This window comes from Zootoca vivipara, chromosome 7, assembly GCF_965207765.1.
Source record: "Zootoca vivipara chromosome 7, rZooViv2.hap1.1, whole genome shotgun sequence".
Lineage (NCBI taxonomy): Eukaryota > Metazoa > Chordata > Lepidosauria > Squamata > Lacertidae > Zootoca > Zootoca vivipara.
This window is the reverse complement of record NC_142590.1, coordinates 75,786,739-75,930,917: the sequence shown is the minus strand read 5'-3', so window position 1 is coordinate 75,930,917 and position 144,179 is coordinate 75,786,739. Positions and strand designations below refer to the sequence as shown.

Genomic DNA, 144,179 nt, shown 5'->3' with positions numbered 1-144,179 from the left:
AGAGTAGTCTGCTTGGCAACAAGAAAGGATTGTTGACTTCAGAGGAAAGAGTGTGGGGTCTTGCAAACACAGAATACAGCCAGGTGGCAGGGCAGCTGTGTCCCTTTCTCTGCTCAACACAATATGAAATAAAATTACTTAGCCCAGCTCATGGGAGCATCATAGGGTTTAATTAATTGATATTCACAACGCAAGCAGATATAAGGCCGAGCCAACCTGTCTGTATAAATTCCACTTCTCTTATTGAAGCTTTGTGCCTCCCACAGATTCTGTAGACATTTCACCAGCTAACAGGAAGGAGATGTTATAGAAAAGCTTTTCAGGGCTGGCATCAGTCACAGTAGAGAGGGGTGGAACAAGGCAAAGAGGACATAAAGTTACAGGCCCAAGAAGGGCTATGATTTCTCATAAGGCTTCACTGGCAGAAAGAGCAGTATATTCTCTGGTTTGCACCTACCCATGACTGATAACTTTCACCAAGGCCAACCCAATACATTGTATTGCCTGAGATGAAGGCCAAGATGGCGCCCCCCCACCACCACCATTCAATATACAGAAGCCACCTGGATGAATGACTGAATCTTATTTCAGAGGCTGTCTTGTCCCCAGTGCTGAAGGATAATTCACCTACTTGTAGAATTCCACTATGCTTGAGGGCAACAAGATAGCTTATGTGCCATGCATCCCTCTGTTCTTCAACAATGGAAAAAACAAGGGGTTGGGGAAGGATAGCCAAGAAGACAGTCACTGATACACCACTCTCTTTCTTCTTAAAGGGCCTGTTGGATCAGGCTAATGGTCCACCTAGTCCAGCATTCTGTTCCCTCCATTGCCAACCAGATTCCTCTGGGAAAACCTTCAGCAGGACATAAGCACAAGAGCCCTCTCCCCCCATATGGTTTCCAGCAACTGGTCTTGTCTTCTGTGCATTTGTCTAATTCTCTTTTAATACCAACCATGTTGGTGGTCATCACTGCCTTCTGTACAAGGAAATCCCATAGTTTAACTAGTTGCTGCATGAAGAAATGCAGTCTTTTAATCTTTCCTGAATTCTCCAATATTCAGCTTCATTGAATGTCCATGAGTTCTAGTGCTATGAGAGAGTGAAGAAAACTTCTCACCACCCACTATCTCCATGCCATGCCACTCTTCTCCATGCTGCCGTTTTATGGAGAGCTCATGAACTGCCCAGAGTCTAGACCAGGCATCCCCAAACTTCAGCCCTCCAGATGTTTTGGACTACAATTCCCATCATCCCTGACCACTGGTCCTGTTAGCTAGGAATCATGGGAGTTGTAGGCCAAAACATCTGGAGGGCCGCAGTTTGGGGATGCCTGGTCTAGAATTAGCTGTAAACTGACTGATTCTGCACAAAAGCTTTCCTGCATTTTCCCTCTCTAATAGCTGCTAATTCCATTCCATTTGGGTCTCACTGTTGCATGCCATTCTGTCTGATTCCATCCCATGGTTTGCATGTTGTGTGTAATTTTTTAAAGTAAAATACACCCTTTTAATATAAAATACTCCTGTTTCAATGCTTTTCAATGCATTCACCCATAAAGCACATATTGTGTATAGATCATATTTGTGTGTGTGTGTATGTGTTTGTGTGTTGTGCACACATTTTACACATGGGTGTAAACCACTGAGCCTCTTGGGCTTGCCAATCAGAACGTTGGCAGTTCAAATCCCTGCAATGGGGTGAGCTCCTGTTGCTCTGTCCCATCTCCTGCCAACCTAGCAGTTCGAAAGCTTCCCAGTGCAAGTAGATAAATAGGTACTGCTACTACTGAGGAGGAATTAAAGAACCTTTTAATGAGGGTGAAAGAGGAGAGCTCAAAATATGGTCTGAAGCTCAACATCAAAAAAACCAAGATCATAGCCACTGGTCCCATCACCTCCTGGCAAATAGAAGGGGAAGAAATGGAGGCAGTGAGAGATTTTACTTTATTGGGCTCCTTGATCACTGCACATGGTGACAGCAGTCACGAAATTAAAAGACGCCTGCTTCTTGGGAGAAAAGCAATGACAATATGACACTGAATATGCCAGCAAGTTTGGAAAACTCAGCAGTGGCCAGAGGATTGGAGAAGATCAGTCTACATCCCAATCCCAAATAAGGGCAGTGCCAAAGAATGCTCCAACTACGGCACAGTTGTGCTCATTTCACACGCTAGCAAGGTTATGCTTAAAATTCTACAAGGCAGGCTTAAGCAGTATGTGGACCGAGAACTCCCAGAAGTGCAAGCTGGATTTTGAAGGGGCAGAGGAACCAGAGACCAAATTGCAAACATGCGCTGGATAATGGAGAAAGCTAGAGAGTTCCAGAAAAACGTCTACTTCTGCTTCATTGACTACGCAAAAGCATTTGACTGTGTCGACCATAGCAAACTATGACAAGTTCTTAAAGAAATGGGAGTGCCTGATCACCTGATCTGTCTCCTGAGAAATCTCTATGTGGCACAAGAAGCTACAGCACTGTCTTAAGCGCCCCTGTCGCCATGGTGCGCCGGATCTGTCCGGCGCCCTTCCGCCCCGTTTCCCAATGCGGTGGGCGGGGCGCTGCTACGCGGCGGGCGGGCGGGCAGACACAGCGCGATCTCTCCGGCGCCCTCCCGCCTCGTTTCCCAGCACGGTGGGCAGGTGGGCGCCGCGGCGCAGCGGACCGGCGGACCGGCCGGCCAGCGGGCGGGCGCAGCTCGCGGCGCCCTCCTGGCGGGCCGGCGCCATAGTGCCCTGCGCCACCGGGGGTCTACGATGAGCCGGCCCTGAGAAGCTACAGTTAGAACTGGATATGGAACAACTGATTGGTTCAAAATTGGGAAAGGAGTACGACAACGCTGTATTGTCTCCCTGCTTATTTAACTTATATGCAGAATTCAGCATGCGAAAGGCTGGACTGGATGAATCCCAAAACGGAATTAAGATTGCTGGAAGAAATATCAACAACCTCAGATATGCTGATGACAAAACCTTGATGGCAGAAAGTGAGGAGGAATTAAAGAACCTTTTAATGAGGGTGAAAGAGGAGAGCGCAAAATATGGTCTGAAGCTCTACATTAAAAAAACCAAGATCATGGCCACTGGTCCCATCACCTCCTGGCAAATAGAAGGGGAAGAAATGGAGGCAGTGAGAGATTTTACTTTCTTGGGTTGCATGATCACTGCAGATGGTGACAGCAGTCACGAAATTAAAAGACGCCTGCTTCTTGGGAGAAAAGCAATGACAAACCTAGACAGCATCTTAAAAAGCAGAGAAATTACCTTGCCGACAAAGGTCCGTATAGTTAAAGCTATGGTTTTCCCAGTAGTGATGTATGGAAGTGAGAGCTGGACCATAAAGAAGGCTGATCGCTGAAGAATTGATGCTTTTGAATTATGGTGCTGGAGGAGACTCTTGAGAGAGCCATGGACTGCAAGAAGATCAAACCTATCGATTCTGAAGGAAATCGGCCCTGAGTGCTCACTAGAAGGACAGATCCTGAAGCTGAGGCTCCAATACTTTGGCCACCTCATGAGAAGAGAAGACCCCCTGGAAAAGACCCTGATGTTGGGAAAGAGAAGGAGAAGGGGACGACAGAGGACGAGATGGTTGGACAGTGTTCTCGAAGCTAAAATGTGGGAGTCAGTGGAAGACAGGAGTGCCTGGCGTGCTCTGGTCCATGGGGTCATGAAGAGTCGGGCACGACTAAACGACTAAACAACAACAACAACACGGACGGAAGGTAAACAACATTTCCGTGCATTCTGGTTTCTGTCACGGTGTTCCGTTGTGATGCTGGCCACCTGACCTGGAAAGCTATCTGTGGACAAACGCCGGCTCCCTCAGCCTGAAAGCAAGATGAGCACCGCAACTCCATAGTCGCCTTTGACTGGACTTAACTGTCAAGGGGTCCTTTACCTTTACCTTTACACTCTGAAAATACATTGCAAAATCTGGAGAACTGTGTAACCTAACTGGGAGTTGTGTTCTGTTCAACAAACACGTTCAAGAATGTTAGATCAGTCCACTACGAAAAATGGACCAAATTTCTCCCTCATCCCTACACTGTATTCTCTAACCAGTTTCAATGCCTGAAGCTGAAGTTGCTTTTCTCTCTCTTCAAAATGCTTCTTCAAGGCATTGAAATTTGATCATCATGATTACAAAACAGAGTATTTTTAAGCCTACTTAACTGTTATCATTTAATTGTTTACACCACTCAATTTATGCTAGCTATTCATAAATTGAATATGCATTCAGTTGATCGATTGCCTTCCTTCCAGTGAGGAGTCATATCTATATGCTCACTTAAGTGCCTCATTCATTTCCTTGCAGGATGTTGGAATAGATGGTTGTGTAACCATGAACCTTCTCTATAGAAATAACTCCCTTTAAGAAGCTCTCCCTTATGTAATTGCTGCATCCCACACTATGAACAAGTGACCTGTTATGCTTTGCAAAGAATGAATGATCCACTTGAGGAGCTGGTATGCCAATCATATATCACACTATTGTTGTTTGTTGTTGTTTAGTCGTTTAGTCATGTCCGACTCTTCGTGACCACATGGACCAGAGCAATCCTGTCTTTCACTGCCTCCTGCAGTTTGGTCAAACTCATGTTGGTACAGATGTTTCCAAATGCACATATATATTACATTATTTGCAATTATTTATCAGTTAAGCTGGGCCTTACACCATGTGTAATATTGTTCAGTCATTAAGAACTGCTAGACCATGCAGGCAACTTGAGGTTCTGTGGGACTATGATTCGATTACTGGAGGCTATAATGTGATATGAAGTCAATTACAATTTGTATATCAATGCTACATCTTCTTTTTTTCTCAATCTAAGGGCTGGTTCACACGTTCAGGTACATGTCTGAAAAAGTTAGTCATTAACACTGTGAAGAACATGTGCTTATGCTTCTAATATAATGAAGTATCTCTGTTGGTCAGATCTTACACCTGGTTTTGATCTATGGTTCAAAGTTCAGACCACTTTTGAAACTGTATTTTGCACCCAAGAATAATCTACATATGCTCTCATTACTGCTGCATGGAACAATGCATGAAGCAAACAATTGGATTTAGTAAATAAAGCTTTTAAACTTACTTAAGATTGTGTAAGATCATGAGAAGAGAAGACTCCCTGGAAAAGACCCTGATGTTGGGAAAGATTGAGGGCACAAGGAGAAGGGGATGGCAGAGGACGAGAGGGTTGGACAGTGTTCTCAAAGCTACCAACATGAGTCTGAGCAAACTGCGGGAGGCAGTGGAAGACAGGGGTGCCTGGCGTGCTCTGGTCCATGGGGTCACGAAGAGTCAGTCATGACTAAACGACTAAACAACAACAAGATTGTGTGGTCTGTTCATTGCTAGAGGGGTAGAGAGAGGGCACAAGCGTTTTAAGGCAGACTAAATGGGATATGCAAAAGGGTTTAACAACCTATATTCCACACTATACAGCTTGATAATTTTGAGAGTGTTTTTAACTCTCCGGGGGGCTCTCTCCAACTCGTGTGTGTAAAGTGTGTAAAGCCCCACACTTTGAATCTAGGCGCCCAGCTGATTCTTTTGTTAATTACCCAAGCGTGGGTCAGCTCTATTTTCCACCTCCACAAAATCTCCCTGCTCCAGAAAAATGATGCATGAAGAAGATTCAGACACTGACACCACCCATGCAAACCATAGTCCCAGTCGTGGAGCAGGGTTCCCATGGCCGCCATTTCTTTAACAGAAAAGAACAGAAAAACAAGTCCAGGACAGATGATCATATGGCAAACATATTATCTTTTCCAGATCTAACTCAAGAATAGTGTTTGTGTGCTGGGGGCGGCAGCGGGGTGTGTGCATAAAACCAATTTGCAATGCTAGTTTTGGAATTTCTTTATGCAAGGTAACATCTGTTTACTATAGTGCAATTTTGCGTAGTCAGAATAGCAATGTTTGGTATTTCCTTTTCTAAACCAATGTTCCTGTTCTTTTGGTATTGTAATGGAATCCTTTAGCTATTGACTCTTTGAATGCTGACCCCACCATGGTTGCCTTGGGATTGCTTACTCAAGTTCTACAACTATCCTATATAAATGTAGAGGTTGGGAATGTCTTTTTAGTTCAAGAGCTGCATTCCAGGGGCCAGGGGCCAGGGGCCAGGGGCCAGGGGCGGGAGTAACCAGAGGCAGAATGAGGAGAGCAACACATATACATTTTACCTTTGTGCAGTAGGCTAGTTTCTACGTGCACTCACATGCACATTTGTCCAAGTACCTCTATTATTGCTCTTTTAATGGGGGAGAACCTGATAAGCTCCCATGGAAGTCCAGAGTTCCATGGAACACTGTTGAAAAACCACTGCTCTGGATAGACCTTCTTGAGCCATCTGACCAGTGTTGCCTACAACACACAAAACTGGTATACAGAGAAACACCATATTTATGGTTGCCAAGGGACCCTGGTATCCAGTCCTCTGTTTCAAGGCATCGTTTGTTTGAAGGGCTGTTTGATGCTGAGTCTGGTTTAAAGATCTGGAACCCTAAGGAAAGGTTGCCCATCAAGAGCTGGAACCTGCACAGCAAACTGAGCAGGCATGTGTGCGCCGCCTGGTCAGAGTTCGTCCTTGCTGTGGTGAGATGTACTATATTTGTACAGGCAACTCCCTGTTTGTGTGGTGGTTGTGTTCTGGGTCATTGCGCATGCTGGCAGAATGCGTGGAAGTCCACCCCGTTCTCCCTCTCTGCCCACTTCCAGGGCTAAAAATGGTGCACGTTCGCCAATCGAATGCGTGCAAAATGGTCGCCACCTGTATTTATTAATAAATTTTATTAAAGTTGGGGAAAAGGGGTGCAAATATTATTGTCCATTATCTTTTTTTAAAAAAATCAAAACTAAAATATTAGCCTTCTCCCCTTTTTTAAATAAAATAAACTTTATTAGATTGCAAATTAAAATACACACACAATCACACAAAGAAAAAGAATCATCAAAATCATAACAAACATAACAGAGCATCAAAAAAGGACAAAGAGCAAAAACAAAACAAAACAAAATAATAATAATATACAAAATCATAATCAAAACTTTTCTGTTCCAGATCCAAACTTATCAGTTCCAAATCCCATTCACCCTAAATAATAATAACAACAACAACAACAACAACAACAACAACAACAACATATACAAACAATAGTAGTTGTTATAAACATAATCATAAAGAAAATCTTAAGGAAAAAAAATTTGTACAGAATTTTGCATTCATTCTTTCTTTCAAACCCCAAATCTAAATACAATCTTTTCCTTTAAACTTAAAGTCCCCTACCCCTATCCTTCCCACCCTTCCCTACTTCCAGCCTTTCCTATATATTGATTTATTTCCCTTTTTGTTTTGGTGCATACTAATTTCCAATTTCTCTTTTTCTTTAATTTCCTAACCCTTCATAAATCTGCCACAAGATTCGCTTTTTCTACCTTAGTTTTTAAATATGTCTCAAAAGAATCCCAAACTTTCCCTGCTTTCTCCTTCCCCATTCCTTCTGAGATCCCGTATTTTATGGCCAATCTTTATATCCCATTAATTTCATCTGCCAATCTTATATGCCTGTATTTAAATTATTGCAATGATTTCTAAGTTTGCAGCTATACATATATATTACCCTATGCAAGTTTTATGGAAGCTTGTGTCCCTTTCTGTCCTCTTTTTCGATGACAGGTGAATCCTCCACCCTACCTTATTGCTTTTGGAAAAACATACTCATAAACTGGTTGGCTTACAAGGAGCTTTCCAAAGCAAAACTTGACCCCACAATTTACTGGAGTAGTGGAAAGTATCCTTAATCTGCTTGGGTTTTTATGCTTCATGAAGGACAAAGCTAATCTAAATTCAGCATAAACGTGCCCCTGAGGACTTGGCTAATGGCCAGCACAAATCACTTGATATTTAACTCCACCCCCACCGAGGGGTCTTTCCCCTCTTTCCCCCCTCTTTCTTTTGGCCTTTTTTAAACAACACACTGACAATATAATCCTCATGACAGTTTGTGTCTGTCTAGGATCCTTTCTTTTGCTGGAAACTACCAAACATATAATTGTATTTTGGTGAGTTATGAGGAGGAAAGAGACACAAAGGAGAGCAAGCAGGAAATAAGTTAAAATACCTTCACTGTAAGAATTAAAGCAGAATATCTGGAGTGATGTTCCAGTTAAATTGCTGTAGCTCTGATGCCCTTGGAAACAAGACAAACCCCAAACTGATGAGATGAAATGTGTTCTAAAGGCCAAAGTGGTTTTTAAAACAACAACAAGAAGAAGAAATGCAAGATATTCCATAAACAAAAAATGGGAATTCTTCCATTTCTTTTTTCTTTTTGTACAGTACCAATAAAAAAGACTCGACCATAAAACTTAAGGGAACTGATTTATAGCAAACAAGTGACACCCAGGAAAGAAAGAAAGTAAGTTAACAGTACTTTGGCCATATTATATTGACTGTAACATTTTGAAAATGTCACGAGAAGTTCTTTTCACATTCTCAGATAAATCAGAAATACATAACTTGCTCCAAAACTCTCCACAAGTTGGCCTCAGAATGCATGGTTAAATGAGCTAGATGATAAGTTAAATACATGCTTGTTTTTAGCATGACTGGAATCAAGGTGTCCAAAACATATTCTCAGGAGAAGTAATAATAATAATAATAATAATAATAATAATAATAATAATAATAATAATAATAAATGTTACATTTCTATACTGGAATTTTCTCTGTGTTAAATGTCAATATCAAGGTTGATAACCTGCAAGAGAATCTCCTCACAGACTCCTATTAAGCCTATTCCAATGTTGTTCACAAAAGCCACACAAACTAGGCTGAATCATAACGAGGATTCACAAAATGTGCACCTGCTTGTGGAGGGAGCAGCAATACTGTGAAGGGTAAAAGTGATTGCTTATTCAGAGCAAGGCCATGAAACATTGGCCAGTCTCTGAACTGGCTTAATGACATCATCAACAACCAAATCTGATTGCCTGTGTGATCACTAACAGGTCATGATTACATGAACAGAAATACTGAAAGGGAAAAAAAATGACACCAAAGTAGCAGGTGAGAGAAACTGCCATAAAAATTTGCTCCACAAATGATATGCACAAAGAGAAAAGGAAGTTTTCAGGAAACATTCCCCCCGCCCCCTAAAACCCTAGTTTGGCACAGAAAAATGTTTGCAACATTAACATTCAATATAACTCTAATGAAAATACACCTTTTAAATGAGATCTCCCAATGCATTTAGTAAACTGCCATAATAGCTCACAGTTTTCTTATTAGTTGTCAGCTTTAAACGAGATGAAATTGCCGGAGTATTTCTGTCATTCAGTGTCATTTAAATGAACAATGCTTCGTTGATAATATACAAGAAACATTGGAAGAAAAGATATTGGTGTGGAAATTTAACAAACTGTGCTATCCGTGAGAACAAGCTCTTAATTAAAGTCCTGGCTGCGTGCAGCTTCATTCTTTGAGCACAGTGAGTGAATCTGCTAGGCACTTAAAAATCTATTTCAACTTGATTTAACTGTTTTCAAGGGGAGTAGTGGAGTGTGAATTCCAAAATGTTAATTTGGTTAAACAATTGACTCAGACCTGAAAAGTATTCTAGTGTTGTGAGTTTTTTGGATAGGCTGTATGCCTCAATCCCCTTCTAATTCCTGGTTCCAGCATGGATTCAATTCCTGGAATAGCCAGGTTATTTTCCTGGTGAGGTAATGGCCATTAAGACAACAAACGTAATGGCTCTGTGCCAGAAAACAAATGGGTGGGCCTCCTCCCTCAACTCCCTCGTCAGATATAGGTCAGAGTTGTAAGTTGATTTATGTGAGCTAGAGGCTAGAAGCTGGCAGGCTGCAGGCTGGGCAGTGGAGAGACAGAGCTATGCCTAATTTTTGTTGGCATCCAAGGCTGTAGGCAGGGGAGAAACAAGACCCTCTTGCAGTCTTAATGCTGTGAATCCCTCCATCATAGACTCAGGTTGTATACATGTGTAAATAAACAATATATCACAAAGATCCCATAGTCTCTGCTATACCCAAGGAAACATGGGTAAGCGCCTGGAATAGGGTTGCCATGCGACACATGGGATTTTCCCAGACACATCCGGAATACTGCAGTCGACAGCAGTGTCTGGGCAGAAAATGATCAAATGTCCGGGAAAATCGTAGCCCATGTCAGCAGTGCCGTTTTTGATGTTTACCCATAAAAAAGCTCAAAAATGACATTTTTCTGTCCAGGTTTTCACTGTTTGAAATATGGCAACCCTGGAACCCCTGGAATCCCACACCATTCAGTGATTTTTTTGGCGGGGTGGGGCAACACCAGGTTTCGATGGAATAGCAAGCCTGTATGAGTTCACAGTGTGGTGGTTCAGAAATTGAGGGACGCAGGTGGTGCTGTGGGTTAAACCACAGAGCCTAGGGCTTGCTGATCAGAAGGTCGGCAGTTCGAATCCCTGCGACGGGGTGAGCTCCCGTTGCTCGGTCCCAGCTCCTGCCAACCTAGCAGTTCGAAAGCACCTCAAAGTGCAAGTAGATAAATAGGGACCGCTACAGCGGGAAGGTAAACGGCGTTTCCGTGTGTTGCTCTGGTTCGCCAGAAGCGGCTTTGTCATGCTGGCCACATGACCTGGAAGATGTACACCGGCTCCCTCGGCCTATAGAGCGAGATGAGCGCCGCAACCCCAGAGTCGGTCACGACTGGACCTAATGGTCAGGGGTCCCTTTACCTTTACCTTATGAGTTCACGGTGTGGTGGTTGAGAAATTCTGGCCAAACTTTGGGGAAGTAATCAGTAGAGGGAAGGAAACTTAAGAATAGCAAGTGATGGTTGGTCATATTGTGCATGGAAATGCATGTGATAGTGAAAATAGTGTATAGAATTCATTATATAAAGGGAAATTGCCTTTCAAAATTATGTCTATTAGGGAAAAAAATCACATATAAATATGTGATGAGGAAATGTTGAGGACCAAACTTAGGACTGGGAAAATGAGAATCTGAAACAAACAAACAAACACCCAACACATTCTTCTATCCCTAACCAGAAGTCAGTTTGGGGTTTGCTTATTTTTAAAAAGCTGGCCACTTTGCGTAAGTGGAAATAATGGGCGGCATCCAATACTAGTTATACTCAAAGTAGACTCATTAAAATGAATGAACATGGCCAACTTGGGGTCATAAATTCCAATGGGTCTACTTGGGGGGGGGGGACTTCATTGGATACAACCCAGTGTATGGTTCTTTCATACTTAACCCCAATGTCGTAGTCTGTTGGTTTTCTTGAAACTGATACACCACACATTCCTGACACCAGAGCAACATCTGATTCTTTTCCATAGGGTCTGTAAGACCACAGCAATAAGATGATATTATCAGCAGAAGTTAAGTGCTTTGTTCTGTTAGTCACTTGAGATGCACACACATCACATTTCTTGGACAGCCTGAGCATACCATGGGTGAAAGCAAGGTGAAGGCCACAATGAATTCCATGAATAGTTGTTGTGGTTCCTACAGCAGACTAGAAGACTTGTTTGCTTGAATTTCTTATTCCAACAACACCAGTGGCTTACATACTGTGTTGTACTGTTTTTGGTCATGATGGGCAAGCTTGCCTGCCTTTATTAACTTTTCCCTGCAGTCTGGATCTGCATGAAACTGTTGGATGTCCTTAGGGTACACTCTCATTTCACATAGAACAGAGACAGCTAACATGGAGCTGTCCAAAGGCCATTGGACTACAATTCCCATCAGCCCCAGCCAGCATAACCAATGGCAAGGGATGGTGGTAGTTGTATTCCTACATCTGGAGTGTACTACTCCTGGCATAGTCTGACAATGAGACCCAGACAATCTGATCAGTGCTCCAATGAATAGAGCAGGCACACCCCCCCCCCCAAAAAAAAAACCACGAACCACCTGCAACATATGTGGGTTATTTAGCAGGTGAACTCATGCCAGAAGTGTTCACTAAAGGTAGAAAGTTTGAAAAACATTATTCCATACTGCCAGGCACAATATGCTGTGCTGAATAAAAGAATAAAATTTTGATAACCTGAAAAACAGTGTCGCAAGGCACCAGAAAGTCATCTTTTGACATTAGCCAGTGGCAAAGTGGATAGTTAATGGGTAGTTGTGACACCAGGGGAAGCAATTAATGTACTAATAAAGATGCCATTAGTGGGCATAATTTTCTGTGTCATGAGTATTATAACAGCAATATTTCACATCCATTGGGATTTTATAGGACCAATAATAGATTAGAAAGGTAAGCAGTATGGTTATAGAATACTGTGCTGCACAATGTTTCAGCCAAGATACAGGTAATGACCTATTCCCCCCCCCCCCATCCATAAGAATGTGTTATTCTAGCTTTAATAATTCATACACAAGGGGGTTTAAGTTTTATTTTACCATATTTCTGCAATTAAACTCTTCACATTCCAGCAGAGCTTAGCTGAGAAACGCACATTTAATATTTTTTAAGAGCACATTTGAATAGGAGTCTAATTCTGCTGCTGAAGGACTTTCAACTAATAACTAGTTATTGATAATTCATTCAATGTGGTGCAGTAAATTGAGCAATTTATAATGCTAGTTCCTGCGCCAATGCATGGCAGAAATAACCACTAAAGGAAGAAGCAGTCTGCTTCCCTACAAGGTAGCTCCTGGTTCTGTGTAATCATTGCTTTTCCTTTGCAGGCTGCAAGCAGAATTTCAGGAGTTTTGCATTTTCCCGTGTGTACATCCTACTTTGTTCCATCCACACCAGGGTGCATGGCATAATTCTATGTGGGGTTGCCCCTCAGGTTGGCCAGGAAGCAATAGCTAGTGCAAAAAAACAACAACAACACAGTGGCCTGACTGTTTACTGGAGTAGAATATCTCCACCATGTTGCACCATTGCTGAAAGACTTGCAATAGCTGCCAACTAGTTACTGGGCTAAGTTCAAAGCCTTATACAGTTCAAGTTCAGGATACCTAAAAGATTGATGGCTCCAATAAAAAGCCCTTCCACCTACTTTAATGCCACATCTATACTATACATTTAAAGCTATATTATAGTACAGTGGTACCTTGGGTTACAAACTTAATTCGTTCCGGAGGTCCGTTCATAACCCGAAACCGTTCTTAACCTGAGGTGCGCGTTCGCTAATGGGGCCTCCCGCTGCCGCCGCACCTCCAGAATATGATTTCCGTTCTCATCCTGGGGCAAAGTTTGCAACCCGAGGTACTACTTCCGGGTTAGCAGAGTTTGTAACCCAAAGTGTTTGTAACCCGAAGCGTTTGTATCCCGAGGTACCACTGTACTTCAGCCACCATGGCTTTCCCAAAAGAATCCTGGGAACTGTAGTTTGTTAAGGGTGCTTAGAGTTGCTTAGAGAGAACCTTGTTACCATGACAGAGCTACAATTCTTTGGGTACAGCGATAGATTGCTCAACCACTAGGAGCTGTCTTTTCTGTGAGGAGAATACATGTCTTCAAAACCCTCAACACTGACAACAAAAAACAGTTCCTGGGATTCTTTTATCTTTTTTTTGGGGGGGGGGACTATGACTGTTGAAAGTTCCATCAAATTACTTTAAATGTAGCAAGAGCCTCTGCACCCGCCCTGTGGAACGCCCTTCCAACAGATGTCAAGGAAATAAGCAGCTATCCTATTTTTAAAAGACATCTGAAGGCAGCCCTGTTTAGGGAGGTTTTAATATTTAATGCTGTATTGTTTTAATATTCGATTGGGAGCCGCCCAGAGTGGCTGGGGAGACTCAGCCAGATGGGCGGGGTACAAATAAATTATTATTATTATTATCATTATTATTATTAATCATTATACACCTATTGGTACCTTTTAATCTTCGCACAATGCAAACATTGCAAACATTTGCTTTTTTTCTTGAAGTCAATATTAATTCGGCAGGGCAGCACAGTAAGCAGAGACATGAGTGCATCACCTAAGTATCAAGACGTAACAAAATAAATTACCCATATCAATTTAAACTAACTGGTTATGGACCCTCCAAATTACACACACGACAGCTGTTCGATTTGACTTGAGCTAGCAAACTTGCATAATAGCAGGGAAGAACTGGGCTTGCTCTCAGTCTCTGGAGCTTTTGTCCTGACACTGTGACATCTGTAATGACCTTTTGCAAACCAACTTGAGGATACAGAAATGTCACATAACTGATATCAAGGGCTGTGTGCAGAGAAGCAAAATGTAGTAACTGTGCAACTTGGATGGTGCCAGGTGACCACATGATGCTACAAATAAATTATATGCTCTTTGAGTTTAAAATTTACTTTCCCCCTCAGGAGCAGTTCTCACGGGGCATTTGCCAACACAAAAAGGGCTGCAATATTTAACCCAGTTAAAGATTAAGCAACTGAAACTTTAGTTGAATAGTTTGGTGGTAGGCAATTTTAAAAAATTTTTTTGGGGGGGATTAAAGGCACACTCGTTTATAAGCGTTCCTTGAGTGAGTGGTGTGTGGCTGTGATATTAGGTAGGTATCACAAAAATCTTAGTTCAGGGAATAGGCAGTCAGACATATTGTGGAAATGCAAATGATGCCCCTCTCCTCCTAATTAATGGGGCATAAACCATGAGGGAGTTCTTCCTATATAATCTCAATTGAAAGCAGCACCACACCCATTCATTCAGTGGGGCTGTCACAGGATAATTTCCTGATGGATTTTGCCCCATATGTTAGAGCTCACCATCTCTCTCTTGGCCACCTCACTTTGCCTGAAGGTAGACTTTCCTAAAGGGTGTCAGGCAAATGTCTTGTCTACATACATTTTCCACAATCTGTTCAGGTCCTCTAAGGGTGATTGGGTTAAAACTCCTTGGACAAGTTGCAACAATGGGGCAGTTTGCTCTGTAACTGCCTGCTCCTGGAAATAAGGTTTAATTTATGCTGACACAGGCCAAAAGGTCACCCATCAGACAATGGCAACCAAAGAACAGCACAGCCTTCACACCCCTCAAATGCTTTGGGTGGGGGGATTTCACCCCAAAGTGGGAGGAATATTTTGCTGGACATTCTCAGAACAGCCATTCCCCGGAGTGCTAACCAAAAGGGGGGGGGAAGGGTGAAAGCTCAGATGGAGGGAAGCAGGCCCCTAATTTATTTTCTCTTCTTAAGTAAATACATAAGTCTGCCAGCTCCTACATGGCCTTGAATGTCTCAAACAATAACATAGGAGATCTAAAAGCAGCATTACAAAATTAAAATTAGGAGATGACCTGATTACAGCCTCTCCTCCTTGCTTGTAATAAACTGGCCTCACTCATAGAGGAAGTGGACTGAGAGTCCCTTTTCTCCCCCTACAACCCAATAAAGTCATCCAATGAAGACGAATAGCAGAAGATTCAGGAGGGACAAGAGGAAGTATTTTTTGCACATAGTTGAACTGTGGGATTTGCTATCACACAAAGCGGTGCTGGCTATCAAGGGAGACAGCTTTTAAAAAAAGGTTAGAGGAAATGTCTATCAGTGATCACGATGGCTGCATGCTACATCCAAGATCAGAGGCAGCATCCTGGACTAGACAGGCCTTGCTCTGGTCTAGAAGGGATCTTATTATGGAAGGAGAAAGTGTTTGTAGGATTTGGGAGGGCTGTTGGGCCAGGCTGGACAGAAGACAGGTATACTGCTTAGAATTTAATCTGAGATGGAAAAAGATTTTAGGGAATAATAATAATAATAATAATAACCCACCCATCTGTCTGGGTTCTGCACAACTCCCAACAGAATATTAAAAACATGATAAAACATCAAACATTAAAAACTTCCCTAAACAGGGCTGCCTTCATATGTCTTCTGGAAATCAGAGTACAGTGGTATCTCGACTTACGAAGGCGATCCGTTCCGCGGCGCTCTTTGTAAGCCGAATCCTTCGGTTCCGAAGCGTCCATTTTGCGCATGCGCGGAACGTGATTTTGCGCTTCTGCGCATGCGCCAACCGCACACACCGCTTCTGTGCAGACTTCCAGGTCAAGTCATTCGGATGTCGAGGTACCACTGTATTGTTTATTTTCATGACATCTGTGTTAGTATTTCATGCCTCCGATGCTGCAGATGAGATTGTTGTAAATCACATGCCTGTATGAGAAGAGTGTGAGAAACAGAAGACAGTCTTATTTCTTCCCCCGTAATGTACTTTCACTTTTACTTGTTCTGTTTTGTTCTCTCGGAGCTGGAGAGAATGGACGCCATTATGCCTTTGTCTGTACATAGTGTGTAAAAAAATAGATTAGATCTACGACGTCTCACTCTTCTTGCTGTGTTTTGCCAGAAGATTAGTGTGCATATACCAGCTGGTATGTGTCACTGAGTGCACTGGAGAAGAAGGGAAATGCCTTTTCCAGGGCTGTGCGTATCGGAGGACACTCAGAGTTTCAGGGGCTTGCAGGCACCCCTAGGGCATTTTCCCAACAATCTGCTGGGAGGGCATTCCACAGGGCGGGTGCCACCGCTGAGAAGGCCCTCTGCTTGGTTCCCTGTAACCTCACTTCTTGCAGTGAGGGAGCCGCCAGAAGGCCCTCAGAGCTGGACCTCAGTATCTGGGGTGAATGATGGGGGTGGAGATGCTCCTTCAGGTATACTTACAAATATTGTCTTGTTCTTAAACTTCATTGTATGCTGACACAATCACCACACCGGATAATAATGATAGCAAATTTGAGATTGGTTTTCCCCACCCCCAATATTGCTTTAAGTTCTCTTACGTTGGTCCTCAAGGAAGATTGTCTTATCAATGGCTATTAACCATAGCAGCCAAATGGAATCAGGTAGTACACTCTAGTACCAGACAAACAGAATGGATTGGGCTTTCATTCTTTGATTGTAAGCATAAGAGCATAAGAAAAGAGCCATGCAGGACCAGACCAAAGGCTTATCCAGTCCAGTATCCTGTCACCCACAACGACCTATGGGTAACTCAACCGTATGTCATAGTGCCCCCCCTGTTGTTCCACAGAAACACCTTGTGGCGCAGAGGAGTGTATCCAATGCAGCACTAAGCTCCCCATCAGTACAAGGATTCCAGTTTACATAACAGGACTTTTCTCCATCCTCTGATTGTGTGCATCTCCCTAAATCTGCTTCTCAGAACTGATTTGGGTGGGAGAGATGGAAAGGAGACTTGTGCCGACGGGAGTCTCACATTTGATACAAGCCTTAGTTTGCAACTATTGGAAACAATAAGCTTGCTGAGGATGATCTTGATATGACCCAGCCGAAAAGTTGTTATGTTCTCATGATGCTACATGGCAATTCACAGGATGAGAGGGCAAATGATTAAGACATCAATGTCCCATTAATGCCTCCATTAATATTACCATTTTCTGCTTTTTGTTGTCGACATTGAATGGCCATCATCAGGTATTTCTGAGCACAACATCTATTCTCTGGTAATGATATTGTGTTAGGACCATGCTTTGATTCAACATGAAATATTAGTGCTTCAGCCAGTTCCATCAGACACATTTATCTGAAGTGAGACCATGACAGGTGTGATAATTAACAAATTAATAACGCCAAGTTATTTATCCTATTGCGAAATGAGAGTAAAGAGGTAACATTCATGGAGTGCACCCAATTAATGCAAATTTTCCCATTGGCTCCAATAAGAATGGGACTGTATCTTTTGATTATGTTTCAATACAGATATATTAAGATACAGAAATTTAAACATATCTTCATAAAAAATACAAAAATAATTGTTGTGATATCTCAGGGCGGCTCACAACATAAAAATGCAAGATAAAAACACATAATAAAAACACGAACAAGAATGCCCTCCCACTAGAGGTCAAAGAGAACAACAATTACGAGACCTTTAGAAGGCATCTCAAGGCAGCCCTGTTTTGGGAAGCTTTTAATGTTTGATGGATTTCTGTATTTTAATGTTTGATGGATTTCTGTATTTTAGAATTTCTGTTTTGTTGGAAGCCGCCCAGAGTGGCTGGGGGAACCCGGCCAGATGGGTGGGGTATAAATAATAAATTATTATTATTATTATTATTATTATTATTATTATTAACAACAACAAAACACAAATCCATAATTCCCCCCAGCCCCTCCCAAAAAAGACATTTAAAAGGGTATAGACCAGTATCTTGTTATTTACACTGAAAAGATGCCTTCCCAAGGTGAGAAGAGTGCTGGAGGGTCTTCTTCCTCATTCCAGTGCTGTTATTAGGGATGCTGCAGGGCTGGACAGCTATATTTTGGCCCGTAAGATGAACTACAAAATAGTACCTCCCTTCCCACCAGTGAAGAAAGGGTTAGTGAAGATCTGCATCAGAAACAAGTGGGGCAATAGAGATGAACATTGGGATCTGCTGCCCCTGTGGACCCTGCTACCCAAGGCAGTTGCCTCACCTGGCCTCATGGGTGGGCTGGTTCGGAGAATTCAGATGGAAACAGGGATGGGGGCTGAAATTGCTGATGATCCTGTCTGGAATGGAAATCAATTGAGCAAATACAATTGGTATTCATTGCTGTTGTTGCTTTCAGTCTGCAAACAATACCTAACTATTATTTTCCCTGCATTTGCATTGTGTTTCCTTTGCATCGAACTGAACAGAGTGGAATAATATAATGACAATGTGATTTAGTTAATTAATCACATAAATTGCATAAGATATGTAATTTTGCCACAGCAAACAGTGAATTGAATAATGTAGGGTGTTTTTTGTTTTTTGGTGAAGATAAACTGCAGTGGAAGAGAAACAGTGCTGCACACAATGGTGGAACAGAAAATGATGCCTTCTTACATTCCTAGCTGTGATGGGTAGGAAATTTGCTAACTCTCCTCTCCTCTCCTCTCCTCTCCTCTCCTCTCCTCTCCTCTCCTCTCCTCTCCTCTCCTCTCCTCTCCTCTCCTCTCCTCTCCGCCAAGCTCTGTGATGGTAGGGAAGGGAAGCTGGAATGTGTGTGGAGGAGGAAGACCAAGAAGAACAAGGGTCTGGAAATCAAGCCTTATGAGGACAAATTGAGGGAGTTGAGTATGTTCAGTCTGGAGAACAGCAGGCTGAGAAGTGATATGAAAGCCATCTTCAAATATCTAAAGGGCTGTCACATTGAAGATGGAGCAAGCTTGTTTTTGGCTGCTCCAGAAGGTAGCAATGGATCCAATGGATTCAAGATATAAGAAAGGAGATTCTGACTAAACATCAGGAAGAGCTTTCTGATGGCCAGAACTGTTTGACAGTGGAATAGTCTCCCTTGGAAGGCGGTGGACCTTAATTGAAGGTTTTTTAACAGAGGTCGGCCGGTCAACTGTCAGGTATTCTTTAGCTGTGATTCCTGCATTACAGGGGGTTGGATCACTTGCAATTGATTCTAAGACACTTCAGACCTCTTTGCCCTCTTGTGCACTAACAGTGCTAGCAGAATGGAGTACTGTACTCCATAAACAGAAAGAATGCTGCAAAAGAAGAAGAGATGTTTTCCCAATGTGAACAAGATAATATCAGTCTAGGGAGCTGTCATGCCACTGAGAACAGCTTGGTGAGGAGCCTGGTCCAGACTGCAGGCTTGCCACCCTGTATTTGCTTGTATTCTGTTAGACTATTCCATAGAATCCTTGAATTTCACAGGTGGAAGGGACCTTGGAGGCCACCTGGTCTAACTACAGCATCCCTGACAGGTGGCTATCCAGACTCTGCTTAAATAGATCCATCAAAGGAGACCCACCAAGGAACCCTGGTCTAGTGTCGAACATCTCCTTCCTCTAGGATGCGCCCCCCCCCCCATTTCGCTAAAGCCTCCTTCCTCTTCTAACCCTGCTCTACAGAGAAAGAGGCAGCAAGTCTGCTCTGTTTTCTATGTGGCACCCTTTCTATTTCTTTTTTGTGAGAATTCTGTAAAAGATCCTTATTCCACCCCTCATAGAATTGCAATTCCCAAGATGCGAAGAGGAAAATAGCATGAATATCACTTCATCTCAATAGACATTTGAGATGTGCAGAATTAATAGAATTCTGGAAACAAACTGCTCAGGTTATTGAGGTTGATAAAATGTACTTCAACATCTTGTTTTCATGATTTCCAATACATCTAAGGCATTATTATTATTTTTTAGAAAAAGATGCCTTTCAATGGCTGAAGATATTTGGCATATCTCCATTGCAAGAACTATTTGCATATGAAATTAATGGTTGGATGGGCCAACCATGTAGAGCATAAATGTCATCTCTTGTAAATTTTCCCTGATGTGATACTCATTAACTTTCACTTTCATGTGGGTTGAGTGGTTTGGTGATTAGAGATGGAGCTAAGGGTTGGCACCCAGAGAACTTTAAACTTTGAGCTTATATGGAAAATTATTACTCTCTCCACAGGGAAAAAAGAACAAACAGCTCATGTTTTTAATTGGTTTCACATTTCTGAAAAGCAAACCACTGAGACGATTCAGAAACAATGTGGCTACATAGTTGGACAGTGGAAAATCTCACCAGAGAAGTAATAATAATCCATGTGGGTTTCTTGTTCCTATCTACCTCCTATATAGAAAATGCACAATGGGAGGATGCTCCATTAAAAATTAAAAAGAGGTGGTACAAATACCACTCTAACCATACAAGGTTCTGAGTAGACATACATTCATAGTATCTGCTAATGGGCCTCCTTAAGAATCTACATCGATTGTTTGCTACTGTGCCCAATTTAAGGTCCTGATTTGGGTCTATAAATTTCTATGCAACTTTGCATCCCAGTGCCTGAAGGACTTCCTTCCCTGATACCAGCCTAACTGTGCCTTAAGATCTCTGACAGAGGTCTTGCTAGTAGGGTAGCAGCACTATTATTCCCCCCGCCAATCATGTTCAGTACTAGTGTTTCCCGGACTGCTTCTTTTTACTCCTCCTTAGATAAATCACATGGGTGATTTCACCCATTCAGCAGTCAAACATGCTATCACGGTGCCTCATAGCCAGCCAGATATGGTTATGTGATCACAAGTCCCTGAAGGCAAGTGAAGGCAATGAAAAGTGAGGGCAAGTGAACACAAAGTAAATGAATGTGTGGGATTTACATAAGGAGCACCAAAAAAGTGGTACAAAGAGAAGGTGTTGGTTGACACTGCCAAAAATGTTCATAGAAAACTGGTTTTGGCTCAGCTCTAGCCAGAGCAGAATGGGTTGTAAGCAGGGTTTTTTTCCCCAGCCAGAACTCACCAGAGTTCAGTTAAGGCACCTTTCAGGTGGGTTCTCAGAGAACAAGGGAAGTATTCATGGTGAACTCCCGCACCCCTTTTTCTAACAAAATAGCACTGGTGGTAAGCAACGGTGTAAACAAAAAACCATTTGACCACACACACATGCAAAATTCCAGCCCAATTTCATTTGTTCCATTGATCTCATATCCACTATACTGTATTGGGATGATACAATAAATCATTGATGGATATGTAGAACATAATTCTGATTCTGCATTAAGTATGCGTAGCATGTTCTGCTTTGCAGAGTTCTTACTTGGAGGCCTGAGGTTACACTGAAAATCATCAGGGCAAATTAAGTCCACGTAGGGGCTCTAGATCACAAGCCCTTACCACATTAAACGTTTGACAACAGAAGATAAATCAAGCAAGGGGTCAGGCTGTAATAGCAGCTCAAAGAGCGGACAGGTCTTTATTGCTTTGAAATCCAATACTTATAAATTTTCATTCCCCCAAACATACGCCTTTGGAAGATTTTATATAGATCCCTTTTAACAACAACAACAAAACTCAAAGCGGAACTGCTCAAAGGTCAAACTGCACAAAGTATTCACAAATGAACAATATTTTCTATGCAAGTATATTGGGGAAACAGAGCCCTCTGGAATCAAAAGAAAGAACAGACACCCACTGAACTGAGTTGGGGTTGCAAAAGAGTTCTGGCTGATGTCACAGCTTGCTTATTCATTTTAATGTCAATTTCCATTCTGCCATTTCCAAACACAGAGCAGCTATAAATCCACTTTATATAATCTCTTCACATAATGCGACTCCTGGCCTCTCGCATGCGTTGATCACTTCGGCAAGCCGCTCTCACTAGAATGTTTGCAATCGGGAATAAAGGAGACAAGGCTCTGCACGCAGAGCTGCATTTACCTCAGTCCTCCAAGGGGCTTGGCCTCCCTGCTTTTCATGCCCCAAGGCCAGGAAACCTAGATTGCGGTAGCAGCAAGCATTCAAAGGCTGGCGGAGCATCTTCTACCACCAGGAACTGGGATTAGGACTACAAGTGCCAGCTTCACAAGCTAAAAACTGATAACTGTTGTTTCCACCAAGGAGAAGGCCCTCAAGATACTGGGAGTGTTTGACTGGAATCTTCATAAAGGCCTTTTAGGGTGAACAGCTGGTTGCATGTATGTCCCCAGTGTCTGTACCCATTCTATCTTTGGCAGATCTCTTTGCATCTCTAGTCATAGTATCAGGAGCTGCAAGAGCTGGAACCAGGAAGCCTTGATCTTGGGAATTTGATGCAGGAGATCCAGAGATAGACCAGCCCTAACAAATGGGCTGCCTAGCCTCTGCTTGAAGACCTCCAATGAGGGAGAGCCCATCACCCCTCTAGGCAATTGGTTGCATTGTTGAGCTTTTACCATGAAGAGGTTTCCTCAAAGGTTCAGCTGAAATCTACTTCAAGCATGTTAGATCCAGTCCTGACCATACCTGCCAAGTTGCTGTCAGAGAAATAAGGGACCGGGCCGGAAATAGCAGACCGGAAGTAGCGCTACCGCCATTTTGGAACTGGGCGGAGCATGCTCAGAAGTGACTTTTGATGCTGCTTTGCCCAGTTCCAAAATGGCCGCCACACCAGAAGTCGCACTGCAGCCATTTTGGAACCGGGCAGAGCAGCATCAAAAGTCGCTTCTGAGCATGCTCCACCCAGTTCTAAAATGGCCACCGTGCCAGAATAAACTGGGGAAAAACAAAAAAATCCGTTTTTTTAGCTAGGAACAGCTGGGGAAATGGGAATTCCCGGGGAAAACGGGAGACTTGGCAGCTATGGTCCTGACTCTGGGGCAGAAGAAAACAAGACTCTGCCTTCTTCCATGGGCCAGCCAGGGATGGGCGAATCTGTCAACTTTGATTTCTCTCATTCCGACCCCTAACCCCTTGCACATATCCACCACATCAGTTTGCAACATTATTATTTTTTAAATGTTGACATCAGGATTTTAGTGTGAATTCTCCCTAATGCTGGCAAATGCATTTTCCTGTACATAGAGTTGTCCAGTTCTTGAGTTCTTCCTCAGCCTGGAGATAGTGTAGCAAAAAAAGAAAATAGGAAGCTGCCCCCCCCACCTCTGTCTTGGGTTGGCACAAACTGGCAGGGGCCTTAGATATGGTGGTGGGTGAATGCCACTCCCATCCTTTGATGACCCAGGTAAGAATTTCTCTGACAGTCCTTTGTCTCTAATGGATAAATTATATGTAGCGTAGCAACATTTAAAGCAGTCAAGAAATTTCTGGAAAATAATAATAATAATAATAATTCTGAATCATAAAACGCCCTTTGGCATTTATAGAAAGACTAAATATAATGTTAAAAGATGGAAAAGATAATGCAACACCCCTAATAATTTGCTTGAAGCTCTTCAGCGGGGCTCTGCCGTGAACCATTTTTCATTCGTTGCATTAATTCTCATTCCCATAACTATTTTTTTACCCGCTGCCAAACCTGCACTGCTCCTTACGGCTGCAAATTATCCGCTCAGAGGTGAAGAATGCAGGCCTTGTGTATATAACCCACAATGAAATTGACAGATTTCATGTATGTTTCCAAAGGGAAGTCATGTCCCTTGGCTCCTTCTGGGAGTCTTGAGTAATTGACATGAAAAGCAGTCTTTGGGTTAAGGCTCTGAGCAGACTGTGAAGCAGCCTCTGGTTGTTTTCAGGATGTCAGCCAGCTTTCTGAACACTTACCTCATGTTGTCCAGCTTTTATCACCTATCCCTGACACAGTAGGTATACTAAGAGATATGAATCACAGTAGGGGGGGATGCTTTAATGTCTGAATGCCTCCTCACATCCTCTTCTCCGTTTGCACCAACAATATAAATTCCTAATTAATTTAAGAACAGATTGACCCTGCTGAGAAAACATATGGAAGGGGAAAAGGTATTCCTTATATTTATTTAGTTTTATTTATTTATTTATATAAAGCGCGGGTCATCCCTCTATTTAAAACAACCCCCTGAAGCTGATGTGCAATCTATAAAATATAGATGCCATAACTGCATTCATTAAAACAACATAATAATATGGGAGCAACAGCAGCAGAATATGCACGTGTATAAATTCAGTTACATTTCTATCAGGCTCCCATACCCTTTAAAGGACAGCATGATACATCATTTTGCGAGGGGCTAGAGGCTCACAGGGATTTTAAAAAAACTATCTATGGTCTTGATCTCATTTTGAAGATGATAATGATGGCCATGATACATGGAGTGCCTCGAAATCTAGGCACTGTAGAATTGCAGGATTTTTTTTAAACTGCCCGCAGGCTTGCAATCTACGAAAAGCAAGACCATGAAGAAAAGGGAAGGATTATGAAAGGAAGTGAGAAGACGAGGCAGAGATCAGAGGATCAGAAGGCGATGCATTTTGGATGCCGTTTAAACTGCTGCAAGGAGCGAAGGAGAAAAGTAAGGATGCTGAGAAGTCCAGAGATGAGGTCTAGAGCCAAGGGGCTAGAGAGACAAAGCACGAGGTGTAACCAGGGAGGTTTAATATATATATAAAAAGGCGGCATTTGGCAGTTTGAAGATGATGAGAGGGGAAATGATATGAAGCAAAAGGGGCCAAACAAGAAATATATTTGAAGTGGGGTTGAAAATGGCGGCATAGTCCTCAATGCCATTGGATGCATGTGGACAAACGTAAGCAGTGAGCAACTCACATCAGGGGATTTAGAACAAGAGAAATATTTGGTACGAGAGGGGCTATTTTTTTTATCAGGATGCAGGGAGGAGATTTTAACCCTTCTCTTCCCAGACACAATCCCTGTGAAATTGCCCACCCGCACGTAGCAATTAATCCTCGAAAGAATGCTCTCATTGGCTCCAACAGGAGCTCCCCCTCCCCCAAACAGAAGGCTAATTGTTGCACAAGGAATTCTTTGTTAGGAGTTTGCCTGCCCTTGTACTCATGTCCTGATGTAAAAATGGGGGGGGGGCTAGTATTAAAGCCCTAAACGGCCTCGGTCCAGTATACCTGAAGGAGCATCTCCGCCTCCACCATTCAGCCCGGACACTGAGATCTAGCACCGAGGGCCTTCTGGCAGTTCCCTCATTGCGAGAAGTGAGGTTACAGGGAACCAGACAGAGGGCCTTCTCGGTAGTGGCACCCGTCCTGTGGAATGCTCTCCCAGCAGATGTCAAGGCAATAAGTAACTATTTTACCTTTAGAAGACAACTGAAGGCGGCCCTGTTTAGGGAAGTTTTTAATGTTTAATGCTGTACTGTTTTAATATTCGGTTGGAAGCCGCCCAGAGTGGCTGGGGAAACCCAGCCAGATGGGCGGGGTATAAATAATAAATTATTATTATTATTATTATTATTATTATTATTATTAAAACAACAAACAACAACAACAACAACAACAACAACAACAACACAGCATCTGATGCAGTTGTGCCAGCTACACAATTAAAGTAACTTCTACTTTGACCCTGAGGTCTAGAGGCTACAGAACCTGTTCCAGTGCCTATCAGTCCGGACTCCAGACGAAACACAGCTTAAACTTTTGCCATTTGCATTTGAGCATGGTAATGCCCCTGCCTGGGGGAAAAAACCCTTCCCTAACCCTGCTTGACGTGCCACATCTGTCGGAAATTAGTTTCCCTGGCCCATGCTAAAGCACATTGTTTTCCTTTCCTCTGAGTTGCACAACTCACTTGTTTATTATATTCATGCATTGATTTATAGATAGATTTATGAGTCATCCTTGTACAATGTATTCAGTAAAATGTGAATAAAAAAACATTACAATGGCACACAGCAGGCTTTAAAGGAGGTTAGCTCAGGTACAGCCACAACTCTTCTGCCAAACCCTTTGGGGGAATATCTAGCTGATACCGGCTTTCGATGGATTTGCTGCCGCTATTATCGTGCTACTGTGTATTATAGTATCTGTTTTTATTGCTGTGTTTTATTATTTTTATGGTTTCTATTTTGTATTTTTATTGTCCACTGCTTTGGGTATTCCTAAATAGAAAAGTGATTTATTAAACAAATAGTTAAGTAGATAAATAAATAGCTTGCTGTGGTGGTGGTGGGAAGTACTGTGAAAATGGCCTGCTATGCTGTTTTAGTGAGGAGATGCGTTCAAAGTTCATCCGTACAATGAACCTACAAGCCGAACTCATGCAAGGCGTCACAAGCAGCATTACTTCTCTGCCACATCTCTGAAGAAACATGGTCAGAGTAAGGTAAAAGGCAGCTTTCTATTCTTTCTCCCTCATTCCCGGAAACAAAACATGGACCTTTGATCTGTTGAGCTAGATCAGTGTTTTCCAAACTTGGGTTGCCAGCTGTTTTTGGACTACAACTCCTATCATCCCTAGCTAGGAGGACCAGTGGTCAGGGATGATGGGAACTGTAGTCCAAAAACAGCTGGCAACCCAAGTTTGGGAAACACTGGGTTAGAGAGCAAAGGTTCTTCTAGTCTAGCCCCCACCCAGCCTCCCCCAGTAGCCAACCAGTTGCCTCCAGGAAGTTTACAATCAGGGTGTGGAGGAAATAGATTGCCCCTACTACTATACTGGCCCATGATAACTGGGATTCAGTAGCATGAAGAAGGAGAGTCCATAAAGTGATATACTAGCCCTTAGGAATGGGAGAGAAAGTCACTTGCTTTGCGATACCAAATTTGCACTTCTGCTTTCTCAAAGCTTTGTTTTCTTTCGTGTTCTGTTAGGGGGGAATTGCACATACAGTATTGGGGAAGAATGCATATGTTAGGAGAAATGCATGAGATGTGTGTATATTTCATACAGACTTTTTAAAAACAACAGCACACACACATTTATGCAGAAATGGGGGGAACGGAACATAAGATTGGAAGAAAAATGAGAAATGAGTGCTATCAATGGTTATGAGCTTTACTCTGCCTCCACAACCGGAGGCAGCGATGCTTCTGAATACCAGCTGGATGGGAAAGTGTTCTTTGTCCTCCAATTCTGCTCGCTGGTTTCCCATAAGCAACTGTTCAGCCACTGTGAGAACAGGATCCTGGACTAGATGGGTCATTGGCCTGATCCAGCAGGCTCTTCTTCTGTTCTTATGAGAGAACATCTCTCTCTCTCTCTCTTTCTCCTTCTCCCCCCCCCCATGTCTTTGTGCAATTGATGGTAGTTGCTGTGGCTCTTTTTTCTGCTGTGAGCCAGTCTGGGGCCATCCACATAGGGAGAAGTGTCGGCAGACTCAGGGGAAAGCCAAAGTATTACAATGCCTGCAAAGAAATAATAGAATCATCAAATTGTAGAGTTAAAAGGGACCCAGAGGGTCATTCAGTCCAATCCTCTGCAGTGCAGGAATCTCAAAATAATAATAATAATAATAATAATAATAATAATAATAATAATAATAATAATTTATTATTTATACCCCACCCATCTGACTGGGTTTCCCCAGCCTCTCTGGGTGGCTTGATCATCCATCCAAACACAGTCGAATGGGGACTGAATGTACTCAGTGGTTATGGAGTGTTGAGTGTGTGTTTGGGGCAGGAGGTAGAAAACCAGAGAAGGGAAATGGAATGGAGTATCCTGGAAGAGGTCCAGTGTCTGGCTGGATCCTGAACTGGAGCACTCCATTCTTCACCCACTTGTAATGACTAATAGTCACCCACATTAGAAGAACACAGCCACTTTGGACCATTGCTGAGCATTCGGGAGGGATCCTGTCACTTAACCAGGCACAGCAGTTGACAATGAGTCATAGCATAGAAGCCCTAGTTGGCATGATCCAGAGCTTCTTGCTTCTGCCGCCTGTTAGAGGACCACAATTAGGACACTGGGGATGGAGAGAAAGCAAAGAGATACAACAAATTCTTGCCAGGTAGCATTTAGACATGAACAACAGGGAAGAAGAAGACAGCAGGCTCTGCACTGTGCACAGGAAGGGAAAGATGAAGCAGGAGTGCATTTTCTTTTCATTTAAAACTACAGAACCAAACCACACCCCTTAATGAACAACAGGAACATACATATGTAATAATAGCAAAACAAATCAGACAAAACAAACCAGGAAATCGGGGCGGTTGGATGATACAACGCACAACACATACCAAAGGAAGCAATATTTTTAAATGTGCTTTTTAATTATATCAAGGGGTGAGTGTTGCTTTTAGCTGTTTAGTTAAAGTATCATCTTGTCCCTGGTAAGTGCTTCACATATGCTGCAGCCTGAAATTAAAAGTGAATTCTTGCTTTTCCATTTGCGTGCTATCTGATTTGTGGGTGCTATTATTTGTGGGTGCAAGTAATAAGCACCTTGAACTGGGCTCAGGGGCTGGGAGACTGCTTGTCTGTCTAGAGCAGGGGTTCCCAAACTAAGGCCCGGGGCCCAGATGCGGCCCAATTGCCTTCTAAATCCGGCCCGCAGACGATCTGGGAATCAGCATGTTTTTACATGCGTAGAATGTGTTCTTTTATTTAAAATGCACCTCTGGGTTATTTGTGAGACCTGCCTGGTGTTTTTACATGTGTAGAATGTGTCCTTTTATTTAAAATGCATCTCTGGGTTATTTCTGGGGCATAGGAATTCATTCATAATTTTTTTCAAAATATAGTCTGGCCCCCCACAAGGTATGAGGGACAGTGGACCGGCCCCCTACTGAAAAAGTCTGCTGACCCCTGGTCTAGAGACTTAGGAGCTTGCCATGCAGCTCTCATCACAGGCTAGATCCTCTTTGCAAGCATAACAAGCTCAGGTTGCTCTTTATAACACATTTCCATGACATAAAGAACTCAGTTTTAAATTGCACACCAGGGACATCCTGGTTACTTGGGTAAACTCTTTCCCCCCACACTGATAACAAAGTGAGTGTGGAGATCATAGGCAGTTGTCACATTGTGGAGACATGTGTGTATATTCATACACATATATTCATACACATATGCATAAAAACATATGAAGAGTTCTGGATCAGACCAAAGGCCCATCTAGTCCACCATATTGTTCTCACAGTGGCCAACCAGATGCCTAAGGGAAGCTTGTGAGTGGGACCTGAACACAGCCCTACACTACACTTGTGACTTCCTGCAAGTGGTATTCAGAGGCATACTGCCACTGAAAGTGTGGTGCAACACCGTCATCATGGAGAACATCCACTGGTGAGTTTGTCAAAACCTCTTTTAAAAGCATCTAGCTAGTGGCCACCACTATATATATTCAGAGCCTGTATAGTCCATAAAGTAAAATGCAATTGTGTGTACCCATGGTTACCCACACACAAAAGTTTGATGCAATTCTACTAACACTGAAATATGTTTTACGATTAGTTTTAACAGGAGTAATATTGTACCCGTGAAGTATTTGAGACTTGGTGTACTAGGGAATGTTTTCCCAGGAGCCTTAGTGCAATGATCCAGTATTATTATATTGCTGTCTCTGTGCTCTCTAGAATATGGACAGTTCATTTCTTAATGTCTGCAGCCTGTACTTCTGCAACAAAGGTAGACGTCATTGCACATGCCTGGCAGTTCTTAACAACAGATGAAATCACAAACACGGCAGACTATCATCTATTGCAAAACCTATTTCGAGCCATTTGATTGCACTGGAACCCAATCTTCCAAAGATCTGCCAGAGCAATGATCTTATATGTATGGCAATATTAAACGCACATACGCATGCAGAGGCAACAATGTCTGCTCAGAGTTTAATATCCAGAATGCATTGCTGGCATGAGCTATAACTTAACCTTGCATTATGAAGTCCTGCTTTCCCTTTCCCCCCCTAACACCACTCTTTCTGGTGTAAATAAATTGAGTTATCCCTGTGGAACAGGAGTCAAATATTTTAGAAAAGCTCTTTGGATGCCAATGGCATTTTGATTGTTTGGAATTTGTATTGATTTTCGAGACTAAAGGAGGAGAGAGAATGTGAGAGCTGCACAGCAAGTAGATACCTGGTTTGGGGTGCTTTTTTTCAAAGGGTAATGGAAATATTGCTGCATTGGGGTTTCTTTTTGCTCATTCTGCAGGCAGGGATTTAGTTATTGGTTTTGTATTTCTATGCAAGACAGGAAACAACATGTTCTCCCGCAATCAATGGATCAGGGAGGTCACTTGCCCCTGGCTTCTACATTCCAATTCTGGGGAGAGAAAAACCCAGTGGCCTCTAAATAAAAACGGGAAAGTACTCTATTTCTGACCTTGTGGATAACCATTGCTACATAAAAGAAAGAGCTGGGGGCTTCCATCAAAGGTCAGAAACAGAATGCATATATTTAATGGAGCCATTATCCACAGTGTAGCCAAATAGATCCTAAGTTTAGCCACTGCAGCAAAATCATGAAGTTTATTTTTCCATTGGCTGCAAAATGGCGCTTTTTGACATTTCCCAATACATTGTCCAACAAAGATGAGCAGCTGTTGAGGATGAAATTAATTCCAGTTTCTGTGGAAAGGCTGCTATGAGTTTGTGGGGTGTCATTCCTGGGTCTAATAAAAGAAGAGTTAGAATTAATCAATGTTTGGAGGGTTAAACGGAAAGCTTTCAGTGTCCAGGAAACCGCCTGGCAGTGGATCCATCAAGGGGAACCACCAAGAGATAATAATAACCGGAATGGCTGAATCATTGACCTAACAAGAGACAGGGGAAGAAGCCACCAGTCAGACTAAGACTGTGTGCCCTGCCATGTGCTCTGGGTTGTTAGCAAAAGACAATGCCAGGAAGTGGTTTGGCAAGCTGGAAGAAAGGGGGTCAGAGCACCATGTGGGTTGACTGTGACTGGTTGGAGCAAAGAGACAGAGAGCATGGCTGATTTCTGTATTTCTGTGACCCAAGACTGCTGCAGTTTTGAGAGAAGCAAGAGATCCTCTTGGAATGTGAACGGAACTCTTTCCATCTATACCCAGGTCATATATATATATTGTACATATGTGCACGTAAACCAGATATCATAGAGACACTACAGACTCCACTGTGCCTCATTGTCCAAAGGGAAACACAGACCATGGATAAAATGTGCCTGCATCCAGGAGCCAGTGTGGTGTAGTGGTTAAGAGCGGTAGACTCGTAATCTGGGGAACCGGGTTCGCGTCTCTGCTCCTCCACATGCAGCTGCTGGGTGACCTTGGGCTAGTCACACTTCTCTCTGAAGTCTCTCAGCCCCACTCACCTCACAGAGTGTTTGTTGTGGGGGAGGAAGGGAAAGGAGAATGTTAGCCGCTTTGAGACTCCTTAGGGTAGTGATAAAGCGGGATATCAAATCCAAACTCTTCTTCTTCTTCTGCATCCCTTGGAATCTCACACCACTCCTGGAGTGGCATGTAACAATACATTTCATGGATTGGCATCCAAATGTCCTCTCAGAGATGTCCTCATGTAGTCAAATCTGAGTCAGTATATTTCTGGGATGTTATCCACTGGATTCATTCGTTAGAGTCAACCGTGTAGCTAAGCCATCAGCAGTGGGGTTAGGGGGCAGGGGGAGGAATTGATGGCAAAGTAGTAGCAGTCAAGAGTAGCAACTAGGATAAAAAGTTGAATATCCACTTTTGAGCAGAATTCCAATCACACCAACATTACCAGATTCTACCTGGGAATCAAAACAGGAGAGTATTCACTGCAGCTCTTACTTTTCGCAATCTTATTCAGACTCTGTCCCACCCTGCCATTTGCTCTGGAATTCTAGAGAATCCACCAAATTTGGAGCTGATTCATATAATCAGCTGGAGAAATTTTGGTTGCGTAAGTCTGCATGAACATTCACAAGCATTTTAGTGCAAATTTCCTCTAATATGCACAAGTTTGTGTGCAACTTTAACAGATTTACACACTTTTGCAAAGCAATTTCTCCTAATATGGTGCATTTTTGCGTGTGCTATCTTTAGTAGTGTATGCATTCCAGTGCCCATGTTACCCTTGCATATGGATTTTTGTACACATTACTCAAGTGGAGAACTGTGTTGCAGAATCTGGAGGAGTATGAATTTTGAAGGTTGCCTGTATTTCAGTTTGTGTATCATTTCAGAAAGTGAAAATTAGGTAGGTGCACTTCTAAACGCAAACTGAATTGGATTTCTTCTTCATCCCTATCACCACAGGTGGCAATGAAGGGGGGCACCTGTTTCCCTGCAGTTTTGGCACTAGAAGTTTGAGCCATAAAGTGATTTGGGGGGAAGGGAGTGGCCTTAAAATTGTGTCGGGGGGCTTCTTAACCCTTTTCTCTCTTTTCCTGATTTTTCAATAAATAAATAAAAATTAAACTGCTAGTGGCAGAGCAGCAACGATGGAGCTCTGCTACCACCACAACAACCATTCTCTATCCCTCTGATCTCCTCTGGAAAGAGTGTTCAGAAAAGGAACAATGCTAGTGGTGGCAGCAGTCAAAAGAGCTTTACGTTCTTAGTATATTGTGTTAGTTTTATTATATTAGCTGCCCTGAGTCCGGCTCCGGCAGGGTACAAATAAAAATTTATTATTATTTATTAAAAAGCCAGCGGCTTTAAAAAGTGTTTTAAAGAGAAAAATAAAACAGTAAAGGAAAGGTAGGAAGCATTTCCGCAATAAGTAACTCCTTTTGCACTGCCACTGGTTCTCTCCTTTGGTTTTGAGTTTGTCCTCAAATGCCCCACAAATTGGGCAACAGCCCCTCCCCCCCTCCCCAGCTGAGGAACACCTTGTTGCCCAGGCAAAACCCCATCCCGAACAGGAAGCCTTTTAGTAAGCATTTCAGTCTGAATGGGCGGAGCCAGACCAGAGCCTACCTGGGAAATGTCTCACATTAATACTGATTGTAACCATGCAGGGCAGCTGCCTAGAGCAGTGTTTCTCAACCAGTGTGCCTCCAGATGTTTTGGGACTACAACTCCCACCATCCCTAGCTAGCATGACCAGTGGTCAGGAATGATGGGAGTTGTAGTCCCAAAACATCTGGAGGCACACTGGTTGAGAAACACTGGCCTAGCGAGCCAGAGTCTCTTGCTTCTAGTCAACAGCATCTGAAGGGCCAAATCCCTGCATTAGTACAACACTGCTGGTTCATATTTCAGGTGCTGCTGCTTCATAAGAGCCAGTTCACTTGCCCCTAGCCAGCTCACAACAGAAAGGGGACTAATGCATGCAGGAACTTCAGGTAGATTCTAAGAGCTGTCATGTGTCAACTGGACCTTAGTGATTTCTCTACGAAGGCTTCTATAGGCCATGTACCAGATTGTTTTAAATATCTAAGTCCACCCGCCATCTAACACCGCAAACAATACAGAGAGCTCACTCCTTGCAACCGCTCATCGTGGCTGTATTGTGTCATACACAAAGCCAGATAACACCCCATGTTTCCAAGATCATATTTATTTGGAGTGCAAGGCTGAAGCAAATACTTTTTATTCCCCGCCCCCCCCTTCAAAAATAGACTGTGCAAGTTTGCAGGGAAATAAAATCACATACCAACCCCCTTTTGTGCAACCATTTGAAACTTGTATGAAGAAACAGTGGGAGAGCTATTGAAAACCTGATGGGAAATAACTGTGAGATGATAGAAAGGCTTTCTAAATCACAGCCTTTCCTTGTGTAAGGGCCCTTAGTCTCCACTCTGATTAGAGATTGCACCAGAACAGAGAAGACAACTTCAAGCTAAACTCTCCCTCTCTTTCTTCTTGGAGTGAGTATGAAGCACAGAAAGTCAATCTGTTATATAAGGGAAACTTGCCAAGCATGTGATTTATTCTTGCCATAGTCCCTAATTTCCAAAAGTGGGGGGGGGGAGAGAGAGAGAGAGAGAGAGAAAAGTAGAGATAACATTCCAGCCAATGGCCTGAACAGAAATGCCAAAACACAGACATGGCGATGCTAGGAGATGGCAGAAGAATTACAATCAGCATAACTGCAGATTGAATACACACATACGGCCATTTCGCACATTCTGCAGTGACACTTGTGCTTTACATCCCAGTATATGTTTCATAGGAAACCATAGCCAAGCTTAGCTCTGTGACAAGCCTGGTGCACTTGCACTCAAAGTATGCCCAATTGTCGTGCTCACACTTTGCACTTAAAGAAATACAATTTTAAAAGCATGTGTGGTGTCCAATTGTCAGAGAAGACCTATTGAAATTAATTGGCACGTCTAACTTAGCTCCATTAATTTCAGTGCATCAACTCTGGGTGGATGTTTGCTGGACAAAATCCCATAATTGCATATCTAGTAAAAACGCAATGAGTTGTACCCAATGAGTTGCACTTGCACAAGGGCACTTGAAATTCCCCACCCACTCTGCCTGGCTGCAGCCCACTGTGCTGCCCCCACCCCATGCAATTTCAGCAATTTCCCTCTCCTCCTGCAGCCTACATCCTAGGGTTTTCTTGGAGGCCACTCAATCTTCATGAGAAGCTTTGGAGGAGGGGTGAGCGTGCAAGGGACTGCAGTGAGGAGGAATTCCTCTTGCACTAGCACAATGCGAGATGCAACCCAAAGCATGAAGAGACCTTTGGAGCACGAGCAAATCTAGCCTGCTTTTTGCTATTACATTTGTTTCATGTAACATTAATAAATCACCCTGTCGTGCTCTAGTAATATTACCCATTTAGAATTCATCCATATGTTACGTACAGGACGGGGGAAAGAAACTGCAAGTGTCTCTCATTTTGTCTGAAGTCTAAAGATTCACAGATGACATCCATAGTAATATCACTGACCGACCACCCTCCTCCAAAAGGCCTGGGACTTGGAATTGTCATTGTCAGTGAGATAATGGGCAAGAATGGTCATTGCATGTTCCTCCCAGCATGGTGGGGAGGGAGACTGCACCAAGCCTGGTGTCAGCACACACTCTGAATTTTGTAATGTGTACAAAAAATGAATATACTAGAGTCCAGTGTACATATAGGTGCATATATTAGTGAAAATAGCATATAAAGGTGTGTTGGGTTATAGGAAACTGCTTTACAAAAATGTGTCTATTAGGATAAATTCACACTAGGTGTTTTTTTTTATTAAAAAAAATCATGAGGACTTGAAAAATATAGATATTCTCCAAACAGTGTAGAGAGTCGAAGTTAAGATTAGAAAAATGACAAACCAAGAGAAACTGAAATTGACAGATTTGCCCATCTCTGGAGGGAGGTAATAAAAAGGCTAGCGTAACTGGCGCATATGTTTTCTGAGGATAGCTGGAAGACAGTTTTCAGGCAGGGAGTGCATCAAGGGGATTATTCCACACTTGATGAAAGATGTAAGCTGTTTGAGAATCTCTTTTGAGATCATAAGTACAGGATATATTTCCCCTCCTAAATAAACAAAGAACATTCTTCAGATTAAAACAGGTTAGCTTAACAATAGATGCAATCATACATGTTTGCAAAAACACAGGTATATCATGTAGCTTCAGTGGATCGGAACCGGCTGCTCCTTCTTGCTAAGCAGTGAGCATACACTAAATGCAATAAGTCGTTGAATTCCCACAGAGGTGTGCCTGGCTTCTTCACTATATACTGGTAAAGGAGAGGCCATTGCATTGCAAATAATAATAATAATAATAATAATAATAATAATAATAATAATAATTTAACTTGCATATACAGTACGATGATGGTAGTAGTATACACATTTGCATGAACTGGCCTGTAAGCTTGACAACTTAAAAAGCCCTCAAGAGCTTTGATAATGAATTGGTAAGCACAACTCTCAGACATCTACACCTAAGTTCTTCACAAAGTATCCCCTCAGTGAAAAGAAAATGAGGATGGCAAATCTCTGAAATATGCTGCCTAGTTTCTTTTCAACATCCTTTCTCCTATCATCTCTCCTCTCTCCCCTCCCCTTTGGAAGAGAGGGGGATCTTAGTGTGAAATACACTCTTTGCTTTGTGTCTCCATGGAGACAGTATAAACACATCTGCTTTCTCTTGGGCTGTGATGAAAGCACCCTGCGCAGAATTTATAATCGAAGGGAATGAAAAACATTATTTCATGCTAGAACATTTTGGTGACAGAAGTCAGACATGGAGAGAATTCAGCTGTGCACTGAATGGGCTGGTTGCAATGCATCTCCTTTCAACCATCGGTTTTTTTATTATCAGAGAGTGAGGAAGGGACTCAAATACCCAAGCTGCAATGTCCAAATATTGTTACTTCAAGGGAGGCTACACAGAATGTACACAATATTAAGGAGAAAACAGGGTCCAAGTCTCATTAGCCTACTTTTTACCCTTTGTTGACACACCTTTAATTTCCAATGAATGTTTCAACGATCTCCTTTTTCTTTCTCTGAGGATAAATGAGATGATCATAATTATATTCATATCAGTGTCTAAATAACCCTTTTAAAATGTACATCTCCATGTTACCATTGAAAATGCTCTCTCTCTCTCTCTCTCTCTCTCTCGCACACACACACATTTTTCAGGACTATACTGAGTGCTTGGACTCTTTCTGAATTCAGAGTCTGTGAAGTTGCAGCATGACCCTGCTCTCAAAGTAAATATATATATAGTGGTACCTCTGGTTACGAACTTAATTTGTTCCAGAGGTCCGTTCTTAACCTGAAACCATTCTTAATCTGAGCTAATGGGGATAATGGGGCCTCCCGGGCCGCTGGCGCCACGCCGCTGCTGCGTGATTTCCGTTCTCATCCCGAGGTACTACCGGTACTTCCAGGTTAGTGGAGTCTGTAACCCAAAGTGTTTGTAACCTGAGGTGTTTGTAACCCGAGGTACCACTGTACTGTAGGAATCTCTTGCTTTGACAAAGGTGAAGCCATTGCATTGACTCCTGCTCTTTCCTCCCTTGCGTCACTACTCTCATATTAAGTATTGGATCCAAAAGTAAAACACCATTCATTTCTCTGTGTGTGGGTATTCATTAGATGCTAGCTTCATCCAGAGAACTGGGGGGAGATGTTGCAGGAAGCTCCTTAGATCAGAGTGGAGCATTGAATGCAGCAGATTCCTGACATATCCAGTTGGAGCACAGAGGTAGCAGATTTTCCAATCAGTTGGAGCACAGAGGTAGCAGATTGCCAATCAAAATAGGCAATAGTAGGCTAGATGGACAATTAGGCAGCTTCCGATCCGATCCACACTTTCCTCATCTCTTCTCGTGCTGGAATGAACCATGTTTCCATTTGTAAAGATTACCTATTCATACTGTCATAGAACTGTAGAGTTGGAAGGGACCCCAAGGGACCCCTGCCATTTTTGTGTGATGCATTTCTTCCTATATTTCAAGCTATACAAGCCCTCCATGCAGGTGCATTTTACTGAGACGTGGGTGGCATTATGTACAGTAGATCAGAAAGTCCATTTTGTAACCCTGCTGTGAGTGAAGTGGGCAGGTGTGATAACACCTGGGTCTTCCGTAGGAATAACATTAGGAAGGGGTGGCAGCAAACATGGGAATAGGCAGGATCTGCAAGAGGAATGCAGATATGTAGGTCTGTTGTCCTGTATTCTGGCATACAGTTCAGCTCAATTCCATTTGGGTGGAATTCAGTGGCAATTCAACTGATACAAGCAAAACATGCTTTCCAGCATGTAGATTCACCAGCTTTCGAATAGGCACCAGGTAGCTTCAACCAGCAGCAGACATCAATTCACCTTTATAAATAAATAAAATACATAAATAAAACACTTGAACTTTCCTCCACACAGAGCTTTGAGCCACAAGATCAGAGACCTGCTGGACTCATGTGGGGGGGGGGGAACATGCAAAGAAATAATCCACAATTTTGTTTCTTTTAGCCTGAATGAGAGGAGGAAGAATCAATATGCTCTCTTTCTACTCCTAGAGCTGGGCTTACATTTGCAAAAACAACCCATGTATTAAGAAATCTCCCCAGTGCTTTTAAAAGGGGGGGGGCATAAACCTTATTTTAAAAAATCAATTAATGAAGCTATAAATAAATAAATAGATTTTTTTTAAAAAAAAACCCAAAATGCTAAGGTGTATCTTTATATCCAGAATTGCAAAAATCATTAATTTTTAGATCTCTGGCACAAGAACATAAGGAGAGCCCTTCTGGGTCCATTTAAAGGCCCATCTAGTCCTTAGTCTGTTCTCACTGTGGCCAACCAGATGCCCACAGGGAGCCCGCAAGCAGAATCTGAGCACAACAGCATTCTGCCTGCTTGTGATTCCCAGCAAATGACATTCAAAGGAGAGGCAGCCATTGTAGTTAGTAGCCATTGATAGCTACGAGTGTGTATATTTCCTCATCCACACGCAGACTTCCTAAGAGCAATTTTGACTTAGTTCCTTGTAAAGTTCTGTTCAGGGCATTGCGCAATTATATTTACAGAACTCTTGGCTTCACTGGTAAGAATGAAATGCTGGAAAGTCAGGCAGGCTAAGGAACGTAATATATCACTCCAATGTGAAGCACACTTCCTTCTTCACTGGGAGCTGCTTTCTAGGCTGTGTCATATAATTAAGATAATAAAACTTGTCGTCCAACATAGCTGAGAAAGTGATAAACAATATTGAAGCCATGACTCTGGACAGCAATAATAGACAGCAAGGGTTGATAGTAATAAACTGTTTCTGTAGATAACTTCAAGCATGAGAAGCAAGGCAAGTGTGGGAATCGCTTGCATGCCTTGAGCTGGATTTCCATATATTTTGAGTGATGGCCTCTCACTCCCATCAGGGAAGATAAGATTATATTGAGTGGTAAAATAATATATTTGAATACCAAAGGGATGAGAAACTCGTGCCACCTGAAATCAGGGTTGGATTGGAGACAAAAAGAGAAGCTTGTGTTGGGTTTTGTGAGATGTTTCTGCTGTACCTGAGCACAAGCTAGGATCAGTAAAGATCTTTTAATATCAGTGAGATACAGGCCACTTGATTAGTCCAAATAAACCATCTCGATGCCCTACTCTAAATTACTTGGAGTTTCAAAATAATATTCAAAGGCAGTCTCCCATACAACACAGCCTGGCTGTTACCAAAGCCTGCTAGGGGAGAAAGCCACCTCTTATAAAACTCCTTCCTTCTCTCTTCCCAGCTACCCTTGCTAACCGACAATCTCCCTGGACCGTAAGACAATGCCACCTGGACCTTCTGTCCCACAGGAGGAGCCTCCCTCCAGCTGCTGCCGGCCCAGAGGGAAATGTGGGGGTGGGGTGGGGGCCGGGGGTGCTGGAGGGATCCATGCACCACAGCGCAATATGAGCTTAAGACGGCCCTGTTGGTGCCAGAACTCGCACTGCATTTCACCATTAAAATAAAGCAAGTGCTGCATTTAAAAAAGAAAGAAAGAGGAAAACCCAGCGGACTAGGAAAATGCATTCAGCTTGAGTGAAGAGGAGGTGGAGAGGTGGAGAGGATTTTTCGTTTTGACCGGCAGGTCTGGGCTTTAATCACACGGAATTATTTCCCCAGGGCACTCCAATCACAGTGATTTAGGGGACGGATGTTTGCAAACTTTTAGGAAAGCTCAATGGGGTCATTCCATTTTCCCTCTCCCTCAGTTCAATTGTATGGCTTTTCGGGTGATTTATTTGTTCCTTTTTATTCTAACCCCTCCTGTTTTCCAACAAGCAAGACTAATTTAATTATATGTCTTTTGTTCTCATAGTTTTCTCTTATTTTTCCTTAGGTTTGTGCAAACTTCTCTTAGAGTTCTCCCCCTTGTTGCTGTGTGTGGATTTTTGCTCTTTTGTTGATTTCCAATTGTTCCCCCTCCCCAATTTTAGTTTGCTGGGTCAAAGTTTTGCCCCTCAACTCCATGAAGTCTGCTTGTTCCTTAAGCAAGTTCCCAGTTGTGCTGCTCTGTTGCCCGCCTGTTGTTATCCACGAACACAGGGGCACCTCCCTCATGTCATCAGTATTCAGACTGTCCACGAAATCCGAGGGGTGGTTAAGTGGTTTCTATTACCTACCTCAAATTGGTGAAATTTGCCCTTGTGGGGAGACCGCTGCACCCGGTCTCCTGAAAATTGGCAAGCTTCATCCTCTCAGAAGTGTCAAGCATGCCTACAAATTGCATTTGAATCTAGGCAAAAATAAAGACATTAGATTTTTGTGTTTCTTCAGAAAGGAAACGTTGAAAGTTCCCCTCATGAAAATGTCCAGCTGGATCTGCCTGCAATTTAGCAGAGCTTTGAACAGATGTTCAGATTTTGCAGATCTGATGCAAACCCGCATAACCAGTCAAATATGAAAGACACAGCATGGCACTAAAAAAGATTGAATTGTTTTCCAAGGCTACAGATATAAGGTGAATCTTGTGGGTGGTGAATGTAGCCTCTGATCTTACGTTGTCCTCTACTAATTTCTCTGTTTAACAAGATGCACATTTAGTTTTCCCCAAACAAGCTGGCAATTACTACTGCCACATCATGTTGAGAAATTAAAATATATTTAAATATATTCCAGGTAAAAAAAGGGGAAAGAGTTTCTGGTAAGGAAAATTCATCTCACATTTTGCTTCTAGGGTGGGATTCAACATAGCACTAAGTGGGCAATGTGTCTGAGGAATGAGGTCCAATTGCCCAACAGGACTCCCCTACCCAAGCCCCAATCCTCCAGAATAGATTTGGGGGGGGGGTTGAGAGATGTGGGTGGGAAAAATCCCAACAAACAATCCAATCTTGTTCTACGTTCTCAACAACTTAGTTGAATCCCACCTGTTATTTTTAAGTGCCTGGAAACTTAAGGCATAATCCATTTCTTATACCTACATGTGCACAGATGCACATGAGAATCAAGAGAAAGACTCCCCTGCCATTGTCCCCAGCAGTGCGCACAGAATGGGATTCCTATGTGCTTATCCAGTCATCTCTGTCCCCTGCAAGGCCCAAGCTGCAAGTTACCATTGCTTGGAGCATGGATATATTTCTTATTGTGGCTCTGAGAAGGACACATGTGCCTAGTTAAGCATATGGGACACACACAGCCTCCTGTTGCATTTGATCACCAGGATATTGTAGGAACATAGGAATTGGGGGGGGCAGGGCGAGGAAGAAGGCTAGTCCTTCTTGCACACTATTTGGTGACCATGAGAAAAATCGTTCTGTGGCTGATGTGGCAATAGATTTGGGCCATTTATTTTACGGCAGGGGTTAGCAACCTATGGCCCATGGGCCGGAAGCGGCCCGCTGAGGTCGTTTGACTGGCCCACGAGCCGTCCCTGAACCGAGCTGCCTGCTCGTTCACTGCGCTAAACCAGCACAGTGTGGCGCAGGGACTCGCTTCCGCGGTGCCGGAAATTGCATCTGCGCATGCTCAGATGTTGAAAATCACGGGTGCGTGCACTCACGTCCGTGCACAATCCGGCCCACAAGATAAACCTTGCTGAACCCTGTTTTAAGGCATTTGGGTAAGACAGAGAAGATGCAGTGCAAGTAACGGCATGAAGTAGCTGGCTGAGCTTTGAAGGCCTTACACTCATCTCTAGCTCTGTCAGTGGTATTTTGGCCACAGATATTTGATGATCCACATTTTTTCATTCCTCTTGCCTTGCACAAGCCTCCAAAGTCTGGATCCGATGACACACCCTGAAATATTTCACTGTCCTCATTTACCCTTGGAAGCTGCTTTGTTAGTGGATTGTTGTTTATTTCTTATTCCAAGCTGATCATGACATTTCCCCCTGCCATACACTAAATTAGACTGCTACCATTACAGTAGCACCTCTGTTTGCATAACCCTCTGGTTACGCAAACTTCACATTACAAAAGCGGCAAACCTGGATGTTTTGGACTGCATTTCGCCATACACACATGTGCAGAAGCGGTCTACCGCCCTGTATGCGTGCGCAGAAGCGGTTTACCACCATGTGCATGCGCAGAACAGTGATCCTCGGGTTGCAGAAACCTCGGGATCCGACAGGACCTCAGGAACAGATCCCGTTCGCAACCAGAGGTACCACTGTACTTGCAATGTCACACTTTCATCATTTTACTGTTTAAAGACTTCTATTGCTTATTTGCAGCCTAAGCTTTGCTGGAGTCTCTTTCAGATATTGTTGGTTTCAACATGAGATAGGAAACCTGTGGTTTTCTAGATATATTTGGACTATGAATCCCATCATCCCTTGATCATGCTGGTTGCGCTGATGAGAGCTGGAATCCAACCACAGCTACGCTTGTCATGACTTCAAATCACCAGGCAGAGCCAATCCCCAGGCTTTGGCTAAACCATTCATCAGCTAATGGGTAGTGGAGCCAAAGTCTTATGAATCAGGTACACAAGAGAGTTCACTGCATGCCCGATGCTTGCAGAAAGCAGACTTCTCTTCTACCACCCATCAGTTTAGTGTTTCCCTCTAAGGGAGGACAAGAATATCACAGGTTTAGTCACTGGCATCTATCATTAAAAGGATGAGGAAGCAGGTAATAGGGAACATCTCTGCTGCAGAGCCACTACTAGTTACATCAGAGAAAATTAAGGAAATGAGTAAATAGTCTCACCTGGTATATGGTTGCTTCCTATGTTTCTAAGTAGACTGAAAATGTGACGGCAATGTGCTGAAATGCTTGTGTGTATGTTGAAGTTGAAAAGCACCCATTCATTCAAATGGAACCAGGTCTTGACTTGCATTAAACCAGGCATCCCCAAACTGCGGCCCTCCAGATGTTTTGGCCTACAACTCCCATGATCCCTAGCTAACAGGACCAGTGGTCAGGGATGATGGGAATTGTAGTCCAAAACATCTGGAGGGCCGAAGTTTGGGGGTGCCTGCATTAAACTGATGCAATGAACAGCCGCTATGTATGAATTCAACCTCAACTGAAGGTTTAAACTACAACCCCATTGCACGAATAATCCATTGAAGACATTTTCACATTTATGCACACATGGGAACCATTTCAGAATCCATTATGTAGTTGCAAAATGTTATATTACAACTGGTCCAGGTAATTCAGAAATACATTAGGCTTCTTTTTTTTTCCTTTTGCCTTTTTTGCTTGCTCTTGGGGGTGAGGGGTGAGACTGCTAGCCCTCCATTTTTATTTTCATATCTTTTAAAGCCATGAGTCTAGAGCAAAGATAATGAGACACCTCAGTATATCTTGTGCATCTTGAGACAAACAGACAATGAGATGTCCAGGCTCAGACAGGCAGCAAGTCAAGAAATGTGTACAAGAAGAAAACTAATAAGAAGAACCCCTTCAGTAAAGATAAGAAAGGTATCAAATTTGCTATTTACCTTTTTTCAGCTACTCAGTTCTTGAAAAGAGGTTTGTACAGCTTTTTTAAAAAAAACTGTCCTTACTAAAGACTGCAAATGATTGTGTGTATAGGCTGAAAAAAATTCAGTCTCATTCTTATCAGCATTTAAAAAAAGAAAAGAGTGGATCTTCTTCCCACCTCCCCGCTTCATCTTCTGTACTTAAAGTACATTATTTTTCCAAGAGCACAAAGGGAGCCTTGTGAGGAATGTATATGCTTGTGCAAATGCTCGTTTTAGCCTAAGTGGGAATTCAAACACAGGTCTCCTGGCTCCTAGTGGGATGCTCTGAATGATCTCACTTGTCATGCAAGTGAAGTACACTAGTGATGTAAGAAAACTGCTTTTAATTTGCAAAAGCAATGCAAGTGCTCAGACATAATATGAAGGTGAAGAGAGGTGCATCTAGGAATGAACAAATCTGTCAGTTTTGTTTTCTCTCATTTGTGAGGGAAACACAAATCTTTCGGTTTTCCAAACTTCAGTTCTCCACATTTCCACATCTTTTTGCAATTATTATTATTTTAAAATCCTAATGAAAATTCATCTGTGAAGTTCTCCTAATGTACACATTTGTATATGGAATTCTGCCTAATATATACATTTTTGCAAAGCAATTTCCCCTCATATAATGTGTATTTGTATGCTGTTTTTGCTAACGTGTGTGTTTTAATGTACACATTACCCTAGTATATATTGGCTATTCATTGCTGGGGAACTGTACTGCAAAATTCAGAGAAGTGCAAATTTTGAAGTTTCAGTTTGCACATTGCTTTGGAAACTACAAAATAAATGGGAACTGAATTAAATTTCTCCCCCATCCCTACATGCACCAAACCTTTATACATTCAGGATAATGTTTGCAAACATGCACATACAAAAGTACAACTGCAAAACAGAATAGGTATCTGATGAAGTGTGCATGCACACGAAAGCTCATACCAAAATAAAAACTTAGTTGGTCTTTAAGGTGCTACTGAAGGAATTTTTTAAATTTTGCTTTGACTCAGACCAACATGGCTACCTACCTGTAACTGCAAAAACAGAGTTCCTGATTATGTAGAAGTACATGACTTCAGTTGTACATGTGGGGATCTTGCTGACATTATGCTGAACATGTGAAGGTTAGGCATGAACTATACCATTATACTCTGTATGTTCAGCTAGCAGTATGGATTGCAATTGCTGGATAATGCAAGGAAATAGTAAAAACGGGGGGGATCAGGGTGAAGGAAGTGTTTGCTTAAATATATCTTTATTTATTTTTTAACAGGAACTGAGGAAGGTGCCTTCCTTACACTGAGTTACACCAATGGTCCATCTAGTTCATTATTGTCTGCACTGACTGGCATCTGCTCTCCAGCGTTTCAGAATAGATTATTTGTGGAATACAGTAAGCGTGCATCTTACATGTGGGTTACGTTATGGGCATCACACCGAAAGCCAAAATTGGGTTCAATGGGTTCAGAGGTGGGTGGGATTGCCAAAGCCATTTTTTCCCATCCCTTTCCCACCTTTTTAATTTTATATAAAAAGTTGCCCAACATGTAAGACTGAATGTGCACAAGTTAAATGTGTGTAAACTGTGGGCTTGCTGTATTGGGTTCCTGGCTAAATTATATCATCTAGAACAACTCCCAAGAGACTGTGAGCTATCCTATTTTTAAAAGACATCCAAAGGCAGCCCTGTTTAGGGAAGTTTTTAATATTTAATGCTGTATTGGTTTTAACACTCAATTGGGAGCCGCCCAGAGTGGCTGGGGAAACTAAGCCAGATGGGCAGGGTATTAATAATAATAATAATAATAATAATAATAATAATAATAATAATAATATTAGCTCCCGGAATAAAAAAGTGGCAGTGATCTACCCACTTTTTTAGGGGGCCAGGCCAAAACTGTTGAGCTTTTTTTAGGGGGGCAGGCCAAAGTTGTTGAGCTTTGTTTACAGGGGCGACGCTCCCGCTCTGTGCTCACCTTCGGTAGCGCCAAAAGCCTTTTGCTGGAGTGACACACCAAAGTAGCAGGGCACCAGCACCAGCGGCAGAGTGACGAGAGACTCTCGCCACATCAGGACGGCCTGTGGGCGGATGCTCTTTTTTCCCTGTGGAGGAAAATGAACCCACGATCTACTGGTATCACCCAGGGATCGACCTGTCAATTGCGATCGACTGGTTGAACATCCCTGATCTAGAATATCTCCTTATCCTAGCAGCAGCATTCTATGTGTGCTTATTCAGAGCCCAGGAAAATGTGTAAAGGTAATTAGCTTAAAGCTAATTTAAAATAGATATTGTATGCATATTAACATGATTATTGATGAGGAACTCATTTTTTTTGGGGGGGTCCATTCATCTCTATGGTTGTTGTTTTTATGTTGCAGGTCCTAGATATCTCAAGTGGGTCAGATTTTCTCTCTGATGTGTCACCAAGCTGCAGCGACAGGGCTGCTCCCTGGGAGACAGGGCAAGTGATTAAAGCCAAAGATGTTAGTCATTTCACAGCTTGCTTGGGTCACCCAGTGCCATGTGATGTCTTTCAGAATATCGAGCAGAGGAATTTCATGACAGGCCAATACTTTACGTGAAAAGGGCACCATAATTAGTTCAAGTCTTGGAAGGAGTCCAATTTCTTAATGTTGACATATTTTAACATACATTATTTTAAAAGGGCCAGTATGCTTTGGTTTAATAAAACTGCAGTTGTGATGTTAGACAACATTGTAACTGGGAAGCGGGGAGAGCCCAAGAGTTGCTTATTTTAGAAAAACAATTCTGTGTAGACTAAATGTACAAGCAACAATTAGGAATCAGAGAGAAGGAACAGTAAGCTTGTATTTTATAATGCTTGCAAATCAAGCTGTCCTAAATGTGGGTAACCAACGTCATATAACCAACATGCTTAAGTCTAATTAAAGCATGAATGGGTTAATATCATGGAGTAAGCTGTCCTGCCAGACTTAGCTATATTCACTTTCCTTACTTTGGGAGGAATCTTTGTTCCTCCACCACCCCTTTTTCCTGAGGAGCTCAGCTTGTGAAGAGGTTTGAGCTGGTTGCTCCAGCTCAACCGCATGGCTCTCACAAGCCATTCCTGTGTTCCTATACCAATATCAATGCTTTCTGGTTCCTTCTGTATTTCTGCTTGATATGACCCTTCTCTTTCCAACCTCCTTGTTCTTGGGGGTGAGACCTTAGGAGCATAGGAAATGAGTTCTACAAAACAAGTCAATGTATGCTTTTATTGGATCAAGTTATGTTGTTTGCTTTTGAGTTCAATTAGGTTCAATATAGGGACGTGGGTGGTGCTGTGGTCTAAAGCACAGAGCCTAGGGCTTGCCGATCAGAAGGTTGGCAGTTTGAATCCCCACGATGGGGTAAGCTTCCATTGTTCGGTCCCAGCTCCTGCCCACCTAGCAGTTCAAAAGCATGCAGTACAAGTAGATAAATAGGTACTGCTCCGGCAGGAAGGTAAACAGTGTTTCTTTGTGCTGCTCTGGTTCGCCAGAAGTGGCTCAGTCATGCTGGCCACATGACCCGGAAGCTGTCTGCGGACAAACGCCGGCTCCCTCAGCCTATAAAGCGAGATGAGCGCCGCAACCCCAGAGTCGTCTGCGACTGGACCTAACGATCAGGGGTACCTTTACCTTTAGGTTCAATATACACTTGCTAAAAATTAGGACTTTTTGAGGAATTCAGTATATTGTGAATTCTGGTATAAACTAACTTGATCACTTCCCAGATTCATGTGTGAACTGGAACATAATTACCCACCAGCTGTCACACTTCACAAATGTTCCAATACAATTTTTACCTCTTTTTAAATTAAAAAAAAACCATCAACATAAATAGCAATTGCTGTTGAAAGCAAAGGCATGCTTTGAGAGAAAAATACATTTAAACATATTTATTTAAATGCAAAATTGCAGACACAGGACAAAACAGACTCATGAGTGAACACATGCAAAAAATAACTGGGATCAGAGACAGACTAATTCACCCATTCACGCTGAAAACTGTGTAGGTACCTGAAAGTGTGCCTCTCCCAATATCAACTACATCAGGCTTTATGGTAGGCAGGGAAGGGCTCATTGGTGGTGGTGCTGGGTGCTGCTTGATGCATGTTGACAGGACCTTCTTGGCAACAGTTTCCCACTTATGGAATGCCCTCTCTAGAGGTGTTTTTTATTTCCTCCATCACTAACATTTACGGTAGCAGGAATTTGAAAATTCACCAAGGCATTTAATAGCTGAAAGATACTGTACCTGGAATTCCTGAAATTATTAACTGTGACGATACGTGATTTAAATTTTAAAAAAGAATGGTACTGGGTTGCAGCAGTTCTACTCAGAGTAGAACCGTTGAAATTAATAGGCACATCACTAATTTGGGTTTATTAATTTCAGCGAGTCTATTCTGAATTTGATTGTTTTGCCACTTCATTGTTTGGTGCCCTTGACTCCTTTAGGAGGAGGGGTATGATATAATTTTAATAAGCAAGCAAATGCATAACACTAATGTACAGTGAGTGCTGCACCAGATTCTTGAAAATTTCAAACACATACACCCCATTTTACAATCCCAATCAGGTAGCAAAGTCATCACTGGCAAGTCACCACTGGTATAAAGGGCTGATGAGATGAGATTGGCTTGATTGGTCACAAGTTAGGCATGCCTGCCTTCCGAGGTGGCACAGCAAGTTTTAGGGTCAGCTTAGTACCCACCAGTGCAATATCTTACAGCAAGAAGTGAAGTCTGCATTGTATGAGCCAAACATTTCTTCCCTGCTTTGGTTCTAAAATTGTTGCGTCCAATTTTGTTTATGTCCCTCAGTTCTTTCGTATATATGCTTTGACTCCCTTTTCAATTTAGACACACCACTCTTGAAAAGTGATGAGCTTTTGCCACGCGGTGCTCATTTTCTAAAATATTGCTTTAAAAGTTATTGCAGCTTTAGCCTCATAGCACAGGGCTGCACTTGGCAACATGAAAACACAGGAGGCAGCAGGAACTTGGTACAGTGGTGCCTCACAAGACGAATTCAATTTGTTCCGCGAGTCAATTCGTTTTGCGAAAAATTAGTCTTGCGAATCGCGGTTTCCCATAGGAATGCATTGAAATTTCTTTTTTTGCCCATAGGAACGCATTAATTAAATTTCAATGCATTACTATGGGAAACAGCGATTTGCAAGACGAATTTTTCGCAAGATGAATTCGTCTTGCGAGTCACCATCAGATCGCAAGACGCATTCATTTTGCGAAAAATTCGTCTTGCAGGGCATTCGTCTTGCGAGGTACCACTGTAAAGCAGAAATATACTGGTACAAATACTGATGCAGAGAAAGCACTGCTTTGCCTTTGCCCTTCTCCAGAGGTGATTCCACAGCTGCAAGTTGCCAGATGCTGTCTACATGAATCCTCCCTAATGCAGCTTTTAAGCAAGTGTGATCCATCTGGCAGCTTCCACTATATTATTATAATTCCATTCTTGTTAAGACAGGGAGTTCCTGTTCAGAATTCAGAGCTGCAACAGCAATGGCAATTTCAAAGCACAAGGGGGTGGGGTGGTGAGCTGATTTTGCTCTTCTCTATGCTGTGTACCCAGAACCCGAAGACACACCTGCCTGGTGAGATTTCCAGCAGAGATAAATGTGCATCCATCATATATCCAGTCCCCAAAGTCCATAGGCACAACGGCATCCCATGCTAGGGACAGATCCACACTATGGACTTAAAGCACATGCAACACACATTTAAAGCACATGGTGGCTCCCAAAGAATCCTGGGAGCTGTAGTTCATTAAAGGAGCTGAGAGTTGTATCTATGTGTGGGGAAACTATACTCCCCAGGATTCGTTGGGGGGAAATCATGTGCTTCAAATGTATGGTGCGTATCTGCTTACTGAAACAGTACCGACCTGTCCACACCACAGATGGTGACAGCAGGACAGGAGTGGGGAACCGCAGACCCCAGGGGCCAAATGTGTCCCTCTAGACCAGGGGTAGGCAACCTAAGGCCCATGGGCCAGATGAGGCCCAATCGCCTTCTCAATCCGGCCAGCGGACGGTCCAGGAATCAGCGTGTTTTAGATAAGTAGAATGTGTGATTTTATTTAAAATGCATCTCTGGGTTATTTGTGGGGCATAGGAATTCATTCATTTCCCCCCCTCCCCAAAAAATAAATTCCGGCCCACCACGTGGTCTTAGGGATGGTGGACCGGCCCACAGCTGAAAAAGGTTGCTGATCCCTGCTCTAGACAACTCTGTCTGGCCTTTGAATCTACCCCAATCCCACACTCCCTCCACAAACACACTCCTCTCCCCAGACCACATTCCTTGATGGACCTGATTTACACCCTCCTTGTGTGTCTCTCCTTGGCTGCAGTGTGATCATACCTTGCCTTGGCGGAGGGTTTAGAAGGGACAGTAGTGTGTGTAGAAACTAGCCTATGTTTTTTGCATCTGGCCCCATCTACCACTGGCAGGGGGCCCTTGAAAGGGAATCCAGAAAAGAATGTGGCTTTGAACCAATCAGGGCTTCCCCTCTCACTGTGTAGGAGAAGTGAGGACTGCGTGGTCTTGCTTTCTCAGATGGCTGCTCTTCTGTTTTAGCATGCAAAGCTGTTGTTGTCAGCCCATCCTCAAGGGGATGACAAAATAGAAAGGGGTAATAAGAAGAAGAACAATTCGTATTAATATTTATCAATATGCATTATTTATAAAGTGCTTAAGCACCACACAAAGCATATTACAGAACATATAAAACTGTGAGCTGTCTGGAGAGAATACGCAGAGATATCTTCTTTCCCCCTTCTCATAATACTAGAAGTCAGGATTTGCCAAATGAAATTGACCAACAGTAAGTTCTTGAATAAGAAAAGAAAATATATAATTAGTATGGAAACTGCTGTCATAAGGTGTGTGGGGAATGCCCTACGGTTTCCAGGATTCTTGGACGGGGTGAGTTGGTAAATGTGCTTCCACAGAATCACAGACTTGCAAGGGATTCTGAGGGTCATCTAGTCCAACCCCCTGCAATGCAAGAATCTCAGCTAAAGCTTCGATGACAGATGACCATCCAACCTCTGATTTAAAAATCTCCAATGAAGGAGAGTCCACAACCTCTGAGGGAGTCCATTCCACTGTCAAACAGCTTTTACTGTCCAATTTCCCCCCCCGTATGTTTTGTTGGAATCTCCTTTCTTGCAACTTGAAGCCATTGGTTCTAGTCCTAGGAGAATACAAGCTTGTTCCATCTTCCATGTGGCAGCCCTTAAGTTATTTGAAGATGGCTATCATATCTCTTCTTAGTCTCCTCTTTTCCAGGCTAAACATTGTTGTTGTTTAGTCGTTTAGTCGTGTCCAACTCTTCGTGACCCCATGGACCAGAGCACGCCAGGCACTTCTGTCTTCCACTGCCTCCCGCAGTTTGGTTAGACTCATGTTGGTAGCTTCGAGAACACTGTCCAACCATCTCATCCTAAACATAGCCAGCTCCTTCAACCGTTCCTCATGAGGCTTGGTTTCCAGACTCTTTATCATATTGGTTGCCCTCCTCTGCACACGTCCCAGCTTGTCAACATCTTTCTTAAATTGTGGCTTTAAGTATATTGTGTGCCTGCAGCCCCAGTTGCTGGTGATGATGAGAAGAAAAACTGTGATCATACCCTGCTTGTGAGTTTTTCATGGATGGTTGGCCACCATTAGAACCAAATGCTAGATTGCTTAGGTCTGGGCCTTTGGTCTAATCCAACTTGGCTCTTCTTGTGATATTATGGAAGTGAGTGTCATATGAAGGACTGGGGAGGGCTGATGGAGAGATTTGTAGAGAAACCAAGAATGCTTCGAATTTAATTGAAGCAAAAAGGGAATTTAGAGGGATTTGCAAAGCTTGTTTGGTCTTAGAGGAAATTTTTACAAGCACCCAGAACTCAAACCTGAAACCAAGCTTGGGACGTTTTGCTAGTATCTCCACACCAGCTGCTAGTTTCCAAAGAGGTCAGGGGCTTCTCCTCACCTGGGCAAACATCACCATACTTATGGTGACTGGCTGCTGTTGGAAACAGATTTCTGAACTTTCATAGAATCATAGAATCATAGAGTTGGAAGATACCACGAGGGGCATCCAGTCCAAACCCCTGTCAAGCAGGAAACACCATCAAAGCATTCTTGACATATGCCTGTCAAGCCTCTGCTTAAAGACCTCCAAAGAAGGAGACTCCACCACACTCCTTGGTAGCAAATTCCACTGCCGAACAGCTCTTACTGTCAGGAAGTTCTTCCTAATGTTTAGGTGGAATCTTCTTTCTTGTAGTTTGAATCCATTGCTCCGTGTCCGCTTCTCTGGAGCAGCAGAAAACAATCTTTCTCCCTCCTCCATATGACATCCTTTCATATATTTGAACATGGCTATCATATCACCCCTTAACCTTCTCTTCTCCAGGCTAAACATACCCAGCTCCCTAAGCTGTTCTTCATAAGGCATCATTTTCAGGCCTTTGACCATTTTGGTTGCCCTCTTCTGGACACGTTCCAGCTTGTCTGTATCCTTCTTGAACTGTGGTGCTCAGAACTGGACACAGTACTCCACTTGATCTAGATGCTATACTCGTATTGATGCAGCCCAGAATTGCATTGGCTTTTTTAGCTGCTGCATCACACTGTTGACTCATGTCAAGTTTGTGGTCTACCAAGACTCCTAGATCCTTTTCACATGTACTGCTCTCAAGCCTGGTGTGAGCTTCCAATCCAGCAGGGGTCTACTTTCCCCTGCAATTTTAATGCAGTTTTAACATTTTGTAACGGTGCAAGCACAGCTGCTGTTACACCCCATTCCTAAACTCTTCCATATCAGTTCAGCAAACCTCAGGGTTGGACATTAATATGATTCTGCACTTAGTTACAGGTAGTTACAGGTACCGTAGGTAGCCGTGTTGGTCTGACGTAGTCAAAACAAAATAAAAAAATTCCTTCCAATAGCACCTTAGAGACCAACTAAGTTTGTCATTGGTATGTGCTTTCATTTGCATGCACACTTCTTCAGATTGGAGTCGCAACAAAATGTAGCTTCTAAAAATATTTGTAAAGTAACTGTACAATAAGGTGCTATTAAGGATCATTATCTCTTGTCATGCTCCACTGAGGATGGGCTTGAACCCACTCAGTGTTATTAAAGAACCAGATAATGAAAGATGATTATAAAAGTTGTAAGCATGCACCAATGGCCAATGACAGGAGGGAGCACCCTGTAGCTGAGACATTCCTTCTTTTTTCCCTTTAATGGATTTTACTTAAATTATGTTTAACCAGTAAATTACATTTAAAAACTAGAGTGCATGGAAACAATGCCTTAAATTGCATTCATCTCCTTTCATTCGAAAGAAACAAATGCAACATTTGATGGGAAAGAATATTTAGCAGCACGGAGCTATATTTAATGCAATGGAACAGTATGTCTCCAACCTGATCAAAGGAAGCTTCATTTTATTATGCTGTTAATGTGTCATTTAGGTAAACTCATAAAGAAATTGGCATGAAAATTACTTATGCCAAGAAAAAACATGAATCAGTCCTCTCTTGCTAATTTACATTCCCATCGAGAAAATCAGCGGTACTTGAGATCGCATCTGGGCTATTGGTCTAGAGGGAAGAAGCTAAGGTAGGGGTTGGAGAAGTCTCAGTCTGGGCCAAAGTAGTGAGTTGTTTGGGTGAAGAACCCACAACAACATTAGCAGCTTAATAGGAGCAAATGAAACCTGTGTCACCTGCCCTTGTGTCACCTGTTCTTGGTTGAGTTAGTAGCTTCAATGCCACCTATAGCCATTTATACTGGTGCTGCAGAGCAGCAGAAGGTACACAAGCTACATACCCTCCAACATTTCTCCAATGAAAACAGAGGTGTCCCCTCTAATATCTCTCCAATGAAAATAGGGGTGTCCTACCATACCCTCCACCGTTTCTCCAATGAAGATGTTGTTGTTGTTGTTTAGTCGTTTAGTCGTGTCCGACTCTTCGTGACCCCATGGACCATAGCACGCCAGGCACTCCTGTCTTGCACTGCCTCCCGTAGTTTGGTCAAACTCATGTTCGTAGCTTCGAGAACACTGTCCAACCATCTTGTCCTCTGTCGTCCCCTTCTCCTTGTGTCCTCCATCTTTCCCAACATCAAGGTCTTTTCCAAGGATTCTTCTCTTCTCGTGAGGTGGCCAAAGTATTGGAGCCTCAGCTTCACGATCTGTCCTTCCAGGGAGCACTCAGGGCTGATTTCCTTAAGAATGGATAGGTTTGATCTTCTAGCAGTCCATGGGACTCTCAAGAGTCTCCTCCAGCACCATAATTCAAAAGCATCAATTCTTCGGCGATCAGCCTTCTTTATGGTCCAGCTCTCACTTCCATACATCACTACTGGGAAAACCATAGCTTTAACTATACGGACCTTTGTCGGCAAGGTGATGTCTCTGCTTTTTAAGATGCTGTCTAGGTTTGTCATTGCTTTTCTCCCAAGAAGCAGGCGTCTTTTAATTTCGTGACTGCTGTCACCATCTGCAGTGATCAAGGAGCCCAAGAAAGTAAAATCTCTCAATGAAGATAGGGACGCCCTAAGGAAAAGCGGGATATTCTGGGATCAAATCAGAAATTGACACCGCTTCTGTAAATCCGGGACTGTCCCTGGAAAATAGGGGCACTGGAGGGTCAGAGAACCTACCATGGAAATAGAGGAAGTAAAACAAAACATTGGTGGTTTGGGCCCATTGGACTGGAAGGGCAGAAGGCAGGGAGACCAACAGTAGGTGGGGCTAGAGCCAACAACAGGCAGAGCCAACTAATGCTAGTGTTCTTTCCATCCTCCTCCCTTCTGAGTCAAGAACAAGAAGAGTCCTGCTGAGTCAGGCCAGTGATCCATCTTGTCCAGCATCTTGTTCTCACAGCAATCAACCAGATGCCTATGGGAAGCCCAAAGCAGGACCTGAGCCCAACAGCCCTCTCCCCACTTGTGATTCCCAACAATAGGTATTCAGGTGCATGCTCCTCTGACAGTGGAGGTAGAACATAGCTATCACATCATAGGTAAAGGTAAAGGGACCCCTGACCATTAGGTCCAGTCGTGGACAACTCTGGGGTTGCAGCGCTCATCTCACTTTACTGGCTGAGGGAACTGCCGTACAGCTTCTGGGTCATGTGGCCAGCATGACTAGGCCGCTTCTTGTGAACCAGAGCAGCACACGGAAACACTGTTTACCTTCCCACCGGAGTGGTACCTATTTGTCTACTTGCACTTTGATGTGCTTTTGAACTGCTAGATGGGCAGGAGCTGGGACCGAACAATGGGAGCTCACCCCGTCACGGGGATTCAAACCGCCGACCTTCTGATCAGCAAGCCCTAGGCTCTGTGGGTTAGACCACAGCACCACCCGCGCCTATCACATCATGGATAGTAGTTTTACAGAGGCAACACTGGGATTAAGGAAGAGGAAACTGACAGCCAGTGCTAGCCCCTGGACTGTTTGTAAGAAGGCAGGCAGGCAGGCAGGGGCTACCCAGTGCTGGCCCACCCATAAGGCAGGGTGAGGTGATTGCCTCAGACAGCAGGATTCACAGGGGCAGCAGATCCAGCCTTCAAGGAATGCATTGCCTGCTGCCACAGTGGCAGCAAGAACTTCAGCATGCTCCTTGCAGGCCAGAACTGTCACTTCCTTGGCAGGCCCCCACCAACACCACTTCTACAGCAGCATCTTGGAAAATAGGAGGCAATGCTAGTCTTCTCATACCCTTGTTCCTGATGCAGAACTTCACACCCTCCTTCTTCCTTGGCAGGAAGCAGCACCAGTTTGTGGTTCACCTCAGGTGCCAAAATGTTTTGGGCCAGCCTGGGGCTACCTCTCTCAAGATTCTTGGATGCTAACATTGCCTAACATCCGATCTGGTCCCAAAGCTCTCCTTGCCAGCTTGCCTGCCTTTTTTAAATGATTCCAATAATAGTTACCCTAGCAACTTGCTGCACAACTGAGTAACATGTTTTGTGTGCTCCTACTTGAAGGGGGGAAATGACACAATTTTCTCCATGCATATTAAACAAAATGGTTCTGGAAGACAATGGGGAAGAGGAAGGGAATGAGAGCAGTGTCTTTAACAGTCAGATGATTGGCAAGCCCCTCAACCCCCACAACATGTTTAAAATAGAGATGGTGGTGGAATTTGCTGCAAGTGGAACAAGCATCAAACTGGCCCCTCTCTTTGCAAAGTGGTCACATTTGCAGGGACCTCTGGCAGATTTCCCCAATAATTATTATAGATATAGATAATTTTTAAAAAAATATGATGACATTTCGTCCAATACAATTTGGTCAGCTACCATTACCATCAAACATTTTATCTTAAGTGTCTGCAAACTGGGTACGGCTGAAATGTGTATTCACTTTAACTTCTGTCTCACTGATTCATTATTGAGGTGATTGTGTTAGCCATTAGCCACCATTAATATTCATTGTTTTATTGCTAACCTTTCTCTCGCTTTTTGGCCTCCTGTGACTTAGCCAAATGCACAAAAAAGTCTTACGTCTTAATGTACATTCAATTGTAAATTATATATTATATTTTTAATAAATTATATCTATTAATGTAACTAAAATGGGCTTTACTTGTGAGTGTTAAAATTTATGCATGATACATATATCTTTGTAATAAGATTATTCCATTATTTATTACAACATTATAACACCACTTAATTTTTCTATCATCCTGATTGTTCCTATTACTTCTCGTTATTAACCCCTGCAAAGAATACAAACTCTCTATTTTTTTCTGGGTGGGTTAGGGGGTGGAATCACAAGCACACATCCGCACTTGAACCTTGAGGCAAGATACCGTACATACTTCAATGGGCAATTACTGGCTCTTTTAGTTTTTATCGAGCTCTGAAATTGCCATTAAAAATGTTAACACAATGACATTGTTTTCCAAAAGCCAAAAGACCGAATCATAATAACAAAACGAGAACTGAAGTGATGAACGCGTCAAATCATAATCTGAACTACTAGTACCAAAAATCAGTTTACATCCCTAGTTTATAATCCTCTACATCACAGCAAGAAACAGAGACAGTTCAAGTCTCTCCTTTGATGAACTTTTCGTATTTTCAGGATCTGCATCAGCATTCTTAAAGCTTCTCTGCTAACAAGTGGTTGCATTTCCTGCCAAAGAAGTAAGAGAGGAAAAGTAATCCAAGAACAACGTCTAGGAATGCAGGCTTCAACCTTGAAATGTGTGGTGTCTAAACTGCTAAACTCCCACAGCAGAGCTACCCTGGAAAATAGACACAGGAAACAGATGGAGCTCTAGACTGATTGAGTAGCAGCTTCCAAAGACTACCAGCTGCAATGCATGTAATACGAGCCAGCATCTGCCCAGTGTGCTTTGGAGGTTGGTTAAATTGGGCATGTTAAGATAGAGAGGGCGGGGGGGGGGAGGCTCTCTCTCTTGCTTCATTGTGATTGGCTAGTGCCTAAATTAACAATCCTGATCAGAGCAGCAGGTTGCTACTAGGATACAGCAAAGCAATGTATTGTTCCTGCAGCAGGTGAGGTCCTGAAGCAATGAAAAGTATTATTTAGTCCCCCAGTAGACATGGTGTTTGTGACACAGCAAGCCCTTGTGTAACTGGTTTGTTTGTTTGTTTGCTGTTTGTTTGTTTGTTTGTTTTAAGCCACTGCCTGAGCTTCAGAGTTCAAGGACACTTTCTAACCAGGCAAAAATATGCAAGGAGGGTGTGAAGTGGGTGTGAAGTGAGGCTGGTGGCTTGGGCAAAGAGAGCATGGTTGAGAATGGTGTGTGGCTGGAGGAGAGTTTCAAGGGCCAGACAGAGAGCTCTGAAGGGCCTGAGGTTCCCCACTTTGGTCCTAGAGGCTCTGTGACACTGACCTCTTCATGTTGAGTTTGGAAAGAGGGAATGTAATAAGGAACCACATGGGGAGGGCAGATTTTCCTCTAGGTATGTGAAGGTTTATTTATAAGCAGTTATAAACCGCTTGGTATTTTGTACATCTCTAAGCGGTGCCATAGCTGTCAAGTTTTCCCTTTTCTCGCGAGGAAGCCTATTCAGCGTAAGGGAATTTCCCTTTAAAAAAGGGAGAACTTGACAGTTATGAGCGGTGCACAATCTTGCAGTGCTACTATATTCAGCTCAAAAGCATGCCAGTGCAAGTAGATAAATAGGTACCGCTGCGGCAGGAAGGTAAATGGCATTTTGGTGTGCTCTGGTTTCCATCACGGTGTCCCGTTGCGCCAGAAGCAGTTTAGTCATGCTGGCCACATGACCCAGAAATCTGTCTGTGGGCAAACGCCAGCTCCCTTGGCCTGAAAACGAGTTGAGCGCCACAACCCATAGTTGACTTTGACTGGACTTAACCATCCAGGGGTCCTTTACCTTTACCTGAATTGACCTGGTATCTTCCCCAGATCTGCATTAGACAAAAACCTGAATGGTGGGTTGTTCCAGTCCTTAACCTCCTGGAATCAATGCAGTCTCAAGGCTTCAGCCCTTTTTTGCTTCTTTCCTTGCCTGTTAGCCTTCTCTCCCTTTGGCACCAAATTAAGAACTGGGGTACAAAAATAGACGTTTGGGGTTGCTGATACAGCATTGCTGGCGACGTTAGTAAAACTTAATGTGCCTGATTCGAGATAACAACTATGCCATCTAGGCTTTAACACTTCATTTCACTTTATTCGTAATACAAGGCAGGCTCCAGGCTTCCAAAATGGTTTCGCATTTTCTCTTCTCACTCCGTGCCTGAAGAACTGCTATTCCTGGAAGAATTCAGCTCTATAAGATAAGGGATAATACTTTTTACCCCCCTTTCTTTTTCGCCGGTCTCCAAGGCCTGGCGTTTGAATTTAATGTGAATGGAATAAAATCATTTGCTTTTTATCAGCATGGTCCATGAACCATGGTTCGAGGCCAATATGCGACTCCGAGGGAAATGAGTTCAGCTCCAAACCCCTAATCCCCGCGCAGGATCATAAAATTGCTGCACATCACTCAGCACTGCTTAGCGAAAAATGACTGCCTCTGTGGTGGTGCTAAAAGGAAAAGATGAATTATAGCCAGTCTCCTCCTGACTGTTCCTGCAGCTTCAGGTGAACTATTTGTAATCACACCTAGATGGACTGGAGCAGAGGTGGGCAACCTTGTTGACCTGGGGCCCACATACCTGAGGTTGGATGGCTGTCTGTCATGGATGCTTAAGTTGAGATTCCAGCATTGCAGGGGGGTTGGACTAGATGACCCTTGGTTTCCCTTCCAACTCTACTGTTCTATGATTCCGGAGGCCTTGTGCCAGTGGTGGGTGGGGCCAGAGGCAAAAATAAGCAGAGGATTGAATGCAAATTTTACCTTTGTACAGTAAGCTAGTTTCTACATTGTTGTTGGTTAGTCGATTAGTCGTGTCCGACTCTTCGTGACCCCATGGACCAGAGCATGCCAGGCACTCCTGTCTTCCACTGCCTCCCGGAGTTTCGTCAAATTCATGTTGGTCGCTTCTATAACACTGTCCAACCATCTTGTCCCCTGTTGTTGTTATTATACATAGCGTTTTCTCAGCAGGGATACTGGAGTGGCTTGCCAGTTCCTGCTCCAGTTGGACCATGATAGTCAAAACTCTCCACTATGACCTGTCCATCTTGGTTGGCCCTGCACAGCATAGCTCATAGCTTCTCTGAGTTATTCAAGCCCCTTTGTCACGACAAGGCAGTGATCCATGAAGGGGTTTCTACATACACTTGCACAAACCTCTCTCTATCCTCTCTGTCTCTAAGCAAGAAGCAGGATCAGAGTTCAAGGACCAATTCCAGCCAAGTAAAATCACTCTCAGGCAGGGCTTTTAAGGAGTAGACAATTTTACGGAGGAGGAGGAGGCTATTGGTGGCTCCCAGCCATTATGGCTATGCTCTGCCTTCACAGCTGGAGGCAGTGATGGTTCTGAACATCAACCATAGGAGGGGGAAATGCTTGAGGGTTTCCCATAGACATGGGGAACAGGATGCTGAACTCAATGGGCCATTGGCCAGATCCAGCAAGCTCTTAAGTTCCTTATGGCAGATCCTTCCATTTTGAGGTGATGCTGCCTATTTTTTTCAGAGGGAGAAGAAATGGGTAGAGGGGAGTAAGTATCTCACCGGTGTAGAGAAGACTGGGAGATTCCTCCCCTCCCCCCCCCACCCCAAATCCTGCTTCCCCTCTGTATGAATGGTGTTGATGTGATAAAGGTGTTAAGTGGCAGAGTCTGTTCTTCCTCTGCTCTTTGCCTTCCCCAGACTAAGCTGATCTTCACAACCTCCCTGTCAGGAGGACTACACCAAGGCATACAAAAGACATTCATTTCAGCACAATAATTCATTTCTGGCAGGTGGAAAATTCCACCACGCTTTAGAAAAATAAAGATGACAATACCTGATAACAATCTTGGCGAAAGAAAGGGCTTCCCCTCCTCCCTCCCCTCCTTTTCAAATGCAAATTCAAAAGCAGGTAGGATTTCAGATTATGTTTTCCCTGTTCCATTCAGAGCACGTTGCATATAACAAATAGGTAATCTTTCTCCATTCCCTTTTGGGACAATTTGATTTTGTATTAGTAAACATAAGGAGAGAATGTGCCGTTGCTGCTTCTTTCAACAAAGCTACTTTGCCCTGTGATTTTAAACTGTATGCAAGCACAAAGAAAAGGGAAATTCAGAAATGGTTTATCCATGTACCTCACTAATACATAGGAGCATCATTTTATGGCTGCTCATATGCAGGAGCTGGAGGTTAAGAACCAAAGGGTCAAAGTGGTAAGGAATCATATTGGGCAGGGAGGAAGACAAAAAGAGCATCTAGGAAAGCATAGGTTGTTATAGCACTCAATATGCCATATTTTTCTAGAGCACTATTACAGTACAATCTGATACAGAAGCAAGTCTGGCAGAGTTCAGTGGGGCTTTCTCTCAGGTAAGTGGGTATAGTACAGATGCTTTAAACTAGCTTGTTTCACTCTTATTTTTCCATGACATTCAGTATATGGTCTGGTACACCTAGACAGGTTAGGCTAAGAAAGAGTAGCAGGCCCAAGGTCACCTAAAGAGGGGTTTGAGCCCAGGTTTTGTCAGTCCTAATCTAGCATTCTGTTTTCCACACTTTGGGTGGATCTACGCACAGGAAAAAACCCCGCTATAAATGAGGCAGAAATTAGATTGTTAGAACAGCAACAACCCTATGGGAAAACGTGTATAAAAATTTCATGCTCTCTGGCGCCATCTGGTGTTGCATGTTTATAGCGCATTCAAATCGTTGTTTCTTTACTAATGTACGTAACCAAGTCCTCACTGTGCTAAAAGGTTATGCTGAACTAGCTCAGTAGTGCCTTCTTGCTTATTTTTTCCCCCTTTTGGGGAGATTAAGAATGCGAGTTATACGTTTAGTCTGCTGTACCACCATATTGCGCTTCAAGGCAATTAAAATATAAAATATAAAAACGAACTCAAAATATACAATGCAGAAACAATTAAAAAAAAACAACCAGTCACACCGAACAGATAAAAACCAATAGTGATCAATAATTAAAACCTGCCAAAGGCTTTGTTAAGCAAATAGCTTTCACATGGTATCTAAAAGAAATAAAACAAGGTACCAGAGAAATGTGTTTTGGGAGAGCGTTCCATAGGGACCCATCACAGAAAAGACCCTGTTCTAGGTAGCTCCTTCCTTAACTTTTGCAGACACAAGTATCAGCACCTCAGCAAATAATCTCAGTAGCCCCTTTCATGTGTTCAACTAGGATCAATTGAATGTACATTTCTGGTCTAGAGCACCTTACTGCTTCCAAGCCAACCTTCTAGGGGAGCTCAGGCCAGCAGTGGGTGTGGGACCCCACAGTCTCATACTCTCACAAACATGCATGCAGGGCACACAACATGTACACCTCTTCCCACCCCAACAATGTATATACTTTGGGGTCCTTTTCCCCACCAGTGTCCAAATCACTGTGGTTCTCAGGCCACAGTCCTGGCTTGGGGAGAAGGGCAGATGAAGCCATTGGACTAGGGCAGTGATGGGTAACCTTTTGAGTTTGGTGTGTCAAAATTCGCCAAAAAACTGAGCATAACTCTGGTGGTGTGTCTCTTCGTGACCCCATGGACCAGAGCACGCCAGGCACTCCTGTCTTCCACTGCCTCCCGCAGTTTGGTCAAACTTATGTTGGTAGCTTCGAGAACACTGTCCAACCATCTCATCCTCTGTCGTCCCCTTCTCCTTGTGCCCTCCATCTTTCCCAACATCAGGGTCTTTTCCAGGGAGTCTTCTCTTCTCATGAGGTGGCCCAAGTATTGGAGCCTCAGCTTCAGGATCTGTCCTTCCAGTGAGCACTCAGGGCTGATTTCCTTCAGAATGGATAGGCTTGATCTTCTTGCAGTCCATGGGACTCTCAAGAGTCTCCTCCAGCACCATAATTCAAAAGCATCATTTTAGCTCCCAATTTTGTTTTCCCACAGATTTTTAGAAGTCGTATTGACCATCTTAGAGTGCCTGCTTCATCTTAACCCTTGCTTATGTGATCCTCAGCACCCAAAGGAGAAAGTCACACAGTGGATTTCTGCTTTTTTGTGCTGTTATGGACAGGAGAGGCCTGTTGAAGAAAACAATGGCTACAACTGGGTTTGGGTTAGAATGGGCTAAGCATCGGGACACATAAAGCTCCCTTGCTACTGCCCTCCTATGCAGAACTGACTTTAAAATGGTGTTTCCAAATGTGCAGCTTCGCAAATGTTCATTGCAAGAGCTTGCTTGTGCATTTACCACAATGCCATGCTCAGATCACACAAATCATCCATGCAAATGCGCTCAATTAGCTGTTTGCACATGCAGTTAACCAATTTGCACACAGAAACGTAGAAATCCTGAGTAGATAAATGAAGTGCATCATTGTGATTATAGTCACAGCGCAATTGTCTTGATTACCCTTGCTTGATGTAAAGATTACAGATTTACGGTGTGAACAGAAGAGAATAACTGCCTTGGGCTCTTTATAAGCAAACCATGATCTACAAGGAGAACTAAGCTGCTCAGTAAGAAGATATGGATTCACTGGTATTCACTTCCTTTGGAATTTCCGCAGGAAATCCAGTTTTTAAAACCATGGAAATTATAAATCTGGATTAAACAGGGGGAAGGAATATGGCCTGGTATTTTGATGAGATTGTCATCATGTGGGTGCTGTGAAAAACTTGCATGCAGGAGGAGCACAATAAACTGCCATGTGGAAATGCCCTTTATAAAGGAAGCTAAAGTACTCTGAAGCCACCTAGTGTGAGTGTACCCCTAGAGTATCATACGCTGTGGCAGCCAAGGGCAGATTAACCACAACACTCATGGTTATAGCCTTAGGTGCTCATGAATTTTTTTTTGGGGGGGGGGAGCTCAATTTTCTAGCTTAGTCATGAAGCTCACTGGGTGAATCTGGTGTTGGACGTGCAGCAGCAGAGACCATTCAGTGTACAACTTAAGGGTTTCATTCTGTTAGTGTTAAAGTCAGCTAGCCAAGAAGGGAACCAGTAGAGGTGTTGCTTACAACCAAGCAGAGCAGCATGATATTCACAGGGGTAGCACATACTTTGATTGGCTGCGTAGATCTGAAGGAGTTTTCCTATGTACGTTTGGTTGAATGTCTCCCTGATATTTACAAGGTCTGAACTAAGAAAGGCAAAACCTCTCTGAACCTTTCTTTTCAAATTATACATTGTTTGTTTTCAGTTTCCTCAGTAAAGTGTTATTGGGATTTCTCTCTCTTTCTCTCCTCTGTTACTTAAGTGGCTTTCCTGAACACCTAGACAGTTTGGAACCAGGATAATTAAGAAACTGCTTGTTCCCATATGATATTGACCAGTCACAATATTCTACCATCAGAGGCATGGCTGGTGGAACATATGAGAGAGGTAGTTAAAAAACAACAACAGCCCTGTCTTAGGAGAGCCATATGACACCCTCTCTCATGGCATTTCACCACCTCCTGAAAACTTTTTTTGTTAAGTCTTTTGCTTGCATGTTGGTTCATGCTTTTCCGTTCTCTTTGTTTTATAATCTCTGTGGTTTTGTCTGATATTTTATCTGTCTGTCATCTGTTGCTTTGAAATATTTTATATGGTTGTGATATTCTTTTTTATTTAATTAATTTTATTTGGGGTTTATGTTAGCTGCCTTGAACAGTTCAGCTTCGAAGTAGAAAGGTAGGGTAAAATATGCTTAATAAATAATATGTGCATAAAGACAGGAGCCTAGCAATCCACATGAAGATGAACATATACACAATAAATCAATATGAAAATGGTTTCTGGGTTGTAAAATGATTGTGTATACATAATCATTTAGCAAGAGCTAGATAGACAGACAGACAGACAGACAGACAGACAGATGATAGATAGAGTGTTTTTTCTATTTAGGGGTACTCTCATTTTCCTACTCTTATTGAAATACCGCCCCTCAAACTTAGATTCACAAAAAAGCACTAGTAGATAGATGATAAGATAAGATAAGATAAGATAAGATAAGATAAGATAAGATAAGATAAGATAGATGATGGAAGGAAGGAAGGAAGGAAGGAAGGAAGGTAGGTAGGTACGGGACTCCTGGACTGTAAAGTCCACTCAAATTTGACTATGGGGTGCAGCGCTCATCTCCACTTTTGGGTTGAGGGAGCCGGCGTTTGTCGACTGACAGCTTTCTGGGTCATGTGGCCAGCATGACTAAACAGCTTCTGGCACAATGGGACACCGTGACAGAAACCAGAATGCATGGAAATGTTATTTACCTTCCTGCCACAGCGGTACCTATTTATCTACTCACACTGGTATACTGTACTTTCAAACTGCTAGGTTGGCAGGAGCTGGGACAAAGCAACGGGAATGGGAACTCAACCCATTGATATCTTTCTGGGGCAGTTTGTCTGCCTTTGGTCCCCACCCTGCTCTCAGCTCTCACCTGTGGCTCCTAGAAGCTGTCAGCATTCAACAGCGACCACACCCAGGAAATGGCTTCAACTGGCTGGCTAAACCAGATGAGGGTTCCCCTGTATGAAAAGACTGGTTCCAGTGGATGGAGCAGACGAGAGCCATAGGGGGTCCAACAGTCAAGAAGCCAGTTTCTGCACATGCTATAGATGGGCAGATGGGTCTCTTCAACCTGGGAAGGTAGCCCATCTAAGAGGAGGAACACTCTGATCCTAAACCTCTGTTGCTTTGCAGAATATCTTTGGGAGAAGAAAAGGCACACTCCAGACCTATTGTGGGGGAGGAACATGAAGAAGGCCCTCTGATGGTGATCGCAGACTAACAGATTTTATAATGCTGAGTATGAAGTCCACAAAAGTTTTATGTCAGTCTTTTTAAAGTGCTGCAAGACTTTCCATTGGTTTTGCTGCAACAGATGGCTATTTCTCTGGAAATGAGCAGAGTTGTGGCATTTTGGTTCCTAAAACCAAGAGAATTGAGCTTGCCAAATAGGTCCAATTAGCAGCTCAGTACCAACATAGTGTCAACGCTCATTTTTATCAGCAACCAATAATGAGGCCGTAGATACTGGAGCAGAATTCCCAAAGCAGGTTGCTCTCCAGATGTTGTGGACTACCACTCCCATCACCTGCAGCCAGCAAGGCCATTAGTCTGAAATGATGGGAGTTACAGTCCAGACCATATGGAGGGTACCCAGCTGGGGAAGGCTGCACTAGGGGATATGCAGTCTGCCAAGAAAGGAATCAAGAGCAGGCAACATAGGCTAGAATTAAAGAGTAAAGCTTCAGTGGCCAAGTACAACACGTGAAGTTTCATCAACTGCTTGAAAAGAGTCAATATATTTGCAAACCGGGAAAATTCCATCAGGTCTGATATTTTAAACCCCAATGAATATTTATTTCCTAAAGGGATGATAATCTCCACAGCCTGGACACCACAAACACCCATCTGACCATATAAGCAGATCAATATTTTGCTTGGGCTAGAGAGGGTGCAAATGTCTCTCCCTCCTTTTCGCTACAAATAGGCTGTAAAAGCAATAAGGAGTTGAGTGCCGAATGTTTTCCTGGTAATTAATGACTGGTTCGGCTTAATGACAGTTGCCTGTACTTTGGATCATCAACTCTCCTAGCTGGTGGTCATCAATTGCGGGGAAATGCCTTGCGACTCTGTCATTATTACCTAATTGATAGGAGAGCCTTAGCATAAAGCAGAGCAGCGAATCCACTTTATAAATTAGTAACAGAAACTGGCGCATCCGCCCTGGAGGCTCAGAGAGTGGCCTCGAAGCACCTGATGCAACGCTTTTGTTGAAGCTAAGCAAGTCAGTGTCTACGTGAGAGGCCACTGGGACCTTCACATAAGCGGCTCTCAGCTTTCTAGAGGAGGGACGAAATAGAATCATAGAATCATAGAATCATAGAGTTGGAAGAGACCACAAGGGCCATCCAGTCCAACCCCCTGCCAAGCAGGAAACACCATCAAAGCATTCCTGACAGATGGCTGTCAAGCCTCTGCTTAAAGACCTCCAAAGAAGGAGACTCCACCACACTCCTTGGCAGCAAATTCCACTGCCGAACAGCTCTTACTGTCAGGAAGTTCTTCCTCATGTTTAGGTGGAATTTTCTTTCTTGTAGTTTGAATCCATTGCTCCGTGTCCGCTTCTCTGGAGCAGCAGAAAACAACCTTTCTCCCTCCTCTATATGACATCCTTTTATATATTTGAACATGGTTATCATATCCCCCCTTAACCTTCTCTTCTCCAGGCTAAACATACCCAGCTCCCTAAGCCGTTCCTCATAAGGCATCGTTTCCAGGCCTTTGACCATTTTGGTTGCCCTCTTCTGGACACGTTCCAGCTTATCAGTATCCTTCTTGAACTGTGGTGCCCAGAACTGGACACAGTACTCCAGGTGAGGTCTGACCAGAGCAGAATACAGTGGTACTATTACTTCCCTTGATCTAGATGCTATACTCCTATTGATGCAGCCCAGAATTGCATTGGCTTTTTTAGCTGCTGCATCACACTGCTGACTCATGTCAAGTTTGTGGTCTACCAAGACTCCTAGATCCTTTTCACATGTACTGCTCTCAAGCCAGGTGTCTCCCATCCTGTATTTGTGCCTTTCATTTTTTTTGCCCAAGTGTAGTACTTTACATTTCTCCTTGTTAAAATTCATCTTGTTTGCTTTGGCCCAGTTGTCTAATCTGTTAATTGTCTAATCTGTTAAATAAATATATTTGCATAATCAATCTAATATGCAATAGTTCCTAAGAACTATTCTCTGCCTTATTTTTTTAAGACCAAAGCCATTCTTGCCATGCAGATCTCTGACTGCCATCCTTCCTCATTTTGGGCCATTTGTAAATTTTCATTGTTTTCAGGAGCAGCCAAAATAAGTCAGGAGAGACCAAACAAAAAACAAAAAAACCTTCCAGTGTCAAGCCAGCAGGTCCTAAGTAAACAGCCCTCTCCACCCCCTTTCCCTCCCTCCGTGCCAAGCACTTCTGTTTCAGCTCTTTAAAAAGGAAAAAAAGAAACCATTACTCAGCCTAACATGAATCCTAATTAAAATTTTACACAGTATGTCTTTTAATTAGCCATGGCTGGAGTGGTGAAAGCTATCAATATGTACCAGGATAATTGTATGAAATGACTTTTCAAAAATGAACAGCAGGCATGAATCCACTTGACAGCAGGGGGTTATTGGAGAGACACACAGCGCAAGACGGGGTGCCTCAGATAATGTGGGCGAGATAATAATGCACGCAGCAAAACGACACACGCCACCATCTTTTACGCTCTGCTGGCTCCCCTGCAAACAAAAGTTGGCTCTGGTTGCACCCTGGACATCAGGAGGCACACGAGTGCATTTCCACACAAGAGCTGTGATTTCTAGTTTCCCTAGCTGTTGATTTATTTCGGCTTAAATACAGGGGTATGTTTAATAACAGCAGTCACGCAGAGCCGTGCACAAAAGCTGAGATAATGGCTACGCGCATAGAGAGAACAATGAGCCATTCAGTCCCATAGGGGTGGCGAGAGGGCGTTTGCTACTTTCAGATTCCTTACACGTAGAAATCAAAGCTGGAACATCAGGAACAAATGTTTGACCACAGACTACCTTCTGACTTCATTTCAGATCTGCCCAATAAATGCCAATTTCATGCACATCCTCCTCATGTTGAGTTTATCTTTTCTCGAGAGACACAACAGGTTCAGATGATTTAAAAGAAAATATCTAAGAGGTAGTTCATATGGGCATGCTCATCACACGATAACTACAGCAATTTCTTTTTTTATTTACTATTTAATTTTTATTCTACCTTTCCTCCAAGGAGCTCAATGTGGTGAACATAGTTCTCCTCCTCCCCATTTCTTTCTATTCTCACAACAACCCTGTGACATAGCCTTGGCTGAGAGATTATGACTGGCCCAAGGTCGCCCAGTGAGCTTAATGGGTGGGACAGGATTTGGACCTAGTCAGCACTCTAACCACTACACCTCACTGATCCTCAGTAAATGTATGCATTTCTCCCTTCTTCCATGTTGTACAGTTCTCAGTTGTTTTTCCCCCCAATTTCAAAATCCATGGGTTGCTCTCTGTCAAACTTCTGACACCATGTGTTGTCTGTTCACATAGAAACTCACTGCAAGTGGAGTTAGTCATTAAATAAACTTTAACTCATTCCAGACAAGTCCTGGGAACCTGCATAGAGTAGTAACCAACCTCTCTGGCTAGGCCACATTTCTTCCACAGCTCTCTGGGTGCCAGGTCCCCGTCTCTTAAAGGGGAAATTTAGTTGCTGCATCACACTCTTCCCATATAAAAACATCACTAAGAGAGGCTTAATACATAAAACAATTCATAAAATTATATAAAACAATCAAAAAGTCTTTTTCCCCACAGGCAGAAAGATGGTAAAATAATCAGCTAGGGGGACCCCATTCAGTGTGAGAGACCCCAGACAAAGTGCCTTCTGGTGGGACCAATCTTGCATTGACCCATCAGGCAAAACCAGCGATGGCAGTAGCAGTGCTGTACAGTTGGTTGAGTACCTGCATTTTAATTTCTCGCACTGCCCAAGTGAACCCAATGTAGAGTCTCTCCAGGACATTTAATAACATCTATAGGGTGCGGGTGGCGCTGTGGGTTAAACCACAGAGCCTAGGGCTTGCCGATCAGAAGGTCGGTAATTCGAATCCCCGCAATGGGGTGAGTTCCTGTTGCTTAGTTCCTGCTCCTGCAGTTCGAAAGCACGTCAAAGTGCAAGTAGATAAATAGGTACCGCTACAGCGGGAAGGTAAGTGGCGTTTCTATGTGCTGCTCTGGTTCGCCAGAAGCGGCTTTGTCATGCTGGCCACATGACCTGGAAGCTGTAGGCCGGCTCCCTCGGCCAATAACGCGAGATGAGTGCCGCAAACCCAGAGTTGGTCATGACTGGACCTAATGGTCAGGGGTCCCTTTACCTTTATAGGATGTAAGGTCAAGCTAGTCATTCACAAACTATGCATGTAGTATGCAGCTATGTATATTATTTTTCTTGTTTAGTATTTGGTTTTAGCATCAAAGGGGTTTCTCTATCCCCACCCCTGCCCCAGTCTCCAAGCAGTGGAATGGAGTAGGGAAATCTTTTTTCCAATCACAGTAGGGGAGTGAAGAGATAAGTCGCTGACTTCCCAGTAAGAAAAGATCCCTTCTGCATGTAATTATCTGGAGTGGGGGGGGGAGCAAGATAAATAGCTGCATGCCACATATTAAGTAAACATCTAGTTTGGCCCTTATCCCTTGCCCTTTCAACACAGTGGGAATTTATTCTGAACAAACATGTAGAGGATTGCATTTCACATTGGTTAATCCCTGGAATCAGAAAACCACAATTTAACCTTAGTGATTCAGTTAAACAGCATGTAGAGAGACTCCTGGTTTTGGGATTGAAAGTGCTCTGTAAACTCAGGGCTAAAACATTTGAATTTCGGGGCAGCCTCACCACATCTAGACAAACATCTTGAATGCCACATCCTTCCAACATTTAAAGTAGTCTAGTGACATGCACCACACAGTCCCGATGCTGATGCTACTATGGAGTTCATTGGTGTCATCAACACCACCTCAGATTGCCATACAATATTGCGCAGCTTTCCTATGTTTCCTGGAAATGAAAGAGAACGGATATTTGCTTTATTCTGCTCCATGTGTTCACTGCTACCCATGCATTCATAGTTAGCTCTTGATGTACCAGAAAATAATATTCTCAGCAAAAATGAATTGAGTGTGTGCCCCAATATTATTTCCTGATGGAGATGTTGATTAGCTCCACAAAATACATTGGTTTGTCTTGTTTCTTTGAGAGATATTTTTTTCTTTTCATTCCCAGCTGGAATAACTGGACATGTATCGCGGCTTGTAAACCATTGCAGCTGCATTTCATTTTTCTGTTGAAAACTAGTAAGTGTTCACAGTGGAAGGGAATAAGCAGCAGTGGTGGGCAAAAGACAAACATCAGCAGCCAACATATATATATATATATATATATATATATATATATATATATATATAAGCTGCAGTGTTACAATCAAATTGAACTGGTACGGTGTTCTGCCCAGGCCAACCGCCCCATGGTTTCCCCATGCTATGCCACTGGCATTTTCTGCTCTCCAGTTTACCTTTACAATTGTTGCTGCCTGCAGAGCTGTCATGCATGGAGAGTCTGCCTCCCCTTTCCGTAACTTCACAGATAAGAATTAATGAGCAGTTTATATTTTATAGTCCTTTTTTTCAGGCACCAGGTTGCAAGCAAAAATCCACATCCCTCCACAAGGAGAGCAGTTGGCTACTCTAATTCTTCCCCCTTCCCCCTTCCTCAACATCCTAGGCGCCAACGGGAAGTCCCTCCTCCTCTCTGCATCCTTTGTTCTCTAATACGTTCGGATCTCCTAGTTTGTGGGGAGGGAGGGTCCCCCCCCACTCTCTAATGACCTCTCTGCTATCTGTCCCCTCCCTTCTGTTTCTCTTGTCATTATCTCGTAGCTAGGTAACTCCTGTCTAATCTGCTCTGTGTCTGTGTCTCTCCCTGCTTCTGAGACCGCTGGAAATGAGGAGGGTGAATCTTTCCCCTCCAGCTCCTCTTCTGAGGAAAGCTGATCTGCCTGTGAATGCTTTCTCCCATACTCTGCTTCAGACCATTCCCTAAACACCAACACGGCTTGCAAATATAAAGAACAATTTTACTTGATTGAACATACTGAAGTGCAACGTGCATGTCAAAGCCTGGAGATACTTATAGACAAACAGTCAACTAATGGCACAACTCTGCCAGCAATGTATATAATAGGAACGTCAAAGCGCAGTGCAAACACGCAAACGTCCCTGCAGTTAGTTCTCTATTAAAAGCGCAAAGTCATGTAAACTGGGAACGGTCACAGGAAAGGATTCTTCACATAGAGGCAGGGGTCATGCGTAGATGGCAGACACAGACAAACACCTCCTCACTGTCCCTCGGTGAATGCAGTACAATGGATCAGAAGACCTGTACTCTGGATGATAAGCAGGTTTTGCAACAGCTTCTTCAGTTCACAATACAGTGGTACCTCGGTTTAAGTACACAGTTGGTTCCGGAAGTCTGTACTTAACCTGAAGCGTACTTAACCTGAAGCGAACTTTCCCATTGAAAGTAATGGAAAGTGGATTAATCCGTTCCAAACGGGTCCGCGAAGTACTCAACCTGAAGCATACTTAACCCAAAGTATGAGTGTAATTGGTTCTGGAAGTCCGTACTTAACCTGAAGCGTACTTAACCTGAAGCAAAAATTCCCATTGAAAGTAATGGAAAGTGGATTAATCTGTTCCAGATGGGTCCGCGGAGTACTTAAACTGAAAGTAATCAAACCGAAGCGTACTTAAACTGAGGTATGACTGTACCATATACTTAACACGATACATCAAGAATATAAGATCTTCACAGGCACAGCAAGACCATTCCCTGACAAGAGCTCTTTATGGCTGGTGATGTCACACCTCCCTCCCCACCCATGGCCCTAAACTAAGCTACATTCTGACCTGGCACCATTCAGGGCATTTTGGGAAGGGAAGAATGATGGTCTTTGGCCAGAATCCATCAAGTGGAGTGGTACAACTGTCACAACCAATGGCAGTGGCTAAAATAAATTTAAAAAATTAAGTGAGGGGATGGGGGGGGTGTCATGTTCAGTTGCTTCTGAAGAAAAGTTTCATGTTTGCTTGGTTCCAGCTTTTGAAACTTCATCAACTCAATGATGGTACAATGCTACTTGATCTATCTTTTATGCTCTCTGGGGCCGATATGGCTAGAAGATTCTACTGCAGATGCTTCTGAGGGATGCCTCTGATCTTCTTGTCCCCCTTAACGTTAATCCCAGGCAATGGAATGGAATTTGTTCACTGCTGCTACCTGTCGGTACCAATTATATCTCCTACAGTGGTTTACCCTCAAGCCTAACATTGGTTCTGTTTCCCTACGAAGCTCATAGGTTAGTGCCCAAGTAGAATATGTATAGGATGAGTCATTCTGGTGATCATGTTACACATCCACCTCCTTCATCAGGCATTCATCTTAATGTCAGTAAAATTAATTGCTAGAGAATTAACTAGGGATTTCTAGAAGGCGCCTTGCCCTTTTTAAGTAAACAAATGTGTTGTTGTATTGGATGAGCCCTGTGGAAAAATACAGAAAATAAAAAGTGCATGTGGCCTAAATCTCAACAGAACAATGGACCGATAAGGAAAATGAAATCTCTTCTGCAAGGGGACATCTCAAAATATAAAGAACCCAGTTTTCCTGAATCTTGCTTATTTCAAACCACCAGCACTTGTCCAAATTCTCTTCACTTAGTTCCATTATGTAAGCAATGTTGTGCAAGCAATGCATTATATTTTTTTTCTACATTTCTCTTCATTTGGGTGATGTTAGTGTGGCAAGAGGAATCCCATTCTAGCACCCATTGTCAGATAAGAGGATTATATTCACTTGTACAAGTGTCACAGTATTTTTTTAAAATAAAAATAAAAATACTGTGCACCATCTAAGGAGAATAGATGAATTTCTATTTCTGTCATCCATTGATTCTATTTCTGTCATCCATTGATATTTTATTTTTTTTAAAAAAGTAATAATGTTCCACACCTTTTCTGCTCAACCCTTTGTTTCCAAACTTCAGTATTTTCTATCAGTAAGAGTTATAGAACACTGGCCCTTTTATGAGGGGGTTCTTCGGAAATAAGAAACATTAATCATGAGTATTCCAGGCACATTTTCGATCATTATTATGTGGAACGGACATGAGAGGGAGCAGAGGGAATTCCATTAACATGTGTGCTCACCCCTCTTTCCCTTCTGTGCGCATAAATTCTTGAAGCCCTGGCTTCAGGAATGGTTGGGCAGTGGCCTGTGAAAAGACGACATCAGGCTGGACCTTAGAGAATGGACCACAGGGAATAGCAAGAAGCTAAACCCATTCACCGGCATGTCATCTGGAGCACCCACTGGGGAATCCGGGAGAGCTGTGGGCCAAGGCAGAATTACAAAGCACCAAAGAACAGTGGAGAATCTTAACTAGGAAAGAAGAAAAGCTTTTGATAACATGTAAACCAGCTGGACCCACAGTTACACCCTCATTTTTTGTGGTTTTGTTTCAAACACAAGGCCCTTAAGCTTCTTTTAAGGGATCCAATGGGGCAACTGTGCCCTCGAAACAAGAGGAAAATTGTGGGAGCTTGCATGCCACCTGTGCTTTGCTGATCTAAGAGAAACAACACAGAGAGCAATAATATACATCCACTTTGCAGCATGAGTGAAAGAGACTTGCCAGTGCCTGGATAATGAACAGCTCTATATACATGCTGAAAGCCAGAGATGTCCAAATGAGCTCAGTGTGGCTGAACAATCTTGATGTACTGCTGGTTGTGATGGTTTCTAGATTCCACTTCCAGGCTAGGGCTCCAACCCAGTGCAAATCTCAGCTGCATTGTTCCCTTCATTTTTATGAATACAGATAAACTCGCAATGAGTCAAACTGCCCAGGTAGCTCTCCAAGGCCATAAGACCTTGGAGGCCATAAGGTCTTTAAGCAGAGGCTTGGCAGCCATATGTCAAGAATGCTTTGATGGTGTTTCCTGCTTGGCAGGGGGTTGGACTGGATGGCCCTTGTGGTCTCTTCCAACTCTATGATTCTATGAAAAGGATCTCCTGTCTCCAATACGATATCTTTTTTTAAACTGGAGTTGCCAGGAATTAAACATGGTGCCTTCTGATGCAAAACATACATTGTACCATGGAGCTATAAGATCTCTGGGGGAAGGTTCCAAACAGAACTGGAAATCCTAACAGAACTACTCAAAGAGTGAATACCTAACTGCAGAGTTGGACATTTGGGCACCCTTCACATCACACATCTCATCTTTTCCCCTCTGAAACTTGGGAGTGTGCATTAAATGCTGACAATTTTTCATGAAGTCTTTTTAATCATCAGCACAGAATCATAAAATCACAAACTGATGCAGAAGTATAGCAAAACTGAGAAACTGAAATTGACAGATTCACCCATCCTTAGTCCCTTAGTCCGGCGCTTCAGTATAGGACTGCAAGTCCAATTAGGTGAAAACTTTTTTCCCCTTACAACTTCATGGCAGCTTTAAAGTTAATGTTCAGTAAAGATCTCAAGAGCACTCTAAATCTAAATCACTGCCCTGTCCGCCAGATATTCATGCCAATCATAGCCAATTGCAAAAGTTTATCAGACAGAATTTCTGGGTTGCATCCAACTCAATTCCATTCAGAGTTGACTCATTGAATTTCATGGAGCTAATTTCATGGATGCTGTTTAATTTCATTGGGTCTGCTCGGAGAATGACAAATGTTGGATACGACAGGATGATTAACCATCAGTAATGCCTAAAAGCCCATGTGGCTCTACGTTATAAAGGGTTTCAGCATGGCCCAGTTGTGAAGCATGACACGCATATGACTGATCAATAGCAAGCCTGTATTAATGCCACTGCAGATCTCAGTCAAATATATATAAATGTGCAACGATAATTGTTTCAGACTTTTCGTTTAATGATGTCACTTCCTAGGTGGGATGTTGCTTCTACATTGAGGAGCAAAGTTGCTTCATATACATGTCTGCATCTGTGCATGTCTGTTATGTCATGGTACGCTAACCAGCTTAATTGGGTCTAACATTGTGTACTAAACAGCTGGCTCGTGCTCCAGCCATAGGGAGAAAAGCTAATCCCAGTCAGCCTCTGGCAACAGGAATGGCTTTAGAAACCTTTTTAATAAGAGGGAACAAGATATCCAGCCATTGAAGTCTAAACTGTGAAGTAAAAGAGGAATCATTCCATAGTCTTTTCTGTGCACCTGCATTCTTGCTACTGGCAGGAGATTTTTGTTGTTGATTTCTGTTACATTCACCATTGAGATAATGTGGGTTTCACATGCCCAGATGGGGTGGTGGGGCTGTGGGGGCAGCCCCACCACCTGCCACCATCACATTCCCCCAACATTTGCACAAACTTAACAGGAGTTTTATTTGCATATCAAAGTATACTTTTAAGGGCGAAAGATTTATACGATCTGAAGAGAAACCAGAGTATACTTTTAGACCAGAGTATCCAAGGTGGTGCCCTCCAGGTGTTGTTGGACTACAACTTCCATCATCCTTGACCATTGGCCATGCTAGCAGAGTTATTAGAGTTGTAGCCCAGCAACATCTGCAGGGCACCACATTGGCTACTCCAGGGTGCAGAGCTTCTCATGCAAGGAAGGACCTTGATGGGGCCAGCATTCCTCCTTACATGGAGGAGCTGGACATCAGGGGAGTATGGTGATAGCACACAGGTCAGAGGGCAGACCTTTGGATGGAACCCCACTTCTGTGAGCAGCGGCGTAGCTAGCTGCTTGGGCACCTGGGAGTAGGGTGAGGGCAGGGCACGCCAGAACCCCAGTGCCTGAGCCCCATTCCACTCCAGTGCCCTACAGGCCTGTGTTGCTTTTTCGAGCCATGTGGAGCCTCCAGGTGTCCGAGCCACCGCATCACTCCCAGGAGAGACGCGTGGCTTGGGCGCGCTAAGTGCCACCCCCGTGGTGTGGTGCCCTCTAGCTATGCCTCTGTCTGTGAGGACCATAAATGAAGTGAGGTATAAATGCATCATGAATGCACTACACCAACTGTCACAGGAGATGGTGAATTTGGATGGCCATCTCCCAAGGGACAGCTCACCCTGGGGTGCAGAGAATCACTTCAGAAGCCAGTTCTCTGTGGTCCCCTTCAGATCAGGTTACATGGGTGTATTCCATTATTGCAAAATGGCTTCCAATATGACTTTTTAAAAAAGCAAATTCAACTTAGTTTTTCTGTTAACATTTCTTTATTACACACACACACACACACACACAGAGAGAGAGAGAGAGAGAGAGAGAGAGAGAGAGAGAGAGAGAGAGAGAGAGAGACAGCGCTACTGGATGAGCAATTGTCAGTTTGCAGATTGCGCCTAACTCCCACCATCTGTAGCTACATGAAACCTTTGTTGGTAATGCTTACATTACAATATGCTCTCCCAGCACGCAGTTTCCCAAACCTAGCTAAAGATTCTTCCTGGAGGTGCAGGAGCTGCGCCAAATGCTCTTCTGCGAAACCTTCACGGCATTCAAGCGAGAGATCGCTTGCTTACAGTTCCTGGCTGCCAACTGGATGACAATGTTGGTTCTTCATCTCATTTCCATGCCAGAAACAGAAAGTTAGACAAAACTAACCACTGTGTCATTACTCCTTTCTGGCACGTATTGCCTGGCTATGTAACTTTCATTTGCTATAGGCATAGAAAGACCACACAGCTACACTGGGCTTAAACACCATATGAGTTTGATTCTACTGCTCATTTATTAATGACTGCTGTATTTTCTCTAGCTGGAACCAAAATACAATCTTTAACCCTCAAGTTGCCATCACCCTTCTTTCTAGCCTTCTTTTTAGCCTGGAACTCTGGATTGAACAGTGGTATGGATTAGATATTAAGTGAGCTGCCATGCAAGAGCTTGCCCTAAAAGGCATGTAATACATACATGGATGCATCCACATGCATATGAAATCCAGTTTTATATATTCTACTCTAGAGTTTCAGGTTCTGTTTTGGAACTTGGCTGGAATTTGTTTCACAAATTCAACTTGATTTGAGAGCTCCTTCAGGCAACCTGTTTATCCTGATTTGCTTACCCAAAGCTTACATGGAGATTAGATTATACCTGGTCTTTACTGAGCATTCATTCTGATTTGTTTTCAGGGAGGTTATACAACAACAGGTGTGCTGTTGGAAGCTGGGGAGAACTCAGGGCAATGGGCTTGGGCTGAACAGGATTCAGAGCAGGAGACAGAGCTGGCATTGTCTTCCATGGCTAGGCAATGACTCTGCTGGTGGAAACAGATGCAGCCCCTTCAACAGAGTGTGCACATGCAGGCTAGTTCTCACAAGTAAGGTATGTGCCCTACTTTGGCTACAGAGCTTGGCAGGTGGGTGTGATAACTTATTGGGACAGCTTCACTGCTCACATACAATTTTGAATTTTATGTTCAGATCTTGGCTTTTGCCATTCTGACCTTGCTCCTAGCTCAGTTAACTCTTCCATCCTGTTTGTAGGAGCTCTGGGACTGAGTTAGCTTTTGCCTATGCACCTGCATTGTGCTCTGGTTTAATAAATGTCCTTCTCCTACTCTCAAGTAAGAGCCTTTGCGGTTGTGTCTGGGGTGGAAGCTACAGCACCATGGTCATTCAATAATTCAGACTTCTGATGGGCATTATTTCAAAATTATGTCATCCCAGAACCAGAGATGCCAGCATCTTGAAATAATATGGGGAGGAACTGAGGGGATCCACCTATCCCTGTATGCTGATTGCTGAGGTGGCTGTATTCAGAAAGATGTGTCTAGGGTCTAGTCTACCATACTGCTGGATACCCATCGACTATTTGTGCAGACTTATGTGATGGGATATTAAAATGTGTCCACATTATGTCATTCCTATGTCATTCCAAGAGAAGAGGCCAGGAGAAAGACAGGCATGAACAGGGTGATATTGATGCTGGGTCTCCATACACTTTTTAGAAAGTTGTGTGTTATATTTCATCCTTAGTCATGGGGCAGCAGTGGAAAGAAGCTGTGTGCTAGGCTTCCAATCCTCTGAGGGCACAAAAATATCAGAGATAAGCAAAAAAAAAAGTGTTCTGTTGAAAATGGAATGACTGCTAAATGCATGGCCAGAGGTTTGGGGGTGGGGGATATAAGGCAAAGCCCCGCTTATTGGAGGCCAGCAATCGGAGCACTGTAAGTTCAGTAGTTAGCCCACTCTACGTTGTGGAAATGGAGGAAAGACATTCCTCTCCATTGGAGAGCTGCTGCTAGCCAGTGTAGCTAATATGGAGCTAGACAGACCAATGGGAGCTTCTGATGCTCTTATCAGCTATCATCCCAGGTAGGAAGGCACCTCATTGTTAAAGCAGTCATTTCTCCACGGACAGCTAAGATAGGACCTATCTCCTTAAAGCGTTTTTATTCACACCCAAGGCAAAGGCAGACAAACTGAACTGTCAGACACAGAATAAGCCTTCGCCGACATGAACTGGAATGTCTAGCAGTTCTGAATTCTCCTGGTTTAATGGGGAAAGGGCAGGAAGCCAGGTAGGTGGTGCCTCTCATCAATGAGGTACACCTTTGCCAAATCCTTTCTGCAAGTGCAGGCCCATTTGGAAACTTGTGTGCCAGGAAAGGCATTCACAGTGAGCCTGCTCCCTAAAGTAGCAGGTGGTGATTCAATTGCTCTTTCCCTGTCCATACGGTGACTCAGCTGACAGTAAGTGAGATTTGCAGATGCTTATTGAATTTTGAGTTAGTCAACTCAGTTGGTATTCACTCAAATTAATTTTGCAATACAGCCTTTCCTCCCCCACTCTCCTCTCTCCTGGATGTACAAACTACAGTTTTGGAGAGGTTTATTTTTCCTGGTTGTTTGCCAAGAAGGCTGCTTCAAAGACGCACTAAAAAGCACTGCAGAAGCCTTTCTTGCAGAAACACACATTGTAAACTAATGATATTTTTTATGAACAATTAGCAACTAAGACCTACGTTCCACTTGCTTTAATTGCATTCTTTATGTTCTATTTTCAGTCTTTATACCTTTCCTTAGTTTCTTGCAGGTGAAATTTGTAAGGCAATTCAGTGAAATCACACAACCTGTCTGGGAACATTAGCAAATTTTGCCAATAAGTGAACGCCACTATATATTATATAGTGGTTGCAGGGTATTTAAAAAACACTTACTCACTCAAGCTTCCATGTGTTCCAGAGTTCTGTTTGAAGGATTTTTGATTTGTATTCCGGCCCTTTGTTTACAGCAGGCATGTCCAAAGTCCATTTTGGGAGCCCAATCCGGCCCATTGGTCAATTTAATCTGGCCCCTGTGGCAGTTATTTTCTTGGATTAAAATCCCCCAAAAAGCTCAACAACTTCAATCCAATAAAAAGCTCAACTACCCTGGGGTAAAATTGTTTAAAAAAGCTCAAAGGTCAACAACTTTGGTCGGCCCTCATGCATGTTCACTTCATCAAATCTGGCCCTCTTTGAAAAAAGTTTGGACACCCCACAGCATTCACATTACAGACTCTTGGAGGCTTGGAGGAAAACTGTGCAGGCCTGCAAGCATTGCATGTGAAGATGCTAATGCAGGGGTCCAAAATGTGGTGTTCATAGATACCATTGTGTCTACAAGTACTTCTTGTGTTGGCCACAAAAGGTCTCCGAAAATATCCCCTTGGAAAACCCACAATGTTCAGTCCCTGTTCATTGGTTCAGCCTTTCGTATGCTGGACATTTCCCCTTAAACATGCCCACATTAATTGTATGCCAAGACTGAACACTCACCAGAGCTTCTCCCTGTGGCTGAAGTAGATGCCTTCTCCCCATTGTCAAGGCCATAGCTGCCAAGTCTCCCGTTTCCCCTGGGAAATCCCCATTTTTCCAGCTGTTCCTAGCTGAAAAAACGGATTTTTTTTGTTTTTTTCCGGTTTATTCTGGTGCGGCGGCCATTTTGGAACTGGGCGGAGCATGCTCAGAAGCGACTTTTGATGCTGCTCTGCCCAGTTCCAAAATGGCTGCAGTGTGACTTCTGGCGCGGTGGCCATTTTGGAACTGGGCAAAGCAGCATCAAAAGTCACTTCTGAGCATGCTCCGCCCAGTTCCAAAATGGCGGCAGCACTACTTCCGGTCTGCTATTTCCGCCCAGTCCCTTATTTCTCTGACAGCAACTTGGCAGATATGGTCAAGGTAGATGACACGGGGCATGGCCATAACATACACAGCAACCGTCCCGATTTGACCTGGCCATCCCAGAATTAAAGGAGCCACCCCGGCTTCTGACTGGATCCTGGAATGTCCTGGTTCCCACTAAAGTTGCTAAACTTTCCTCTTCTACACAACTCTCAAAGGAGCAGGAGCTCTCTGACCTCTTGTTTTCCTGGTTCCCATAAACTACTTAGATATCAAGGACAGTTGAATGCATTGGGTGTAACTATACAATCTTAAACCAGATAAAATCTGAACCTCCACTCTTCAGGGACTTATGCTCCACTCCCTCTCATAAGGGTAAAAAGAATACAAAGTTGGGTACCCAAACTGTATAGAAAATTATTCATGTATACAGCGGCAAGAATGTTACTTGCCCAAAAATGGAAAGAAGAAGAAGTCCCAGCAAAAGAACAAAGACTTATGGAACATGCAGAAATGGCAAAACTTACCGGGAAAAATAAGAAATCAAAATAACAAACCTTTTGTAAAAGAATGGAAATGGTTTATTGAATATTTACAAATAAACCGTAAACAGATAAGAACATTGGCAGGATTATTGTAATAACCTGCAGTTTTATAAGATGACTAAATGAGTAAATTAAGTTAATTTGGAATATGCAGAAAATATAAAAAATAAATTTAAGGAACCGCAGAAAGAGGGAGAAGGAAGTTGAGTTTCAAAATGTTAAAATGATTGTAAAAATATTGAAATGTATAAAATTGAAAATCATAAATAAAATAATATTTTTAAAAAGAATAAAAAGTTCACAACAACAATACAAAGTCCAATACATTCCGACTTTTATTTTCTCTTAACGGAGCTTGTATATTTTATTAGTCAGTACTTTTTTCCATCACAAACTAAGCACAGGACAAAGTGTCTGCAAGTAAAACCACCAGCACCTTAACTCTTAACAGCTTGTTTTTTAAAAATATGCTAATTGCAACAGCTTTGCTGTTGCCAAAACAAGTGAACTAAGTGCCTAGTAAAGGTAAACAGAGACATTATAAAATGCAGGGGGGTAATTTTCCAAGTTTCTATTTAGGATTCATTTATATGCATACTTAGGCATGTGTGAGGCACTGTAGGCTGCCAGACTTTAAAATAATCACACTGAATAGCCTGATGGCACAGAACTGTGTGATGCATCAGTAACTACCCTAACACATATGGGCTCCTAAAACAAGGAACTTAGGCAATGATCCTATGCACACTTGGAATTAAATTTTATTCATTGCGGTGGAGCAAGGATAGCAATATAGAGTGGTAGACAATTAAATATTTGCACTAAGCAGAAGGATTAGACTCTAAAACTGTTGTGAAGGTTCCTTCTACCCTCCTGAGCAGATTTGGGGTGTGCACACAGGGCGAGGGGGAAATCCCATTGCACAAGCTCATTAGATTGTTAACTGATCATTAGAGCTTGTGCAATGGGATTTCCCCCTCGCCCTGTGTGCACACCCCAAATCTGCTCAGGAGGGTAGAAGGAACCTTCACAACAGTTTTAGGGGTGCATGGGGGGAGGAGGGGGAGGAGGAGGAGGAGGAGGAGGCAAGAACATTCCATGGTGCAAGCTTAGATTCCTGTGCTAATGGAATGTTCACCTCTAGCCCTACATAGCAGGTAATCTGTAGCTTCCAGTTGGCTTCTATGGCAGATTCCAGAGAGGGTCCCATTTTCCTGCCTCCAGTCTCCATCTTTGTGTGTTGCTGTGGGAGCTGGGCCGCCATCTTTGTAAGTTTTTGTAAGCTTTAGCTCTGAAAACGCCTGGAACTGCAGTAGAACATAATTCCAAAAGTGGGTTTAGGATGGCAACCCTCAGATTGGATCATACAGGCTGTAAAATAAAGTTTACAAACACTTTTTGAAGAGGCAAAGAGAAAGCTTCTGGCTGCATGAACACAGACTGTTTGAAACAGAGTGACAATAAACAGAATTTCATCTGCGCACACGGAACTGGCATGGACCAAGTCAGGCCTTTGACCCATCTAATTCAGTGCCTACTCAAAGTGGAATCAAGTTTATGAGACTATGGAAGCCTAAGATGGGTGTGAAAAGATAGACTGCCGTTTTTTACAGAGGAACAGATACTATCAACAGGTTTATGGCTGCCTGTCAGACCAGGGATTCGGATCCCTCCCCTGGTGGCAGTAAATAAGCAGATCAAATGAAAGAAGCATTCTTACCAGATAAGCTCCTTAATAATCACAGCTAGAGACAAAGGAATGCATATCTCTCCCAAAAAATGGCATAGCTCCCAGTAAAGGTTTACCCTCTCCATCCCCATTAATCTACGTCACTCCTACATCTGGTAATCTGAATTTGTTGCCATTGCGCTTTCTGTTCTATCACTTCCCAAGCCCGTCTACGTTTAGGCAAAGGGTGTGTGTGTGTGTGTGTGTGTGTCAGGAATGCTGTCCAAGGTCACTGAATCTGCCAGCTGTCTTTCTCCTGGTGTTTCATCTTCTAGTTGTTCCTCACCCAGTATTTCCCAGCTTTCCCCCTCAGGACTATGCCCTTCTGCAAACCACTGTTCTAAATGAATACTGTCCTCCTGCCCTTGGGAAGGTTCGGGGGGGGGGCTCCCACCATTCCTCCTCAGTCCAGTCCCTGAGACTCCCATTCCAGACATTCCCAATCCAGCCCGCGACGACCCCCGCCGCCCGCTGCCGCCGCCCGCTCTTACAGCGCACGGCGCGGCGGCGATCTTCGAAATCGGCAAAAAATCGCCGAAAATCCTTTGTGCGCATGTGTATGGGCCTCTCCCGACCCAGAAGAGGTCATTTCCGATGCACTTCCGGGTCGGGGGAGGCCCATACGCATGCGCACAAGCGATTTTCGGCGATTTTTTCCGACCGTGTACGTGTGTGCATGCGCACGGGCGCGCACTCCCCCGCCCTCCGGCCCACTGCGTGCGCACTCCCCTGCCCTCTGGCCCGCGGCGCGGTCGGCGCGGCGGGCACCGGCCCGAAGCCCGGTAAGTCTGGGGACCCCTGTCTTAAGAGATTTGTTACATCCAAGGGATGTTTTGTGCAAGTGCTTGATCTGTCACAAGCAGGACATTTAAATTTGCTTTCACTTCACATAATAGGCAATGGTTATAAGTACCGCACTTAGTAAATGTGGAAAGTGAAGACTTTGATGAGGCCACAGCAAGTCAAGTTGTTAGTGACTGAGTTCAGAATATTGAACTGGAGTGGCCAAGTGGCAGCTTGCAGGTCACATCTAGCCTCCAGGGTGATTTTGTCCGTCCTCCAGTAGCCCAAGAGTCTCAGCAACAGTATTTACCCCCATCATGAGGAATCATTTCCTCTGCCCTCTTAAAGATATAAGGTTAATATGCATAAAATGGTATTGTTTGAATGCATTGTATATAAAATGCTGTGCAGAATAGTTTGCCTTAGGCAGGAAGTTTAACTTAGAGCAAATGCAACAGAAAAGGTTGGATGTTTCCGTTTACTGATGACTCATCTTGGAAACCCAAGCAGAGATCTCTTTCAGCATGAGATGAAACCTGATAACTCAGTGTCTAAATCAGTTGTTAAAGCTCCATGATGATGGTTGTGGTGGTGGTGGTGGTGGTGGTGATGATACAAGCAAGTTGCTTGTATGAGATCTCTCTCTGGGACCAGAGGGGCAAAAGTTATTAAACTGTATTAAGAACCAAAAAGAAGACTGGGATGCATTGCTTGCTGTTTAAGAGCAATGTGCATTTTTGTTGTTGTTTAGTCGTTTAGTCATGTCCGACTCTTCGTGACCCCATGGACCAGAGCACGCCTGGCACTCCTGTCTTCCACAATGTGCATTTAGTATTTTGTAATGTTTATTTGTAACTATTTTAAGACTGTTTCCAGGAAAGCTTTGAAACCCATTTTTTTGTGGAGGGGAGCAAAATTCTACTCTATACAAGGTCCAGATCAGGGATTCAGGTGGCATCTACACACATATAAAAACGATTCTGAAAATGTTTTTTAAATGCATTTTTAAAAATACATTGAATTTTCCATAAGACTCACCATCGTCATCTAGTGTCACATTGTATATTGCACTTGAAACACACTTAAAATGCTTTATTTGCAGCTGTATAGCCAAGTCCCCAGTGTGCTGCAATTCTAGCATGCTCTCCAGCAATCCATCTACAATTCCTGTTCTCTGAGTCCTGGGTTGTTGAAAGGAATAAATGCAGTCCCCTGGACATTAAAGTAGTCCTCCCTTGCACACCCTGGGCATCCCCTAGCTTACTGGGGGTTCCTAGTGTGTTGAGTTTGTTCACCCTGCAGATTGACTGGGGCTCCTTCTGTTGAGGAAAGGCTGCTGCTGCAAAGCAGAACACAGAGGGCTGCATGGAGCAGGGTTGGTGGCTCATCAGCATGGCCTGCACAATCTACAGACATAGCTGTCCATGATGCATCTACTGCTGGTGACTGTTCTTGGCTTGAGAAAGATCCCCCAAACCTGCACTAAGGCAGGTAGCCCAAACTGTGCTTAAAACATTGGCCATCCCATTTGCAAAGTGCTAATATTTTGTTCTCTGAATGCTCAGCTGACAGCCACCCACTTCCTACTGTTGTAAGCCAAAAATGGCTTATTTTCTGAGTTAGGCCAATAAAACTCAGAGACAAGAAGAGTAAGGAGTCCATTTTGTTTATTGCAAAGCAATAGACTACTGTACAGTCGAATCTCTTGCAACCCCGTCCAAAGGTCAGGTAGGGGTATTTATAACATTTCAAACAAAGGATTTCAATTTAACCAATCATATTTAACATTATCTCATTCTAGTTTAGTACGCATGTCCATTATTACCTAATTCTAATTTAATACGCATGTGCAATAAGCATTGTTAATTGAACCTTGATTTTCAGTATCTGTTACATTGTGAGTTACTATGCGTGTTGGGAACCTGTGTTACGTGTACCATGTAACAACTTACTTTCTAGCTTATGAATTGCATCTTTGATGTATTAGCTGACCTTCTATCCCAGTAGGGACAGCTTCTTGCTAAATCATCAGTTTCTTTAAAGCATCAGGTTACCATAACTCTTTTAATATAAGCATATTCCAAGATTTATAGGGATTTACATTATCACCTTAATTGTGGCCCTTTGGGCCCCTGCTACATTTGCTACACTACCATCTCTGTTCCAGAATAGATGAAGAATGAAAGCATCAGCCAAAAGATGGGAAATGTATCATTTACTGAGATGCATCGATAGCCCCAGTATTTATAGAACATATTAGCTATTCAGAATATTTATCCAACACTCCAAATCAGCAGTTGTCGATATCTGCTTACAATGAAACTGAGTTGCTAAATAAGAATAGTAAACATTTCCTGGTCAAGGTTTGAATAGTGTTAATTTCCCTTTCATACAAAGAAATAAAGGTGCTTTTTTTGCTGCAGAGGCTTTCCCTTGAAAGCCATTTCAAACCCATCCCCTTATCAACACAAGCTATAGTTTCTAGCTATGATGTGGAGATGGAAACATTGTTTATCCTAGCATATGCTCTTTCAAACAGCATTGGCAAAATAAAAAAATAAAAAATCATATTCCTTTTTCAAAAGGAAGCTTTCTATTCCTCGCACAATTTCTAACAGTATTGACACTTCATAAACAAACAACGCAGCAAACACAATGATCTCTTGTTGAATGAGTGTGATAACAACATTATGAAAATGAGATATCTTCATGGAACATACTGTTTAAATGCTTATCTTCTGGAAGCAGGACACAAAGCAGACTCTAAAGGGGTACAATGTTCCTTTTGTGAAAGTGTGGCTGGGTCATGGGATGAATGCACATATCAGCTGTTGAAAGCAAGGAAACCTGAAAACTACGATATTCACGCATTCTGATACAAACTGACCTGAAATGCACCTCCCAGACTAGTGTGCAGAATCACAGAATCATAAGGTTGGAAGGGATCCCAATGATCATCTAGTCCAACCACAAGCAATGCAGGAATTTGCACCCATATAGGGATCAAGCCCATAGACAGCTACTCTTCCGATGTTTGTACTTCTCTCTGGATTTTCCAATGCAGTTTTTGGCTCAAAACATACAGGCATCATGCATAGCTGCCAAGTTTTCCCTTTTCTCGCGAGGAAGCCTATTCAGCATAAGGGAAAATCCCTTAAAAGAAGGGATAACTTGGCAGCTATGCAGGCATCTTTTGAGAGAAAATGTGTTTAGAAATGAGTATTTTGTGAAGAAATATGTCACAAGCTTTTCTCTAGTTCTGGAGTAAATCCCAATTTTCTATTGAAAAGACCATTACAAACATTTTCACATTTTTCTGTGAAGTCCTAAGCATGGCGTACATGTTTTCTTTTCTCAGACTATGCACACCAATTGGTCTAGGGGAGGGGAGGGGAGGGGTGGTTTTGGCAGTTTCAAGCTTACTATTTTTGGTTCCTGACATGTTAGACTATTGGATTTACCTAAATTTTCGTATCAGCACTATTATCATATTTACCTGTGGTGCTTGAATTCAAAAACTCACAATTTTTTTTCCTATAATGTGTATGAAGATTGTATGTATGTGCGCACACGCATTTTCATGTGGATTTTTTTTATATTAAAAATGCAGCTTTACATGAAAACAGGATGTGATAGACTTATGAATGAGCACATGTGAAAGTGACTTCGACTGACCCATCCATTCACTTCTAGTTTCAGGAGCAATTCCGTCACAATTGCTAACTGTATTGTTTGCAGCTGCCACAATTAGTTGAGTCTGTCAGGGTGGCCAAGGCTGGTTCGGTCATAAGAGGAGTTTGTATCTGTCACAGGGGATGCGTTGTGACTACTCTAGAGTAACGACTCTACAGACCTTTGCCTTTTCATGCTTTTATTGAGTGCAGGCTATTTACAGTGCTAGAGCTATACAGGATACATCCTCTTAGTCTGACCCAGAACCCTGGAATGGCACTTCCCGCGTTTTCTTCCAACATAAGAGTCGGGGCACCCCACATCTCCTCCCGCGTTTCCTCCTGCGTAATTCCGGAACCGGAGGGGAAAAGGGTCTCCTTTCCATGTTTTCCTTCTCCCCCTCTTCCCCCCCTCTCTCTTGCTGTCCCACGTGCAGCAGGGGCTCTCCCATGCTGCTAGAGCCCTGTCTCCTTCTTCCTCCTTCCTCACTGGACTCTTCCCCCTCCCCGCTGACGCTACTGCTGGTGGAAGAGCTGCTTCTCAAGATGGGAGGGGGCTCTCTGTACTCTTTCCCCCTCACAGTATCCAATGAAGTTATCCCATTATCACAATGGCATCTGCATGTGCAATGGGACTTCCAATCCCCTCCTTGCAGGCCCCTAAGTTCCCCCCATTCTGCTCTGGGGTGTTGGGGGAAAACCCAGAACAGATATCTGATGTGTGAAAAAACATGAGAAAAGGCAGAGGAAATCCAATGGTGCTGGCTGAAATCTCTGCACTAACAGGATGACTTTACCCAAGGACTGGAGGCTTCTCAAGCAGTGAATTTTGAGTGCAAATGGTGGAAAATGTTATCCAATACACTGTCTCTGGTGTCACTGGGTTGTTAGGGAGAGAGTATCAGTGGGAGCACTTTCAATATGGTGGCTGCACAATAAGAATATTCTGTTAGAGAAGCATATATACAGACATCAATAAGGAACCGTCCGTGCCCTAGTTGCACACTTATACCGGTAGAAAGTGCCTTGGAACAGTAAGTTCCTTCTCAAAAAGCAAAATCAACAAGCATCCCAACATTGTGTTCTGTGATATTTAACACTGTGTCACTTTTAACATCACAGCAGTGCTACACTAGAGATGTGCAATGTCAAGTAACACATTCAGTGTTACTTCACAGATCGATATCCAAAGTTTCCCCCCTCTCTTTGCAGGTTTGCTTTCCCTTATCTGTAACAGGACCATACACAACAAAGCAGTTGTGTTCTACGTGTCTAAACACCACATCAAAGGAGCAATCCTCATTATTCATTTTGCACACCAAAGGGAGACAGTAGGAAGTGAGAAGAAAAGACCAAAGGTGACTTGCAAACTCCTCTGTCTTTTTCAGCAAAGTTTTGTTGTATATTAGGCAACCCAGAAATGTTGTGGGTAATTAGAACTACACAATCTGGTAGAACAAAGCAATTGTGTTTAATGCTAAAATAAGAATACTGATAAGAAATAGGAGTCATCCTTACAGGCTTCTTCAAAGATGATTTCTTGTTGCCCACAGATATCAATAGCTCGCCTTTTCTAAAGCCTTGAGTTGTAATCTCACCATCGATCCACATTGGGTAAAGTTATATACACTAAAGGGTGTGTGCAAGAACTCTATTCTAAATGCTTTTGTGACTGTACTGAACTGCAGCATGATCCTAGGACTTACTTTGTTAGTGCATGGGATGCTGCCTAACTACAACAGCATCACCATAAATGCAATCGACTTTGGTGTTGCACCAGCACAACTGGTTACAATTAGAAGACCCATCACAGAAGCAGAGATAAACATGGGTAAACAATCAGCCAGGAAAATGACTCAGACTTTGACAGGCTTAGTCGCCTCTTCGCTCAGTGGATGCCCCCAATGAAAATTCCCTGCTTCCAATATATGAAATAAAATATGAACTGGGGAGGCTGTGTCAGGGATAAAGCTAATAAAGGTGTGCCAGAGGGAGGTGGTTTTATATTTGCAATGTCAGGACAAAGACTTAAGCCAAGCAAAATTTAGCATAGGCTAGAATGAAGCAGACCAGAAGGCTGTGCCACAATGAGTCCAAGGCAGGATGCAAGTAGCAATAACAAAGTTTCAGGACCTAGAAAATGAAGCCAAAATGTTGCAGAAAGCAGCTGGTTAGTCTCCCTTTCCTGCTTTCATTCAGAGGATAGGTGTACAGTGGAACCTCGGTTTACACCTACCTCTGTTTATGAACGCCTCCGTTTACGAGTGGTGTGAACTCAGAAGTGTTTACATCCGGGTTCCGCGACGTCGGATGCGCAGATCGCCTCTGCGCAGCGCGCACACGCACAGAAGCGTGCCTTCGGGGAGCGAATGCCTCCGTTTACAAACGCCTCCGTGGAACGGATTGCGTTCGTAAACCGAGGTTCCACTGTATACTTTAGTATATCAATCTGTATTCTCCTCTCCACCCCATCACTTACTAAATCACATATGTCATATATTACAAATATTATATGTCACCAGTGTAATATTTATGGGATTACCTTCATTACTCTAACATGGTTTGCTGGACAGTTAGTTGAAAATAACTCCCACAGAATTCAGTGAAACATATTCCCAAGTAAGACTTTTATCTGTTACAACTGTTGAGTTGGGCTTAACTAAGCATATCGGCCTTTAATCGTGTTTATTGGCCAGTTTACAGTGGTCCCAAAACCATTAATGCTTACAAGAAGAGCTGCTCCCCTGAATTCACAGTGGCTTCGCCTTACAGAAGCCTGTGTAGGATTACCATTTTATATACATAAGGTGGAAATGTATAAAAAAATATTTAAAAATTGTCCAGTAGCACCTTAGAGACCAACTGAGTTTGTTCTTGGTATAAGCTTTCGTGTGCATGCACACTTCTTGGGAGAGTGGGGTGGGGTTTTTCTTAGGAGGGTAGTAGGAGATGGGTGATTGACTCAATTGGATTCCTGTCTCATTACATATGCTAATCATCTGCATACTATCCCTTGCTTTTTCCTGTAGGAATAATTGCAGTCGTTAACAGTCGTCATGGATCCCCTTCATGGATCAATGCCTTGTTGTGGCGAAGGGGCTTGAATAACTCAGAGAAGCTATGAGCTATGCCATGCAGGGCCACCCAAGATGGACAGGTCATAGTGGAGAGTTTTGACTAAACGTGATCCACCTGGAGAAGGAACTGGCAAGCCACTCCAGTATCCCTGCCAAGAAAACTCCATGGACAAAGACAATAGGCATATAAAAGTTATGACGCTGGAAGATGAGCCCCTCAGGTCGGAAGGCGTCCAACATGCTACTGAGGAAGAGTGGAGGACAAGTACAAGTAGATTCAGAGCTGATGAAGCGGCTGGGCCAAAGCCGAAAGGACGCTCAGTTGCGGATATGCCTGGAAGCGAAAGGAAAGTCCGATGCTGCAAAGAAAAATATTGCATAGGAACCTGGAATGTAAGAACCATGAATGGAGGTAAGCTGGATGTGGTCAAAAATGAGATGACAAGAATAAATATCGACATCCTGGGCATCAGTGAACTAAAATGGAAGGGAATGGGCGAATTCAGTTCGGGTGACTATCATATCTACTACTGTGGGCAAGAATCCCGTAGTAGAAATGGAGTGGCCCTCATAGTCAACAAAAGAGTGGCAAAAGCTGTAATGGGATGCAATCTCAAAAATGACAGAATGATCTCGATACGAATCCAAGGCAGACCTTTTAACATCACAGTAATCCAAGTTTATGCACCAACTACCGGAGCTGAAGAAAGTGAAATTGACCAATTCTATGAAGACCTACAACACCTTCTAGAAATGACACCAAAGAAGGATGTTCTTCTCATTACAGGGGATTGGAATGCTAAAGTAGGGAATCAAGAAATAAAAGGAACAACTGGCAAGTTTGGCCTGGGAGTTTAAAATGAAGCAGGGCAAAGGCTAATAGAGTTCTGTCAAGAGAACAAGCTGGTCATCACAAACACTCTCTTCCAACAACACAAGAGACGACTCTACACATGGATATCACCAAATGGGCAGCATCGAAATCAGATTGATTATATTCTCTGCAGCCAAAGATGGAGAAGCTCTATACAGTCAGCAAAAACAAGACCTGGAGCTGACTGTAACTCAGATCATCAGCTTCTTATAGCAAAATTCCAGCTTAAACTGAAGAAAGTAGGAAAAACCACTGGGCCAGTAAGATACAATCTGAATCAAATCCCTTATGAATACACAGTGGAAGTGAGGAACAGGTTTAAGGATTTAGATTTGGTGAACAGAGTGCCTGAAGAACTATGGATGGAGGCTCGTAACATTATACAGGAGGCAGCAACGAAAACCATCCCAAGGAAAAGGAAATGCAAGAAAGCAAAATGGCTGTCCAACGAGGCCTTACAAATAGCGGAGGAGAGGAGGCAAGCAAAATGCAAGGGAGAAAGGGAAAGATACAGGAAACTAAATGCAGTTTTCCAAAAAACAGCAAGGAGAGACAAGAGGGTCTTCTTAAATGAGCAATGCAAAGAAATAGAGGAAAACAATAGAATGGGGAAAACCAGAGATCTGTTCAAGAAAACTGGAGACATGAAAGGAACATTTCGTACAAAGATTACCATAATCAAGGACAAAAGTGGTAAGGACCTAACAGAAGCAGAAGACATCAAGAAGAGGTGGCAAGAATACACAGAGGAATTATACCAGAAAGATATGGAGGTCTCGTACACCCCAGGTAGTGTGGTTGCTGACCTTGAGCCAGACATCTTGGAGAGTGAAGTCAAATGGGCCTTAGAAAGCACTGCTAATAACAAGGCCAGTGGAAGTGATGATATTCCAGCTGAACTATTTAAAATTTTAAAAGATGATGCTGTTAAGGTGCTACACCCAATATGCCAGCAAGTTTGGAAAACTCAGCAATGGCCAGAGGATTGGAGAAGATCAGTCTACATCCCAATTCCAAAGAAGGGCAGTGCCAAAGAGTGCTCCAACTACCGCACAATTGCGCTCATTTCACACGCTAGCAAGGTTATGCTTAAAATTCTACAAGGCAGGCTTAGGCAGTATGTGGACCGAGAACTCCCAGAAGTGCAAGCTGGATTTCGAAAGGGCAGAGGAACCAGAGACCAAATAGCAAACATGCGCTGGATTATGGAGAAAGCTAGAGTGTTCCAGAAAAACATCTACTTCTGCTTCATTGACTATGCAAAAGCCTTTGACTGTGTCGACCACAGCAAACTATGGCAAGTTCTTAAAGAAATGGGAGTGCCTGATCACCTCATCTGTCTCCTTAGAAATCTCTATGTGGGACAAGAAGCTACAGTTAGAACTGGATATGGAACAACTGATTGGTTCAAAATTGGGAAAGGATATACAAGGTTATACAATATACAAGGTTGTATATTGTCTCCCTGCTTATTTAACTTATATGCAGAATTCATCATGCGAAAGGCTGGACTAGATGAATCCCTAGCCGGAATTAAGATTGCCGGAAGAAATATCAACAACCTCAGATATGCAGATGACACAACCTTGATGGCAGAAAGCGAGGAGGAATTAAAGAACCTTTTAATGAGGGTGAAAGAGGAGAGCGCAAAATATGGTCTGAAGCTCAACATCAAAAAAACCAAGATCATGGCCACTGGTCCCATCACCTCCTGGCAAATAGAAGGGGAAGAAATGGAGGCAGTGAGAGATTTTACTTTCTTGGGCTCCTTGATCACTGCAGATGGTGACAGCAGTCACGAAATTAAAAGACGCCTGCTTCTTGGGAGAAAAGCAATGACAAACCTAGACAGCATCTTAAAAAGCAGAGACATCACCTTGCCGACAAAGGTCCGTATAGTTAAAGCTATGGTTTTCCCAGTAGTGATGTATGGAAGTGAGAGCTGGACCATAAAGAAGGCTGATCGCCGAAGAATTGATGCTTTTGAATTGTGGTGCTGGACGAGACTCTTGAGAGTCCCATGGACTGCAAGAAGATCAAACCTATCCATTCTTAAGGAAATCAGCCCTGAGTGCTCCCTGGAAGGACAGATCGTGAAGCTGAGGCTCCAATACTTTGGCCACCTCATGAGAAGAGAAGAATCCTTGGAAAAGACCCTGATGTTGGGAAAGATTGAGGGCACTAGGAGAAGGGGACGTCAGAGGACAAGATGGTTGGACAGTGTTCTCGAAGCTACGAACATGAGTTTGACCAAACTGCGGGAGGCAGTGCAAGACAGGAGTGCCTGGCGTGCTATGGTCCATGGGGTCACGAAGAGTCGGACACGACTAAACGACTAAACAACAACAACAGTCGTCAACAGGTTTACCATACCCATTGAGTCCATCACCCATCTCCTACTACCCTCCTGAGAAAAACCCCACCCCACCTTCCCACTATATATAAGGGTCTTGTGACTTCTGTTTCAGTTTTTTTCTGAATAAGTGTGCGTGCATTTTTAAAAATGTTTATATTTATTTCGACTGCGTCAGACCAACACAGCTACCTACCTAAATAAGGTGGAAAGTCTCCCTCAAACAGCACAAGGTTTAAATCTGTATGAATTATTTATAGAGGCCTAATTGTTCAACCATGGATGAGGAGGCATCTACTGCAATACACTCATCAGGTATTTTTGAACTCTGCTTTAACTTCAAACATCTGTTGCTAACATAGCCCTGGGTGTTCTTTTACTGTGTACACCATATCAGGCCACTTATACAGACTGCCGTTGTATAATATTGCGATGTCTTTAAATCTCTGTTGACAGCAGAGCCTTGGCAGATAAAAAGCAAGATATGATTTCCCCCTTTAAGGGGTGATTAGCTTGAGCAATGCTAATAGGTATTCTCAGTCTCCAGTCTAACATAGTCAGCCCTTAACCCACTGTGTCAGTTTGCTATATTTCTATCCCTGTGCGAAATAAAGCATCAGCATCATCACATACTGTTCAGAACAGCAGGAAGCATCGTTGCTCAGTTCCCCCAAAAGCCTTTGCCTATATTAAGCTTAGATTAGAACAAACACTGGAGACCGAGTCCTTCACCAGCATTTCCTGTGCCCATTTTGCCAAGTCTACAGGAGTGCAGAGCAACACATGGAATCTGCCTTGTGGCTTTTCACCTGAGCATTCCGTTTGGTCCGCCAGCCTTCCGATCTCTTGCTGATGCATATACATTATCCATGAACAAAACAGATGAGCTATGGTGGAAGCATTGTGGTTTTCCCTATCCAGGTACCAGAGTCACTGTACACCAACAAAGGAGAGCTGCCTTGAAGGGCCAATTGGATTTTTTTTTAAGTGAGTGATTTGAAGGTGTTTGGTGGGGTTGCTTATCCCTCAACTAAGTGAGATAACCTTGGCATGCATAAACAAATATAAAAGTTAATATGAGTGAAATCAGCATGAGCAACTGAAACTTCAGGGAGGTGGTACTTTGGAAATTTTCTTACCATCTTTGCCTTTCCCAGCAGTATGTCCTTTTTGATGCTATCAGCCCCTTCTGGAGGAGTGATGAGGAAGCCAGTTTTGAATCATAAGAACACAGAAAGCTGCCTTATACTGTAGTATTGTCTACCCTGAGTGACAGTGGCTCTTCTGAATTCCAGGCAGGGGACATCCCCAGTCCCACCTGGAGATGCTGGGGAATCAGGATTGGACCTGGAAGCTTTTGAATGCAAAGCATATAGTATACTATTGAGCTTTTGCCTTTCCCCATGCCTGGTGAAAAGATCCCATCCCCTCCTGAACCGTATTTACTTCCGTATTTGTGTCCAATAAATGTTTTGTGTTCTGATAATAAGTGGATGCCCATCTTGCATTTGAGGTTGAGGAACCATTGGCACTGTACTGTCATGTCCCATGACCTTCCTTTCAAGACTGATCTGGAACTAGTTGAGGCTTCCTCAAAGGGGGCAGAGCCCAGCCCCAGCCCATATCAGGAGCAAGATGAGTGAATGGCCCCTGTTAAACACCCCCAAACTGACACACACACACACACACACACACACACACACACACTTAAGGAGTCTGAAGAATGGGGGGACCTAACATATCCAACAGGTCACACAGCCCAGCTGCAGACTCACCACAATAATCCACAGGAATCCAGGAACATAGACAGTAGTCAGTCTGAGCCAAAGTGCAGACCAGTGTACTGTGCACTATATCTTTCGCAGCAGAAGGTCTCTTGAGCCTGAATTGGGAAGAAGAATGATGAAACAAAGTATATCTTGGATCACAAATGCTCCAGGAAAGGGTGGAGCAGACAAACTAGCTGTGAAACCTTTCAGTTGCTTCCTGGCTGTTGCAAAAGTTCATTGGATTAGGTCCTTGATGTGAGGTTTCTGGTCTATTTACCTGCTTGGTGAGTTCCCCTGCTGTGTCAGCAAACTTGCCCTGTTGGATAGATCCCTTGCTTCGATGATAAATGAAGAATCAGTACAGGACACATACCCAAGACTCTTGGCTGCCCACTGATTATCAGCCAAAGTCCATTATCAGTAGTACCACAACCCACTGACACTACCCAGCCAACAGAATGGCTGGGGCAAGTTCCACAAGGGGGGGGGATGCACTGGGACATCCAATCAGAGTGATCATGGGCAGGAGGAGCTGTGGGCGGGGAGGGGGGTTGCAGTGGTGCATGCTCTAGTTATCTCCCGCTTGGACTAGTGCAATGCACTCTATGTGGGGCTACCTTTGAAGGTGACCCGGAAACTACAATTAATCCAGAATGCGGCAGCTAGACTGGTGACTGGGAGCAGCCGCCGAGACCACATAACACCAGTCTTGAAAGACCTACATTGGCTCCCAGTACGTTTCCGAGCACGATTTAGGGAACTTTTTAACGTGTGACATTTTAATGTACCGTATTTTTAATCTTTGTTGGAAGCTACCCAGAGTGGCTGGGGAAACCCGGCCAGATGGGCGGGGTACAAATAATTTATTATTATTATTATTATTATTATTATTATTATTATTATTATTATTATTTAATTCAACCATATTCTGATTGGGAACTATGAAGATCTGCCAACAACCACATGTGGTAACTTTTACAAAACCTTTTGACTCAGAAGACAAAACACTTTGGAACAAGCAGGCTGGGGTTCACTGGAGACCCAAAATGGTGCTCTGAGTTACATGCAAACTATTTTTTCACAGCTTGTGCTATTGATGAACTGTCAGTTTACCAGGTAGAGCTGTTATAAGCTAAAGTACTTTGTCAAAACAATTCAGGGGCATTTGGAATCCAGGAGCTGCCATTGCATCACAATGAAACGAAGACATGTACACACATATTTATTATGTATTATAAAGCACTTTAAAGGATGAAAAACAAGCAAACTATGCTGCATGTAGATTGAATAAATAATCATGCATCCCTAAAGCTAGCCTTTCCCCCCTGCATCTTTTCCCTTTGAAATTTCTTTTTGTGAGCTTGTCTGCATCCTTCCATATTAAAAGTTGCTGCTGTGTTTCCTGGAGCAATATTTGTGGTTGTTGTGAGGGTTTGCTTAGTGTTTAAACAAGCTATTGATTTTATTTTCAGCGTAATTTAAGGTGGTAATACAGTTCTTATTTGATAACTACCAGCCTAATGTGCTCTGTGTAAACAAACACTATACCTCCAATTTATTATTTTTGTCATCAGAATCGACCAAGCAGCAACTAGCGTTGATGTGGGTAGATTCAAGAACTAAATGTTGTGTGAAGCAATAAGCAACATTAATAATGTACAGAAGTGCTACCAAAGGCTATGTAATTACCTGAGACGGGGGGTGGGTGGTGTGTGTGTTATATCCCACAGTGAGAGAAGTTTCGAGATAACTTATCATTATATTTTATCTTAAGAAGAGGAATAAAATTTCTGCCCTGCTCCATCTTTCACTTCAGGATATAATGTGCATATTAAAACCATATAAAATATCAAATGAAGCCAAGAGAAACAAAATGGAAATATGTGCATTAAACCCATAGCCAAAGAGGGACGTCTCATTTACAATCACCACCATTCTCCTCATTCTCATCCTCATCGACAAGTTGTCAGATGCGACCTACAGATTTTATTATCTTTGTAAATGTGGGGCAGAGTCAGGCTGGGGGTGTCATGGCTGTCATAGGAACACAAGAAGAGCCTGCTGGTTCAGGCAAGTGGCCCATCTAGTCCAGCATCCTGTGGACTACAGCCAGTGTGGTGTAGTGGTTAAGAGCAGTAGACACATAATCTGATGAACCGGGTTCGTGTCCCCGCTCCTCCACATGCAGCTGCTGGGTGACCTTGGGCTAGTCACACTTCTTTGAAGTCTCTCAGCCCCACCCACCTCACAGAGTGTTTGTTGTGGGGGAGGAAGAGAAAGGAGAATGTTAGCCGCTTTGAGACTCCTTCGAGTAGTGTTAAAGCGGGATATCAAATCCAAACTACTCCTCCTCCTCCTCCTCTTCTTCTTCTTCTTCTTCTTCTTCTTCTTCTTCTTCTTCTTCTTCTTCTTCTTCTTCTTCTTCTTCTCCTCCTCACATTGCCACCCAGATGCCTGAGCCCAAGAACACTCCCCCTTCATGTAGCTTCCAGCAACTGGTACTGTATTCAGAAGCACTACTGCTATGAAGGGGGCATATGGCTTCCCATAAAGTTCATTGGCTGCCAGTTAGCAACCAATGATGGTTTTAAGATGATGGTTTTGGTGTATGAAGCCCTATGCAGCTTGGGACCTGGGTATCTGAAATATTTGATTGATTTGATTGTTTGATTTCTTTACCGCTTAATATATTAAAAATATATCCAAGCAGTGTACAAAAAAACTGAAACAACAAAAAACTTAAACAAAACATTACTGGGAAATTATATACTGTATAATGAACTGAAAAGCATGTTTAAAATAATGTTTGTAAAAAATAAAATAAAATAAAAAAGACCAGAAGCTTTACTTTTCGGAATTATAGGAACAGAGCTACCTAAACTCAGGGGCATCGCAATATGAGGATGGGGCGCCCCGGGCTCCACTCTGCAGGGGTCAGCGCCGTGGCCCCTTGCCACCTCCACCAACGGCTGCCGCATGCGCCCGGCCCTAGCCTTGCCAGAGCAGACAGGGCGGCTTGCTCGGCTTGCATTTGATTCTTTCTGCTCAGGCGAGGCCAGGGGCGGGCCGCTGACACCCTCTCTGACTCGCCCCTGGCCTCGCCCAAGCAGAAAGAATCAAAGCGCGAGCTGGGCAAGCTGTGGCGCGGAGTGAGTTTTACAGGGCGGCCCTGTAAAATTCACTCTGCACCATGGCTTGCTCGCAGTTTGAGCTCCAGCACCGCTGCTGCGAGCACCAAACCCGCTCCGTAGCACTCAGCGTCGCTCCGTAGTGACGTATGGATGCAAAATTCCTTAATGGCTGTGCATTCCCACCACGTGTGCATATATGACCCTATATCATCTTTACACCTCCAGCAAGTTGGTGATATACATCTTCCCAAGTTTTGCTGGAGTGTGGTGCCATCTGTATTGCATTTTCATAATATTTTCTCTGAGATTGTAGCACTCCGTAAATTTAATATCCTCCCTCCATAATTTCTCCCATTGATCCATATAGATGTTATACCCTAGGTCTTGCGCCCATTCCACCACTGTCCCTTTCACCAATTCTTCTTTCACCTCCCATTCTAAGAGGAGATTATTTACTGTATTCTTGAAATGTATTAAGTTGAGATCCTTCCCAGTCTGCACCAGTCTGCACCAGTATTAGAATCTTCTAAAGTTTTTTTATTGTCGTTTGGCACCCTAGGCTCCTGGATAGGTTCTGTGGTTTAACCCACAGCGTCACCCGCGTCCCTAGTATAAATAGTATAAGATAAATAAATAAAATGCATACGGTACTATTGGAGGGGTTAGAGCAGGGGTCCCCAAACTACGGCCCGGGGGCCGGATGCAGCCCAATTGGCCTTTCCAATCCGGCCCGCGATGACCCCCGCCGCTCGCCGCCACCTGCTCTTACGGCGCGCAGCGCGGCAGCGCTCTTCCGGGTCGGGAAAAAAGCGCCGAAAATCCTTTGTGCGCATGCGTATGGGCCTCTCCCGACCCGGAAGAGGTCATTTCTGGTGCACTTCCGGGTCGGGGGAGGCCCATACGCATGCGCACAACGGATTTTTGGCGCTTTTCCCACCCTGGAAGCGCGCCGCCGCGCCAGTAAGCGCCCGTGCGCATGCGCACGGGCGCGCACTCCCCCGCCGGCCCCCACAGGCGCGCGCTCCCTCGTCCTCTGGCCCGCCGCGCGATCGGCGCGGTGGGAACCGGCCCAAACGCCGGTAAGTCTGGGGACCCCTGGGTTAGAGTTAAAGCAGCTCCTCTCTATTGGCCTGACTGCAGCTGTGCCAACAGTATTGAACTTGCTTCTTCATCTAGATGACGAGCAATCAACACCCTGAGCACATGGATTGCTGATGAGTTGTTCTTTACGAGGATGCCAACCAGTCGCAAAACAGTATACCAGGGTCATGTGCCCACTTGTAATTGCAACTGGGCAATAGAAACATTGCACCCAGAGGAACTTTTCTATCTCCTTCCCAATAAATGCTAGAGAACACTGGAAAGGAATCTGGCAGTCAGGACTAACATCCAGAGAATACTTTTCACTGCAGATTGTGGGACAAGTCGGCCCAGGAAAATCCCTTCCAAATCCTCCAATTACATAATGCAAAAATAGCATTGAATAGATTTTGCATGCTCTCATTCGGTATATATAAATTAATGAAATGTGATTCCTTTGCTACTTGTAAAGGAAGGTCAAACAGGCAATGCTTGTGGCTTTTGCATGAAAATAATAAGGCAAGCATCTGGAGGTGAAAGACAGAAAATATAAGCTTTGTGCTTCCACAATGGATGTCATTAAGCTTTTAATCCCACTATTGACACAGAAGGACACCAGTAACATAATAATAAGAGCTGGTAGAAACTTTCCAGCAGATTTATACAGGTTGTAGTCCTTGGCAATTGTGTCTCCTGAAGAAGTCTGACAAAGGGCAATGGTTCCTGCATTAGAATTTATTAGACAATCATATACACTAAGCAAACTAACACATGAACCTGGACCACAATTCACAGATGCTTGCACACACACAGATCTGGAGTGGATTTCCTAATTTACAGAAGCAGGACAGCACTGGACATATCCATACCTAATGTGCATACTATAGTGTATCAATTTATATACTGTGGCCATTGTAGATGAGAAATAGGTGTGCTGAGATGTATATTTTCCTCCATACCTCAGTCATTAGACTGAGGGAGACTGGTGTTTGTGCCAGCTCCACCTTATGGTGGACCATTGGGCAAGAGGTCTTCAGCAGGGCTGTCCCACCTCACTCTTGTAATCACTGGCCATTTCCTTGCTTCACTGAACCCAGTAAGTACCAGTATGCAGAGGTAGAGGCAAAGGCAGGTGCAGGCTGCTGCCTCCCCATTGCTCCCGTTGCTGCTGGCTCACTCAATACAAGGTGGCAGCAAGGAACAAGAACAGCAAAGCCAGTAGTTGTCACAACAGGGGAGGGAGACTCCCTGGGTTCTTCTGCAGTCTCTTGACACCCCCCCCCCCCCGGCTTCAGCCTCAGAGTCTGAACTGCTCCCTGTCACAGGCTCTTCCTGCTCACTAAACCCTGCTGCCCCTTCGGTATCCGGCACCTCCTCCCAATCTTCTCCCTCTGACCTCTCATCAGTGTCCCACCAACAATCCCCTGGCTATGAGCCTTCCTCCACTGGGGTTTCCCTTGGGGTTTCCCCAGCTGCTGCCTCCCATGACTCCCCCTCATCTGGCCAGTCCCTGACATCCAAGTACATGTGAGAGCACAGAGTGTGCAGGAATGCTTGGTGATGTGTGCAGGCTCCGCCTCTAGCTTCCCTGCCCCTGCCTACTCCGTCCCAGACGTTTCTGAAGGGCCCTGAAGGCTAGTATTTGCATTGGGCTGAGTGTACTTGGAAGCTTCCTCACAAATGAGATCTTTGCTCTATCAGGACTCCCACTCCATGGGAGGCTTCTAAGCACACTCAGCAGAATGTACTTACAAGCTTTTCTTTTCTTCTGCTTCTTCTTTTACCTTTAGAATTATTTTTATTAAGGATTTTCTTGGGTTACAAAGGTAGTGCAATGTCTCATTTTTTCCCCCTCCCATGTATCATTTTTTGCACATCGATTTTACTTGTTGAAACATTATATATAGAGTTGGAAGAGACCACAAGGGCCATCCAGTCCAACCCCCTGCCAAGCAGGAAACTTCCTGCTTGGCAGGGGAAACTTCTGAGCTTCCTGCTGAATGTAGGGAGGGAAGGGGAAGAGCAGGCCGGGACACCAATATTGTGGGTAGGGCCAGCACATGTGCCTCATGCCCGTTACACATTTTATCCCACCACACACTTTTGGACACCTGAGCGGGGCTCTTGTTAAGTGATAATAGAGGACTCTATAACATCAGCATTGTGGTTTGGGATAAACAGGAACAAGGGCTCATGCACACAAGCACAATGCTATGGTTTTTAAAAGAAAAAGAAAAGAAAAGAAAGCCATTACAGCGTACTCCCCTTGGAGCATTTCATAAAAAGCTTCCAAAAGCTGAGGAAAAATCTTTGCTTAGGTATAGATTTATTCTTTTATCCTCATATCCATACTTGACACTTGCCAAGGACGATACAGGAATTTATGTGCCTGGAGCATAAGTAAATCAGTAATGCGTGAGTGTTCTTCTTTTCGGCCAATATATTTCAGTCTGCTGCATCTCTTTTACTTTAAGAAGAATGATAGTGGTAGAAGTAAAAAAAAAAATTACCACATGCAAAGATTTTCAAACTACATCAATAATTATTTGGAAGGTTTCTTGTTTTGTAAAAAAAGCAAAACGAACAAACACCATCACCTAGAAAAAGGAGGAAAGGAAAGAGAGGCTCCTAAATCGCGTGCAGTGGGTCACATGCAGACCTATTGGAGCTACTTTTATAGAGAAGGGTCCTCTGTATTTGAAGCCCTTTATTGAACTTGGATCAAAGTCCAGTTTAAAGGTAAAGAACCCTAAGAAGGGAGAGCAGAAGGGGCGTCAAAGCTGCCCATCAACAGTTAGTGCCAGGACAGTACACAGAAATAAACAGTAAATTGCAAGAACTCGGGCCAGGAGGAAGATGAATTTCAAGTAAGTCTTCAAAAGGTTTTATTTATGTAATGATAGGATGAATTCAAATACCCTGTTTCTCATATTTTAAGACATACCCATAAAATAAGCCATAGCAGGATTTTTAAGCATTCAAGGAATATAAGCCATACCCGAAAATAAGACATAGTGATAGGCGCAGCAGCAATGCTGGCCGCGGCAGGAGGAGGAGGAAAAAAATAAGACATCCCTTGAAAATAAGCCATAGTGTGTTTTTTTTAGGAAAAAATAAATATAAGACATGTCTTATAATATGAGAAACACGGTAGGAATCAATTCCAGTATGATAATGAGGCAAATAAAAATTAATTCCAGTGAAAAAATCCCAGGACAAACATACTTGGTACACTCTGACCATTAAAACATTGCTGATGAAAAATTGGCGAAACAGGGTCTTGTCCTGGGATTTTTTTTCGCTGGAATTAATTTTTATTTGCCTCACTATCATACTGGAATTGATTCCTATTTGAATTCATCCTGTCATTACATAAATAAAACCTTTTGAAGACTTACTTGAAATTCATCTTCCTCCTGGCCCGAGTTCTTGCAATTTACTGTTTATTTCAGGATAGTACACAGAACAGACGTGCACAATTCACTGGTGGAATGTACTATATTTCTGTTTGATTATAGCAATTGTTTTTAAATCTGCATCTATACACATAAATCATGACTCATCTTTTCCCCTCTCTTTTGGTAAATGCATGTCCTCTCTTTTTTGGCACCCTAGAGGGTACATGAGTTCTACTGTTATGAGAAAGGGCAGGAGGGGGGATGTTAATCTATCCATTTTCTGTGCGCCACGCATAAATTTGCGTAACTCTATCATATCTCCTCTTACTTGCCTTTTCTCTAAACTAAAAAGCCCTAAATGGAGTTGCTTCATCCACTTGAGCCTTTCGGTTGCCCTTTTCTGAGCATTTTCTAGCTCTGTATTACCCTATTTGCAGTGAGGCACAAGGTGCAACCAAAATTGCTGAAGCTAGCGGGCTTGATTCTGGTCTGTGCCTGGATGGAAGACCACCTGAGAACCTTGTCAAGTTCAATGACAGAAGAAAGCGATGACATAGATGTTCCAAATAAAGCAACAGAAAATAATTTTTGTGTGTATAAAGAGGTAATTAGCACCATTATAAACTTTAAATAGCTATCATGGGATTCCCAAATGGGCTTGGGACATGGCCTCACAGGGACCTTAAACACCCCCCTGCCACAGTCCAGTCAAAAGCTACCCGCTGAAACTGTTACTAAGCTTCAAGATAGAAACTCCCATCAGAAGCCATCTGACATAAGGATAACATTTTTGGTAGCAGCCCCATGACTCCTGCAACATGTAGTTCTACCCTAGGAGAATGAGCCAGCCAAAGTTGAGCAATCATATGAATCCCTTGGTTTCAATGGGAAGGTTTAATAGGAATTCAGTGGGAGGGTACATTGAGAAGAATCCCGGATGTGAATCTGTATGACTTGCATTTTGATACCTGCATAGCTCCAGAATAATTACTTCTCATTCTCAATTCTCCATGCATAAAACAGGAAATAATGTACCATTTCCTGTTTGAAACATAAACCACTTTCCACATTAAACCACTGCATGCAGCACCAACCCTAATTAGTTGCAAACTCATCACTTTTTCTTTCTGTGGTCTAATAAACTAGCTCCAGAGTTCCCAAGGATCTTCAAAAATCTGGGCCAACCACCAACTTTCTTTCATTCTTCTCTCTCTCTCTCTCTCTCTCTCTCCCTCACCCCACCTTCCCTTATCAGAGCTTCCCCAAATCCCATTTTCAGGTTTGGCAAGAAATCCTACAGCACTTGCCAACAATAAGACTATGGTGTTTGTTACTTGCTATAAACAATACTTTCATCCAAATGGCCAATAGCCCACAAAGCTGATAAAGACGGAATATGCAATTCATTAAGGTCATTAAAGCTGGCAGAATGCTAGTTAAGCCAAAGGCCAGCCCATTCCAGATAATCTGTAACAGGCGTCAGCAGTGTCTTAATGCACATCTGTATTCGCACTAATCAGCTAGTCTTAAATCATGCTTAAATGAAACCTTTTGTCTGTGTGGCCAATCAGGCAAAGCATTCATGTGGGAATAGATGTTTGTTGCTGATAGTGGTCTCAGTATTGATTATGCAGCCCTCTTAATTCCTAATGCACCAGCAACAGAAATTGCCTAGCTCATCCCATTTAGTCCTTATTATCGCAAGCAGTTTTAAGCTCAGCCAGTTGTTTATAAATTAACCAGTTCAAAGGTCTTCGGGGTTAAGTGGGATCTGATTGGCAAAGTCACGATCAAAGTCTCTCTGGAAGCAACCCCAGTGATGGGTTCTTGAAGAAAGCCATACTCATTTGTAACATTGCTTTCTCTTCTCTTTACTGCCTAAGATCACTGCAAACTATCACAAATGTTTAAAAAAATAGGTCTTTTGTTGAAATTAGCATGATGGATGCCAGTTCTGCTGTCCATTCTCTGCTATCTATCTAGCACAAATGATTCATGGTCATTTTGGGCTGTCAAAACAAATAAAAAATTAAAAAAATCCTTCCAGTAGCACCTTAGAGACCAACTAAGTTTGTCATACCCGTGTTTCTCCAAAAATAGGACACCGTCTTATATTTATTTTTCCTCAAAAAAACACACTATGGCTTATTTTCAGGGGGTGTCTTTATTATTATTATTATTATTATTATTATTATTATTATTATTATTATTAAAGTATGGTACAGTTTAACCCAGGCATCCCCAAACTTCAGCCCTCCAGATGTTTTGGACTACAATTCCCATCATCCCTGACCACTGGTCCTGTTAGCTAGGGATCATGGGAGTTGTAGGCCAAAACATCTGGAGGGCCGCAGTTTGGGGATACCTGGTTTAACCTACAAAGTTAAACTGCCTATCACTATGGCTTATTTTGGGGGTATGGCTTATATTCCTTGAATGCTTAAAAATCCTGCTATGGCTTATTTTATGGCTACATCTTATTTTAGGAGAAAATGGGTAGGTATGAGCTTTCATGTGCATGCACACTTCTTCTTTTTGGGCTGTGTCTGTGGAGAGGAGTCCAAAGGACTTTTATTACTCCTTGACCATGTACACAAATTTTGGGAACAGGCAGCAAGCAGACCAGCCACAGGTAAAAAGTTATTATTCCGCCCAAACTGACAACTCACATCTGATCCTGTTGTACAGCTGTAGACCTCATTTTATAACTAGGCCTCCAAAACTTCACTAAATACAATTTATTACATTGCATTTATTCATATTAAATTATATTATATATCACACATACATCACACACATGTGTAGGAGATGGGGGAGCAAGAGAGAACACATTTGGTGTAATAAATAGTTAATGAAGAGCATTGTGATAGTTCTTTAATGCAATTTGGTGAGCTGCTAAATGCTTTAACAAGTGCAGCTGGCATATTTTGAACAGTCTGTTTGTCCCCTAGGATAGCAATTATGGAACACAGCTCATCTCAGGAGTAATTTTTGGAAGTTATGCATAAAACTTTTGCTAATCCAATTTGGTTCCCCTGGTGGCATGTTAGATGGAAGATAAGCTTTTCCCCTAAGACTGATGCTATGAAAAAGAGAGAGAGAAACTAAAATATGGATTTCTGCTGTAGGCATATTTTGCATCAGATCAAAATTATATGCAACTGCACTTTGTGTGTATGTGTGTGTGTGTGTGCGCGCACACACACGCATGCGCTGCACTAAACAGCATCTAAATATCAGTTGCTACTGTGCACTTGCATTAAATAGCACAGTAATAAATCCCATGTCTATCAACACTCAGCTCTTACTCATGACAACTAAATGTAACCTCCAGATGCAGAGGCATTAGACTTCTAAATGCCAATTGCTGGGGAGAAGATGCAAGGGAGAAATATTGCCTAAATGCCCTGCTTGTAGCTTCCTTGAAGTATCTGTCTGGCAGCTGTTGGGGACAAGATCAGCTATCCAATATGATTGCTCTCCAGATATTTGGGACTATGACTACCAATCATCCCCAATCATTGACCATACTGGGACAAGTGAGGGTTGGAGTGCACAACATCTGGAGGACATTGTTATGGGTACCAGTGTCCTAAATGGACCTTTGGTCTGATCCAGCTGTTATGCCAATGCAAGGACTTTTAGCTATGCAATGGAACCTCTCCTCCCTCTTCCTTTCCCTGTGTGCTCCTCCCTGTACAACCCCTAAATCTATTCTGAGGGTTTCCTCAACCCTCTGGAGCGAGTAAGTTTTATTGCACAGCTAAAGGTTATTGTGCTACTTAATACTTCCCATGAGTTAATTACATGAATACTAACACAGGGCATATCCACACCAGACATTTAAAGCATGCCATTTTAACAGTTGTGGCTTTCCCCCTGGGAACCCTGGGAACTGTAGTTTGTTATTAAAATGTGTGGAATTCTGTGCTCATACTTCCCTTATCACAGGCATCCCCAAACTTTGGCCCTCCATATGTTTTGGCCTACAACTCCCATGATCCCTAGCTAAGAGGACCAGTGGTCAGGGATGGTGGGAATTGTAGTCCAAAACATCTGGAGGGCCGAAGTTTGGGGATGCCTGCCTGATCACATCAAGACCCCATCTGCACTATGGATTTAAAGCACTGTTATACTACTTTAAACAGTCATGGCTTCCCCCAGAGAATCTTGGGAACTGCAGATTAAGGGTGCTGAGAGCTGCTATGAGACCCCGATTCATGGGGCGGTTTAATGGTCAATCTCTCTTCTCAGGGGATTCTGGGAAATGCAGCTCTCTGGGGGATAGGGGCCTCCTAACAAGTCTTAGCACCATTAAGAAACTACCATTCACAAGATTCTTGGCAGGAAGCTATGGCTGTTTAACGTGGTATGGTACTTCTTTAAATATATATACTGCAGATGTGGCCCTACCGTAGTTTGACCCTCCCTTATAGAGAAACCTGGCTTTGTAGGAACCCGACTTTTGTAGGAACATGTTTGGCATTGTAATTCATAAGCAAAGTCATTCTTGTAATTCTTTTGAACAGTGGACACAGAAAGTACAGAATACAAATGCGAGAAACCCAAACGGGATGCTCCAGATAAGATTTTAATACACAGGTGTTGAAGGCAGAATATATTTTTGGTGTCAAAATAGTGCATTATGAATTACTCACAAGTGTCAAATGACCCACAGGAAACCTCTCATCTTTATCACCATTACTATATGGAGAATCACATTCTGCTGCTCTACCGAATGAGCTATGCAAGTCAAGAAAAATAACACTTGGAATTTTGAACTGACTGTCCAATGTACAGTTCATTTCACTTCACTTTAATACAAATGTGAATAGCAGAATTAGTAGAATAGAAGACTAAAGTGTAAAGCATTTTATATAGGTAGTAGACTAACTGGAATCAGTGACACTGAATTCCTCATGCAACAGAGGCTGACTACAGAATCCATATGAAAAATGAGCAGCAACTTATATCATTCCAAGTGCAGCAATTATTCCAAGTTCATTGAAATTGATTTCACATTTGCAGGTTTGCAATGTAGATAACTGAAAGGGGCTTATTCTCAAGAAAATGTGGTTAGAATTGGACTCAAAGCAAGGGCTGGGCCAGGCATGGCCAAACTTGGCCCTCCAGCTGTTTTGGGACTACAATTCCCATCATCCCTGACCACAGGTCCTGTTAGCTATGGATGATGGGAGTTGTAGTCCCAAAGCAGCTGGAGGGCCAAGTTTGGTCATGCCTGGGCTGGGCAGATCAGTTTATTGCTGGTTCATGAAATTCGCTCCAATTAGAAGTATTGATGGCTGTCTTCAAGGAGACTGTGACAAATTCATGGAGTATCAATGGCTACTAGTTTCAAAGGCTATGTTCTACTTCCACTGTCAGAAGAAATATGCATCTAAATACCAGTTGCTAGGACTCACAAATGGGGAGAGGGCTATTTATTGCACAGGTCCTGTGAAACAAGATGCAGGATTAAATGGACCACTGGTCTGATCCAGCAGGGCTCTTATGGTGTTAATTTAGCATATATTCATTCAGAAATCCACTCTGTTACATTTCCACATTACCATTATTGTGGCCATTTTGATTTTAAAATCCATATGAAAATTTGTATTTAAATGAGGTAGTATGCACCTAAAATTTGGTGGACCTTTTGAAATAAATGGACCTATTGAAAGAAATTGGTTTCAATGGGTCTACTCTGAGTAAAACCTACCGGTAGCTGACTACTACTCATATTTTATCTCAATGTACATATTTATCCTAAATTCTGTATTATTAATGCATCTTGGCGCTTTATTTTTTAGTATTGGAAAATTCAAAGACACGTGAAATCTGAAGTCTTAATTTCACTCTAACCGATGTATTAGCCTGAGAGGTGTAGTTTGATTTTTAAAAATGCAAAGCAAACAACATTCTCATCTACCCCTTCCTAAAAACTCATGACTGACTGAACCCCACAGCTGATTTTCAGTTAAAATGAAAAGAACAGGAGATCCAGTTATTGATTTTCCACATCTTACGTGGTTTGGCCTGAAGATCCAGACAAGACCTTGGACAGCAACTGTACTTCCGTCAGCTTAAAAGGTCTACAGCCTCTATCTGTTGCTACCGTACTGGAAGAAGCAAAGATCACTAGTGCTGAAGCAATGATTCTTCAACATCAACTTCGGTGGACTGGTCATGTTGTTCGGATGCCTGATTATTATCATCATCCAAAGCAACTACTCTATTCCAAACTTTGAAATGGAAAGTGTAAAGCTGGTGGTCAACAAAAGAGGTTTCAAGACTCTCTCAAGGCAAATCTAAAAAACAGTAGTATAAACACCGACAATTGGGAAACACTGCCCTGCAAGCGCTCCAATTGGAGAACAACCTTTACCAAAGGTATCATGGACTTTGAAGATGTTCAACTCAGGAGGAAAGGGAGAAACGTGCTAAGAGGAAGGCACGTTTGGCAAACTGTCACTGTAATCAACTCCCATCCAGAAACCTATGTCCCCACTGTGGAAGGACGTGTGGATCCAGAATTGGCCTCCACAATCACTTATGGACTCACTGTTAAGACCATGTTCATGAGTGATCACCAAAGAAGAAGACTGTCTTTCTCCACTGTGCTTCCACTACTAACTTTTCCATCAATAAATTAATAAAATGCATGCTTTGGTCATGCCAGACTTAGCAATCTGCCTCATTCACTCAGAGCCATGGGCCTACACACAAAAAGAGCATGGATACTGTCTCCTGCACAGGAGGCAGAAGCCATTATTAAGGAAGGCTACCAAGAACAGACTTTCTTAAGCACTCTCAGTATGAAAGCCTTTTGATGGTGGAGGAAAGAAAACTACTGCATCCAATTTGAAAAGCTTGGATGTGGCACATAAAAAAATTCAAACCCATTTTGTTCCAAAATTCATTTAAAATGTTTAGACAAGGTTAAATTCGGTAAGAACTTTGTGCTGAATTCTTTTGGATTTCACAAAGTGCTATTAAGAATAGATAAAATTGAATCTACTGAAGAGCTTGCATTGGGAATTGCCTAAGTGATACAAAATACATCAGTTAAAATAACTGAATGATGTTGCATTTAGGCAAGCCAGTTTTATGGTAGACTGTAGACTATGGAAAGAATACAAAGGTAAGTGAGCTGCCTGTGTATGATAATTTCCTTTGATTTTTTTTGGGAAGTAAGAATATCACCACAAACTTATGGACAGAGAATAGCTTTATGGTTCTTTTGAGGGAACAAAAAACATGAGTGAAAACACATGTTAAGCTTGAACTGGCGATTAGGTAGTGTTGACATTATCTCAAGAGTTTTACTCTAACAGAGAAAAATGGAACAAACATATTGCCTACAAGATGAAAGGCTATTTATCACACTTCATCAAAACCTTTCAATAACAGTTCATGTTTACTTGCATCTGCTGCAATTTGAAGAGTCGTATTTTTGCATAAAATGTTAAACTTTAAATCAAAGGGATAGTAAATACAGTGAGCACGCAGTGAGAAAATATTGCAGTGCTTCCCATTTCAATTACACATTCATATTATGCATAGGAACTTACGCTTGGCAGCTAATTTCTAGAAAGAGAGTTGCTGGGCCATATAATTATGAGGAAGCAACATGTTCTAATTCCAGGTGTGTGGTGATGGGACCATAGCTCCTCACTGGTGAATGAAATGCACTGTGTGCCTGTGATAATACTGGTGATATCTCTCTACCCTGCCCTCCATTCACCTGGAACATTTAAAAACTTTCCCTCCATTGTACTGGATGTTCTTTTTCCTTTCCTTTTTCCTTTTCAATACAGTGGTACCTCTACTTACGAATAACTCTACTTACGAATGTTTCTACTTACGAATGGAGCTCCATCCGCCATCTTGGATGCGGTTTAGATAGGATTCTTTCTACTTATGAATTTTTAGATAGGGTTGCTTCGACTTACAATTTTTTTCTCCCAATGCATTCCTATGGGATTCGACTTACAATTTTTTTCGACTTACAAATGTGTGTTCGGAACGCATTAAATTCGTAAGTAGAGGTACCACTGTATTTATTTGTCTCTGGAAATAAGTACTCATATTCAATAACATTTTAATAACAATAACAATAATATTTGGAGTGAAATTGAGTGGACCAAAAAACTCTTTGCAAGCTGGTCTAATCAATTCTACCTTTCCACTGATAGGAAGAAGCAGAGGGAGTTACCCTTTCTTCAGTTACATTCTCCACTCGGCCATTAGGTCTGTGTAGTTACTAACCAACTAGTACTGGATCAGGGTTAGTGTCATTTTAGTGATAAGGTGTAAGTCAGACCCCTGCAACCAGCAGGATTGAAGCCTGTGCAGAACTGAGCAGAGGGTTCAGTCCTGCTTAGTTTGGCTTTGCATGTTTCCCCTCTTAAAAACAGGCACATACAGCCAAATTTAAGTGCAGGGCTATTTTAAAGTCCTCTTGCAGACAATCCAGTCTGCAAGAGGACTTTAACACCTCTTTGCAGAAGTTGCCTGCCTCTCATTCTCCACCCTTTGACAGCCTGGATCACCCCAGGTGGGGTCAAGTCAGTCAATGCGCAGCTCTGCGCAAATCAGCTCAGTTCTGGATTCTGGCTTTGGGCATGCCAATTTGGCTCACAATATCTTCAGAGGCAACCAAATCAGTGCAGTTTGCAACAGGCCAGTCCTCTTGAGTCAAAGGGGCATCTGACTGTTGGAAAACAGATGAAAGCTGGCTCCTCCATCTCCGGAACTGCCACACCAAATTAGGCGATGATATATCAAGAGGTGTCTAAATGCATAGAGAACAGACTGACAGACAACTTTTTGAAATATTTAATAGATGAGGCCACTAAAAGATACAATAACTAAAATAAATACCATATAACATCTAGTTTGGCCTTACTCAGATGAACTACAAAATCCAAATTCTGCTGTGTATGAGTAACATGAAACTACAATAAAAGTGCTCCTCGTCTCCAAGCATTGATTTGGGAATATGCTCATAAGCCAGCTTTCAGCATAATGATTCTAGGAACAGAAAAAAATGCCTCAGGCTCCCATTCAACCTATAAGTTACAATCAGAAATACCTGCTCTAACTCAGGCTGGAGGTGATTTGCAGCTTAACCTAAATTCACAGCAAAGGCAGTGTTAAAGAGACCTTTACCAAGCATTCTTTTCTGGGCTGTACCTCCTGTTTTATATTCTTTTGAAATGGAAAAAAGACACCTCCCCTCGCCCCCTTGCCCACAGAGACTAACTTGAAATTGGGATCACCAAATGTGAGGATGGTGTGAGAGAGAAAGCTTAAAATGAGAAAGCAGAAAGGACTCGAAATCTAAAGAAGAAAAATAACCCTGTGATGAAAACGACAAGTCCCCGAAGACAGAGCAATAGCCAAGTGAGATGTGAGAATTTGGAAAGCAGCACACAAAGTATGTAGTTAAAAGCTCAATAAGATACATTTTAAAATATAAAACAGATGATCTAGGCAGAATATCCCTCTCTAGCATGTGGAGGCTTGAAAGAGTTTCTCTCCACATGCACAAAGCTATAGGGTGCCAGGATTAAAATATATTGCTTTATTTGGAGGGTGGGGGGAGATGACTGCATTCCCTCTGTCATTTGCAACACAAACTATGAGTTGTGTGCGTCAGGTTTTCTTCCAATGAAGCAAATCTATGGTCATTGAAAAGGAGCCAAGGGACTTTCCAGCCACTCTTTCAAATAAAAACGAACAGTGCTAGTCACAGACGAAGCTTACTTTGGCAGCATTTGTAGACCAGTGATGAAATATTTCTTTTACCACCCACACTTGACAGAGATCAAATTGTGGGAAGAAAGTGTATAGGGCTCACCCTGAACCTTGTGGTCATACCCTCTCATTCACATCTGCAACAATAAGTCTCTGTGTGCAGATATTTTCCAACTCAAATAACCAATAGCAGCGGAGTGTCCATCTTGCGATGCAGGTGGAACACAACAATCTGTACACTTTTCTTTCACATTGTCAGGGGAAACCACCAGCCAAATGAGGAAGGTCCTCAAGAGCATGGAATGCAGTTGAAATGTTTGGTCCTCCCAGGTGCCTCTGCTGTCTCACCACCCCAAGCATCACTTTGATTTGCCTGGCATGGCCTGGATTGGCTTTAAATATATCTGGTTCCCAGTGAGACTCTAACTTTCCTTTGTGGCCCTGTAGCCTTGTTGGCTCCTGGAGTCTCTGTCTGATTCTTTCCTCTTGGTCCCCTTCCCCAGAATGTCCTGTCCCCATTAACTTCCCTGTGTACATGCTCATGCCATTCTGCTTTAGGCAAGAATTTCAGCTTAGGTCCGATAGACTGATCTCCCCTGTCCTTCCCCTCTGCACCCTCTTCTGGAGGTTCTCCTGACCCTCCTGAGCAGATCTGAGGGAGGTATGGTGTTGTAGGAATGCTGTGCATAGCTGCCAAGTACCCCGTATTTCCTGGGAAACCCCTGTTTTTTCTTACCCTTTCCCGCTGGTCTCCCGTTTGAGCTCCTCTCCCGTTAATCTCCCTTATTTTGGCTCCTGTTGGTGGCCATTTTTCTGGTGTCACTTTGCCCATCTATGGGCACCAGAAAATGGCTGGCACCGGCGCCGGAAGTCGTATCTATGCATGTCTGGAAGTGCGTAGACGCAACTTCCGGTGTCCCTTTGCCCATCTATGGGCACTGAAAATGGCCGGCACCGGCACCAGAAGTTGCGTCTACGCACTTCCGGACATGCGTAGACACGACTTCCGATGCCGGCCATTTTCTGGTGGCCATAGATGGGCAAAGCGACACCGAAAGTTGCGTCTACGCAACTTCCGGTGTTGCGCAGCTGCCGATCCCGGATTTCTCTGCGAGAGACTTGGCAGGTATGATGCTGTTTAAGCCCCATTGCAATAGCAGGAGACCTCTTTCTGGTGTCTGCTAGCATGCTGAGTTTGTTGAATTGGTCCATTATTCACTGCTGCCTGTGAGAGACAGCCTTAAGAGGGAAGTCTGTTTAGGGAAGCTTTTAATGTTTGATTGATTTCTGTATTTTAATATTTTGTTGGAAGCCGCCCAGAGTGGCTGGGGGAACCCAGCCAGATGGGCGGGGTATAAATAATAAATTATTATTATTAAGAGGGGAGGGCACTCAGAGCAGCTGTGTTTAAGTCATAGCTGCCAAGTTTCCCCTTTTCTCGCGAGGAAGCCTATTCAGCATAATGGAAAATCCCTTTAAAAAAGGGATAACTTGGCAGCTATGGTTTAAGTTGGTAAAAAGAAATTGCCTAGTCCCTTTCTGGGGGATACTGGAAAGAGACTGATGGGGAGTGTCTGGCATTTTGCTAATGTTTATGGGTTTTAGCCAGGGATGGGGAACTTACAGCCCTCCAAATGATGAACTCCAGCTCCCATCAGCCTCAGGCAGCATGGCCAATGGTCATGGATGTTGGGTGTGGGAGTCCAAAAATATCTGGTGGGTCCTGCTTAGGTCCTCCCAAGCTTCCAGAATGGGCTGGGCTGACTTTAATAGCTTCATCCCATGCCAAAGCTCATGATGATCAGCCTTCTCCACTCACACTTGCTTTTTCCTGCACAGGTCTTCCATACTTTTAATAGAAGATTCTGATTCGTTGTACCTAGCTCCTATTAGTATGGATGCACCTCATTCCCAGCAATATTTACTGTAGAGTTTTATTATTTGCAAATCTCTCTTTGGTGCTGGGCGTCCTAAATTATGAAAGCACTTATGCTACCTCATCAGGAAATTCCTACCCTGTTTTTCCTATAATGCAATGCAAATCGGAATATGATTAGCTGAGCTATTTGTTCTTTTCGTGGTAGATAAGCGGGAGGCCTCATTCTGTTTGTAAAGATAAGCCACTAATTGTCATGTCTGCTATCAAAATCTGTTAGCAACTTCAAGCTCATTAGTAAATCTTCTTGTGCTCCATCTGTAAGTGAAAAGGCATTTACAAATGTACAAAAGCTCATCTAAATTTTTAATAATGCATTGCATTTGTATTTTTGGCAATCAAAGCAGAATTAGCTTGATACTTGAGAACACTGCATAACAAGGAGAGCAAATAGCTGTAATATTTACCTAATGAAAAATTTAGAGGTGCAAGATAAAGATTTAAATACTAAGAACTATAAACTGGTGGTAGCATTTAATCAGAAGGTGCCTTGGTATTAGCATTTCCCTCCGAGACATACATGCAAAATTCTGTCAGCCACAACATAGATAATTGGACGAGGAAGGAAAGTGTCTGCAATTAAAGTTATTTAAGGTCAGGGGAATTATGTGGCCTAAAAAGTCTATAGGTGATGAGATCTCAACTTTGTACTTACCAGGCCCAAAGGCAGACATTACCCTGGAAGAAAACCTTCTTCCATACCATAAACCCTTTTCCAAAGAAATCTCCTGAAGTGCCTTACAATTCAAACTATGCAATTTCAGTATAAATCTGACAAACAAGGAAAGGGACCGTGGGGAGCGGAAACACAGAGGCAGCATTCCAATATTGTTTTGAATAGCTATCCAGTTTAACAAAGGCAAACTACCATTAATGATGGGCAATTCTCATTGACTCAATTTGACATTCGGTTCGCGTCTGCTTTCTCTCCTGGTTTGTAAACCTTGATCCATAAGCCACACACATGCACAGACGCAATATCATTTTGGCCTCTGGGAATTTTAGTAACAGCCATGTCCAGGAGCTGCTGAGAAATTCAAGTCTCTCTCCCCACCCACCCCTGCACCACCTATGCAAAATACAGGTATATATACACCTGATTTTTAAATTAAATTTATTCTTAGTTAATTAATCCACCTTATAACCAGCCTTTCCTCATCAAACAAAAGGCTACTTGGTTGAGTGTTCTGGTCACTTCACTTTCAACCAGAGTTTTGGCAAGGGTAAGAGGCTTAAAATTAAGACTACCATTGGGAAAGAACCGTAGCTCAGCAGAGAGACATACTTTGCATGCAAAAGGTTCCAGGTTCAATCCATGGCATCTCATAAGAACATAAAAAAGAGCACTTCTGGATAAGACCAATGGCCCATTTAGATCAGCATCCGATTTTCACAGTCCCCAACCACATGCTTCTGGGAAGCCTGAAAGCAAGACCTGGATTTGTCTAATCTTCTTTAAAAGCCATCCAGTTTGATGGCTGCCACTACTTCTTGTGGGAGTGAATTTCATAGTTTAGCTGTGTACGATATGAAGAAGTACTTTCTCTTGTCTGTTCTGAATCTCCCACTATTCAGCTTCAGTGGATGTCTTTGAATTCTAACGTTATGGGAGAGGAAGGAAAACTTTTCCCCATCCATTTTCTCTGCACCATGCATGACATTAGACATTTCTACCATCTCACTGGAAGGACAGATCCTGAAGCTGAGGCTCCAATACTTTGGCCACCTCACGAGAAGAGAAGACTGCCTGGAAAAGACCCTGATGTTGGGAAGGATGGAGGGCACTAGGAGAAGGGGACGACAGAGGACGAGATGGTTGGACAGTGTTCTCGAAGCTACGAACATGAGTTTGACCAAACTGCGGGAGGCAGTGGAAGACAGGAGTGCCTGGCATGCTCTGGTCCATGGGGTCACAAAGAGTTGGACACGACTAAACGACTAAACAACAACAACCACCACCTATTTTCCTCTAAACCAGGGGTCAGTAACCTTTTTCAGCCATGGGCCGGTCCACCGTCCCTCAGACCATGTGGTGGGTATTTTGTGGAAAAAATGAATGAATTCCTATGCCCCACAAATAACCCAGAGATGCATTTTAAATAAAAGGACACATTCTTCTCATATAAAAACACCAGACAGGCTCCACAAATAACCCAGAAATGCATTTTAAATAAAAGGACACATGCTACTCATGTAAAAACACACTGATTCCCGGAACGTCCATGGGCCAGATTGAGAAGGCGATTGGGTCACATCTGTCCCACGGGCCTTAGGTTGCCTACCCCTGCTGTAAACTAAAAAAAACAAACACTAAATGTTGCAACCTTTCCTTTTAGGGGAGTTGCACCATCTCAGTGATCATTTTCATTGCCCTTTCTTGAATTTTCTCCAGCTGTAGAGTTTCCTTTTTGAGGTGAGTTGGCCAGAACTGTACATAATATTCCAAGTGTGATCACACCATAGATTTGTAGAATGGCATTATGCTATTGTCAGCTCTATTTTCAATTCCTTTCCTAATGATCAGTAGCATGGAATTCACATTTTTCACAGCTGCCACCCCATGGCTGAGAGAGACTTCTGCCTGAACGCTGGTGAGCCATTGCCAGTCATTGTCAACAATAGTGAGCTCGGTAGACTAATGTTCTGACTTGATATGAGGCAGTTTCTTATTTTTCTGAGCTATTTTTCTGAGTCATGGGGAATGATGCAGTGGTTTGACCCTCGAAGTCTTAGTGATGAGTAGATTCCACACACAAGACTTTGAAGATGACTCTTTACTTGCAGGATGGCAACTATTAACAAGCCGCATTATTTACGCATATCAAGTCCAATACCATGTGCTTCTCTCCCTTGAGCCCAAGAGTGGGTCTTCTTGCTTCCAAAACTCCTTTCTAGCAGTGCATAAATTATCAGTCCATTGCTTGTCTGTCCTCATAAACTCCTCTGAACACAGCATCTGCTTGAAGTTTCCACATTCCTACATTCTTGGTCAATGAAACAACTACAAGACAACCACCTCTCTTATCTAACACACACACACACACTTAAAGGGAGTTGACAAATTATCAAGGTTTTATTTAACGTTTCTGTGACCTTGATTGGAGTCACAAGATTTTGCAGCTGTTACATTACGTATGCTTAGATTTTCTTTTCCTCGGTACATTTATTCTTTGTAAAACATATTTTCTAACAAACAAAAAACAAAAAACCCAGTACAAATACTAACAGCTTCCTATGTCTGCTATCCATAACAAATTTACCAGGGAGTACAGACACTTCTCCAAAGAGGTAGAAGTTCAGGCATCCACATTTCTGCAGGGGGGTTTCAGCTTTAAAGTGCTTAATGTCATTGTATGCAACTCTAGACTTGTTTGCATGTCTCTGTGTTCTTCTAGAGCAGCCTTTGCCAACCTGGTGCCCTCCAGATGCTTTGGACCACATCTCCCATCAGCTCCACCCAGCATGGTTGTGTTGCTTTCCAAAAACTTCTGGAGGGCACCAAGTTGGCAAACCCTGCTCCAGAAGAACTTGTAGATGTTTAAACACTCTAGAGTTATCTACAAAGGTGTTAAGCATTCTGAAACTGACCCAGTACCCACCTCAATGCTAACATACAGCATACAACACACCTTTTTTATTGTGTTTTTAATCCAGGCTCTCATTTTCTTGTCCCCTCACTGTTTTGCAATCTTCTCTTAAAAGGAGATCTTAAAAAGCAGTAGCAGGGCCAGAACTGTTATCCACCTAAGGTCGGGGTACAGTCCACCTGTGAATCCACTTCCAGCAGTTGAAGACAAATAGTGCTTCCTATTTCTTAAAATGAGGCACTACTGTGATGATAATCCAAACCCCTTCAAACAAACTACTTCTTTGTCTTTGCACCAAGCACCACTTTTGTCGCATTATTTTTCTCCAGTGTTGCAAACTGCTTAAGCACCATTTCATATTTCAAACTCAATACCAGTAAGTATCAAAAGGGTCCCTAGTATAATGTAATAGGAATTGGATCCTTTGATATAAATTCTAAGAGAATTTGAAGCTGTATAGCACCGTGCCGAGAAATTTCTTCTCCAGACAGTTAACTGTCTACCCAATATGATTTACACCCAAACATGCCTTTTATGTTGCAGAATATGCTTACTGCTTACCTTCTCACTGGTATGAGATGTCTGTTTTGCATTTTGCAGTTAATTTCAGGCCCAAGATCGATTGGGGGTTCAGCTGCTGAGTCACTAGAAAAGAAGCAGCTATTAGCTTGCCAGTATTTGGTCTTGAAATCATTGCTTAAAGAAGGTCGTGTTCCTTAAATCAGGGATGGGGAACATCTAGCCCTCCAGATGTTGCTGCACTCCACTTCCCATCAGCCTCAGTCAGTAGGGCCAATGGTCAGGAGTGGCTTGAGTTGTGGATCCAGCAATATCTGAAGTGCAATAGGGCCCTGTTGCAATCCCTACAGTCCTGAGTGACTCGGAATGTCCCCTGCCTGAACTGCTGGAAAGTCGCTGACAGTTAGTGTAGACAATATAGAGTTAGATGGTGGCACTGTGGTCTAAACCATTGAGCCACTTGGGCTTGCCGATCAGAAGGTCAGTGGTTCGAATCCCTGCGATGGGGCGAGCTCCTGTTGCTCTGTCCCAGCTCCTGCCAACCTGGCAGTTCAAAAGCATACATGGTGCAAGGTACCACTGTGGTGGGAAGGTAAATTGTATTTTCGTGCACTCTTGTTTCCGTCATGGTATTCCATTGCACCAGAAGCAGTTTAGTCATGCTGGTCAATTTATTTATTTATTTATTTATACCCCGCCCATATGGCTGAGTTTCCCCAGCCACTCTGGGTGGCTCCCAATCGAGTGTTGAAAACAATACAGTACAGCATTAAATATTAAAAACTTCCCTAAACATGACCCAGAAAGCTGTCTGTGGACAAACACTGGCTCCCTCGGCCTGAAAGTGAGATGAGCGCCACAACCCCATAGTCACCTTTGACTGGACGTAACCATCCAGAGGCAGTGATAGATTTTATTTTCTTGGGTTCCATGATCAATACAGATGGTGACAGCAGTCACAAAATTAAAAGACACCGGCATCTTGGGAGAAAAGCAATGACAAACCTAGACAGCATCTTAAAAAGCAGAGACATCACCTTGCCTACAAAGGTCCGTATAGTTAAAGCTATGGTTTTCCCAGTAGTGATGTATGGAAGTGAGAGCTGGACCATAAAGAAGGCTGATCGCCGAAGAATTGATGCTTTTGAATTATGGTGCTGGAGGAGACTCTTGAGAGTCCCATGGACTGCAAGAAGATCAAACCTATCCATTCTTAAAGAAATCAACCCTGAGTGCTCACTGGAAGGACAGATCCTGAAGCTGAGGCTCCAATACTTTGGCCACTTCATGAGAAGAGAAGACTCCCTGGAAAAGACCCTGATGTTGGGAAAGATGGAGGGCACAAGGAGAAGGGGATGACAGAGGACGAGATGGCTGGACAGTGTTCTTGAAGCCACGAACATGAGTTTGACCAAACTGCGGGAGGCAGTGGAAGACAGAAGTGCCTGGCGTGCTATGGTCCATGGGGTCACGAAGAGTCGGACACGACTAAACAACTAAACAACAACAATCCAGAGATCCTTTAGCTTTTACGTAGATGGACCCATTGTCTGATGCAAAGCCATATATTTAAAAGCACATCCAGCGTACATTTATTGGAATGATTGTGTTGAACTCCCAAAAAACATTTTACAAAAACTATAGTTCCTATGATTCTTTCAGGAAAGTCACATTTGCTTTCATTGTGTTTTGGATGTGCTTCAAATGTATGGTGTATATCTGCTCTTGGTAGATGCGTTAGATGGCAGTCACGTTTCTCTGTTTTCTGAGCCTCCCTCCCAACTCACCCAACGTCTCCGGTTTGTTCTTAAGTGCAAACTGTACTTCGACATGTCCTATGCTAATTAAACTGATATGCAAATTAAGTGGTGCTGTCATACACAAGCAGGCCTGAAACTGGTGCTCCATTTGCAGTACAACCCTCATTCTTCAAAAAGTTACCTCACCCTACCTTGACCCCCATTACAAGAGTAATTTTTAAAATATATACACACATGATGTGTGGAAATACAGGGTCGGTATTAATTTAGAATTTTAATGTTTCCCCCCTTTTTTCATCTCCCAGTAAACAGCTCTGCAAAAGCAATATAAAATGCTTCCAGCTGGGTAATTGTGAAGAATAATACACTGTATATATATAAAAAAAACCTGACAAAGACAAAATGCGCCATAAAGTCTAGAACTACTAGACAGCACTTTGAAGTAGTTTAATCAAAAAGATGGTTATTTGGTTTAAATGAGAATGATAAATTATTTAATGGATTGGGACCCATTAGCAAGTGCCTCATACCTGCAAATATTTCTTTAACTTGGAAGACAGATCAGAGAAGGAGGGAAGAGAGAGAGATACTGAAAAGTAGGTCATGCGGACCTGTGAAAAGGGGAAAGCATCGTATGGGCGAGATGTGCTAACATTTCATTTTATGATTCCAGCAGCTCTTGATTGCTTTATTAAAATGTGATTGTCTAAGCACCTGTGAATAATATACTAAGACATTTCTTACATATTTGGCTCCATACAAAGACAGTTCAAGATAATGAAGAACATACAGTGGTACCTCTGGTTAAGAACTTAATTCATTCCAGAGGTCCGTTCTTAACCTGAAACTGTTCTTAACCTGAAGCACCACCTGAAGCAACTGTTCTTAACCTGAAGCAAAGTTCTTAACTCGAGGTACTATTTCTGGGTGAGTGGAGTCTGTAACCTGAAGTGTTTGTAACCTGAAGCGTTTGTAACCCGAGGTACCACTGTATACATACATCTTAGAGCAGGCACCCCCAAACTTTGGCCCTCCAGATGTTTTGGACTACAATTCTCATCTTCCCCAACCACTGGTCCTGTTAGCTAGGGATCATGGGAGTTGTAGGCCAAAACATCTGGAGGGCCGCAGTTTGGGGATGCCTGCCTTAGAGTCAGCGCTTATTTTATTTTATTTTATTTTATTTTATTTTGCAATCTCATGATAAAAGACACAAGTACATCACTCCCATATGTACTTTTAGGTAGAATTATGACACACACTGACTGCTAATAAGGCAGGAACCTGGCTGTTCAGGATTGTTAATCCCATGTTCCAATATTTTATTGAGACTTGTTTTTCAAAGAAGACTCAGGAAAGAACAACTGTCCCTTTTGCTTGCCATGAAGTAAGGTAGTTGGAGTGTTAAGATGTGGGGCTGGTTTTTGTACAATGATCTGAGTTGCTAACTTTTGACCTGGCCCAATATCCATCCTTCACATCCAATAGTTAACAGCCAATAATGTTTGTCTTTGTTTCTTCATGGAGGCACAAGATCAGGAAGACTTTTATCCTGCCTAGTTGGCAACTAGGAATTTGGAAGAAATTCAATTTAGTCCATGCTTAAAGGCAAAGCTACCTATTTTCACTTTCCAAAATGATACGCAAACCAAATCAGTCATCCTTCAAAATTCACGTCTCCAAATTGTGCAATGCAGTTCTCCAGCCACGTAATGTGTACAAAAATGCATGTAATAAAGTGTGCATTAAAATGCCTCTTATTAGTTTAAAAATAACAACAAAATGCATTATATTAGGGAAAGCCGCTTTGCAAAAATGTGCATATTGGCCAAAATTGTATACAAAAAAAAATGTATATTAGGAGAAATTTGCATTAAAATGCTGGATTTCCATGAAAACCTTTTAAATATAAATTTCAAACTGAAGTGCAAATATGATGGGCTAGAATCAGCTAAGCCAGTGCAATAGGTCCCACAAGTGCAACAGGACATTCCCCCACGTTCCCCAGTGCCTCTCAATATCTGCTCAAGAGGATCAGGTGAACCCCCAGAAGAATGTGGATGGGGGGAGGGGAGGAAGACCTTCCATCTGGCAAACAAAAATGCTTGCACTGATGAAAGCATCTCCTTAGCACAACATTGAATTCTACCCAAAGAACTGGTAAATTCAGGAAATCAGAAACTGATAGAAATTAACAGATTAGTGTTGTTGTCCACCCTCGTTGGCAACACTAATCAGTTTTAAGTGCTTCATTTACTTCTAGGGAACCTCAACGTTATCTCTTAAGCAACAGTGGCTAGAGATAGCTAGAACAAGGGTGCAGAACTTGTGGTTGTTGGACTCCAGCAACCATCATCCTTCTCCATTAGGCTGGGGCTGAAGAGAGTTGGGAGTCCAGTAGCTTCTTGAGGGCCACAAGTTCCCCATCCCTAAACTAGGAGAAAAAGACATTTTTCGCAGTAACTGCATCCTATTATTGGTGTAACATGCAGACAGACAGCAGCTATCCTGAGGTTAAACTGGCTAATTCCTGGATAGAAGAAGTAGTGTATACCCCAAGTCATACTCAAAACCTTAGGACAGGCAATCTTAAATATGATCATTCAGAAGCAACACACATTAACTGTTTTCCCAGGATATATTCTTTAATGCCTAGGACTTGAGCTAGTAGCTGAATTCTGGATGTGTATATCCAAAAGTAAACCTTACTGGGTTGAATGGGATTTAATTCCAGGCAAGAACCATAATTTTAACGATCCAAAATATTGGATTATGGACATTTTTATTTGAGTTATATTTTTAGAATCGCCCCCAACCCAATTTATGTAAGTCGTATTGGATATTAACTTAATGGAAGTGTGGGATATAAACTGAAGCAAATCTAGGAACTTGCTTACCTATACATTTATTCACAAAACCCTCCCTCACTTGCTTACAACTTTATGCTGTTATAAGGCATTTCTGTCCTTGCATTGCTTCTCAGTTTAGTCCTTCACTGCTTTTTGTTCTCTCATCTTTAATTAAAGCAGTTCATTGAAACAGAGTAAGAAATAGAGCTGTTTACTGATTAGTCAATTAACTATTCTGTTTATTAGCTGATGGATTATTCAGCTAATTAGCAAGAACAAAACCTTCCTGCTACTTCACTTGCCATGCAGGAGAACTATAGGAGGGGTGGTGATGGTTCTGTATTTGCTCCCCACCCCGTTAACCTTGGTGCTTCTACTATGTAGAAGCTTCTACAGGAGAAAGGCAGGTAGGACTGGTTTTATATCCACAAGGCAGCATTCCTTTAACTCTGATAGAGGAAGGGACCATAGCTCAGTGGTAGAGCATCTGTTTTGCATGCAAGAAGGTCCTAGATTCAAACCCTGGTAGGGCTAGGAAAGCATGAGAACCACTGCCAACCCATGTAGACAGTACTGTGCTAGATGGACCAATGGTCTGGCTCAATATAAGGCAGGCTTCCTCAACATCGGCCCTCCAGATGTTTTGAGACTACAATTCCCATGATCCCTGGCCACTGGTCCTGCTAGCTAGGGATCATGGGAGCTGTAGGCCAAAAACATCTGGAGGGCTGAGGTTGAGGAAGCCTGATATAAGGCAGCATTCTTGTTTTGTAAAGCAGGGTTGGAAAAACTCAGCTTCAGGGGCAAATGCAGCTCTTGAGGCCTCTCTGACTCTCCCCAGGTGGCCGCACCTCACAATGGTTCTCCTACTCTGTGTCCTCCTTGAATGCTTGAAGGTCAATTCAATTCAATTTCAACACCTTTATTGGCATATAGGTTTCTTTGAATTCTTCGTTCCTCAGCTAGCTAGGATTAGGCCTCAGGTCTAGCTGGGTGGCAGTAACTGCCTCTCTGTTTTGTGCCATTCCAGCCTGCAGATGAGAACTGAATGTTCCTCCATATACAAAAACGAAACAAGAATCCTGCCGTGTAGAAAACTAGCATGACAGAAGGCATCTCCTTTCCTGCATAGAATAGGCTTGTTGGTTTGTTTGTACAGAGGAGCATTCCATTGTGTGAGCTTCCCCTTTCAATCTCAAATGGTACAGCCCAGAAATTAGGCCTTAGAAATAGGTTGTTCCTGCCCAAATGGGCCATTGGGAGCAGAGTAGTCCCAGGATCATTCATGTCCAGACAGAGCTAAACCACTTTGGTCCTAGGGGCGAGTAAATACCTTGATGTTAATGCACTTTAGGCCTTGGCTCTGCTCCTTTTTCTTCCTCACCAACTTTACTACAGAGATGGAAAGGGAGAGCCATCACAAGGTGCTTAAAAATGCTCTAGAGATGTGAAGGAAAAAAGTGGGAGGGACTCTTTAAAGGTCTTCAGCATGCTTCCCTGCAGGTTTCCTTCTTGGATTAATCAACTTGTAAAAGCTACAATTGCAGCCCTGTTCACTCTGCACATTGCTACCATGGTATTACCACCTGTGGGTTGTGCTCCTAGCCCCATGAAGTGAGACCTGGGTTTATTTATTAATCAGACCTGCAGGACCATATGCAATAGTGCCTATGCTTAATCAGAAAAAAAGGGGAAAAATCACTGCAGCTTGAAGGTATTGTTGAACTGTGACAATGCCTATTGTTTGCCTGAATGAAAGATGGAGAGATGTGGAGTGGAAGTGTAAAAGCCACATCTATTACTCCATCCACTTTTTGCCTCTGGCCCCACACACTCTGGAAGGTTGCCTTTCAGGGAATGTGGCCCTCAGGATGAAAAGTCTCCCCATCAGGGTGCAAAATTTTCTATATAAAAGAATTGAAGGGAAGAGGAGAAAATAATGGGCACTCCAGAATGAAAAGTAGCTAATATATTGACACCGGCTGTAAATGACAATAATTGCTTTGGCTATGATTATTCAATATGTAGTTTTATGTTTGGCCTGCAGCAAAAATGTATGGGCCCCAATATGATACAGCAAATTAAGGCAGTGGGGCGGGGGTGGGATCTGGAGACAATGAAATCTTGGTGATTGACTAGGATTTGCTGCAGCACCAAGGAGGGGAGGGGGGAAATGGAATTTTCAGTTCTTCAGAGTTGAAAGATCAAATGCTCTTGACCCTTGTGGGAATTCTCTTTTCCCCTGATTTTCTCATGTAAAGAAATTGATGTTATTACAAGAAATAAACTGAACAGAAGCAGCTGGGGCAAGGCTTGGATTGACCCAAGGAGCCTCTAACATGTTAAAACTGTAGATGCTTAGAAGAAGACTAGTAGCACTTTGTTATATAGAAAAAGAATAATGTTGCTATAATGTAAGTGAAAAGCAATGCATGTGTGTGTGTGTGTGTGTGTGTGTGTGTGTTTTAGGGCCATAGAATTCTTCTCTGGAGAATTGTGAAGAGGGTACAATTGTAAGCAAAGCCACTGATTATGTATATATGGGATTAGATACTGGGTTTGCTTCACAGAATGAAAGAGTTAGGCAGGTTTCTGAAATAAAAATGATCAGAAGTTCTTCCCAGTGGGACACAGATGCCAAATACATTTTGGATAAATGCACACAAAGAAAGAGAGATTGAGATGCTTGTGTGCTGTGTGGCTTATTTATCCTTTGAGATTTCCCATCATAAAATGGGTGTAGATATGCGCAGTTCATAGATTTTTTTTATGTACCAAAATGTTCCAGAAGGATTCTCAAGACTGAATGAGGTCTCCAGTGACCAGAGTCTGCATTTATCTTCTTTAAAAGACAAGTGGGGAAAACCTAGATAGAGCTGTCAAGCTGTTCTTTATCCACCAGGTCTCACAGACACAGTGTCTACTTTAACCCTGACAAGGTTTTTTTTTGTTTGTCATCAAATTACTCCCCCAAACTGTGAATTTTTTTTAGTTTATTTTTAATATATATATATATATCATTAAAACTTTCTAAGAGCACTCATTGGGAATAACAAGATCATGAGATGCTTGTACATGAATAAAATTAAAAATTACTTATTCCAAAATACCCTAGGGAAAGCAATAAAACAATACACCTTAATACCTTATATGCAACAGACTCAGATTGTTTAATGAAGGCATGACTCTCTTCCAGTGATTTAACATAAGCATTTTTTCCTTTATAAAACTAAAATGAAAAGCCTATCAACTTGAATGGAAAGAAACTCCTTTTATAACAAATCTTGTCCTGCTGAAGAATAGTGTCCATATCTGAAACGTCATCTACTTTCTCATAGTCAGTGATTGGCTAGAAGATGATGCATAGATTAATTTTCTCTCTCACCAGTGTGTACAGTGTTTCAAGACTAGAGCCCTCTCAGTCCACAGATCCCATAATTTCTGTTCCAATACTTACGTTACAATCCCATGCACACTTTCCTGGGAGTAAAGTTCAATGAACACAATGTGCAGAAGCGTGGATTTTAGCTGGTGACCTGTACAACCATTTAAGGTGGAGGAACCCTGTCCGCTTTTGCACCTGGATAACCTATGCCTATAACTTCCACAGTGAGGAGAATCTGCAGGAAACAGAAAGTATGAATCCAACCATTAATCTACCTAGCTCAGTATTGTCTGCAGTGACTAGCAACAGTTCTCCAGTGTTATCTGACAGGAGTCTTTTTCAGACATACCTAGGGGTGCTGGGGATTGAACCTGGGGGGGTCACTTTGCATGTGCTGCATCACTAAGCTATGACCCTTACTCTGTGCACTTTCAGACCCTCCAAGTGTCCCGATTTTCCAGGGGCGTCCTTGATTTAGAGAAGCCATCCTGGTTTCTGATTTGATCCCAGAATATCCTACTTTTTCCTTAGGATGTCCCTGTTTTCATTGCAGAAATGTTGGACGGTATGGTCGGATGTCCCTGTTTTCATTGGAGCAATGTCGGAAGGTATGGAGTTATCCGACCCCTGAGCTGATTGAAGGCAATCCTGTATAGAGGTTTTTTTTATGTTTAATGTTTTATTATGTTTTTATATATGTTGGAAGCTGCCCAGAGTGGCTGGGGCAACCCAGTAAGATGCATGGGGTATAAATAGTAAAATTATCATTATGGAATGGGACGTCCCTATTTTCATCGGAGAAATGTTGGAGAGTATGCACTCTGTGGCACTACCAGCAATGTATCGGCCCTCTCTCCTGCCTGTCTGAATGACAGGCAGTTTGCTGGTTAATAATAAAATACTGTTTCCCCATAACATCTAAATAATGGAAGCTTTTGTATAAGGCGCTGACTGTTTTCCATTTCCCTGCTCCTCCAGCAAAGCTACACAAATACTACTTAGAAATCATCACACTCAGGGAAGGAGAGCATGTGATGTCACTGCAATTGCAGCAGAACTGTCTTTTGCTATCATGAGAGGAGAAAGCTGTTAAAATATTTGATGGTCTCAAATGTTCTTCAACAACATGTCAAGCAGCAAACCAGAGCCTGGTGTGGAGCTCTGTCTATGCATTGTAAAGGCAGAGCTTGCAAAAGGGGGCCATATTGCCACAGCTCATGCATGCCAGCTATTCATTTAATACTTGGCAATCTGGGCTGTATCAAAGACACTAACTGATTTAAAGCCAATTCTCGCCATATATTTTGGAAAGAAATGCATAAATTAAGATAAAAAATGGTGCCATATAACGGCTCAAGACATATGGATGAAAAAAGTGAACTTCACATAATGTGTAATTCATTTATGGGTGTCAGTGCCATAAAATGTGGTGATGGTCACTAACTTAGTTGGCTGCTTTTTTTCTTTGAAAAAATGCATGACGTCCATTTGTCATGATATGCAAAGTTTTAAGCACAATGTGCACTTGGAATATCTCTTGTACATTAATATTTCATTTACCTGTGTATCCTGGGAAATGTTCAATAGATTTGGGTTCATGCAGTGGTTGAAATAAACACGGTGCATGAGATCTGCAGTTGTAAGTGCAATTGGAGCAACGACCAGCAGTGCAATGGCAAATTTTCATTTGCAGGAGATAATCATGACAGCCCTCATAGTTGTACCTTCAACTATACACACAAAAAAATACAGACAGTTGTGGTGCTCATGTATATGTGTGTGAGTGTGTACACACACACACACACACACACACACACACATTGTTACACACACACACACACACACACACACACGCAGCAGCAGTAGTATTGAGGGAACGTGGTTTGACCCTTTGCCCTGGACCATGAAATCACTCTGCTACATCACCTTATTTTTCTCTACTCGCAATTAAATAATCACACATATCTCAGGAGTCTTCTGCCCCCCCCCAGTGACTTACACAATAACATCAGTTAAGGAATGCTGTTGTGCTTACATTCAGGAGCCTCCTGCCCACCAATACTTACACAAAGAAATGATATGTGGCTTCTCCTTCTCCTTCATGGCTCTGGCATAATTGTAGGGGCATCAGTTGAAAATACAGAAATGGAGATGTGCTGGCAGGCTTTCCTTGGATCTTATTAGGGTTGTTTGTGCTGCAATTTTGTCTTGACATTGGGAAGGGAAGTGCCTGGGCAAAGTAGCACAATAACACTGAGGGTATTAATTTTGTTTTCTCTTTTCCTGGGCTGAAATGCCAGCCAGGGAGTCCCCACCATCGCTACTAGGCAGCCAGGCAGCCAGCCAATGATTTCCCAGCAAATAACACAAATCCCATGCTGCAGAATGAGGCAGAGCACCAAGAAGGATTAAAAAGCAACACGTTTCCAAAGGTTTGGATGGAAGGGAATGAAGCCCATGTTAATAACATGGAAGATCCAGGAGGGCAGCATAAAAGCACACATGGACAACGTACTTGGGGCTCAGAACGGCCTAACACAATCCCGGCTGTTTTCCACAATGGGACACTTGTCAGTCATGGAAGCTCATCAGGTGGAAACCCAGGAGAATGAATTCTCTACAGCCACTCCTAAACTGTGGGATTCCCTCCACAGATTTGAATCTGGCACCTCCGTTGTACAGCTTTTGTTGCATGCTGAAGGTGCACCTCTTTATCAGGGTTCAACACCTGAGATATGGCAAGGGTTTCTAGGACCAGCCCTATTCTTCAGTTTCTTTCTTTTTTTCTAATTTTTAAAAATTTATTTCTTAATAAAAGATACAGAAAATTAAAATAAAAGAAACAAATACTAATACAATATTAAACTAAAGAAAATGCATGTACCCCCTACCCTGCAAACATAAACCCTACATACCCCCATGACTTCCCTCCACCACGACTCGACTTCCTTTAGCTCAAATTTAAATATTAGCTACAGGTAGGTAGCCGTGTTGGTCTGAGTCGAAGCAAAATAAAAAAATTCCTTCAGTAGCACCTTAAAGACCAACTAAGTTTTTATTTTGGTATGAGCTTTCGTGTGCATGCACACTTATTCAGATACACTGAAACAGAAGAGCCAGACCCTTATGTATATTCAGAGGGTGGGGGTGGTGGGGGGTGGGAATAGGTGATGGGCTGATAGGAGTGGTAAACCTCAAATTTGGTAAACTTCAAATTTGGTGATGACCTGTTCCTCCAGATCAGCGGCACAGCCATGGGCACCCGCATGGCCCCACAGTATGCCAACATCTTCATGGCAGATTTAGAACAATGTTTCCTTAACTCCTACCCACTCAAACCTCTCTTGTACCTACGATACATTGACGATATTTTTATTATCTGGACACATGGACAACATACCCTGGAAACCTTCCACCAGACATTCAATGACTTTCACCCCACCTTCAACCTAACTATGAACCAATCTATGCAAGAAATACATTTTTTGGACACTACTATAAAAATACAGGATGGACGTATAGACACCACCTTATACAGAAAACCAACTGACCGACAAACATATCTACATGCTTCTAGCTACCATCCCAAACATACCAAACAATCCATCGTATACAGCCAGGCCCTACGTTACAACCGCATCTGTTCCAACTCTACAGACAGAGAATCTCACCTAAGAGATCTACAGCAAACCTTTTTAGAACTAAAATATCTACCTGATGAAGGTAAACAACAGATCAACAGAGCCAGACTGATACCTAGAGAGAACCTGCTGCAAGACAGACCCAAAAAAGAAATTAACAGAACACCACTAGTCATCACATACAGCTCCCAAGTTAAAACAGTACAACACATCATCAGAGATCTACAGCCTCTCCTGGACAATGGCAGCTCCCTTTCTCAAGCTCTGGGAGGAAGACCTTTCATTGCCTACAGACAGCCACCCAATCTTAAACAACTCCTCACCCACAATAATACAACCACCAGACTTAACATGGACACTGGTACCAGAGCCTGCAATAAACCCAGATGCCAACTTTGCTGCCACATACACCCGGACAACACCATTACTGGCCCCAACAACATCCAACATACCATCTCAGGACTATTTAATTGCTCATCTTCCAACATTGTGTATGCCATCAAATGCCAACAGTGCCCTTCAGCTCTCTATATTGGACAAACAGGCCAAACCCTACGCCAAAGGATAAATGGACATAAATCTGACATCAGGAACCACAAGACAGAGAAACCAGTAGAAGAACACTTCAATCTCCCAGGACGTTCTATACAAGATCTCAAAGCAGCTGTTTTATTACAGAAAAATTTCAGAAACAGACTGGAAAGAGAAGTTTCTGAATTGGAACTCATTACCAAGCTTAAAACCATGGAGCCACCTGGGATGAACAAAGGATTCTTATCTCATTATGCATGATCAAGCTTTCTTTAGCACCTCAGCCCTTCCTTCCCCCCCCCCCGCAGGACCTATTGCAGTCATCAGCAGTCGTTAACAGCCATCAACAGGTTTACCACTCCTATCAGCCCATCACCTATTCCCACCCACCCACCCCCACCCTCTGAATATACATAAGGGTCTGGCTCTTCTGTTTCAGTGTATCTGAAGAAGTGTGCATGCACACGAAAGCTCATACCAAAATAAAAACTTAGTTGGTCTTTAAGGTGCTACTGAATGAATTTTTTATTAAATATTAGCATTGCATTCTGCACTGGAGGTGGGGCAGTCAGAGCCCATGGTGGCACCGGCCAGGTGCCCAGCAACAGTACCTTGCTGGGAGCACACTGAGGTCTGCCACTAACTCTGGGAACACAAACAGCTTCTGACAATGTAAACAGAGAACAGCCTAAGGCTAAAAAGACCCCTGCCAGATCGGCCTAAAATCCAGCCACATGACTAGGGAAAGCCCACAAGCAGAACGAAAAGGTAACTTTTACTCCCCAGCAAGTGATATTCAGAAACATACTGCCTCCAGTGCTGGAAGTAGTACACTACCCAATATCACGGGTAGTAGATATTGATAGCTTTATTCTCCATGAATGTGTTCATCCCCTCCCTCAAAGTCACCCAAGGTGGTGGTCATCCCATTGTCCAGATTGGTGACTTCCTGGATCACATTGAGAAGCTGTTTTTAAATGTCTGCAGTGACTGAAGTAAAATCTGCTCATGGAAATCAATGGAGAAATTCAAGATTCATGTAGAAGAAGAAGAGGAGGAGGAGGAGGAGTTTGGATTTGATATCCCACTTTATCACTACCCTAAGGAGTCTCAAAGCAGCTAACATTCTCCTTTCCCTTTCTCCCCCACAACAAACACTCTGTGAGGTGAGTGGGGCTGAGAGACTTCAGAGAGAAGTGTGACTAGCCCAAGGTCACCCAGCAGCTGCATGTAGAGGAGCGGAGACGCGAACCCGGTTCCCCAGATTACAAGTCTACCACTCTTAACCACTACACCACACTGTAGTTCAGTGTTGTACCCCATTGAAAGTCGGAGGGCTCTGCTGAGGGGGGAAAAGTTCTCAACACTGCATGTTGAGGCTGATGTTTCATTGTGTTAATATTTTGTTGGGAGCTGTCCAGGGTGGCTGGGGCAACCCAGTCAGATGGGAGGCATATAAACTATCATCATCATCATCATCATCATCATTAAAATTGGCCCCTCATGCCTTGTCCCAAGCTAAATCAAACACTTGAGTGAGGATGCCTTATGGTCCATTGACCAGTTTACAGTCTGGTTGTATTACCGTATTTGAACGTTCAAACCTAAATTAAATAAATTGTGCACATGAAGTAATAACCCAGTTATAGCACAGATGCCATCCTTTGATGCTTACATTTGGTTTTGCTTTTCAACTCGCCCTGCTCAGGTAACACTTGATAGTGATGTACTGCAATGTTTTGTTGCAGGATCTCACATGCCTATTCCATTTCTAAATTTCACCTGTCTAACTTCTCTGTTTTCCCATTTGACTTATATATAATATTTTCACTCCTCCATCCAGCCTTTTAGCCTATAAAAAGGATCCTGGGTAAGTTTCTATTTCTCCTTAATTGCCAGATTCCTAGGCTGAAACTCTGATCCTCCTTTGCAGAAGTTGTTCCTCAGTAGTTTTGATCTTCTTGTGAAACTCTGACCTTTTGTGCAGAAGAACCTTTAAATTATGAAGGAACAATTTTATTTAAAAGTATCGAGCATAAATTGGTGGAACAGGTCCCTTTATTCACAAATTCCATAAGGAATCAAAGACAAAGTATGGTTAGAAACAGGAAGAAAAAAACCACTGATAACTAAGTGGGAGGGAGAATGGAATGGAATCACAGGAAAGAGAGGAAGAGAAACACAGAGATAAAAAGGGAGCAGAGAGAACCATCTCATTCTGGATAGGTCATTTCCTGCTACTTTCAAATGCCTGGATGGAAGTGAGAACCTCCCATAGAAAATAATAGAGAATTATATAAATTGCACTCCAGGTTGAACTCTAGTTTGTCCATGTCATCGTGCACCTACACACACACACACACACACACACACACACACACACACACACACAGCAGAAACAAAGATTAATGTTCCTGCTCTTTCTACCTTAGCTAGTGTGATTATGTTGGCAGGAAATTTGCTACTGCAAATGGCCATGCAAACCTAGCCCATTCTTAGCCCCTTTCTGAATGTAGCAACTGAGCCTATCTCTGGACCATCAAGTCCCCTTTGCCCATGAACTGTGATCTGCTAGCAGCTCCATACTTTTAGTAATAACAATTTTATACTAATTTATTATTTATACCCCGCCCATCTGGCTAGGTTTCCCCAGCCACTCTGGGCAGCCCCCAACAGAATATTAAAAACAGAATAAAACATAAAACATTAAAAACTTACTTAAAAACTTAAACAGGGCTGCCTTTTAAGTTGTTGTTGTTTTCAATAAATTTCTCTTTCATTTTCTTTTCTTTCTTTCGACATGAATTTTTATTGCTTTTCACAGGTTTTACAAATCTACCTCTATTTCAATGGTTGTTTTTTTTAATTGACTTCCCACTCTTACTTCCACAATTTCATTCCTACCTTATTTCTACTGCTTTATATGACATACTTTAATCTATTTCAACTATCGTCTATTTCATGGTTTTCATTCCGCTGCTCATAATTTGATCCCTGACCATGTTTTCATTTGACTATAACAGTTCTTCAAATACTCCGAAAAGGGTCTTCACCCTTCCATGAACAGTTCATCTTTTATCCCTTATTTTTGCTGTCAATTTTGCCATTTCCACATAGCCCATTAACTTTTGAAGCTATTCCTCATTAGTCGGTACTTCTCCTTCTTTCCATTTCTGTGGGTACAGGATTCTGGCTGCTGCTGTTGCATGGGTAAATAGTTTAACCACATTTTTTTCAGGATCTCCCTCTGTAGGAGGTCCTAGGAGAAAAGCTTCAGGACTTTTGGGAAGTTTTGAATCAATTTCCATAGGTATTTTAACATGGTTTTCTATTCTTTTGCAGGCAAGTCTGTTAATTGCATCACATATAACTGTATTCCGACATCCATCAAGGAGGTCCAAATATTTTGACCGTCATATAACAAGGTCTGGATCTTTGAGATTCAGTGCTGTGCCTTCCAGTTTCTATACGAGTTTGGTGCAAAACACAAAATTCTATTTAAGGTTGGAATTCAGGGTGCCTCAAAGCTGGCAAGTGAAGAAGTTTCTAATTTCATTTAATAATGTTGTAGGTGTCTGGGGAAAGGAAATTGGCAACCACAATACAATGTGATCAGTTGATTTAAGGAAAATGGAACCTTCTGTGACATAATGACCTTTGCAAAGCCCTGGATTATCATGCCTGATGGATATAATTAACTCTTTGGAAATCTGCAAAAAGTCATGACCAACTTACCGTATTTTAAACATTATTTATGAGCCACTGGTGGTGAATTAATGCAGTATAATGATTTCTGCAAAACCCACAGTACTGTTGATTTTGTTCCATTAAAACTCAAATTGTGGTTGCATATTAAAGCAACACAAAAGTGGTTTTTCCACCAGTATTGCACTTAAGAAGGTTATACTGCCAAGCATAGAAATATAATTGGAATATTAGTTACTTGAATAAGTTTTCCTTAGATAATGTTGCCTCTCTTCTCTATTTAATGTTAATATAATTGGGGGTACTGAACTCTTTTGTCCAAATTTTTCTTAGCCACAAAGTAAAAGTTGTGTACGGCAGTGAATTGTGTGTTGCTTTAACAGAGTGCAAATGTATTACTTGGTTAACAAGTACAATTCTGCAATTAATTTCTCTCTCTGAAACAGATCACAAGCAACATTTCCCTTCATTCTTGCTGTTCAAAAATGCTTATACTAGGTTTTTTTCCTTTTTTAAAAAAAAGCACAGTGCTTCTATGATGTCTTTGACATGAATCCTATTCACACATAACGGGGAGTAAGTCCCATCGAAAAAAAACATCATAGCTTTTTGCACTGACACCATCATTAATAAATCAAGTGTAAAGAATTTACTGCCAAGAATGAATTGTGAGATAATATAGTAGCTGCAATCATTTGCTGGAATTAATGCAAGAGAATAGTATATGAGCACATGTTATTTCCCTCTAAACAAATAAGAAGCAATTATTTCCATTAGCTTCAACTTTTTCTTAAAATATTGCTTCTCACATTTTAGTCCAGGAGCTATGTAAAGATTTAAGGAGTCTGAGTCAAGCTAGAAGAAGGGGGGAAATGAAATATCCTAAATAATATGGTTACTTGGTAAAACACTACATTGCACTTGGATCAGCAGAATATTATAGGTGACACATTTTTCATGTTTCTTTTATTGAATTTGTAGCCTAGTTCATCCAAAAGCTTCAGAGTTGATAGCAATATTGTGTTGGGAAGCTGAAGTACAAGCCAGTTATAAGAAACAAATTAAATTTATTAAATGGGATACCAGCTTCATAGAAGAATGGGGCTTTGAGGAGGCATTGTTAACTTGTGGTTTTCACTGCCCCAAGCTGTGGTGAAGGTCACTCATTTAGGCTACAATCCTGTACACACCTGCCTGGGAATAAGTACCATTGAACTCAGTGGGACTTCCTTCTTAATTGAATTTCACTGTTAGGTGGCTTTAAAGGGGGATCAGACAATGCATTGGACAATTATTAACAGATATTGGCTAGCATAGCTATATAGAACCTCTATGTTACAAGTTAGTATGCCTCTGAATAGCAAATTCTGGAGAAAATCAATGGGTGTGTGTGACAAGAGTGATGCCTTCAGGTCTTAGAATCACAGAGCTGTAAAGTTGGAAATGACCCTGAGGATCATCAAGTCCAACCCCCTGCAATGCAGGAATAGGCAGCTGCCCCACAGGAACTGAACCTGCAACCTTGGTGTTATCAGCACCATGCTCTAGCCAACTGAGCTATCCAGGCTTCACAAGAAAATTATCTTGTTTGCTTTTCATTTGGCAACAGTGTTGGACCAGGTGGACTCTTGGGTCTGCTCCAACCATAGCTCAGCAGAAGGGCAACTGTTTTGTGTGCAGAAGGTCCCAAGTCCAATCCCTGGCATCTCCTGGTAGGGATGGGCATGTCACCTGTCTGAAAGCCTGGAGAACTGCTGCCAGTCATTGTAGGCCAGTGGTTGCCACTGAATAGGTTGTACTGTGCTTGTTCCTCTAGTTTGCGAATGGGCCCATGGGCCCCAAAATGTCAGCAAACTGTGGTGTAGACAACATTGAGCTGGGTAGACCAATGGTCAGTCTCAGTATAAGGAGGAGAAAGATGACACCACACAGGTATTAAGTTCCAGGCATAGGAGGCAGCAAGATAAATGGGGTAAACAGGCCCTTTATCATCTGGAGGTAATACAATAGTTGACCAGCACACCAAGCAGGCCAGCAGGAACCTTTAGTTACTTAACATGATGGGATTTTATGTTTCATGTTGACATGTTCAACCTCTTCCTTCGACACAATTGCACTAGGATAAAACTCAGGTTAGCTGGGCACACCAGAAGGCCCAGTGAATGAAATAATTCTTAAACACCACTTGCTAAAAAGACCTTATCATGTGGACAAATCCATTCTGCAAACTTGGAGAGTGGTATGAAATTAGCCCACCAGGTCAAAGCTTTTCAATCTCTGCTAGTTGAAAGCCACTCCTGGCTCCCATCCATCCATCCCAACCAGCATGGCCAATAGTCAGGGATGACCGGAATGTCGCCTACTAATATCGACAGGCTCCCCCATCCATATTTTTAAAAATTCATTTGATTATGTTTCGTATGAGAAAAGTTTTTTTTTTTGTATATAATTTGCTTGGCTGAGAGGCAAAGTGTTACATTTTGAGAAATAAATAAATAAAATGCAGCCACTGGCTGAGGGCAAACTGAAATCGGTGGGGCAGGGCCCATCCGCCCTAATGGACCAACCTCCATTGCCTTGGTACTTTCCTGGGCCAGTATGCTTTCACCCTTGCACTCCAAATCAAAAGCGACCATTAGCCTCCCTTCTTGTAAGCATCATTAAAGCTCAGGAAGTTAGCACACACACTCTGAGTAACTTCAGAAAACCTGGCTATACCTTTAAACTTCGTTTAAAGCACATTTGAAGCATGTTCCTTCCCTCAAAGAATTCCATGCGCCCCAAAGCCTTTCTTTTAGGAATTCTAGATGCCGAAATCCCAATGGAGCAGAAAAGATGGTTTATGTATATGCAACCATGGCTGCGCGGATGTTATTGGCCCAGAGATGGAAAGAAGATAAAGTCCCAACCAGAGAAGAATGGCAGATTAAATTGATGGATTATGCCAAAATGGTGAAATGACCAGAAGAATCGGAAATCAGGAAGACTAAAATTTTAATAAGGAATGGGGGGAAATTATAATTTATCTTAAAAATCATTGTAAACAGTTAAAATCGTTAGTAGGATTGGAGTAACACTTGGAGTTTAATGGTGAATTTTGGATATAATTGAGATGTAAAATATTTGGATTATTATAAAAGATGCAGGAGAAGTCCAGGAGATTCTATGGGATCTTGTTTTTATTGCCGTATGTTGGATATGTGATTGTAAAACTTTAAATTGAAAAACCAAATAAATAAATTTACAAAAAATAAAATCCGGGCGCTGCACTTGGCAGAGTAAACAATTCCCAGTCACCCACAATAACCCAGTTCACTTCCCAGCAATCCCCTGCAACCCACAAGGCCTGGAATTCTTGGAGGGGAAGAATGTGCTTTGAGGTCAGATGTGCAAGAAACGCACATGCAACTCGACAAGGAAAAGGGCTGATAAAACAGGCGCTGGATAAAACGCTGCCTGGATTGCCTTCTCGTAAGGTGTCTTTTTTGGGTTGTTTTTTTTTGTTTTTGTTTTTTTGTTTTGTTTTGTTTTGTGCTAATTTTAAGATGCTGTTGAGTGCATGAGGAAAAGGCTATATATATTAGGATCTGGACCGTGGCAGGAAGAAGAGGCACAACAATTCCCTCTCTTTTTCCCGTTTGGCAAAACCCGCGACCCCGAAGCTCCAAGCACACGCGGTTGGGGAAGGGGTTGGGGGGCTGGGAGAGCAGGCTGGACTTAGCAGGTGCATACAAAAGTTGGGAAGAAGGGGGGCGGGATGAGGGCGCGAAACGTGACTGCGCTCAGCGAGTCCGGCATCTGCAGATAATCCCGCTTCACCCTGCGTCCCTCCCTCCCCACCCCCGTTGATTGGATGGGTCTGCGGGACGACGGCGTGGGGGGGGGGGGCGAGGAGAGGGAGTCCGACGTGGAGGCCCCTCTGCAGCCCTGGAGGAAAGGAGGCGCTTTGCAACAGATGGTTCAAGGTATTCTCTCCTCCGGCGCGTCCCGCCCGCGCGCGCTCTCAGGCTGGCTGGTCGGGAGCCCCCCGCGCAGCGCAGCGCAGGCCGGCCGGGAGGGAGGGCGGGACCGAGTCCAAGAAGCAGCTGTGTGGTCCTGCAGGGCGCGAGCGCCGCTTTGCATTACCTTGCCCGCGCCTTGGCTCGCGGGCACCTCTTCGCCTGCTGCCCTCTCTCGCCGCTCCGGGCTGAGGGGGCGCCCCTGCCGCTCGCTCGGGCTCTGTTGCCGCCGGGCCAAGCAGCGCCGCCGGCCCCGCCTCCGTCCACTTAAGTCGGCGAGTCAAACAAGCGCCGCCTTGGCCCGGCTGCGAGAGGAGTTACTCGCCCGCTCGCCGGCGGGGAGGGGGCCGCCTGAGGTAAGTTCATTGGCTCGGCTGGATGGGAACAAACCCCGCGCGCCCTCGCTGCCGCTGTCTGGTCCTCGCTTCGGAAAGATGACCTTGTTGCTGCGCTTGAGGCACCGAGCGAGGCCGGGATAGGCGCGCTGCTGCTGCTGCTGCTGCTGCTTTTGCTTTCTTCTCCTCCAAACCGATGGGGTGAGAGAAGGCAAAATCTTCGCTTCCCGCCTCCCGGCACGCTGTGGTGTCTTTTTAGACGAGGGCGGGTTCAGGATAAATCCTGAGAAAGACCTGGCTTTTCCTGGCCAGCTCTCCTCCAGGCAGGTTCCCCTTCGAGGTCTTAAACAGCAGAAATCCATCAATGCTTCCTATTGCTTTCAGGCTTCCTCTCCAGTCAGGAGAGTATAGGATTGCAGCCTTGGTTGACACCGCTCCCCAACATTGTAGGCTGCAGGTCTCCACCCTCCTCATTGTCTTTTTAATATGAGGGACATTTGAATTAATATTTAAAAAGAGATGCAGAAGCCCATGCAGAGTGGTTTTTGCCTGCCTCCTGTCATGTCAGCATTTGGCAGGTTTGAATCCTGGTTGCAGCCCGTACACCATACCATTTGAGGTGTTGTCCTGTCACAATCTATTGAGACTTGTATATATGCTGCAGACTGCATCAACAGGTGCAGATAAATTCATTGCGATTGTGGTTGTTCCCTGTGAGCTGTCACTAAGCATTGGGGTGGGGGAACCCAGTGTGCTCAAGACAGAGAAATGGCTTTCAGCCAGCAGGCAGGGATTGAAAAAACCAGTGGTGATTAAGGGTACATTGTGAGCATCAGGGTTGTCCAGCTAACCTGAGTTGCATCCTAGTGCATTGTATGGAGTCAAGACCATAGCTGCCAAGTTTTCCCTTTTCTCGCGAGGAAGCCTATTCAGCATAATGGAAAATCCCTTAAAAAAAGGGATAACTTGGCAGCTATGGTCAAGACATTGAGCATGACAATATGACACTCTTCCACCAAGTCAAGAAACCTATGGGTTCCCACAGATCTGGGTGTAGTAGGTAACAGTCGTATTACCTCCAGGTGATCAAAGGCCTGTTTGGACATGCATGTGCATCACCTGATGACTGCAACATCAAGAAGTGATGCAAAAGTGGGATGGAGCCACCCCGATCAAAACATCAAAGACAAAACTTCCATATCACTTCTTCATAAACTATTTCGCTGCAGTTGGTTCACACAGTTCAGCTGAGAATTACCAGTTGTGGAATTACAAAGTGGAACAGATGGATGTGTGGCACACCTACGAAATGTTTGTTATTTCTATAAATTTTGTTTTGTTCTTGTTTCAATATATACAATTTTCTACTCCAGGTGCATAAAGCAATGTACACATATGGTAAGAATCACAAAGAATTGTAGAGTTAGAAGGGTCTTCTTGCCCAACCCTTTGTTGAGGTAATTCACTGCTGTATCCAACCCCTGTTTTAAAAATGCTGATGAAGGTTTGTCCACCATCTTCCTGTGCAGTTTGTCTAAAAACAGGCATCAAACCAAAATACTAAAGAAAGTCAAAAAATCAAAATAAGTGTTAAGCATCCTTGGTTCACAGCCTGACAATCCAAAGCTATGCAGGTCTACTCAAAAGTAAATCCCAAACAGTACAGTAGGGCTTATTTATCAGGTAAGCCTGAATTTCTTGGACACAGCATACTGACATGAACGTCCAAGTATTCTGAGACTTTTGTGTGAAGAGAACAAGCAATGAGGGAGGGATAAAAGTACACTTTACCACAGGTGTTTGCAGAACGTATTTAGTAGGGCTTTTTATGTTCAGCATTTCTGTTGAGTTGTATATGACGTATAGGAACAATATAGAATTCCTTTATTAGAATATAACTGAAGGATCTCTTGTACTCTTGTACTGATTGGGATATTCCAGTGCATCTACAGTGGCAGAGCTTTCCTGTGTTTCCCAATGTACATGCTATCTATATCACTGGTCTCTTATCCTATACAAATCCCATAAAATTCAGCAGGACTTAACTCTCAGTACACATACATTGGACTGCACTGTTATACCCCAGAGGAAAGCGGAGGGTGAGGGACTTGCCAAGAGATTGTTCTGCGTATAGAAATACACTGGAAAAAATTTCTTGCATGCTTTGTTTGGTGTGAAGCCATGGGTGGAGAACTGTGATTGACAGCTCTGTTGGCTCACCCTCTCTAACAACTTGCACTTTCCACCTGTTCCAGGGAATTAACACCAGATAGAGAAATCCACCGCTACAGAGTCTAGTTGCTAGTACTGTACAAGAATAAGTCCCTTAAAAAGAGAGAGAGAGAGAAAGTGGAATTGAAACATTGTTTTTTACCCTTGCTATGTACATTGTTGCTCTACTGACATGTTTAAAGGAAAAGCAAACAACTTATAAAGTGCAATGCTTAATCCTTTTAGTCATTTCCTGGGCCAGGAGGCTACATTTTAAAGTATTCCAAGCTGGAAGTCACAAGTGATGAGCATACATATTTGGCTGAGTCAGCCCGTGCTTCCTTGCCAGTGTAGATAGTGGGTTGATGGTTTCAGGGTTACAAACTTGGGTACTATCTCATTGTGTAACTAGAAATGATACTTCTCCAGGATGTCATCACTTTTCAGGCAATGTGTAAACAAGCCTGTGAATTACACCAGGCCGTTGCACATGGCTGAATCTCAAGTACTATTTTAATGTGTTACTTAAAACATTTCTGTACTGCCCTTCAGTCCAGGATTTTTGTGATGATTTGCAGTTGCTAAAAAGCATGATAAAAAACCATTTAAAAAAACCAATTGTAGCAGGAAAATATACATGGGAAATTTTAAGCCTGAAAAAATTAAAAGGAGGTTACGTGATGGCAAATTTGAGTGAGGTCTGGGCAAGATTCTCTGGTGACCCTCCATCACCACTAATGCAAGTTTACTAATAAGCAGTAAATATCAGTACTTTAAAAAAAATACAAAAAATTCCATGACCCAGCATTGATAGGAGAAGTGCAGAGCTGAATTCCCGCAGTTGCCACCATCTTGAGTTGCCCTACAATGCTTCTGGATTGTAGCAGGATTGGTGGCAGAGCCCAGAAGCATGGCTGGAAAATAAGGTGATAGCTGCAGCCTTCCTTTTAGCATTGGGCCATTTAAGAAGTTTTTAAAGCAGACACACAGACACACTGAGGTACCGCTATTCCTCTCAGATTGGACTATATCTGGACTGGGGATATTGAGATATTTTTCTTTCTTTTATCTATGTTGCCACAAGCCTCTGGGTTGGGACCAGTGTTATTTCACTCATCCAGAAAGCTTCTATGCCAGTGCCTGCCAGCTGCCACTAGGAACAAGTGCCACCAATCTGGAAATGCTGCTCCCCAGATTTGAAAAGCACACGGTGTAAGGACTTCTAAATGTTACCTCCCTCTTCTTGAATTGCTGCCACGTGGAAGCACTTTTTTAGAAGCTTCCATATGTTTGAAGCCAGTCATCAGAGGTGTAGGATGTCCTGAAGTGGGTTGAATTATCTGGGGGAAGCTTCCATCCCTTTTAATGTTCTCTGTGGTTCAGAATGCCATAGATACTTTCATTATGTCACAGAGAAATTGTGAGGTCTCCACCTACTTAACATTTGATAACAGTACTGGGTTGTATACAGCACAGAGCATCGAAGTGATGCATATCTGGCCCAGAGAACATGCTATCTAGTTTCCACCAAGGGTGAGGAAGGAGGGAACTGGGGAAGGGAGGAATGGGGAAAGAGGTTGGAAATTGCCAGTGAGCGGCAGGGGTGTGGAGAGAAACTTCATTAAAGCAATAAAGGTGAGTCCAAAGTGGTTCAGTGATTATTTGATTGAAGAAATTGGTCTAATGGAGAATAGGCGGAGGACCTTGATATATGGTGGCATGCTTTTACAGACACAGTGCTGTGGTCTGTATGTGAACCACAGATTAAAAATGGGGGGGGGCATTCCCCCTCAGGACAACCTTTTGTGGGCAACAAGTAGGTGGAGCCAGAGTCAGAAACTAGTCTTTGTGCTATAGACAATTCTCTACACACACTCACACACCCCTCTCTATCCTCTACCCCAGGCTTCCTCAACCTCGGCCCTCCAGATGTTTTGAGACTACAATTCCCATCATCTCTGACCACTGGTCCTGCTCGCTAGGGATCATGGGAGTTATAATCCAAAAACATATGGAGGGTCAATGTTGAGGAAGCCTGCCTTAACCCCCTTACTAGCCTGATATGTGTTAGGCATACCTTACTTATCTCATAGAAAACAGTGCATTAAAACCCACTGGGTTTAATCTCTTAGTTCACACACCCAACTGTATTTAATTCTTGCATTTACCACCTTCTGTTATGCTGTGTTGTGTTTAAATTTATACTGCAGTCAACTTGAGTCAGGGACCAGACTTTTTTTGTCTTAGGCTGCTCAGTGTTGATATTAATATACCACGTTCCGAAGTTAACACATGCTTGTTTTCTCCTGCTCTGAAGAGTAGGATTCAAACCTACAAGGAAGGAGATTCCGCCTAAACGTAACAGAAGAACTTTCTGGCAGTAAGAGCTGTTCAACAGTGAAACAGTCTCCCTTGGGAGGTTGTGGACTCTCTTTGGAGGTATTTCATCAGCGGCTGGGTGGTCCTCTGTCTTGGATGCTTTAGCTGAGATTCCTGCATTGCAGGGGGTTGAACTAGAGGACCCTTCGATCCCTTCTAAATCTACAATTCTGTGATTAACTATGATTAGACAACTTCGCCTGTGCACAAGCTGTGTGTTTGTGCATGCTGCCCAAACTCTCATGCTTTGCTTATTTGAGTGGGGGAAGTGAACCACAGAGCATCTGGCTTAGTATTACATCTGGACTGGTGCTTGCAGTGTGTTTCTCTCCAGACAAGCCACCATCTGAAACCAAGGTGTGTTGCTTGTGTGTAAGCTTCTCGAGCCATTTTAATTATGGTTAATGACTTCACATTGCATCTGAATGTGATCATATGGGGAGTGGCCAGGGATGGTGGAGATTGTAACCCAGCCACAGGTTCCCCAACACAATATCATCTGTAATATATGCAGAGCTCCAAGCTGTATTCATCTCATCTTCTGCGGCATTCCAGAAAATAAACAGTGACATAGAAAGCCTTGTAAAAATGTACTGCTTAGAGACAGAATAGCTTGTGGAACAGAGACATGCAAGGTCCCATTGTATGTTAGGTGTATTTAATGTAGTCCCTGCCTCTTATCCTGCTTCTGATCTGCCAGTGGTAGGCAAGCTTTTAATCCTATGTAGCAACAGAAGTGTTTTAATCACTCTTAGGATTACGATACATTTTTGTGCAGAGTGGAATCAGTAAATATTGCACTTTGTAGTAAACTCCTGGATTGCTTTTCTTTTAATTCTTGCTTTGCTGCTGTCTTGTGCCTCTGTAAAATTCAGGGACTGAGCAATTCTTTGCTTGTGGAATATTAAGAGGCCTCTCAAAATGCAGATGAGCTTTTGCATTGCACTATGTAATAGGCAGATGGTTGTTGTGCTTTCATTAGACTGTGACTTAGAATCCTCTTATTACTTTCAGATCTCCATATCTCACTGCACCAGGTGCACACTAGGTGCAACTTGGGGTTCTGTTGTTCAGAAGATGCTTTTTGTTTCTGGAGACTTGTTAAGGCGGAGAAAAGTGAGACACTATTTTGCATACAAGCTAAACTGCAGGAAGGGGAGATAATAAAAAAAACTTACATAAAACTAGAATGGTTACCCACTGGTGTGCTAACTTCCTTTGGCTACAACTTTAGTGTTGGTTGTTTGAAAACAGCTGTTCAAATGAACTTTTCTTGCCACATGGTTCCTTGTAAGCTGGTCTGTAAATCTGTACTGGAAAATTGCAAAGTGTAACCTAAGTGACAAAAATAATGACTCCACTGAAACTGGCATCTGCATGGATTTTTACAGGCAAGGAATATACTTGGAAATATAATACATGTATACAAAACATGCAAATAGAAATTTAAATGCATTAATCTTCTCCCACTGTCAAATTGT

General features: G+C 42.9%; 1 protein-coding gene across 4 annotated transcripts in view; it reads left to right on the top strand.

Moving 5' to 3' along the window:
• The first annotated feature begins 137,619 nt into the window (after positions 1-137,619).
• Positions 137,620-144,179, top strand: part of SULF2 (sulfatase 2) — a 241,049-nt gene continuing 234,489 nt past the window's right edge. Inside the window, exon 1 of one of the 4 annotated variants that reach the window (XM_035124105.3) lies at positions 137,620-137,740. The gene's annotated coding sequence lies outside the window, so the exon portion shown is untranslated. Of the gene's footprint in view, positions 138,130-144,179 lie in introns of all 4 variants that reach the window. The other 3 variants (XM_035124104.3, XM_035124102.3, XM_035124103.3) reach the window with 3 other exon arrangements.